Source organism: Mixophyes fleayi, chromosome 4, assembly GCF_038048845.1.
Source record: "Mixophyes fleayi isolate aMixFle1 chromosome 4, aMixFle1.hap1, whole genome shotgun sequence".
NCBI lineage: Eukaryota > Metazoa > Chordata > Amphibia > Anura > Limnodynastidae > Mixophyes > Mixophyes fleayi.
In genome coordinates this window covers 86343296-86487474 of record NC_134405.1, presented here as the reverse complement: position 1 = coordinate 86487474, position 144179 = coordinate 86343296, and the positions used below count along the sequence as shown (strand labels likewise).

The 144179-nt window shown below is 39.3% G+C and overlaps 1 protein-coding gene and 3 long non-coding RNA genes across 8 annotated transcripts; 2 read left to right on the top strand and 2 right to left on the bottom strand.

Annotated features, from left to right (window-relative positions):
* Positions 1 to 41465: 41465 nt before the first annotated feature.
* Positions 41466 to 41848, top strand: LOC142149908 (uncharacterized). The gene is made up of 2 exons (XR_012690917.1): positions 41466 to 41583; positions 41708 to 41848. It is a non-coding gene; the product is annotated as an uncharacterized LOC142149908 (long non-coding RNA).
* A 16562-nt stretch (positions 41849 to 58410) lies between these two features.
* On the bottom strand, positions 58411 to 92416 carry LOC142151746 (uncharacterized). The gene is made up of 2 exons (XR_012691239.1): positions 87627 to 92416; positions 58411 to 58509 (listed from the first exon to the last, which is right to left on the bottom strand). It is a non-coding gene; the product is annotated as an uncharacterized LOC142151746 (long non-coding RNA).
* A 1243-nt stretch (positions 92417 to 93659) lies between these two features.
* Positions 93660 to 120773, bottom strand: LOC142151745 (uncharacterized). Of its 3 annotated transcripts, XR_012691238.1 has the most exons (6): positions 120245 to 120773; positions 107143 to 107235; positions 103132 to 103333; positions 100513 to 100588; positions 94932 to 95045; positions 93660 to 93724 (listed from the first exon to the last, which is right to left on the bottom strand). It is a non-coding gene; the product is annotated as an uncharacterized LOC142151745 (long non-coding RNA). The 3 variants fall into 3 exon arrangements; XR_012691236.1 differs by lacking the exon at positions 107143 to 107235 and having other exon boundaries at positions 120245 to 120767; XR_012691237.1 differs by lacking the exon at positions 107143 to 107235 and having other exon boundaries at positions 93660 to 93721; positions 120245 to 120767.
* On the top strand, positions 119505 to 130342 carry NR2F2 (nuclear receptor subfamily 2 group F member 2). Of its 3 annotated transcripts, none has more exons than XM_075207705.1 (3): positions 119505 to 119841; positions 125923 to 126450; positions 128865 to 130342. In XM_075207705.1, the coding sequence occupies exons 1-3, from the start codon at positions 119799 to 119801 to the stop codon at positions 129137 to 129139; spliced, it is 846 nt and encodes a 281-aa protein (XP_075063806.1). In that variant the 5' UTR covers positions 119505 to 119798; the 3' UTR covers positions 129140 to 130342. The 3 variants fall into 3 exon arrangements, with proteins under 3 accessions (XP_075063806.1, XP_075063804.1, XP_075063805.1); XM_075207703.1 differs by lacking the exon at positions 119505 to 119841 and adding an exon at positions 123239 to 124337 and having other exon boundaries at positions 125902 to 126450; XM_075207704.1 differs by lacking the exon at positions 119505 to 119841 and adding an exon at positions 123242 to 124337.
* Positions 130343 to 144179: the final 13837 nt, after the last annotated feature.

Genomic DNA, 144179 nt, shown 5'->3' with positions numbered 1-144179 from the left:
ACCATTTCACAGAATTCCATGCCGCACTGTATTTGTTAATCTCCATTTATTAAGAATAGAGCTGGGACAGCAACATACCTACATATATCTTTGTAGCTTCTGTTTTCCAACACTTCATAAAATACCATTTTTTCTTGTCAACATTTTCTTTAGTAACACAGGAAATACATCTAGGTGTCACTTATGGGCATGATACAACCTCAAAGAGAAATCACATTTTTCTTCTCTCCCCTTTTCATTCTGGACGTTGAAATGTTGCCCCTAAATTGGCAGTGGTACTAGAGAGAGCATTTCTTGTCAGGTCCATTTAATCCTCTCTTGATGATGATTGGTGACTCTCTGACTCACATGACTCTACCGATAACAGATGGGAACTGTCAGACTTCTGTTTTCATTCTTTCCTCATTGATCTTGTGGTGATATATTCTGTGTGTATCTGTTAAATATAGAAGAAATATGACAGGCATTGGGAGAGAAAATAAAGCACAATATGAATGACTACATGACCATCTTCCTCTAGAATAAATTGAAAGACGGTGTTTTATTTTTTTTATTTTCTGAAGACCCACATTCATCTCTATGATTGTTGGCACCCCTGGTGGAGCAAAGCAGACTTCACAGGTTGTTCAGCTACCAATAAATATCAAGAATATGTCATTTACTTCTAACAAATACTAGTTGTTCCACAGGGCAGACTACTTAATACACTTGATTTTGCAGAAAATTCTCTGTTATGATAACCTAATAGATATATTCCTACACAGACTCAAGGTAGGGTATGCATACAAAACCATGATGTTGCCAATAGCACAAAGAAAATGTACACCAAAACATGACAAAGATAACTTGTAATGAAAAGGGACAAGTATGTGGTAAACAGAAAACAATCAGAGCCGTAGTAACATATAAGCAGAACAGCAATTTCAAAATCAAATCTCATTCTATAATGTAATAACACAGATAATTTACATAAACTGCAGTTTCAGGAGCATACCATAGTACATACTTAACTTTTGAAAGCTGGCTTCCGGGAGCCTGCCGGGGGTGGTGGGCTTCATGGGGGGGCGGGACTCCAAAATTTGCGTCATTTTGGACCCGCCCCCGTGACATAATGATGCAAACGCGTCATTTTACAGCAGGGGGCGGGGGCCAAACGCTGCAATTCCAGTAATCTATAGGGTCCTTTATGTGCACATAAACTGCTCCTGATTTCCACTTAGGTTTTGGAACTGACCAAAGCAAACGTCTGGGATATATATGGGGTATGTAGTCTTTTATCATGAACTTGTTGCCTCCATCTTTATTATGGACTCCTATCACAGGAAAAAAAAGAGATATTCACCCACTGGGCACACAACTTGCAGGAATACTTTTAGCTCTTACTTTACACAGACCTTCTGTGATCACACTAGTCTCCTACAAAGTGACAGGTATCCAGAGGTGCCCCCTCCTGAAAGGGTTAATGATCAACTCTTACGTTATCAATTATTGTTTGTTTTTCTATTATAATTAATTAAGATCATTTTTATTTTTCATTTTATTTTATTTAACATCCCAGAGTATTTTGTGTGTTTCAGTGTTAAAGATTCTGGAAAAAAAAATCGATTTTGATTCCATGATGCAAGAAAATAAAGTTTAAAAGATGCCAAAGAAATATATAGCCCCTTTATTGTGCTGATAAAACAAATTAAGACAGGTGGGAGGGTACAGTTAATGCTCCCACAGCATGTTCACACCCCTGAGAGCCACATAGTTGCCATGTTTACTGGTAGACAATCCTGCACAATATTTATTTTACTGCTCACCTTAATGTCAGCGCAAAGTGACAAGTCATTGAGTGCCATTCAACATTAAGCTTAAATAAGTCCTCATTCTTCTATCCAAGATGTCCAGCTTTGCATCACTCTTTCCAAGTCAGAATGGGCTCAGGTTTAATAGGGTTTTTCACTATTTAACTTCGAAAGGGTTGTTCTCAGGGCATCAGCATGGTATTTAGCTGCAGATTGTATTACATGAAGAGAATACCAATCACACCGGTTTAAAGGCTTTACTGGACATTAACATCTAAAACATACATAAACACATTTAAACATGTCTATCTGATATGATATTATAATAATAATAATAATAATAATAATAATAATAATAATAATAATAATAGAACATACTATTAGGAAGACTTAGAATGTGCAACATTCTTTGGGGTCTTTAAGCATCTTATTTGGATGTTGAGTGGTAAACTAAAATGTAAAGTTTATCTCAGGCAAACAAATGCTTCAATGATCATAATATTCAATAGCGCTGTACAGAGAGCACATCAGTCCCTGCCCCATTAGAGCTTACAGTCTCAATTCCCTACCATACACACACAGACCAAGAGAGACTAAGGACAATTTAATAGCAACCAATTAGCCTACTAGTATGTTTTTGGAATGTGCGAGGAAACCGGAGAACCCAGGGGAAACCCATGCAAACATGGGGAGAACATACAAACTCCACACAGGTAAGGCCATGGTCGGGAATCAAACTCATGACCCCAGTGCTGTGAGGCAGAAGTGCTAACCACTTAGCCACCGTGCTGCCCCTAGGTGAAGCTTTTTTCTTGCACAGGCACATGTCAGACTTTTAATTTTTATTTACAATGAGAAGTTAATTTAGGGAATGATAAAAGTCAACTGATGTGAATTTAACTGACATTAAATGGTAAATCCGCAGTGGAGTGGCTAGACTTGAAGAATTTAGTTGAATAGAGGTCGGATTGAACAGGGAAGGACCGCTATATTCTGCCCTCCAATAGGACCAACAAAGCTTTACGTAAAAGAGGTGTGGCTAATGCACAGATTGGAGCTTAGGGTTCTAAAGGCTCAAACGATGGAAATCTAGGCATTGGGTAAAAGGAAGTGCTTATTTTTCACCATAAAACTCTGACAGTTTCAAGATATTCTCTGAAAGGAAAATGTACCTATTTCCTGCTTCCTCCCAGCTTACATTAATGTTCCATATTTAATACTATCTGTGCTATACCTGTGAGGCTACATATTGCTATAAGTTGTTCCTGCATGTAGTCAATTCATTTTTTTTTTAAACAAAATTCCCTCAGTTTAGCTCTGAATAAAATATGGTATGTTGAAGGACATGGTAATTTCATGGCTTCCTGACCATGTCCACTTTTTCTACTGGAACCACAGCAAAAGAAAAAAAAAATCTCCTTCGTACACTCATCCAATTACAGTGCTCATCTTCAATATGTTCTCAAAAGCAGCTTTGTTCAGTGATGAGGAAATCTTGGAGAAAGGCTAAAGAAAATGTAGGCTTATTTATCACTTGGCCCTGTGCTGAGTCTCACACTCCGTGTGATGTCTGTGGAGCGATAATTGAATGGACTTGTCTTTTCTAGCACACTGTACGATCTAACTAGTCACAATGTCTCACTTCTAACCAGGATTTCTATTTATTGCTCACTTCACTGAGAGCGACAAGGTGAGTTATCTTCCACTGATAGAAAACTGAGAATCATTCATATGCTTGAAAGCTCTGTGCAAAAAGCATGTGTTTAAAGCACAATTTTCCTGCAAAGGAAAGATGTTCTTATAGAAGGAGAGGAGAATTCCTACCAGTGTCAGATTATAATAAGGACAAATGGGGCCACTGTCTGAAGCCATCAACTACAGCCGACCCAAAGTCACCCCAACCCCTGTGGTGCATATGTATGCTTTGCTCCCACAATATATTAAGTGAGCATGTGATACAAATTTGCTGGTTACTGTACTCAATCTGGAGTTGTAATCTTGCTGTGACTCCTGATGTCATGTGCGAGTTTATTAGATATCGGGTATATCTAATAAGTGCAATAACCCAGAGCAACCAATCAGCAATGACCTTTCATCTCTCTAGAGTGAGTTAGACAATGAAAGCAAATGTCTGATTGGCTGCTATTGATTACATCCATGATAAGATATCAATTATGCACATTTTGTCGCTATCCAATATCGATTGTCGAATCTCGATTTGTGTTTCCAACGCACAAATATTTATTCTCAAAAAGTAGCAGAATTATTCAAGCGAAATAATAATAAGTACAGCCGTTACTTATCGCAGGCGCTCTGGATCCAGTGAACAGTCATTCAGGTCTGAAGTCTGTGGTCAAGATGACTGTTCACTAGATGAAAAGCTCCTGCTTATATTCAGCCACAAATACAGTAAAACAATGCAGATGGCGTGGCTTGCTTCTATTGGTCCAGGCTTCAGGAGGGTCCAAGAAGTTGCAGATCATAGGCTAGTTCAAACTAAAGAATCCAAGTGTGGGGGTCATCTCTCCAGGGGATGTGCTCCGATCTTCCCTCCAAGACTCCAGTTTCAACTAGTCCATTAGCATTTTATAGTCAGTATCACATTAAAGGTTTATTCCCTAACATCAATAACTAGAGTATGCCATGTCCGATCTCTTCGTCGAATGAACCCGACAGCTGCTGATGTAAAGGGGATTAATATGATACCAGACATTATATATTTCCTTTAACCTGTACCATATGTTTTACTAATATGCATATAACTTATAATATTACACATAAACACTATTATATTTTGACATAAATAACTATGTGTTGAAACTACGATTAATGTGTACTATTTACAGATGTTCGTATTTGTGCGAATGTGTTTAACTGCATAACAAACTGTTATTGCCACGTGTTGCGGCTGCGTACGCCCTTCCACGCCGTAGCGTGCCATACGCATCTTTTCAGACAAAGACAACCAAGTTTGCTCGATATTAATTGAAATGACTTTATCCAATTTGCTGACTTCGACACAACATATAACCAACACATTGCTAGAAAACCAGAGGCTTTGGCAGTAAATTAACTTAGATGTTGAAGTCTTGTCACAGATTGATTTTAATATTGGTCCTATAGCTACCAATGATCAGGAAACTTCTTGAGATTTCTTCCAATAATTAACTCCATCCACAAGCCCAATAGCTTCACTTTTGAAAAACTACTCGCTCAAATATTTAATTTTGAGATAATCTAGAGGGCATTTACCAACAAAAAGAGGCCATCATCATTGATCGTGTATTGGGCAACTGCTGGAACACCATGTAATAGTCATGCGAACACCAATGAACACCATTGAGCAATTTCATTTACAAGGTGGACCTGCATTAAGTCAAGTAGCAACACATTTACATGCAGACAGAGAGGACAGTAGATGTAAAAGTATAATAGTAAAGATAGACCTGCAATAGACAGGATAAATTAAAATTAAATTTGGGTTTAGGTAAAACAGTTAGCAAGATTTGCATAACAATGGGGTAGCAATGTATTAAACATTTCCAGCAAATACAAAACACAGTTTTTCTGTAAAATAAGGGCATTGTAGTCCAACAAGGAGATTGATTAAAGTGGATACTACAAAGGAAGTAACATACGTAGTCAGTTTAATAGGAACCCAGGCATCCCATGTGGAGACATGTGTCAGGATAGCTGGGTTGGGAAGAGGGGAGTTTGAAACTAGGATAATACTAGGAGGGAAGGAAATAAGATGCTGTAACTATATAAGAAATATGTAAGATCGAGGGGGTGAGATTAGGGGCAATGGATAGAGGGAAGAGGATGGAAAAAACAGGGATGCTATGGAATGGGATTGAAATATACTGCAGATATATGATTGATATAGATCTACTTCCAATGTGCCTCATCTGTGCACCCACCCATGGCATATGAACTTTTACACATCATTAGCAATTTCCCAGACAACTCTTTCAGTGTAGCTAAAGATATACAGTACATATACATACATATACACACAATAGTATACAGCAGTGGATATTACCAGCTGTAGAGATCCATCTGGCTGGATAACACATACATGTTCTCTGGGGTAATTCAACTCTGCAGCCATTACTCAACACTAAGTCACCACAAGCCTGTACCTCGCCCCTTGCTTGTGTATCCAGACCCGGCTTGCTTGACTACTCTATCCATTGTCTATCATCCCTGCCTACCATTCTCTATCACCATCGGCAGTGCTACATCTAGAGGCAGTCCAGAGGATCGCGACTTGCAAGGTCCCGGCAGCTAAGCCCATCCTGCCTTGCGGCGGTTCTTGGCGAACACCACGGATCTCGTTAGACTACACACCTCTGACTGGCCAGTGCCAATCTAGGTTTGCACAAGTTTCCTGAAACCCATCCGTTACATGTTATTGGCATTATTAAGTCTGGTTAACATCAAATTTAGAAGAGACCAGTGATCAAAGTAGTGCTACATCTTATTCTACAGAGGGTAGAATAAAGTCTGTGTTAGTCTATAAATAACCCTAAAGTTTTTAAACATGTATCAAACTGATGAAAGAGTCACAATTGAAAAACAGTTAGAAACAGATTGTCCGCAAGTCAAAACCTTGGTTTTCAATTGACTTATGGTTTAGGACTGAATATATAGATATATACCTGATCACCTGCAGTACTGCCTTCGAGCAATATACAAAGACAATTGGTGGAAGACGCCGTATTGGCAGTTTTCACCACCTTAATGACTTTGACTGGACCTCTATAAATACCTGGTCACCAGAGACAAGAACATGGTGATCTATCTGCTAACTAAGAAAGCTAAACCTGAGCTGCACAGAGCTTCATCTTTGGAGCATAGTTGCGCCATATGTAACATTTATTTCTGATGCACAGAGAAGGGGGATAGTGGTTGATTAACCTCATTACCTTGCATGCAGGCGTTGTTGATACACCATGACTCCACCTGCGAGCATACCCCCAACCAAGAGCCAATCAAAACGACACATGTCAACTTTTTCCTACATATTTGCATAGTACATAGACACCCCCCGCCCCCCTCCCCCGCTCCATCATCTTATATTTCTGCCCCACAGAGTAAATGTGTCGAATTAAATAAATATGCACCCACCAACCATTGAGGGTTAAAATGTTACAGTGTATAGACACAGGTTACTAAGCAGTTATAAATACTTGTTTTTGAACCTTGAATTTCCTATACATAATAAAAGTGCGTTGGAAGGGCTTTTGTGGACAACAGCAATGTGGTAGTTTAAATTACAGATAACCCCCAGTTGGATGTCTACTTCACTCACACAATCAGATGCCAGTATTCTGGTTCTGACAAGCTCTCCTGTAATGGTGATTGTACAGACAGGCGTTGTATCCGGGGAATGACCCTCCATTGTACTACACTGAGGGAGAAAATAGTTGTGAACAGTTGTGATATAAGGTGGCTGATTTTAGAATAGTCAAAGTTATAGTTGTCAGTACAATAAATTTATAAGATTATAAGAGTTAATTAACATTCTTCTTGTGACTTGGATGTTTACAATATATTGACATCTGTATCTCAAGTCAAAGAATAGTATTAAAAAATACATATACTTAATGTTGTTTTGCAAAGAAATTCCATATGCAATCATTTGTGACAGGTTCCCGGGCCTCACTGCTTATATTCTTCACTGAGGCTTCACAGCACAAAGAGACAGTCTCAGCAAGTGTGCAAGTGCTGCTGGGGGAAATTAATTTTACTCAAGTTGGAACTCAATGAACAGGAAAATGCAAACGCACACCTAAGGCATCTCCGATCTTTAATCTACATAAATGCCGTAACTGGCCAAGATGTTTTCTTTACAGTATGCAATATTTTTCTGAACTAGGCGTGCAATTGTTAGGCAAAGATAATATTTCACAATCTGCTTTCCCACTATGCTAATGGACTATAGTGCAGGCTTTTAGTTATCTAACTAATGGACAGATTGTCATATATTCCATTCAGTGCAGACTTTTTTTTTGTCTTTCTTCCCATGCTACTGACTACCAATTGCCAGCCTAAATAAGGGAAAAATAATTGGTTAGTACTCAGATGTCCAGTCCCCAATAATGGGCAAAGCTTCATTATGTTTACACTTTTGGGCTTATTTCTATCTGTCTTTGGTTGTGCAAACTTGTGAAGATCTATTTGAATCTAATAGGCTCATTTTGTATGCAGTGCACACTGATAATTTTTGAAATATTGTTCCTGTTTATTGAAAGTAATAAATTGCACATTTAATTCCAAATATGCTTATTTAAAGAAGTTAACCATTTTATTGTATAATTTTCATAGTTATGTAGTTGCATAAAAAGAAATTACTGATGTCTCCTTAGTGGCTGTTTTTAGCAACTTTTCAACAGTTTATTTCTTTGATCCACCTATAACCTATCGGAAGGACACATGGATTTCTATGTTAGAGGGTATACATTGCAAGCTGACTACATTTTCCAATAGAACACCAATTAATTGCATGTACTGACATATTGGTCTTATGTTTGTGCTGGGTTCAGATAGTTTCTAAACAGACACAAGCACAGTAATATGAAGCAGTATGAAAATAATAGCAGGTTGACCAACAGATTCTTACTAGGCATGGCCTCCATACAGCAACTCCAGCATCCTTCTACCATGACAGGAACACCTTAATAATGGAACAAATGTGATGTAATCAGCAGCAACTGATCAAAGCAGGTATCTGGCTGAAATATGGCTACAAACATTTGCATAGTTTGTACCAGTGTTGGAAGTGCAGGTGTATATACGGTGGCATGCCGTACTGCCACTTCTACCTATTTTATTGGAAAACTATCACATTTCATTCACTTATGTTTTCCATAACGCCACTTCTAAATTTCCCCTTCAACCACTGGTTTGTACCATATTCAAATAAGCTTGTTTTATTTAAATTATATGCACACCAAAATGTGTTTAAATGATAAAGCCGTATTGAAAGGCTGCTAACTGCAAACAAATAATAACTGTATTTAAATCCACCACTACTCTGCCCACCCCCACAAGGTGCAGTGCATCGCAGTAAGAACACTGTTGGGGTAACATCATACTTACCAACTCTGGCAAGCTGTCCTGCGGGAGATAAGGGGGGAGGTGGGCGTGTGGGGACGGGGCTCAGTGAATCGCATCATTTGCCCTCCCCCCCCTAGACGGCATTACACTTTTGTAGCCTATTACAGCAGGTGGTGGGGCCACAATGATGCACAACTCGCGTCCTAAGCCCCGCCTCCCCACCATTTAAGCAATGAGGGGACCAGAAAATGGGAGGTTGCCCTGCTCTTCGGGAAGTCCGGGAGAGCTCCCAGAAATTCGACCATTCCGGGAGAGTAGGTAACTATGGGTAACATTGTTTACATTCTGGCCTGTCGGCCACCTTCAGATGCAGTCACCTGTGGGAGAGAACCCTTACATAGCTGACTGTGCAACGCTTGTCACTTTTCAACATTCTAAGCAACACTAGGGCTTACCGACATCTTGCTCCCACTGAAACCGGCTCCCATGTTAAGAGAAAACAATGTTTTCCTTATAAACTCCAACAAAGAGGAGGAGGGTGACTAATTTTTAAGAGAAACCGTAAAAACATTTAGCGAAAAGTGAGTTTTGCAACAGAACTGGCCGCATTGCAGACAATTCAATCTTCAAGTTGAGCTATTACTTCACTGCTCCATGAAATGCCGCTCTGATATTTCACAGTATTTCACAGAATTTATTGCCTATGTATAGAGATTGTACAATGACAAACAAAACATTCTGCTGTGTGGTGTGGTCAGGGTAGGACTGGGTCAAGTTCCACTAGCGAAACATGTGACATTTCTTGGCCAAATGCAGAAGGATGTGAATATTTTGTGGAACATGTTTGAAAATTCTGCTCATCTTTACTTTAAAGTCAGATTTATTTTTATTTCAGAATTGCCTTGGACTTGAAAGGGACATGGACTTGGAAGGGATTGCTTCAAGGTACTGTTAGTCTAATAAAAAGACACTACTAAAGACTGTATCAACTATTTACTTTGTGAGAACTAGAGATTAGACATTTATCATAGACCTGCAAAGTGGAATGCCATCCTCCATCCATTCACTGGTGAGACTCTTGCAGGATATAAAGAAGGCTTTGATTGAAAAATGTTGACATTTGTGGCCAGGAGCCTGGTACACACTTGCAGAGGTCAGGAGTAAGTAAACATATATTAATGGTTAGCTGGATAACTAGTCAACAGGTCAAGTTAATATTTAACAGAAAGACTGGCAGACTGACTTCTATACTCACGAAGAAAGGACAAGGGCCAAAAGTCTAAGACACCTAATTAGAGATATACTACTACAAGAAAGAACTTGATGTATTCTCTGCTATTGTATCATTATTAGGGGTCCTTTTGAGTCTAGCTAGAAGAGTGATTATTTATATTAAACATCTTAATTGCTAATTTTACTAAAATGCACATTCTGTATTCAGTACTTCATTATCAGGATTTGAGGGGATAAAATTATTTTATACTTTATCTGAATTTGGTGCCCAAACTAAAAACAGGTTTCCAACATGTCATATTTAATCTCAAACACAATACTGTGGTCCTATTTGTTATAGCTATTTCTAATTTTCAGTATCCTGTGATGAATTAACAAACTGTTACAAACAGTTACAAGCAAATAAAGGATCACTAAGCCATAAAATAGAAATGTTCACATATGAATCAAAAAGGTGAAATTCATAGTTCGGTGTTCATATGATTTTGCACTTTTAATGAAGTATTACGGTAACACTAAGTTACAGACAGGTGAGGCTCCTCCCACATTTTTAGGACAGTGTACTAATGAGATCTGTGACTGCAGTAATTTCACCTGTTGTGAGTGACATTACTGTCATTGCCCTTGCATATGAATCCACCCATCTACATACTCTGCATGTTTAGTCAGAGAGGCTCATTTGGTAACCTGCTGCAGAGGAGTGACAGAAAGCATGATAAACATATTTATATATGTAAAAACCCTTCTGTTATTTTGGGTATGTTATTTAGCACAGTAATCAGAGCTGGAGTAAGACCCCAAGATGTTGGTTTGGGACCCTCCTCCACTCTGTCTCCCTGCAGAGATGCCTTTTCTACACAACTGGCTGTAAATATATCACACTTGCCTACTCTTAGGGAACGTCCAGGAGACTCACAAATGTAGGATCTTACGATTCATTATTGTGAACAAGGTGGAGACTTGATGAAATAATTGCTTCATCAGTTCCATTTGCACTGTGCAGGGTCTGATGATACAAACTGCGGTATCGAAACCCTGACCCAAGCTGCACAATGACCCCAACCACATCATAGAGCAGCAATGGGGGGGCAGTGTTAGTGTGAATCATGTTGTAGTGCTGCCCGCACATGCCCCTTGGTCCTAGGGCTGTTTTAAATTTTATACTTAACTTAAACCTATATATTATTATTATTATCATTTATTTGTTAGGCGCCACAAGGTGTCTGCAGCGCCGTACATAGTACAAACAGTAAACCATACAGGGTTAAACAGTACAGAACAGTAAACACAAAGTACCAGTGCTTCAGAAACTCCGGGACAGACAAATGGAGTAAGGACGGAGCAGAAGAACAGGTGTGGAGACACGAGGGAAGAAGTGCCCTGCTCAAATGAGCTTACATCCTAAGGGAGGGTGGACGAAACAGACACAAGAGGGAGCAGTGATACCAGGGGGGAGAGGGAAGAGCGAGCAGAGTAGGTGAGGGGTTAGGTGGATGATTGGTAGGCTTTAAGGAACAGGTGAGTTTTAAGTGCTCGTTTGAAGGAGTACAGCTTGGGAGCGAGACGGATGGAACGAGGGAGGTCATTCCAGTGTAGGGGGGCAGCTTGGGAGAAGTCTTGGATTCTGGAGTGGGAAGTGGTAATGAGAGTACATATATATATATATATATATATATATATATATATATATATATATGTAAATATACAAACCACCACATTATTTTTATTAGAGATTGTATTAATTGCACCTATATATATTAATAGCCCCTGATAAGATCAGGCTTGAAATGGTATCATCTCCCTTGACAAGCACTCGGCTCAATATCTTTGTAGCACCCTCTGACACTCTCTCTTCATTTGATCCCACAAATTAAGAGGAAGTTTGTACTCTCTTCTCATCTTCTTACTCTACCTCCTGTCCTCTTGATCCCATTCCCTCACAAATTTTTATGTCCCTGTCTCCTGTGCTCATTCCCCCTCTAACTAAAATCTGTAATCTATCTCTTTCTACTGGTATTTTTCCATCACTATTCAAGCATGCAGTGATTACTCCCATTTTAAAAAATCAGAATTCTGACCCTAACTCTTTCGTAAATTACCGCCCCATCTCCCAGCTCCCATGCCCCTTCAAGCTTCTTGAGAGAATTGCCTACACTCGCCTCACACACTTTCTTACAGCAAACAACCTTTCGGACCCTCTTCAGTCAGGCTTTCGCTCTCAACACGCCACAGAGACTGCACTGACCAAGGTTGTCAATGATCTGATCACAGCAAAAAATAATAACCATTACTCTCTTTTAATTCTCCTGGATCTCTCTGCTGCATTTGACACTGTTGACCACTCTCTCCTCATACAAACGCTACAATCCCTAGTTCTTGAAGGCACTGTCCTATCCTGGTTCTCATCCTACCTATCTAATCGCTCTTTCAGTGTTAATTTCTCTGGATCCACCTCTGCTCCGCTTCCTTTATCAGTTGGAGTACCACAAGGCTCAGTCCTAGGTCCTCTGCTATTCTCTATCTACACCACTTCTCTTGGAAAACTAATAAGCTCCTTTGGATTTCAGTATCATCTCTAAGCGGATGATACACAAATTTATCTATCCTCTCCTGATCTTTCACCATCTGTGTTGTCTCTCGTTACTGACTGTCTTTCTGCCATTTCATCTTGGACGTCTTCTCGCCAACTCAAACTCAGTCTTTCAAAAACTGAATTAATAATATTCCCACCCAAAAACATTAGCTTCCTGCCTGACATTTCTATTTCTGTTGATAACATGACCATAAATCCCAACCCGCAAGCTCGTTGCCTAAGTGTAAACCTTGATTCACAACTGTCATTTATTCCCCACATCAACTCTATATCTAAATCATGTTACATACACCTAAAGAACATTTCCAGAATACGCACATATCTGACACAAGACACTGCAAAAACATTAATTCATGCACTAATCATCTCCCGCATCGTCTATTGCAATTCCCTCCCTACTGGTCTTCCCAAAGTCAGACTTGAACCCTTACAATCTATTTTGCACGCAGCGGCTAGATTGATTTTCCTTACTAACCGTTATTCCTCTGCTGAGCCACTCTGTCAATCTCTACATTGGCCGCCTGTATTTCAACGAATCCAATATAAAATTCTTCTACTAACATACAAGGCCATCAACAAAATTGCACCGACATACATCTCCTTACTTGTCTCGAAATATCTCCCAACTCGACACCTCAGTTCTGCACAAGATCTACGTCTCTCCTCTACTCTCATCACAGCCTCCCATTCTCAGTTACAGGACTTTTTTCGGGCTGCACCCACTTTGTGGAATTCTCTCCCTAAGACTTTCCCCTAGTCTTCAAACCTTCAAGCGTTCACTGAAAACCCACCTCTTCAGACAAGGTTATGATATTCCTCAACCACCATCTTAATTTCCCTAGATTACCCTATTACCATCCTCTACACAGCTAACGCAAGACAACAACCCTCTGACCAACATTGCAACACACACAGCCCACTCAATACTTTTACCTTTGCAGTCTAGCTGGGGCATTGTGCAATATGATGTAGCACATGCCCTTGTGTTTCTAACTCCCATTGTCCTATATATTGTAAGCTTGCGAGCAGGGTTCTCTTACCTCTCTGTCTGTATGTATTACCCAGTATTGTCTTATCAATGTTTGTTCCCAATTGTAAAGTGCTACGGAATTTGCTGGCGCTATATAAATGATGATGATGATGATGATGACGATAGCCCCGCCAACTTCACATTACATTAATAGCCCCCACAAGCAACCACGTTTCATTAATACCCACCAGTACATAAAATACCCCTCACATTACATTACTATCCACACTGGAGGTTTTTCAGCCCATTATCACCCGATAAACGACCGCTCGGCCACATATCGCGTTAGTGTGTATAATCACACGATGAACAGCAATCGTTCCAAAGTGCCGACTGTTGTTTCATTTGGTTGGTCGTAATGTTTAATAATCTCGTTCCAATCACCTTCTAATCATGTAGTATGTATGCACTTACGATCACAATCTCCATAGAGTTTACAGAGTCACGGAGTCATGGTCTTTTCAGCCGATGCCGGCAATGAACATGTCCTGGTGACTAAATGTAGAGAGTGCTGTTGATGGAATAGTTAGTTTGTTTGTTCGTTCTGAGACTCAAAATTTTGTTTCATAGTCACAGAAGCTAACAAAGTTTGTAAGGACATGTGAATAGCTATAACAAGGCAGTTTTAAACAGTGTGACAGGAAGGAATGACTATTGTGCTGTCATTCTCTAATGACTAGAAGACCAGATGAAGGTCACAGAAGGTCATGAAGGCCAGATGAAGAGCACAGATCTGAAGGTAATTAGTGTCAGTGTGTACACATGAATTGCCCTAGTGATCGGACCTTCAGTCATTAGTAAAGTCATTGTAGATAACACACCAGTCAGAAAATTCTTCAGTGTGTACCTAGCTTTACATACAGCCATACCACCTCATGCCATGCATGGTCGCCTTCTGCTTAGTGGCATGCTCATACATGGTCGCCTTCTGCTTAGTGGCATGCTAATGTCTCTATTCCTTTATTTGCAGACCCCCACTATTTCCTCGTTCCACCCATCAATAGGTGTGAGATTTACACATTCTGCAGCCATCACGCAAATATACATGTGGTCCCATAAATTGGACCACAGTCTACAAATGGAGATATATTACATTACATTGCCATTCTCAGGCTTGATGTGCATCCTAAACCCTAGGATATCTTCCATTACTTTCATCAAGATGTGTTTACTTTGTCTCCCTTATTGCGCAGCTCACATTTATGCCAGTGCTTCATAATTAAAGGATTTTAAATATAACATCATGAGAGATCAGTGAAAGATTGCAGGGCAGAACAGAAAAAACATTGGACCATAAAAGGTAATTTATGAACTGCAATAATAGACAGACTGATAAACGATTTCTGTGTATGTAAATGCACCTAATGGTCAGCCTTGTGCATGTAAATATAATCAAAGAAGACTGTTTATAGAACAAATACGTACCCAATTACACAAGGGTACTATCCGAAATGTTTAACTAGGTACGAGATATGATATCTCTATATATAGAGATTTTATAGAGGTAAAACATGGTGGGCCTGATTCATCAAGGAGTGTATCAAGGATTTTTTAAAGAATTTGTATTTCTCAAATATAAAGAACATATCCTGCAGTGTCCTCTGCAGTAGAGCACAGCAGACCTACACCCGTTTTCAACACCACCCGTATCTTTACAGCCACTCCTTGTTGAATTCGTGGGTACGGATACTCGAATTCCGTGTGGTTTAAGACAAACGCACGTTGTGCTCACTATGAGTGCCCCTTGGTGAATCAGGCCTGGCATTTCCCAATCGGGATGGCAAATTATTGATCCAAATACAGATTGTTACTTCAAAAAAGAAACAATGTAGGTAAAAAAGGTTTGATACTAAACATGGTCTCAATGAGTCAATTAAAATGATCTTTCTTTTGTAATTTTTTGTCATTTGTCTGAATTCTGACTCAGATGGAGACCCACAAGATATGTGAGTGGTTACTAATAATGTAACTAATTGCACTTGTTTGTTTTTCATGTTGTAATTTATGCTTGTTATTTTAAATCACTTAGTTGATATAATATCCTAGTAAATCACTCTATTGCATTGAATCTTGTGTTAACAATTTAAAGCTGCACTACAATTATGATTTTGTTTTTACTAAGGTGCCCATCCTACAAGGTGCATTTTTTCCAGGTGCTCTGTTGATGCTGTAATACAGAACTGGTAAATCAATTGCGCTCATCAACTTTAAATGGCAGTGGGGTTCGGGAGTGAGTGGAAAGACAAGTCCCAAGGCGCAATATCTCCATTGCAACCCTGGGGCTGAGGTTAGTGGGAGGGGTAGTTTAGTATAATCTCCTACTAGGTGGTAGTGCAGCATTAAGTTACTGATGGTTTATTATTTATATTAGTGGTTGTTTATTTAGCGCCACCATATTACGTAGTGCTGTATAGAGAATATTTCTTATTTACATCAGTCCCTGTCCCATTGGCACTTACAGTCTAAATTCCCGAACAACCAAACACTGGGGTCAATATTTTTCTCTTTAGCTACCAATTTACCTGCCAGTATGTCTCTGTAGATATATATATATATCTATAATATAAATGTCTAGTGGCATGTGTTAGTCTGTGTGTGTGTGTGTGTGTGTGTGTGTGTGTGTGTGTGTGTGTGTGTGTGTGTGTGTGTGTGTGTGTGTGTGTGTGTGTGGAAAAAATAAAACCAAGCTGCAGCGCCACCTGCTGGGTGGAGTTATAGACTGACCTACTAAATTCTTAGTGTGTGTGGAAAAAAAAATTCAGAAAGGGCTGAAATTTGGTATACTAGGATGTTTTTAATTTGTTAATTTAATTTGTTAATTGTTAAAAGTGTTTATAAAGATTTCAAATATATATATATATTTCTTGAAGGAGAAATGACAGTTGGGAGTGGTTGGTGGTTGCCGGGGGTGACAGTGGGGAGTGGTTGGTGGTTGCCGGGGGTGACAGTGGGGAGTGGTCGGTGGTTGAGGCCTGGGCTATGGCCCAAATGCATGACAAGAACCTTTTTAACACCTTAAGTAGCTTGATTTGACTAGAATGCATGAGTATCATGCACTGGTTAACTGGTATATATATATATATATATATATATATATATATATATATATATAGGCTTTTGTGGCAGTTTCAGCTATGGTATCCGAAAGATCTGAAACTATTCCTCCCTAATAACTGACTTGATTGATTGTTTAATTGTGTCTTGAATGATCTTGTTTTGCATCTTAGTTTGCACCACAGGAGGCACTTTCGTGACTGACCTTTATTGCCTTTACTCAATTTATAGTTACCGTTTTATTTGTGAATTACTTTATATATTATTATTCCAGGTATGAAATCTGTATCAGGATCTTCATCAGACATGCACGTGACACACACTGTCCCTGTGATTTCGATAATCATGGAATGGTTTAACAGTGTTTCTCCACTTAAAGCTCATGTCTGAACTTTCTGGATAACAGATTAATAGATGAAATACCCCAGACCTGTAAATGATGTTTCAGATTCTGTGTTTTATAAAGTCGAGAACTTGAGCTACAGAACCTGTTTTCATTCTTGTGGATTGGAGCATTCCATATGTTATGAATGGTCAGCAGTCTGAACCATACGTCTTACCTATTAAAGCGGAAGGTCACCAGATGCTATCATCAACATCAACATGTATTTATATAGCGTCGGCGAGTTCAGTATGCTTTACAATTAGAAACAAACAGTAATAAAACAATACTGTGTATTACAGACAGAGAGGTAAGAGAGCCCTGCTCGCAAGCTTACAAACTATCCTATGATGTTAAGTTTTTGCTTTACTAGTGCAGTAAGACAAAAACAAGGTTCCCAAGGAACTCCATTCACCCAGGCAAGAACATTTTATTCAGTGAGCTGTGGAGGAAGGCGTCCTCAGCCTGCACAGCAGATGTATAGAGAAAGTGGCGCACGCAGGGGGGGTTTCTGGTTCTCCAGAAACCCCTCCCCTCCGCGAACCAACGGTACTGTACTGTATTGTAGTATAATACAGCACTGCCGCGGATGCTGCTTGACAGCGCCGCGGCTGCTGTAGAATTCAGACTCGCCGAAATGGAGCTGCTGCGCATGCGCAGCAGCTCCCTCTCGCAATTTTTATTTTTTTTTCCAGGGGGGCGGAAACCCCCCCTTCTAAATCCTGTGTTCGCCCCTGAGAGAAGGCCAGCCTGGGAGCGAGCATAGCGCACTCTGAAAGCTCCACTGTCTGATTGGATATCCTGCCCCAGGCTGATTTCATCCACACTTCCCAGCTCTCCTGCTGTGCATGCTGGAGTATAGCTTTCTGAAGGGCATACTATCTACTGGGTAATGTGGTTCCGGGGAAACTTCATTCATTTGTTTAGTATACATTGCACAGGGCATTATGCAGTAAATCAAAAAATAAAGCTAGAGGACCAGGAGCTGACTGGGCTGGGGGCAGGGAGGCATGTGCCCTCTGGGCCGTCTGATAGTGGGCTACCTTGGACTGGGTCACTACAATTTGCCAGCCCTGGACCTGGTGACAGGTCTGCTTTAACCTAAACGCTGCCCTGCACAATACAGTTCTCAAATGTGTCCAAGTAGAAGAAAATGTAAAAGCTGGATGTCCAGCCGTAGAATATAAAGATTATCTAATTGTTTACAAAGATGTCTATAGTTAGAATTATAGTTATAGGGGTCTATTTACCAATCACCGCAAAATATGAATGAAACTTTTCAATCCTCATCGCATAGATGCGGATTGAAAAGTTTCTCATATGTATTAAAAAATCAACACAGGAACAGCCGTTCCGATAAACGGCTGCTCCTGTGAAGATTAACACTTACCTTTCACTTGGGTCTTCTCTTCTCCTCCCTGTGCGGTGCTGCTCGCCCCTCTTTCATTCCCTGTGCGCATGCGCTGACCGGTAAACTCGGGCATGCGCACAGAGATGTCCGAATGAAGGAACCTGAGGCATGTGATGGAGGGATCACATGATCCCTCCACACATGCGCTGTACATCTTCGGAGCAGAGCTGTTTTCAGTGAAGGTTTTTAATCATGGTAATGAGCTGGCGTACATTACCATAATTGAAAACTTAGTTTTGGCCTTTAGTACATAGCGTTACTGAGCACTTCCCATACACTGTTATGGGGAGTGCTCAGTAAAACGATAAGAGAAACAAAGCAGCAGATATCTGAAAATAATACATAGTAATTTAGTGGTAAATCCCCGAAAACGGCTGTTTTCGGGGATTTACCTCTAAATTGTAATTTACCTTTAAATTACAGGGGGGAGATCTTTGAGAAATAGGCCCCCTAGTGAGATCCACGAGAGATTTCACAATATTCCTCACTGATTATTAGATGCAATTGACTCCCAAACACAAAAGACTTTACAAACTGGAAAGCGCAAGATGTCTCCAGTCCAGTTAAAATCCTCACTCACAGACTCACAGTCTCACAGTCATTCATTCACATAATAGAGCCTTAGAATAAATCTTGCCTCAATTCAAAAACAAGACCACATCAGTAAATATTTAAAATTAAAGGGGGGGAGTGAAGTCATCTGGTTTCCATTTGGATGATAGAATATCCAACTAGAATCCTATTACTAAAATCTCTGCATCTGGGAGGTGCCCATATATCTCACTCAATCACCAGGCATGAGACTCGCAGAGTCAAACTGGCCCTCTTAATCAGGAACTAATTGTGAAAGGTAGTAGGGAGTGTGAACACTGTGACCGTTAGGTTATATCTGTGGTGTATATGCTAGACTGAACATGGAACTCGGCCCCAGAATGATAAGCCTTATCAGCACTTTGTAGGTCCTACAGAGGTTGTTGTCGCTCAGTATTTTATGTCTGCAGTCCTTCATTCCACTGCCCACTAAGTAACTGTCAAAATAACACTAGTGATCAAATAGAAGGATCTTTGAGCAAATAAGAATAACATTTAAAAAAAAAAAAACAGTCTATCGCAAAATAAAAACAACATACTCTTACACCCAAATTCCGTAACTTAACATTTAGGTAAAAGAAAGAAGCAAAAGTCAAATGCACTGTGTAAAACATAACATTTTATTTCACGTGGCAGAGTAAATACAAAATAGAATCAAATAAGTAATGCTAACCCATGTACTCAAAACCACAACACTGCAAATGCAAGTGAACGCTAAGAGAAAAACACTGCACAGTATTTTGACACTACATAAATAAACGTTAATAAATAAATATTAACTGAACATGCAAATCATGTAGTTTTTGTTTTGCCTTTACTCTCATAAGATTTATTTGATTGTGTGTGTGGTTGATAACTTTCCCAGTGTTTTGTTTTGTTGTTTTTTTTCCTAGTGGTGCAACACTCAGCTGTGGATAATCTGGCACATTTGTGATAACAGCTGGCGGAATTGCAAAGAGTGTTTATTTTGTATTTATTTAGTGACAACACATTCTCTAAGAAAATAACTGTAAATACAAATAACAAAAATATCACATGAGCCTGGAAGATATATTGCATTAGTGTTATTACTATTTAGCTGTTACATGTCCGAACAATGCCCATCAACAATAACTTCTGGTTGTTGTGACAATGCACACGCCATTACCATGATATTGGGGTGGCAATGATTCCACTCTGGCTGAGTTCCACAACTTTACACTCTGAGCATTGTAGAATATGTGGGCCTTCTCTGCAGTCCCCCACTCTATTACATTACCAGAAATCCTCTCAGTAACCTTTCTGGTTTTCAGATTTTTCTAGATAATGGTTTTCCAGATAAATGATCCCATGTGCAGTCATGGCAAAAGAATAACACAAATATTATTTTACACAAAGTCTGCTGCCTCAGTTTTTATTATGCCAAATTGCAAGTCCCTCTTTGCCATGACAATGAACTTTATCCCAATAACAACATTTCCACTGCATTTCAGCCCTGTCACAAAAGGACTTGCTGACATCAGGTCAGTGATTCTCTCGTTAACACAGGTGAGAGTGTTGATGTGGACAAGGCTGGAGATCACTCTGTCATGCTGATTGAGTTAGAATAGCAGACTGGAAGCTTTAAAAGGAGGGTTGTGATTGAAATCATTGTTCTTGCTGTGTTAACCATGGTTATCGGCAAGGAAACACATGCAGTCATCACTGCTTTGCACAAAAAGGACTTCACAGACAAGGATATTGCTGCTAGTACGATTGCACCAAAATCAGCCATTTATTGGACCATCAAGAATCTCAAGGAGAGAGGGTCAATAGCTGTGAAGAAGACTTCAGGGCGTCCAAGCTCAGGACCATCTACTAAACTTGATTCAGCTGCAGGATTGGGGCACCACCAGTCAGAGATTGCTCAGGAATGGCAGCAGGCAGGTGTGAGTGCATCTGCATGCACAGTGAGGCGAAGACTTTAGGAGGATGGCCTGGTGTCAAGAAAGCCAGCAAAGAAGCCACTTCTCTCCAGGAAAAAATCATGGACAGACTTATATTCTGCAAAAGGTACAGGGATTGGACTGCTGAGGACTGGGGTAAAGTCATTTTCTCTGATGACTCCCCTTTCAGAATGTTTGGGGCATCTGGAAAAATGCTTTTCTGGAGAAGGAAAGGTGAGCGCTACCATCAGTCCTGTGTCATGCCAACAGTAAAGCATCCATAGACCATTCATGTGTGGGGTTGATTCTCAGCCAATGGAGTGAGCTCACTCACAATTTTGCCTAAGAACACAGCCATGAATAAAGAATGTTACCAAATCCTCCTCCAAGATTAACTTCTCCCAACCATCATTTGTGCCTATGATGAACCTCAAAAGTTTACAGCTTTAATTGTTAATTTAGAATTATCATTCTATTAAACACACAACATACATTTCCACTCCAGTTTTGCCACAAAGGCAGTGGTGGGTAACATGTGATATTATTAGTGGACTAATAAGTGGCATTTGGTCCCAGAGTAGCTCTACATATTACCATTGTGGAGAAGAAACAGTATTATGAGTTCAGACCCCTAGCATGAATTGCTCACACAACCCAAGTAACAGATTACCCGCAGGCTGGCTGCCTAGCTTGTGAGAAGATGTCATCATCATGATTGCTAATTTGTAAGATGCCACAAATCTCTGCAGCGCCGGAAAGTCAGAGTTCTAAAACATACAAAATGCAAATTGTATTTAAGGAGAGGGTAGAGAGTGCCCTTCGTGTGAGAGCTTACTGTCTGACTATAGAGGGAGAAGGCAATGCTGAGACAATGGGAGCTAGTGGGGCTCAGGGTGGGCATGGGACTGTAGGTGGTAGAACATGCAGAGGCAGTAGTGTCAGATGGGAGTAGGATAGCGTATAGGGAAGAGGTTGGGTTTAGAGAGTGCTATGGTCATCATGGACCACATGGACTGATGAAGAGGACCAACAAGTGGACATTACTCAGATCAGGAGAACTCTTGTGTTACCACTGCATTACTGTTCTACTGACAAAATCTACAAATATTCTATACAACCACAGTAGATTGTTTCATTAATGTCTCCTAATAGCAATTATGCACTGTCAGTATATATTGTCACTTTGCCGATCATTCCTTAAAACAGCCCAGGTGTGCAGTAACCCATAGCAACCAGTCAGACATTTGCTTTAATTAGTATAACTTACACTAAGGGCTAGATTTACTAAGCTGCGGGTTTGAAAAAGTGGGGATGTTGCCTATAGCAACCAATCAGATTCTAGCTTTCATTTATTTAGTAGCTTCCAGAAAATGACAGCTAGAATCTGATTGGTTGCTATAGGCAACATCCCCACTTTTTCAAACCCGCAGTTTAGTAAATCTAGCCCTAAGTGGGTTAAAACTAATTTCTGTTTGGAAGTACATATGTGTTTTATGATATATTTTATGAATAATCACTTCCTAAAAACAAGACTAAAAAAACATACATTCCTACTTCAAAATACAGAAATACAATGTCCAAGTGCCTTAACCATACTGAGATGCTGGTAAAATTATTGAATAGAATGTACGCCACCCCAGACAAGCCTAATAAAATCTGCCCTTCCATATCTCCCCTATGTTGGCGCAACTGTTCTGAGTGTGGTGATATTTTCCATATATTCTGGTCATGCTCTGTAGTAAGGCCTCTATGGAATAAGGTCTTTCAATTGATAAGCTCAGTCCTTGGTCACTCAGTCCTCCCCACGCCAGAATTAGTTTTATTGCAATACTATCCCCCTACTCTTCCCAGTTGGGATAGATACGTGACAGGCCAAATATTGATAGCAACCAAAGCAGCTATAGCTCAGGCATGGAAGCAGCCTCTTCCCCCTCCCCTGGCCAAGGTGATCTCCAAAATCAACTTCAAACCTTAGGTGTCCCATACTCCATGTCAACATTGTCCCCGCTGATTAAGTGGAGAGCTTGACACAATTATGTGACAGATGGGGAGGGAGACCCATCATGCTCCCTACTCCCGCCCTCTAATGACGCTGGTGGTGTATTAGTCAAGCTTAATGTATACAGCAAGTAATCAGATACTTTTGATTTTGATTCTGTTTGCTTTCAGGTGCATTGTGTTTGTGTTCCATCTCCTTTATGTACCCTTCCCCCCTTTTTTTTCTTCTGTACCCCTTTTGAAAAACATTAAAAATCAATAAAAATTTTATTCGTTAAAAAAAAAAAATAAAAATACAGAAATACTGCAAGAGGACAGAATTAGCCGGTGTCTGTTGGAGAATGTAAAGTTAAGGAATAGTAAGAAGATTCCTGCTGACTGGGAGGAGACAGACTGCAGAGTGTGCTGCACACTGTGTGTGTTTGAAGGAGATTAGGAGCAGTAATATTCATGTTCCGACATGTATTTGCCAGAAAGGAATCGCGCTGCTGCCACCAAAATCACTTATTGAGCAGGATCATCTTTACTCCGGAAATACAAATTTAAGTCTGAAACCTTTCATTAATTTCTGTTTGAGTGAAAGGAACATACAGCATAATCTTCAGAACTGCTGCAAAGAGATTAACCTCTGTAATATAGTGAGGTAATGTGTCTCGTTACATTGTAATGAGAATGTTTAGGAGATTAGAGGCTTTTACAGTTCTTAGAGTAGAAAAACTCAGGTGGCAGTGAAAGAGTTTAAAGTAAAGCGAAACCTTCCCAAAACATTTTTTGATGCATTGCAGAAGGGGCCAAATTCTACTATTTTCTCTTTCTTTAAAGTTCAGAACTGCTCTGTTTATTCAGTGAATAATTTGAAGGTTGTTCACTGCCTGCTGACATATGTCTACAAATGTCTGTTGCATTCAGATCACTATTTTGGGATAAATTAACAATAAAAAAAATAATCTTGCATATTAGTTTAAATGTGCATGGAGGTAAGTGTAGTAATTCTGCCCTGATCTATACAATACATGACCCATTTCACACAAAATACTTCCCAGTACACCCAACCATGACAGAGCTCCATCCATGGACTAGTTAGCCACACCCCTTTTGGGGTCCACGCGTTGGGACTGACAAGTGATAGTTGGGAGATATGCAAACCTACTACTACTTTAGGATCACCCTCATTCATTAAATGTTCCCATTTTTCTCCAAAATTGCTACTCAGTTTAGTCTTATTTCTGTCTAAGGTGAATCATGACAGAGAGGTAACTCCGGGACTGCTTTTATTACACGTGTCACTGTTTTTTATGAAGCTTTTTACTGCATAGGTCGAAGTGCCCCTAGAAATGCGCTTTCAAGCAGAAGTGCAGTGCAAACTGTGACCCCTTGTAACAGGAGAAGGCTGCCAAGCTTTGGCCCTGGGATAAATACAATTAAGTGTCCAAGGCTCTTGTAGCAGCATGCTGCAATGATAAATGAGCATGACCAAATAGTGTGGATGTGCTTTTTTACATATGGGAATGGGTTTACCCAGTCAATGAAATATAAGACAATTGCTATTTCAAAGAGCTATTATCAGAAACGACAGAACACCATCTGTTCAGTTTTTGGAGTATATTTTAATGCCCAATGTACAATACAGAGAATTCTAGTTACAGATGTACAATACAAAGTGCATTCTGGTGAGCTATACACATTACGACAAGCATTCTCTATCCAATATAAAATGCAAAGAGCCTTCTAGTGAGCGATACAATACAGAGAACATTCTAGTGAGCGATAAAATACAGAGAACATTCTAGTGAGCGATACAATACAGAGAACATTCTAGTGAGCGATACAATACAGAGAACGTTCTAGTGAGCGATACAATACAGAGAACATTCTAGTGAGCAATACAATACAGAAAACATTCTAGTGAATAATACAATACAGAAAACATTCTAGTGAGCAATACAATACAGAAAACATTCTAGCGGTCGATACAATAAAGAGAACATTCTAGTGAGCGATACAATACAGAGAACATTCTAGTGAGTGATACAATACAGAGAACATTCTAGTGAGCGATACAATACAGAGAACATTCTAGTGAGTGATACAGTACAGAGAACGTTCTAGTGAGCGATACAATACAGAGAACATTCTAGTGAGCGATACAATACAGAGAACATTCTAGTGAACAATACAATACAGAAAACATTCTAGTGATCAATACAATACAGAGAATATTCTAGTGAGCGATACAATACAGAGAACATTCTAGTGAGCGATACAATACAGAGAACATTCTAGTCAGCGATACAATACAGAAAACATTCTTGTATTCAATACAATACAGAGAACATTCTAGTGAGTGATACAATACAGAGAACGTTCTAGTGAGAGATACAATACAGAGAACATTCTAGTGAGTGATATAATACAGAGAATGTTCTAGTGAGCGATACAATACAGAGAACATTCTAGTGAGCGATACAATACAGAAAACATTCTTGTGATCAATACAATACATAGAACATTCTAGTGAGTGATACAATACAGAGAACATTCTAGTGAACAATACAATACAGAAAACATTCTAGTGATCAATACAATACAGAGAATATTCTAGTGAGCGATACAATACAGAGAACATTCTAGTGAGCGATACAATACAGAGAACATTCTAGTGAACAATACAATACAGAAAACATTCTAGTGATCAATACAATACAGAGAATATTCTAGTGAGTGATACAATACAGAGAACGTTCTAGTGAGCGATACAATACAGAGAACATTCTAGTGAGCGATACAATACAGAAAACATTCTTGTGATCAATACAATACAGAGAACATTCTAGTGAGCGATACAATACAGAAAACATTCTTGTATTCAATACAATACAGAGAACATTCTAGTGAGTGATACAATACAGAGAACGTTCTAGTGAGTGATACAATACAGAGAATGCTCTAGTGAGCGATACAATACATAGAACATTATAGTGACTGATACTATGCTAAAATCACTGGGGGCTCCAACCCCTTTAAAGGACACCCAGCTAAGACAGCCGATGGAGCAAATTTTACTTAAGATATAATCTAGTGCTCATGTGATGATCTACTGGTGGGGTGAATAGGAACACTGATCCGCTGGCCAAAGAAGGCCTAGGGTAACAAGCCTCACATGTCCTTAATAAACTAACATTTTCCTATCACTGCCTCTAATCATCATCCTTATGCCGACTATACATAATATAATTCAACCAAAAATATAGAAATCAACCAAACTGAATAAATATTTTACCAAATATGTGCATGTCATACAATGGTAGTGTGGATATTGTGAGAAATTGTATCAAACAATTAACCCTACTACATAATCTGTGCTGTCTAACCTGGAAGTATAGAAGACAATAGCTGCATTGTGATCTGCGATGGCCACACAAGGTGTATGAGACCTTTATACCCTGATGAGAACAATATGGTAGCTCCCATGCCTTTATATCAATTCAACTTTTCACATTGATTTTATCTGCACATAAACTCTGCCTTAGTGTTGTTCTATTTCAGGATAAAATAAATGCTCCCTGTGAAAAAAAAATCAATTTATTTATATGTTAATTGTATACAGGCCATTTCCAAATGCACGTGCCGGGGTTTCTTTCATGAAATTCTCTATCTAAAGCGCTATAAATTTATAAGATTATTAAGTCAATTATAATATATGATAAAGAAAAGCATTGTTTTTCTTTATTTCCAGTGGAAGGGAGGAAAGTGTTTCCCTTGCCAAACAAATGTGGTCATTACACAGAATAGATTTAATTAAAGTAATTGACCAAATAGCATTTATTGCATCTACTTGTGATATCAGGGCTGACCTCTGTCATAATGAGATACATACGATTAAGGGATATTTATTATGAATATTAACCTCTACAATGGCATCTGTGTCACATGAAGATATTAACATTCATTCACATCACTGCTCTACTAAGCAAGCTGGTAAACCAGCATATCTATGTAATGTTGATATATCTAGCTCACATTTATCAGAAAGGTTTCCATTTCAAACTGAATCCATCCCTTATTGATGCGGATTAAAGAACTTGTTTCATAGAATACTAAGCAAGAACTGGAAATAATTACACTAATTGTGTATTCACTGAACCCTGGGCACCCATGTTTTACGGTTTTCCTAGTACAGTCACTGTTTTTGCCACTGGAAAAATTAAACTTGGAATAATTATATTGGTCTACTAAGAGTTGTTGGCTTGACAAGTGCCTAAGTGGTCAGCACTTCTGCCTCACAGCGCTGGGGTCATGAGTTAAATTCCCGACCATGGCCTTATCTGTGTGGAGTTTGTATGTGCTCCCCGTGTTTGCGTGGATTTCCTCCGGGTGCTCCGGTTTCCTCCCACACGCCAAAAACATACCAGTAGGTTAATTGGCTGCTCCAATGGGGCAGGGACTGATGTGAATGAGCTCTCTGTATAGTGCTGCGGAATCAGTGGCGCTATATAAATAAATGGTGATGATGATGATGCAGTGAAGCCTCTTTTGGGTTTGTGCTGCTCTCTCATACCCAAGTGACTATACCGATCCCTGCTCTGTTTAGTGTGGGACTCCACACTAAACAGAAAACTAGTTTGCACCCCTTGTATTGTAACATGGTTTTGTCCAGGAGACTGAAATAAGATGCCTCTTCTTTTAAGATCCTTAATGAATCAGGCCCCTTGTCATGATGCAAGACAACAGAGTTGAGGATGGAGGAAAAGTGAAATACAAGAGGGGGACGAAGGGGGGGATTAGGGAGGGAGATTGAGAAAGAAAAGAGGGGAGAGACGGACAGACAGACAGGTGTAGGGGGTAAGGAAGGGGGAGAAGGGGTTAGCAAGGGACAAGGGGGAATAGGAAGGAAGCCCGACCTGGCATCTTGGTGATTGTCAGATATTCAGTATGTGATTTGAAACTAAATCCATAGCCTCAGCTTCTGCCTTAAGAGGTTCTTGGTTGGTCTACTCTGCAAGTGGCAAGCCAGGGTTGCCAGATATTTTGGAATTTTTTGGGTCGATCATTAATTATGCTCGTGATATGCTCACAACGGTAAATCTGCCAGATTCTATTAATCACTTCAGGCAATGCAAAGGGTTCAAGTTGTTTCCAGCTTGCTACTACCGCGCATTTGGCAGCGATCAGTATATGATTTACAAGTGCTATTGTGTGTTTGTCATTGTCGGGTACAGGTCTGTGCAGGGGTGAATAGGAAGGACAGGGGGGAATTTGTAGCAAGGTGACTCTAAGAACTAGATTGTGAACCTTTTGCCAGAATCTTGGGGTATGACCACCAAACACAATAGAACGAGCCCTCATGTCCACAGGATCTCCAGCAAAGACTGGGAGAATCAAGGTATATGGCTTTTTTACGGGTGGGGCCCAAATACCATCTATATAGTAGTTTATATGCATTCTCTTTGGTCCGTACGGAGGTAGAGCTCTTGGCGATTTGTGTCCTGATCTTTGACCCCTGATCCATTTCCAGTACCATACCAAGGTCTTCCTCCCACTTTAGTTCCTAGCGATCTATGACAAGTTAAAGAAATGCCACCAGAAGACTTTAAAATGTAGAGATTAAGCCAGTAGGGAGTGATTTACTCTTACAAAAAGATTCTAAAAGCGCGAGTTGGTAAAAGGTTTTAAATGCTGGGATTGAATGATATAAATGTCTCAGTTGGAGATACTGATAGAAGCGCTTATGGGGAATATCATATCATCGCTGGAGGTCCACAACAGAACCAGTGCTGGAAGAAAGAATGCTGTTGCCCAGGGAGGAAGGCCGGGTTATTCCACAGTGGAATCGTACTTTTGGGATTTGCTACCAATTGGAATGCTCGGATACTATAGTCCCATATCTGGAGCGAGAAGCGAGTAGTAGGTGGGAGCAGGGAGAGTGATGGACGGTGCTTGATCAATATCCATAGGAGGGTGTAGGGTGAGAGCAGTTGCATAAGATTACCTTCTATGTCGACCCATAATCTAGTGTTGGATGGGGAGTGAAGCAGGACTAGTTGGGTCAGATGTGTAGCAATGTAATATTTAGAGATATTTGGAAGACCCAGCCCTCACTCCGAGGTTTGGCGATGAAGTGTACGGGCTTGTACTCGGGGTCATTTGCCTGTCCAGACAAAACGGGCAATTTGTTTCTGAAGAGTCTTAAGTGCGACGGTACTCGAATAGGAAGCGTCTGAAACAAATAAAGAATCCGTGGCACTAAGTTTATTTTTGCCGCTGTTATGAGGCCCAGCCAAGAGCTGTATAACCTATCCCATTTCTCAAGGTCTCGTTTAAGTGAGTTCAATAGTCGGGGAAAGTTAGCAGCATATAGTTGACTATATTGACATGACAAGTAGATTCCCAGGTACTTGAGCTTGTCAAGTTGCCATCTGAAGTTTGAATGATGTTTCAGGGAGTCCAGGAGGCGGGATTTTGGATTTGTCCATATTAATTTTAAAGTTAGATATTACACCATATTCACTGAGTTCACTCTGTAGGGAGGGGAGGGAAGTGAGGGGGTTGGTAATTGTAAGTAGGATATCGTCTGCATACATAGAGATCTTGTAGTCAGTCCTGCTGCCTGGATCCCCGTGATCATCAGGTTACTACGAACCCGAGATGCCAGTGGCTCCATCGTTAGAGCGAACAGCAATGGGGAAAGTGGGCAGCTTTGTTGAGTGCCACTCGTAATTTGAAATGTAGACGACGCGGCCCTCTTAGCCCATACAGTGGACGACAGGTTGTAACACACATCCATATTCATATACAAGCGGATCTGAAGAAATGTCTCCTCTTGAATACGGGTCTAGGTACACTCTGCTTATAAGGCACTTGCTGTTTTTGGGCAGATACAATACACTGCTGGGTACATACAATATATATGTGACTGTCATCACTATCAATCGACACTTAAACCTGACCTGTAACTATTGAACGTGATATGACAGAAAAACACGTACCTTAGAGGTGCCAAAGCTTGAATCGGGTGCTGCTTTGCGTGCATTCGAGCTAGACACGCCTTTACTGTACATTGACTATGTACATTCGCCCATTTCCCTCTCCGTTCCACCCATGAAAATGTAGGCTTTCGGAAGCGGTGGGGTACGGAATAATGATGCTGATTATTCCGACAAGACTTACCCTGATTTCTTCACACGGAAAGGCTCCTTCCCGAAGAGGCTCCAGGACGACTGATGTGCCAAGCGACTGGCACATCAGTTGTCCTGGAGCCTCGTCGGGAAGGAGCCATGCGGTGTGAAGATGTTGGGGTAAGTGTTGTTGGGGTAGTCAGCATCGATATGCTGACTACCACCATTAAAAAGATTATGTGATCAGGTCTGATTAAATTTTCCCTAATGACTCCTTAGTTTGACTGAGCAAGTTTGATTATGGCAATTGAAACCAGTTGTTTCTTATGCTTTCTCAGATTGTGATAAACATTATTGATGCTTCATTCTGGAAGTCATAAAAAATGGCTTGGCCTTCATTGTATAGGGTGCCATAAATGTTTCAGTGTTTAGTCATCATAGGTAGTGTCAAGGACTGGTATAATGTCAAAATTGGTCTTCCCCGAATCAGACTCCCACCCCTACAATCTATTTTTGCATGAAGATTGATTTTCCTTGCAGATCGTTCTTCCTCTGCTGAGCCACTCTGTCAGTCTCTACATTGGTTGCTTGTTTTTCACCAAATCCAATATAAATTACTTCTACTAACCTACAAGGCCAACAACCAAGCTGCACCAACAAACATTTCTTCCCTTGTCTCAAAATATCTCCCAACTCAACAACTCTGTTCTACAGAAGATCTGTATCTCTCATCCACTATAATGACATGCACCCATTCCAGGTTACAGAACTTTTTTCGGGCTGCACCCACTTTGTGTAATTCCCTCCCTTGCACAATAAGACTTTCTTCTGGTCTACAAACCTTGAAGTGTTCTCTGGAAACCAGCCTTTTCAGGCAAGCTTATAATATTCTTATACTCTTGACCTCCCAAGGTTACCTTATTAACTCCCTTTAAACAGTTCACACAAGATCACAACCTTTTAACTAACATTGCTGTGTGACTGGATCATATAACCCACTAAGCACTTTTTACCTTTGCATTGTGGCTGAACCAACATGCATTATGTAGCACGTAATCTCATGTATCAAACTTTCACTGTCCCATATAATGTAAGCTTTCAAGCAGAGCCCTCTTACCTCTATGTCTCTTTGTATTACCCAGTGTTGTTTAACTGCTGTGTCTGTTCCCAATTGTACAGCGCTACTGCATTTGATGGTGCTATATAAATAAATGTTGATGTGGATGAAGTAATGAGTGACCACCTTCCAAAGTATAAGTTGGGGAAAAATATAGCTAGTTTTGGACATCCTTTGGCCTCCAGGTCCTTTGTAATACAGATAGCTTCACCCAATTTGATCAATGAGAGGGCTTATGCATTAACTAAAACACACGTGATCCAATTTTCATTAAATCTTATGGAAAAAGATACTAAATGCTATTAAACGCATTACAACGTTTCAATCCTGTATTTTTTTTTCCATTTCTCAGTAAATTTTTTAGAATACATGTTCACTTGGGGTCTGAGGGAGGACTATCAATTATTAGTTATATTACTCAATGATTCAGTGATGTCATTGGTTCCTAGGGGATTTATAGGCTGCATTCTCATAAATATTTATTTAGCCCACATTATGGATGCATCCGTAATGTTTATAAGAGAAGTCAACTTTAAACAAGAATATTTTGCTATTGTTATTGTGTAAAAAGTAGGGATAGGTTCTTAACTCAAACCACTGTGTGGCCTAAACACCAAAACCCATGCACTGAAAAAAAAAACAATTTTGAAAGGGTCTGATTGTTTGGTGTGATAACTGTTTATTTTGATATCAACAGTACATTTGGAAAGGTAACTAGACAGGAGTTGCCCTATAGTCATGTGTGCTACTATAAACAGAAAGTCTTATACGCCAAAAAGATCAAAATGAATCCCCCAAGATCAGTTTAATATACAGAAAGCTCACTCTGACTATAATTCAAACACCCCTATTATAATCCACCACATCGTAAAGGACATGTCTACTTTTGGACAAACCCTGGCTATCTAAACTACACCCCACTTATAGCGAATATTGCTCTGCCATTACCTGAAGTCTTGTGCCACCAACAGCCAATCTCCCTGCAAGCTGGTAGTACAGGCTATCCATGCTTCTACCATAGTGCACAGTACAGCGTTTCTATTTAGCACAATATCTCTGTCCAGGAGCTGTAAGCTCACAGCACGATCAGCTGTCAGTTGCTCTTGGCTCCAGGCTTCAGATAATAGGGAGTAGAGAGTATCCTGGGAGTTCTCAGGGGAGGTACTCCACCCTATTTGCTAAATAGCCAGGACTTCAAAAGTGTTAATTTTTTTAAATAAGTCCTATGGATAAGAACCACAAAGATTGTATTTTTGCCCAAGGATCTAATACTACAGCAGATTCTTTAGTAATTCGTTGTTACGTTTCATAGGGATGACTACTCTCTCCTCTAACTCAAATGTCACAGTAGTTATACAAGAAATGCAAAGCAAGATAGCAATCAAAAAGTAAAAAATGACAGTTATGAAACACTAATAATTACATTAAGCTGTCAAATGTCACTTGATCTATAGTCTACAAAACACATTTTGAGTTTCATATGAAAAATAAAATGAAAAAAGTAACACAGTAAACAGTATTCTGGGCTCAAAATATTCTCACTGTGTTTGTGATACAGCTAATAGTGTAATTTTGGTTAGCACTTCTGCCTTACAGCACTGGGGTCATGAGATCAATTCCCAACCATGGCCTTATCTGTGTGGAGTTTGTATGTTCTCCCCGTGTCTGCGTGGGTTTCCTCCGGGTGCTCCGATTTCCTCCCACACTCCAAAAGCATACTGGTAGATTAATTGGCTGCTAACAAATTCACCCTAGTCTGTGTGTGTGTCTGTGTGTGTGTGTTAGGGAATTTAGACTGTAAGCTCCAATGGAGCAGGGACTGATGTTAGTGAGTTCTCTGTACAGCGCTGCACAAATAGTGGCTCTATATAAATAAATGGTGATGATGATGATGAATAGTGTGCGCCAGTAACTTCGCACCAAATGTTTCATTGGTTGGAGTTCTATCACAGAAGACTAAATGAGTGGTGAGAAGCAAAGAATAAAAGATTGTGCAACAATATCAATACATATATATTTTTACAATATCATTGTGTTCCAGCTACACCCTGCAACTCAATAACTATCACAATATTGCTCGTTGAAAGCATAGACAAAGCAGAAACCACGCCCCTTCTTGCAAAGCGAGACTGGATAGTTCGTGTCAGCTTTTTATTAATGCACATATAAAAACTTCAATAAAAGGGACTTCATTCTCAGTAAATGAGTTTATATTTGCCATCCCTGCATTGTCAGCACAAATTAAATGGACTACATAAATAAGGCCATTGCTGTTATATAGTTACTGTATAATCTTTTTATTTTCTTCTTCTACTCGGATCCAGTTTACTTGCACAGAGAAACGTACTATTCCATGACATACATGCAATGTAATTGCATTCTCTTAATGGGTATTGTGTGACTAATGCGATCAAATGCCAGTGCCAAACACCTGCATTTAATTGGTTGTAAAAAATGGTTTATTACCCATTGGATACACAGAGCAGAAATATAATTAGCCATTTCTAAAAGGCAAGTCAATGTTTTTCATCACCTGGACCCTTTACGACGTCAACGTCAATCATGTGCCATTCAATATTTGCCTGCTTGTAGGTAGGGATATTTGGGGTTTTATATTTAACGTTTAAGATGCAGAAATGTTTTGTTTTGTATGCAGAATATGTGCAAAGTTTTACAGAACTTGAAAATGCTCATAGAGATAGTGAAAGACACATGAAAGTAATTTGGAGGTATTTTAACTTAACAAAATATGAGACTTATATTCAGAGATTATCAGGTTAATGCAGTTAAACAATGTCCCTCTCTAGTTTAGGTTTAGTTAAAAAACAGTCAAGTGCAACGCAAAATAAAGACAAAGAAAAGAAAAAGCACATTATCTATCTAACTGTTGGGTCTCATATTTATTCAGTGCTGTGGAGTATCTTAGAAACTTATAAAATATATGTTACGTTAAAATATTGTGCATGTGTATAAATATATATATATATATATATATATATATATATATATATATATATTTTTTATATATATATATATATATATATATATATATATATATATATCCAAAAAACATACTAATAGGTTAATTGGCTGCTTTTAAAATTGACTCTAGTCTCTTTGTCTGTCTGTCTGTGTGTCTATATTAGGAAATTTAGACTGTAAGCTCCAATGGGGCAGGGACTGATGTGAATGAGTTCTCTGTACAGCGCTGCGAAGTCAGTGGCGCTATATATATAAATTATGATGGTGATGATATATATATATATATATATATATATATATATATATATATGTGTAGATATATATATATATATATATATATATATATATGTACACACACACACACACATTGATGCCTTTGTAGTAGTGCTGCTTAACGGCACCAACAGTTTTGTTGTGTGCATAAAATTCTTCTGTATTATAAAAGGGAAGGCGACTTACACATTACAGCAGATGGTAAGTACATGTGAAGTCATGTCAGAGTTCCATGGCCTGTTAATGTGTGCGCGTGCGTGTGGGGGTATAAAAGCTGCCTTTCCCGTAACTATATAACTGCATACTGACTGAGTAGCAAGGGAAATAGATAAAAGTGGAGCAGAGCAGTCTGGGTTTCTATAACATGTTACTAAAGAGTTCCTGATATATGAAATTATGGTGCTTTTAAACCTCTTTAGTTCCCATGTGTAATTAACACAGTCTGGAAGGAAGAGAACTTCCACTAGCTATAAAACAAGGCAACTTAAATGGTGTTTGTAAAATAGATGTGTGAAATCTCACAAGGCTGCGTTTCTTTTCTTTTCAGAATATTAGAAGCCTAAATTGCCCATCTATAGATAATGCTGTAAAATATATTTATTATCGCAATGATACATTTAAAATTAATCATGTTTGGGAGATATTTCTGCTTAAACGTAGTCACCGTTTCTTCTCGAGTTTCAAAGAGTAACTTAAATATTTGCATTTAATAAAAGATCAACATTTAAAATTACTGTTATCTCCCTCCTGGAAGAACGTGTCCCCAGAGCACAAACATACCTTTTCTATACCCTATATAGCTCCATCTTAGCCGTTTTTCGTTTTGCAGGTCAACATCTCCCACCTCCCATATATTGGGCAAAAACCATTGAGGTTCTGACACATATGTAAAACGCTTTAATTTACAACGTCTATGTTCAGTTTGAAATGAACTGATGTTTGATGACACCTATATGAGTCATGATTGTAACATCCAGTTGCAGATTCTCACCAGTGCTTGGAATAATTATTATCATTACATAATCACCACCTTGTTTCTGTAAAGGGTTTATTCCAGTGACCTTTATTTTCTTCTCTTAAGGTGCAATTCTCTGAAACATATGATGTGTTTGTTAACATAAATCAGTCTGGTTACCTGTAAGAAGATAGTTTTGCTCATCTTCATTATTGTCATTCAGTCTGCAATTAACAATTTACAGTACGCTGAATGTCATGAGGTTACAATAGCAACCACAGTCACATAAAATATGAAATAGTGAGCAGAGAAGCTTTGGAACTCCCCTCTTCCCAACCTGCATGTTCCCAGCACAATCCCCCTTCCTCCCACCTCCCTCTGTCATCATTTCACTACTAAGGATTTTTCAAAACACTGCACAGCATTGAGAAGTGTGAAAGCAACAGCACTGGAAGGCATAGAGAAAGATTAAGAAATGAATTGTACCATACCTCCTGAATTTGTAGACCCTGTAAGGCAGGGCTCAGGGAATTTTTTTACATTTTACTCCCAAATATATTTAGATATGCCGACGTCACACCCTTGATTTGAAAGGAAGGAAATCATATATTATTAATTATTGGAATTCAAAATTTTATTGAATCTATTCCAAATTTATTTGAAAGGTTCAACTTCAAAACTTCAGGTTTTGGAGAAATGATGTTGCTTCATTTTTGATACGAGAGCATCAATATTGGGGCATTTTGATGTCAGCGCAATTTGGATACAGACTTTAGCGTCCAATTGATTTCTCTGCTTTGTTTTTATGTTCGTTAGAGTGGAAAATCCTTGTTTGCAAAGGTAGGTTGTTGCAAAAGGCAGCAACTTTTTCACTGCCTCCTCATGTGCAATTTTGATGCCTTTGCAGCTGTTGACATCCAAAAATATGACAGATTTGCTTTGTTTTCAAATGCAATACGTGCTTCATTATTGCATCAAAGCTGAAGAAGTGCCTCTGCCAACCCTTGAGGCTCTTTTCGTACAACAGCAATTTCACATTTAAAGGGGTCTACAATCCAACTGACAGCATGTGAATCGGCAGCATTACCCCCAGGAATTTCATTTTTACCCCATTTGGGGTAATTTACCCCTGTTTCCTGACCACTGCTGTAAGGGGTGAAGCTAACAGGGAAGTTGAAGGGACTTGATTGGAAAGTGGTCATGGTTTGCACAAGTTAGGGACAGGGCTTTTTTTGCTCCAATCTTGTAATACTGTCCATGGAGGTGGGGAAGAGATCTGATTCAGCAACCAGATGATGCTCTTCTCTGGAACAAACTTCAGTCTTGATATGCAATATATACTTGCAATTAAATTATAGGAGTACATCCTGGAAAAACAGATTCAAGTTAGAAAGGTACAAATCTTGCAATTTGAAAAAAGTCTACATGGTATTGCAAGTTTAAAGCAACTATTTTGTAACTTTACAAAACATTACAAGCCAAACCAGGACAGCAAACAAATTGATGATTCCAAATGCAAAAATAATATAAGACACTAGGACCATATAAATATCAAATGAACATCTGGAACTGGGTACTTCAAAACTAATTGTGACAAAGGGAGGTGTTTGTCACAGGCTTCTACAGGAGGAGACAGGTATTTAACTGGCAATCCGCAGAGAAAGGCTGCAGAGTTACACATTTGTACAGTAGTTCATCTAAGTTAAAGAGATACAGGACATATGTGTGACAAAACAATAGTAAAGAGTCTGATTTAACTTACGTACTTTGATGTGGTCTTTTTCATAGCAAGCAGCAACCTGACAGGGTGTGTCTGTACTCAAACCGAGCACCTTCAATGAACTCCCTTCTAGAGGCAAGATGGATTGTCTTCTGTCCATCAAGTTAGGGCTATGGGAAGAGTGTAAACTATTTAAGCGTTTCTGTTTCATTGCTCAGGTGTGACTGATGCCAGATAGTGGTTAGTCTCTGACTGTCCAGTGAGCATTAACGGCACAAGAAAGATTTAATGCTGTCAATTTACTTTACCACCCTGACAATAAAAGCAAGAAGGTGTTTGTGTGTGCATCATCTGAAGTGTGCCTATTGTCACATAATAAAGTATAATCAATGGCTCCAGGGCTGAATTGATGCAAGGGTTGCTGGTGTAAGCGCCTGCGGGGAACAGGACAGACGCACACAGAAGAACTTACTTTATAAACGATGGTCACCTCCTGTCCGCTTCTGATACCCCAGCCGCTGTCCTACCCCAGCAGATCAGCAACCGCAAACCCTTGTCACCTCCAACCACGTCCCTCTAAGAAAGAGACAGAGATTACGGCCGAGCCTACCAGAAAAGGACTGTCCGAGACGACGGCAATGAGCGAAGACACTCTTAGTCATGTTCGCTTGCCGCCACCTCGCTTTTCCTCTTACCAAGGTGTGGGGGACTACGAGCACTTGAGGCCAGGAACAGTCCCGCCTCAAGTACCCCGCACACCTCTCGGTGAGGGCCTAACCGAAAGGGGGAATCAAGCGTGATACTCACCAGGACACTCCCGCTTCCGGTCCTGTTCTCCTGCTCCTCCCCGACACCTGCGGATGACAAGGAACACACAGCCTCCCTCTGCACTATCAGTGAGACTAAGGTGTACACCTACAACACTAAACTTACTACAACCGGCGACCCCACCCTAACAACTCTCTAATGGTCGGCAACGCAACTAGATTAAACGACTATAACACTAACTGGGTGTGGTGTACTAACGGGAACTACTCACTGTACTCTACGGGGAACACCAGCCGGTGTTCACAGACTACTCCGGAGGGCGGTTTCTAACCCCTTCACCCAGGTCGTACCAAGAAGACTGTCTTTTTAGTATGGGGTTACCCACAGAATCCTAAGGACCGGCTGCACAAGGCCCGAAAGAGGCTCACTGAAACAGCCCACCAACCTGAGAGTCGACTGCCGCACGGAACAGGCGATCGTCCTGAACCGCCCGACTGCCTCCACCCAGGTATCGGAACACGTGTCCCACTCCGGAACCGCCAGAGAACCTGCACAGAACTTAGGACTGGGACACTCAACCAGAACCACTGGTCGCCCCTGGAACTGAATCGAGCTGTGCTGCACTGCCACTGACTCACTCAATCACTCCCTCTGGAAACCAGCGTAACCCCAGGGACCTACGGGATGGGAAAACTACGTGTGTTCTTCCCTGGCTATGTGTACAAGCTGGTAACTACACTTATCCCCACAGTGCAGGTTAGTACAGGAAAACAACAGGAAATGAGCCTACCTTTAATGGGGGTCTGACGTCTTGCACCTGGAAACAAATATGTAGCACACCAAAAATATAGTATACAAAGCAATACTCGCCGCACAGACAGAATAAAACAATATACAGTATATGGCAAGCTAATCACAAGAGTACACAGCTGCTAGCCAACCAGTCAGTTGCTACAGCACCAACAGGAGCCTTCTGCTCTACTGTTACCTTACTCCTCTCAGTGTACTCACCTCACACACAGGACCGCACCTACTCTGGTCAGGGCTCTCACGCCACTGACTACACCAGGGCCTTATGCCCTACACCATGGGCCTCTCTGCCCAGCTAACTACAGAGCCTGAAGCTCTGGCTATGGGCCTTACCCCCTCTGGACCTCAGGGCTCTGAGCCCACTGACTAGGGCTTTGTGCCCTCCTGCTTTGGCCTCTAGGCTTCTAACTAGGGCCTTACTAGGTGTAAAAATGCCAAACTCCCCCATTTGGCACATTAGCTGAGGCCCGATCACCTAAGCGGAGCCCCCTAACCCCGAAGGGCTATTCTGACTAATTGCCCAATCCCTTTAAGGGGAGAGTGCCTACTACGCCTTAAATGTAACCAAATTGGCCACTGATTGGGCTGCTTACCGCCTCTTGTAAATTAGAAGTATGAATCACTTAGATGACAACCAACAAATACTCACTCCTATACCAAAATAGGGAATGGGTGGGTGGGTAAACTCTCCAGACGGTAAGAGGAAGTTGAAACCTCTTCCTATATGTTATAAGCCTCTCTGAAAGCTAAGCCCTCCCCTTCCTTCCTTCCCGATTGGATGACTCAGTTTTTCACTACCACCCATATAAGTTAACTCCTGTTATGCCTGAACTTTTTCATATGCCTGCCCCAGCAGCGTTTATATCACCTCGGGCTAATTCCATCCCTCTGTTATATGGTCTTATGCCCAGGCATGACAATGGCCTATTTCTTATCACTGGCAAGAACTGCTGCAATCTTTGTTTGAAAGTGTATGAAAATAATATTGTGACCTGTGAGGTGGTCAAAATTGAATGGAAATGACTGGAAATTAGTGTTAGTGAGGTAGTAATAATAATGTAGGTACAAAATAATACCTAAATTATGTGATTTTAGCCCAAAAAAATTAATTTTGTAAAAAAAATAGCAAAACAAAACCAAAACCAAAACACGCAAGGGTGGTTTTGGCAAAACCAAAACCAAAACCCGAAGGTAATCCAGATCCAAAACCAAGCCAAAACCAAAACATACGGGTCAGTGAGCATCTCTACTATTAATACCGCCAGGCCTGTGCACATATCTTTCAGAAAAATGAAACGATGCTGCATGCTAACGTTTGAGAGTAATGGTGGTGTCTATTTTCAAACCCTTTTCCATGTATTCCACTAGCGTTAGAAATGCTAGTACAAAGCCCAATATTGATGTCAATGGATATAAGACTTTGTTTAACTGGTTCCCATCCAGCTCAATGGTTAGCATTGCTGCTGGTGTCATGAGTTCATACATTCTCCCTTTGTTTTTGTGGGTTTTCTTCCTTAATCCAAAAACATAATGATAGACTTATTGACTGATGACTACAATGTAAGCTTCAATGGGACAGGGACTGATGAGAATGATAAATATTCTCTGTACAGTGCTGTGTAATATGGTGGGACTATACATAAATGATGATAGGAACAACTCTATAATTTACCAGATTTCATACAAATAGAGCAAATGGAGTTATTGTTACTATCCTTTGTATAACGCCAACGTTAGAGGGTATTTCCAAGTCATATAAAGGGGTAAGAGAAGTGATATTACCTTTATAGTGTTCACCGACACAGAAAACATGCCAGATAAAACCTTAATATGATTTATGCATTTTAATTTTAAGTGGCATTAGTTGCCTGTTAACTTACTCTTATGTTTTGTAGTCTACACTACTATATTTGTAAAAATTAATCTACGTATTCATATGACACAATAAAGGGACCACATCTATTTGACATTTGAAGTGACCACACCCATATGACTGAATAAATTGACCACACCCAAATGACAGTTGAACATACCACACCCATTTGACCAGGCCACACCCAAACCCCGCCCATATGACTTCATAAAGCTGTCAGTAACATGACACAATAGTTTCATGGTATAAAAGAGGGGACTGGGAGCCCACAAGTCAATTGCCTTCAGCCAGGGGCAGAGGGGAGTGGGGGGGCTCAGCCTTCAGCCAGGAGCAGAGGGGAGTGGGGGGACAGCCTTTGCCTTCAGCCAGGAGCAGAGGGGAGTGGGGACAACAGCCTTTGCCTTCAGCCAGGAGCAGAGGGGAGTGGGGGGGGACAGCCTTTGCCTTCAGCCAGGAGCAGAGGGGAGTCGGGGGGGGGGAACAGCCTTTGCCTTCAGCCAGGAGCAGAGGGGAGTGGGGGGACGACAGCCTTTGCCTTCAGCCAGGAGCAGAGGGGAGTCGGGGGGGGAACAGCCTTTGCCTTCAGCCAGGAGCAGAGGGGAGTGGGGGACGACGACAGCCTTTGCCTTCAGCCAGGAGCAGAGGGGAGTCGGGGGGGGAACAGCCTTTGCCTTCAGCCAGGAGCAGAGGGGAGTGGAGGATGACGACAGCCTTTGCCTTCAGCCAGGAGCAGAGGGGAGTCGGGGGGGGAACAGCCTTTGCCTTCAGCCAGGAGCAGAGGGGAGTAGGGGACGACGACAGCCTTTGCCTTCAGCCAGGAGCAGAGGGGACTGGGGGGGGCACAGCCTTCAGCCAGGAGCAGACAACAAATAATGCCATACATATGTATGGTGGCATACCGTTGAAAGAAGCACAATGAGAGGTAAATATATATGTTCCAGTTACTTTGTGTATACTGTAGTCTTGGCCAATGATATAGAAGATTTTCACGTAGCTATAGACGATATAGGTGCAATCTAATGAGCTCTTATTTCTCATTGCTGCAGGTTACAGGTACAGACATCAGAGAAAAAGCACCTGACTGTATTGACAGTGACCTCTAACTACGAGTGGACCTCAATATTACTGCATAGATTGGATGATAATATCACATGAAGAAAATAAAAAAAACTAATGTAAACAAGTTATTGTATGGAGTATGATCTATTGTAGAATCACTTATAAACACTAGTATAAGCATAGATAAGATAGGATAAGTAGGATAAGTTTACAAAATAAATAGAACAAGCAGAATTTTGTCTCCTGTGATCTTTTATTAATTAAGGGGGTCATTTAATGTGCACGAAAAATGCCTGTGTAGTAGCTAGGAAATAGCAAGCAAAATCACCTTAAAATGATGCCCACCCCTTATGTTTTATTCTTGGTTGGTGTCGCCATACCACATTTATTATTGGTGAAGCATAATTAAAAATTCTGGCTGTTTGTGGAGAGGTCGGTAGAGGGCGCTGCAGAGGAAGCAGCTAGCAGCTTGTTATAGACATACCCTTCTGGGTCAGAATACACCAAATGTCTGAAGAATAGCCACATTACCTTACAGGTAAAAAAAAAATATAGTGTGTGTGTGTGTGTGTGTGTGTGTGTGTATGTGTTATCCGTGTTCCTGTTATTATCTGTGCACGCCATCTGATTCTCCTACTGTTGGTGTCAATTAGAGATGGGCAGGCTCGGTTTCTTGAAAACCCAACCGAACTCAGGGGATCCGAGTACCGAGCAAAGTCGACTCAGTACTTTCGCACAATTTCAGATTCCAAAACAAGGCAAAACGTCATCATGACGTCGTCGGATCTCTGATCTCGCAAATTTTGGAATCTATAAATATCGCCCTCCACGGCGATCTAGCGCCATTTGAGAGAGGGATACAGAAGGGGTAGGATAGAGTGGCAAAGAGAAGAGCTCCATTGCTGAAATACAAATATAAAAGTCCTTGCAGGCTTTTTGTCAAAACTTGCACCAATAAGTGTAGGGTGTTATATACACCCAAAGAGAAGAGCTGCGTTGGTAATTTTGTCATTGCTGAAATCCAAATATACAAGTCCTTGCAGGCTTTTTTTTCTGAATTTGCACCAATAAGTGTAGGGTCTAATTTACACCCAAAGAGAAGAGCTGCGTTGGTAATTTTGTCATTGCTGAAATCCAAATATACAAGTCCTTGCAGGCTTTTTTTCTGAATTTGCAGGCAAATTCAGAAGTGTTATATAGGTAAAAGACAAGAGGAGTGCTCCATTGCTAAGAGTCATTGCTGAAATCCAAATATACTAGTCCTTGCAGGCTTGTTTTCTGAATTTGCAGGCAAATTCTCAGTTAGAGTCAAATCACTTTCGCCTTATTCATGAAGACTGAATCCACCAGTTTGCACCTAATCTCACTATGAGTCCAGCAACTGCACAGGTATAGCACTATGGGGTGAATAATGAATGATAGACCAAACGCTCTAATTTGTTAGGCACATGAGCTTAAAAAAGTTGGTGTACGTGTCAGTGTTGAGCAGTATCAAATGCAAATATAGCTCACAGAAAACCAAATCTATAGGCCGCTATTTTAAATACTTTGTATGTGCAGCTCCGCAATGATGCAAAATTCACTGCATAGTCTCCGTCTTGACGTACACATCAAAGAAGTCATTCACCACTGTTTTTTGTGATCATCCACTGCAAAAAGAATGAGACTTGCATTTAAAATATTCTATTTGGTTTTTTATCATACTTAATAAAGTTTTCAATGTGAAAAATCTTAATTTGTCCGTTGAGATGAGCAAAGTTGCAGCGATGCAATTTTTGAGTTCCATTTTTGTTTGTTCCATGGCATGACCATTTCACACTGCATTTGCAACTTTTCATTTCGCAATATTTATAAAATGCACATCGGGGAAGCTCTCCTCGATTATACCAGAATACCTTAACATAATAAACCAATAAAGACACGGGGCCTGAGTCATTGAGGAGAGCAAAGCATAAAAAAGGAGTAACATTTGCACCTGGGCAAATGTTACCTCCCCCTTCCATGTTGCATTGGAGGGGGAGGTAAATTTAAAATGTGGGGACAGATTTATAGTTGGGGTAGGGCATGTCCTAGATCAACTTTAAATTTCAGTGTAATAATAAAGCTATCAAGTATTTGTGTGCTATATGAAAAAACAGCCAGTAAATAACTTATGTGCAAAATAATAAACTAATTTGCACCCCTTGCATTGTAACATGGTTTGTCCCAAAGAATATTTACTCCTTTTTTGCCTTAATGACTCAGGCCCACGGACACCAAATCAACGTTGAAATAAAAATAGGATTTATTAAATGCAAATAACGGAAGGTAGGAGAACTGAAAGGCGGACGAGAGCAGGGCAGTCAGCAACCACAAAACCAATAATGGTGGAAAGGTCAGACCATAGTACCACCAACCCAGGATCATAACTTATCTATTGGCCGGTGCTAAATATCTGTCCAACGGCAAGACTACACCCCCCTATAACCACCAGTATAACCTTTAACATACTGGCCAAGGGTCCTTCTCACAGTCGGACCAAGCAAGTGATGACACCACGAACAAAAGGGGGAGTAGTGACCTATGACAAGATAACCCGAGCACCATATGCAAACTTACCGACTGCACTGCTCTCCTACCAAAACACTATGGATACATATAAATAACCCTAACCCCTAAAACTGCAGGGTGGGAGGGAGGAATCCGGAAGCAGAGAGGCTGCTCTTAATACAAACTGCCATATATATATACAACCCCCAGACTACACCCCCTCCTGTGTCTTATTGGCTAACAATAAAACATGGACCTTCTGAATGGATAGCTCTCGACTCACTCACCCTCGTGATTTTAACTACGTTATTATCTAAAGGACACACTCCCTAGTCTCTATGACGGTCAATTCATTCTGCTGTGTGGTGTGGATGGACTGAATTCTGCAGCCAAAAAAGTGCACATTTTTGCAGAACCATGTTTGCATTTTGTTCATCTCTATTATTATTATTATTATTATTATTATCATTTATTTGTTAGGCGCCACAAGGTATCCGCAGCGCCGCACACAGTACTAACAGTAGACTATACAGGGTGAAACCATACAGAACAAAGAAACAAAAAGTACCAATACTTCAGAAACTCCGGCTAGTCATATGCAGTAAAGACGGAGTGGAAGAACAGGTATGGAGACAGGAGGGGAGGGGGCCCTGCTCATACGAGCTTACATCCTAAGGGAGGGTAAACAGACCAGGCACAAGAGGAGCCAGTTGAGGCAAGAGGAGAGAAGGGAGGACGAGCAAAGGGAGGAGATGGGGGTTAAGTAGATGGTTGGTAGGCTTTGAGGTGAGTTTTGAGTGCACGTTTGAATGACCACAGAGTAGGAGAGAGACGGATGGAACGAGGGAGGTCGTTCCAGAGAAGGGGGGCTGCACGGGAAAAGTCTTGGATTATGGAGTGGGAAGAGGTGATAAGCGTGGAGGAGAGGCGGCGGTCGTTGACCGAGCGCAGGGAGCGGGCAGGAGTGTGAATGGAGTGGAGGTTAGAGATATAAGGAGCAGTAGAGTTGGAGAGAGCCTTGTAAGTGGTGGTGAGTAGTTTGAAAAGGATTCTGTAGGGGAACGGGATCTCTACCTACCAACTTTCTTGGTATTTGGTTGTTGCTAGGTGCACTGTGCCAAATGCGCGGTATAAAGAACTATTATAATTCTGAGTTTCTAAGTAAAGACCAGAGATGTAATCCCTTCATAATACAAGTTACTTTTAATGCAAAAAAACTAAAAAAAACTTTCTTGCATGAAACTGCACATTACTGTTTTCACCATGTCTTATACTCTGTTGCTTCATTCCTAATTACTCGGTCAGATCACAAGCCAAGAGAACATTCGCTGCTTTCAAAGTCATTTGGCATAAAAAAAAGAATACAAGGAAAATCAAAGTTATCATTAATCTCGCAAGTAGTCTTTGTCTCAGCTGCCAATAGAATAATCCATCCCAGGGTGAACATCACCGCAGCTCACATCTGCTGAAAAACTCACTGCTATCTGTCTTTCATTAGAGTGAATCATTGGAGAGCAGCCCCGCGAGTGGCAAGATTGTGCCAGAAATAATCATTGACATATTGTCAGTATGTCCAACCCACAACACTCGTAGTAGCCACAAACAATGTTTACTGACAGATGTTTCGTACTTCTGGGCCCTAGAAATTGAATACGACAAGGATCAGGGTAGGAAGACTTGAATGGTACATTCCTGCCATCTCGATCATGATAGCTATATATTTTTTTATTCTTAAAGTAATTTTTTTTTACTCCACGTGTCCTTATTGATGATAAAGCTTCACAAAATATGTGTTTTCTGCTTGATTAAAGGAAGTCACTCATTATCAGGTAAGAGGTAATGAGCTCCATTTTTAAGGACAGCAGTAGTCGTTTACGAACTGCAAAAACTATGGGCTGCCCTACCTCTCTTTTTGTGCATGTGTTATTACTTGTTCTCCAAACGCATCGCAAGGTTCATGACTAATTCCTGGTGTTTGAATCTCTCCCTCACCCACCGCCCGGTAAAACAAATCTGACCTTACATTTTAAGGTTTGTTGACAGTGGCGTAACTACCATTGGCGTAGCAGGGGCAGTGCACCGGGGCCCATGGAGATAATGGGACCCGCTGCTTGGCAGATGCAGAGGATCAGTTGCCCCGGTTCCCTCCTCCCCACCTCCCTATACCAGGGCCCACAGCTTGTTAGTTCCACCTCTGGATAGGAAAATACACATGGTGGAAACAGTAAAATGTTCTAACCCGCTATGATCATTAAGACCACCTTTCATACATTTAAATGTATGTTTTCTCCCTAATGGTGAGCATAGCCTCATTTATGTCATCAGTCAGGAGAGTGAGGCGACACTGGGTCTTTACCACAAGGGTCACTTTGTGCGTTTGAATGTTTTTATACCATTGCATTGAAGTGTTCCTAGAAATGCCCATTGCGACAGAAGTGTAACCAGGAGGGGAAAATACATTGTCTGGAAAGTAAAGGGATGAGGTTGGGTTTCCAGAAGATCTGCCGCCGCAGAGATTTCAAGTTCTTGGGGTAGATCAGTGGAAGGGGATCTAGAAATCAGATGGGTGGGGTTGATACAAAATATGGTGATGTGAAAAAGAGAAACTTTGTGTTAGTGACAAGGCACACGAAAAGGGGAGACAAAGATGGCAAGGGAGTGGTTAAACGGTGGAGCGGTTAAATGGTGGATCGGTTAAACGGTGGAATGGTTAAATGGTGGAATGGTAGGCTTTACTTTACAGGTGATAGAATGAGGGACAACATCCAGAGGTGTGGGGTAGAATGAGGGACAACATCCAGAGGTGTGGGGTAGAATGAAGGACAACATCCAGAGGTGTGGGGTAGAATGAGGGGCATCATCCAGAGGTGAGGGGGGTGTAACATAGGATAAATCTTGAATACAAGAGTGAAATGTTTTTACCAGTGAGTTTTAAAGCCTATCACTACAAAACTCATTGATCATAGTAGGAGAAGGCACTCACATGCCCATACACAACCTCTATGCTCGCTAAAGAGCAGGATGTACCTAAAATTAAGCAGTTTGTTTGGTGAGCACAGAGGCTGCAATTACCACAGAAAATAGTATCTTTACAGTGATCGGTGATCTAGTTGATGTGAAAGCAGCTATCTACACCTGGGATAAAATGATGTGACACTGTCCCTTAAATTCTACAACTTTTGGTGGGTCTCAAAAATTAAGAACTTATGGGTGGAACCTTTTTGCTTGCATAAATATAAATAAAATAGTGAACATGATGTAGAGTTTGATCCATGCAGGAATGCACAGTGTTTCTGCAAATTAGGACAATATGCTTATTGATGATTCTCAGGGACTTTTTTCCTCTTAGTAATCTGGCTCCCATCAAGCTGAAATGAAGCCATTTATCCTGCCTGTGGCTGATTAAACACAAAGTAAACCTAGATCTCTGAGGAAGTTGTAATGAATCTCTAAAGACTTGCTCTGCCATGCACCTGCACGCAGTAACCCATTCTGTGCCGGCCGTCCTGATAATCGGGGTCTCTATAGCTTTAACAATGTCTTCCATTTCATTTCGTATAAGCCACAGTGCTCACTTCACACTCAGTTTGATGAATCTTTTCCTGCAAATTTTATTTCTACCAACAATATGCAAGTGTCCACTCCATTGTGAAAGTCAGCTGTTTATATGTACAGCTGAAGTAAGCATGTCACCATGAAGTCTGGTCTGCCATCACATGTGACCACAGGCATGGAACTATGGGAAGCTATATAGTTCCTGACCTAAGGAGGTAGAATCACAACTTATTTTGTGCTGTGAAAAAGTTGTTACTATAGACAACCAAACCGGTTAGGATTATCTGGTACACTACTGGAAATTCTGATCAGATTTTGGATTTTATAGACACTTACACCTAAAGATGGCTTTGTTCAACTACTTGATCATGAATGCTACAAGTATTCATGATAAAGACTATATTACTCTATTTCGCCATTTATCATTGTATTATCAGCCCTGGATGATCATAGGAGGGACTGATAACGCCATGATAGGGAAAGTTGTTCCTAACAAAGAGTTTTGTGTAGTGTTGAACTACACATACAGTAAATGTGTGTGATGATTGTTATGATTGGTTCTGATTGGTCTAAGGCTGTCCTTTGTCCATAGGATGATCAAGCTGTAAAGTTGACCTTTTGACCATAATCTACTTGTGGGACTGAGCACTGTTTCTGAATTAAAGTTGTTACACAGAGCTGCTGGAGAGCAGACATTACTACAAGTATTGTTACTTATTATTATCCATCTCTGTCCTTTGAAAATGTATTTATTATTCCATCACTAACCACTGTTCAATCAGCATTGGATGATTATGAAAGAGACTGAAATTACCATCATTGGGAATGTTGTTTCGCATTATTTGTCTTATACATTGCCGATTTATTTACATATGTGCTGCTTTCATTGAGGTGTCTCTAAACTGCATTTAATGATATTTAACTGGTTATATTTTATTAATGATTCACAAACAAATTTTCATTCACTATAGGTTATCTTGGCTAATTTTAATCTCTGATTTCCCAGCACTGTCTACTTTTCTACTTTTATTTTTTATGTTTGTTTAGTCCCCATAACCGGGTCCGTATAAGAATAGGAATTTATAAAGATATGCATTGCTCTGGGAGTGAGAGAGAAACAAATTTGCCTATGTTTGATTATGGGGTATCATATATGTATTTGTTATACAGTATATAGATGGGAGAGACTGGGGTAAGCACAACCTTATCTGCCTATAAGGACAATAAAATGTAAATCCAATCCTGTACGACCCACCCCATGATTTGTTAAAACTTTCCTGTTGTTCTCTAAGTTTGCTTTGTGTTTAACCTTCATTTATATTCTATATAGATCTTTTTTTATGTTTGATGCAAGACTAATTCGGCTTTCAAAACCGCTTAGCACAGCATACAGTGATTTGAGAGCTGAAGTGTGTTGTGTGACAGGGAAACACTGTTTCCTATTGATATAAATGTCCCACAATGTTTTCCATAGTTCTCAAAAATTCAAAATATATTTGTTCCAATACTCTAACAAAAGAAATATCTGACTGTCCCAAACACTAATAAAAATAAAATAAAAAATAAAAATAAAACTTACAAAATGAACATTTGGGAAAATGGGAAAATTGTATGGCTAAATGTTGCTCAGAATGTATCTTGTATTTCCTGTTTTAGGGCTCAGTCACATCCTTCAGGGTTATACCTGAGATTTATGTATTTTGGATGCATTGAAAGTTGTTGAAAAGTGTATGAAAAACACAACAAACCTGTCTTTATAGGCACTCTGCTTCTGGTGACCTTGGTTCTCATGTGCACCCAGTTTCGAGCACTACGCTATAGGACTTGCTTTATTGTTGCTCCCAATTAGTTGCCTATCTGACATATATTGGTGGCTACATAGCTACATCAATAAGACCTCTATTTCATCTACTCGTGTAAGTAGACATAACCAGGGCCTCTATTTCATCTACTTTGCAATTTAACTAGTTCCTGAGCAACAGGTTTTGTTGGTTATCCAACTTTTTTATTGTGCATTGACCCATCTTGATGATCACTTTTGTTTGCTCATAACCTCGACCTTGGCTTTGATATTCATTTGTGCTGCATGCCCATCTTGGACTAGTATTGTGAAGTTGCACCTGAGCTACCCGATCTTGACCTAACCTTCATTGCAGTGAACACCATCACTTACTTGCAGAAGTCCCTGGTAAAAATTGGTGTTCCAAATAGATTCTGAGTCAGGGCAGTCTTTCCCATTGGGCACTCTGGGCAACTGCCCGGGGGCCCCTCGGGCAGGGGGGCCCCAAAGGCAGGGCTCTGAAGTAAGCTTTGAAAAAAAAAAAACACTTACCTGCTTGCGCTCACGCAGTGATCCGACTCCCACCCTGTTCCCCTCCTCCGTGCTGCTCTTGCACTGAATGTCGGGCATGATGTCTTCACGTCCAGCATTTTCAGTGAGGAGCCCAGCACAGAGCCACGATGCGACGAACAAGCAAGTGAGGAAGGAAGAAAACAGAAAAGAAGTAAAAAATAAGGGAAGAAGATAGAAAGTCAAGTGAAGGGGGACAAATAGAAGAATAATGGAGGGGGCAGACACAGTATCTAATATAGGGGCAGGAGGAGACCAGAGGCGCATAATGAAGGGGACAAATAGAAGAATAATGGAGGGCACAGTATCTGATATAGGAGTAGGGGGGACCAGAGGCGCATGATGAAGGGGACAAACAGGTGCGTAACGGAGGGCACAGTGTTTGACACAGGGGCAGACCAGAAGCATGACGAAGGGGGACAAACAGGAGCATAATGGAGGGCACATTGTGTGAAATAGGGAAGACATGAAGGGGGACAAAAGCAGCTGATGTGGATGTAAAGGGCTTATGGGGAGATCTGATGGGCATGCAAGGGGCATTTAGTTAGGTTTGATGGCATGTGGAGTGGTGTGATGGGTATTGTCCATTTATAAAAAAAAATTATCCCCACTTCAACAGTTCCCTCCACAGCGATTGTAAAGTACTGTGAAGAGACTGGATGTAGCTCTTTGAAACCTCCTCCGCTGGATACAGCCACAAGATAAGAGTTGAACTGATTTGGTGATTATTGTGAGCATTTTAGCATGGTTGGATATTTTCTTTTTCTTTTTCACTTGGCAAGATATTGTAAAACATTTTTATGTAGATTAATCTCTTTAGTACAGCATTTTTTTAAAGTTTTTTAAAGTTTTAATACTGACTTTTTTTGTAGGTAACAATAAATATAAACTTAATTATACTGATAATTTACACTTTTATTCCTGGGAGTGGTTGTGTAGGTAGGGGCCCCGGTGCACTGGTTTGCCCGGGGGCCCATAATGTTGTTAAGATGGCCCTGTTCTGAGTTCCTGGCCAGCTAGTGTCTAATGCTAGTGGCATAGTGGCTCCACATCTGGAATTGTGGACCCACATCTTTCATGACAGCGGTAAGTTGATTTCTAAGGCAGCATCAGGGGCAGGTTGGGCAGGGAGGCATCTGTCCCCTGGGCTAGTGCCATAATGGGCTACCTTGGGCTGGATCACTGGGCCACCTGCATTTTTTTGCTTTAAAATAGGCTGCTGAGTCGAGTCTTGACCCCTGGCCAAAATTTTCCAGCCCTCCCCTGGGCAGTATTCACACCCATGTGTTGGCCGTATGAAGAGTCTTAGCAATTTACATTGTACATTTGCCAATCAGGTCACTGATATCAGAACAGAATCTTGGTGAATTGCCCATTTCACTGAACATTTGAGGAGACCCAGGCGACATCTCTAAATGTACTGTACACGCTTTAGGGAAAATGTTTATTGCATGCCAATATGACTCACATATATGACTTTGGTTAAGGGGAAAGTCTTGTAAGTAGCATAAGACAATGACAAACTTTAGATATGATTACCCGTTCAAAATTCCTATGGGGTTGTCATAGGGTTTCATCCATTAGGTTTCCCACATGTCTGTTAAAAGTCTTGTATTTTGTCTGCAGATCAGAGAGTATATTGTATGTTATTGAGTATTTAGCGTGCTTGGGCTAAAAATATATATTTTATCTCAACCACTATAATGAAATTCCATTATGGAATTCCATGGTGAGCCCTTCCTACCGCAGTCCATCAATAGCCACCACTGAGTCAAAATAAATATATTATAGATATAACACTCTAGGGCTGATGCACGGTGGGATATACGCCAGTATGCGCAGCTTATCTTGCATGAAGTCACTCTGTGCACGCCCAGAACGAGGGTGCATGCACATGAGCCTATGCAGACATGATGCTGGCACTGATGCCCTCCTGAGGTTGAGTACAGTCAAGACGTGTTTATGCAAATGCGGCTCATGCAGACCTGCAGAAACTGGCATATAGGAGGAGTATATCTTACACCTGCTATTGGGCAGTTTCAAATACTCACTAATGATGGCTACTTGATGTAAACCAGCGCATATGCTGCTGATGCGGAGGCGGATACATCTCAAGATGTCAATGGCTTGTCATATGGGCGGAAATACGATAATTTTCCTGTACTCTTTTTTTTATAAGGGGGTTTTCTTTAAGAGTTTTTTTTAACAGTAATTTACTTCCATTTTGCACCCAACTCTACATCAGCCCTAGAGTGTCTATTCTACAGTACATTCTAATGTTCTGCACAAATATGGTTTGGGAATGATTTAGAGAGATGGGTGAATAAAGCAATTAATAGATTCACTTGTTCAATTTAAAGCCAGTGTAAACTTGCGGGAGAATTCAGAACAGCTGGCGCCCTAACAGATGTATATAAGGAAAATGTAATTATTATATCTGTGAGTATAATATTCCTCAAGGCTGAGATACCAGTAAGATATATATATATATATATATATATATATATATATATATACCAATGTACATGTAATTAAAGGACAGCAAAGTAGAGTGACCTCATGATTAAAAGAAAAGTGCCTCTGATGAAACAGCATTTGAGTGCCAAGAAACGCGTCTGGCTGTGACATCTTTGTGGCTTTACAAGTACAGTGACCTCTCTCTCGTAACCCCGGGGTTGGACCTTCTTTACACACCTTTACAGACCAAGGTGATCGTGGGATTTATCAAGAGCTTTCCGCTAGACATCAGCAGCTGGTTATTCAAATTGGAGTCAAGTATATTTCCATCTACCACAGTAGGTAACTCCTCTTCGATATATGGTGTTTTGTTTCTAAGTGGACATGCACACGCAGCTGTGCAGAATTCAATCAAGCCAGTTCCCTTATGACTGGTAATTACCATCTTGTCTCATAACACTGGAGGATTTGACTTTGGGGACTCCCTAATTTTCTCACACAGGTTGCCCATAGTGTCTGGACTTTGGCATTATCTTTTAATCATGAGGTCACTCTACTTTGCTGTCTTTTAATTACATGTACATTGGTATATATATATATATATATGGAGATCCCAGCGGCTCTATCATTTATCTTTTCCTCCTGATGAAGTCTGATTACCTAGCAGACGAAACGCATTGAGGAGTGTCTGAGGACTTTTATTATTGTCTGGATATCGTGGTACTAGCGTGGTGGGAGTGCCGTGGAGACTCATTTACAACTGACTGAAATCCATCTATATGTCTCTGAATGCATCCCAGATGAGTACCAAAAGATACCATTATATGCTTTTTATATGTGCTTTTATGTAAGTGTATTACTTACCGTTTATTAGTAAAATTCTGATTTATACAGTATTATACTATTTGAGTTTTTTATTGCTCCTATGACGCTGAGGTTCCAGTCTTAATGAGATGATTCATTTGGATGAGTGACGTCACTGGCAACATCTCTTCACCGTTGGAGACATCGCTTTATCATATACATCTACCTTCTAGTTCTACAATCTGGTACGCAGATATATGGTTATTGGTGATCTTTTTGTGGCATTCGATACAGTGTGTTGTCACGTGTGTATATCTCTAATCACCATTCCGGCTTCATCTTTTATATTGCAGAGTTGTACCAATTCTTGAGTGTGCATCTGATTTATCACACCTTATCTTCTCTCACATTATTACTCATTAGTATTGTGGTAATACACTATGTGGCGCGTGTTTCCTTTATTCTTTTATAGATTCTCCAGACTTACCATCTGTTTTGGAACTGGCTGCCTCCTGTACATTGGACTCTGTGTAAATTAATTCTGTTCAGTGACTTTATATATAGAATTGGGTTACGCGCCCCCTTGTTTATGGTATCTGTTGTTTGTATATATATATATATATATATATATATATATATATATATATATATATACATATATATACCACCTTGATAACACTTATTGGGGCATATTCAATTGACGGCGGGATTGCCGAAAATCCCACGCTCCAAAAATATTACCATTATTGCGGTAATCCTGCCCGGGAAAACCGTTAATACGGTAATTTACTCGCTGGATTTCAGCTCGCAGCTTATTCAATGTCTGTTTCATTCAAGTAATAGAAAATGCAGCATAATAAGCAGATAAGTAATAAAACTAAGAATTAATAATTGTCATATATTTAAAAGTTGAACATTGCCACAGACAAGGAAGTGCTATAAGATTGGCAGTAGGCGTATTTATAGTGGAGCTATGGCTGGAACCCGCTTGCTCTCCAGCAATGTGCTGCTTACTCTCCCAGCCACAGAAGGGACCACAAGACCTCAATGTTTGACCATGCCATTAATAATTTACAGAGAATGTGGGATAGCCCATAATGGTTAAATAGTGCATGAATAGCAATGAATGAAAGGGCAAAGTAAAAGAAAGATAAAGAAAAACACAATGAGAGGAGAGATGGGGAAAAATTGCTGTTAAGTGCAGTTCTGGCAGATCAAATATTTAGAAAGTTAAATTCATTAGTATCTGGCAGTTGCCTGTTTCATTATTAACATAGTACTAACCTTTATTTCCCGTTCCCTCAGATAAGACTTCTTTAGTGTACTTCTTAAACTGAGAAACTGTTCCTAGGTTCCTAGGTTTAACACGATGAGGCAAAAAGCTTCAGCGGTGCGTGGGTTAACACGCCTGGCCTCTCGCTGACTTAATGTACGATTATTCAACAGATTTGCATTGATGCAGAGCATTATCTCGTGTGATATCATACCACAGAGACTCACCACATCCCAAAAATAATAAACTCAACTTCATTACCATTTCAAATGTCTGTTCATTATTCTGGGTTGAATTTTTTTTAAAAAGAAACTGCCCTATTCCCTTGCTGATAAAGCAAACAAATGAACATAGATTAAACTACTTATATATATACAAGGTGTTCCTGGTATTGCAGAGTGTTCCGATGTTCTACTAATTCCGGTGCCCTCACTGATGACCATTAGAGTTGGTAAAGTGACCACAACGTTTGCCATCTTCATTTAGTCATTTACTATAACCCAAAACTAGTCCTATATTTCAAGAACCAACTATGGTTCACCTGCAGAAGGTGTGACTTAACAATATGGAGGAATGGTCATAGAGCATGGCATAGATTATCCTGATTTTTGAATCTGTAGTGTTACAAAGTAATTAACATTACAGTGTTATCCCCTAACCTCACATTTTCTCCAGCTTTGAGAATTGCATCAGGGTTTCTAATTTGTCTCCTCTTTCCTGATTTCTTTTACTACAACTCTTCCTACAAATAGACATTTGACTTTAGGGACACAGTAATTAAGGTAAAAGCAATATGTAATTTAATTTGAACTCAGTGATGGATGAAAGACATTTTCAAGTACTTAAAAATAATGGGCCTGATGTACAGTTGGACACAAATTATGTAAAATGTGCAGGGTAAATTGCATCCGAAAAAGGTGCATTTTGGGCAAAATGCAGAACTGCATTTTGCCCAAATGCTTACAAGCATACTATTCTTAGTATGTCTACTGAATGCACATTATCATGGAGTAGAGACACCAGCCATCATCATGAAGTTGATAGTGATGATTGACATTTTAATGTGTTTTTAAAAAATAGATAAATACAATTAAAGAACAAAAACAACAGCCCAACCCCACCCCTCCAGAAAGACCAACTAGCACTAGCGCTCATAGGCTGGGTTGATAGAGGCACAATCTGGGGTACTCCTGTAAAAGCTGCTACCAGCACTAGGCTATGACACATTAGGCAGGGAACCAGGACTAGCATGTTCAGTATGGGGTCAAATTCTCTATGAGAACTGGGCTGCAAATAAAATGCATCCTCACCATGAAATAAAACAGCCCCAGGCAGTGGGAGTGGGGTAATGTAACCTCTGTCATTCCTAAAGTGTTACGGTATACTGGTGCTTGCAGAACTACAAGTGCCAACATACCCATGACTGCCAGAGCATGCCAGCATTCATAGAACTAAAAGCTACAGCTTGGCCTGGCATCACAGGCTCGCAGTGACCCGTAGTTCACCTGTAAAATAACAATGGTGAATAAAATGACAGACACTGCCGAAAAAATCTCTTATTACAAATATAAACACCCCGCACACCCTCGTGCTCCACTTTGGAAAACAAATTATGTAAGTGACGTCAGGACTGCAACTTACAGGATCCACAAAGCAAATGACAGACATAGAACCTGTCATTCTAACCAAAACAGAACAGCTTTGCTCTGATTGGTCAGAGTGTGGGAAAGCCACTGTGATTGGTTAGAAGCCGCTAAATATAGGTGGGGTTTAGCCGCAGTAAAGTACATTGATACCATGTACTTCATTCATAAATTGCATGAAATAGATAATTAAAGAGAACCATATCTTCTACTCTGCAGTTTAATATGGACTTCACCCTGAACCTTACTACTGGTTGCTGATTACTGATTATCACAGTTTACAGTATACCCTGTCCCTACATTTTACTTTATCCCTTCAAAGCACCTGCGGCCTACTCATTGTCTCTGCTCCCACTTTGTGAGGATTTTCTCCTAACCTTAGGAAAACACCTACCTGCACCTTTTTAAACTAATTTACGAAACGTGCAAAATGAACACTGTAAAACACTTTGGTTTAGCGCCAATGAGCCAGGATGGTCTGCCCAGCACACATCAAGATGCATACTTTAAAAAAAATTAACTTTTCCATTGTCACCTAAAATATTGCAAGGTTTAGCCTCATGTATGGCTTAAAAAATAATAAGTGAAGAGACACTAGGGATGTTATATTATGTTATAGGGCTGTCAGTTCTCAACTACTGCAAAATTTGGAATCTTTTACAAGGGGAAATTACTGTGCACCCCACCACACAGCAAGGAATGCCACTCAACTAAATCCTCTCTATCCCTTTATTTAATTTCAGTAATCACACTCTCAGACTTTGTTTCTGCATTGCTCTACAAAACTGTACACAGTGGTGCAACTACTCCATATTCTGCTCGGAAAGATAATACTGCACCGAACATCTCCCCGATTCTCCTTCACAAACATTAGTATCTTGTTCCGCAGATCTATGTGATTTGTCAAAAAAAGAGGTTCACATCTAGGCACATGGTGGGTCCAACGCTGGCAATGTGTTGTGCTTCATAAGTTACCTCCTGTCCTTTGGAGCGTGATATTAATGGTGATATTTGGAAATTGGATACAAAGGACAATAGTTGGTTTCAGCAGTGTATGTTGGCTTTTACTGTATGACATCACCTTTAAACACTTGTACCAAGACTTCCAGTTATAATTCTGTCACAGTGTTCATAGTCGACAGCATTTTATTATGAATGCAAACCTGGCACAAGCATGGCACTGTACAATGGGAACATTTTTGTTTCTCCCCTGTTTGTAACTTTATTGTTGTTTATGTACAAGTAAAAAAGCCTAGACAGTTGTTCTTGTAAGAATCAGCAACATGTGTAACAGTGAGGCAAATCATTATTTGGACCTCTTAATCCAGGTTTATTGGAATATATCCCATCTAATAGCCTAATACAACACAAAATATATGATGGGCGCTATTTGACCTTGTAAATAATTAGAATCATTGAATACAATAAGTTAAGTTGCAGCTCCCAAAACAGACTCTGGAACCTGTATATAGACTGCAAAGAAAAAAACAAAAAGAGAGAGCACCAAAACTTAAAACTGAATAGTATCACTTTAATAATATCTATTATGAGAACTAGTACATATGATATAAAAAACCAAAGTAGTGGAATACATCAACTCAATCACAACAATATATATATCGAAACAGTCCAGCCGCAGGAGATATTAACAAATAGATTAAGTCCTTAGAAAACTGCCATAGACATAATCCAGATAATGGTAGTACTGGAATGAAAAAATCTCAAATTAAAAAATCCTCATAGGTTAGCGCACCCCAGTGACACAACTTCGTGTGTATCAGATAATCCATACAGAAACAAAGTTATGGGTGCAAATGAGAAGACATTTCCAATCAATGAAGATGGTACTTATCCGTTCCTCCAGCCTTTCCAAAGAGGTGTATAGACATCCGTCTCTTTATATGGCAAATAAAAGATAGCTGACACCTGTAGCTGCTGTTCAAATAGAATAACCCCGGTGTTTAAGCACCATCGATTCACACCAACAAGGTAATATATTGGCTGACGCGTTTCCCGTCTCCAATCCAGCCGTTTCATCAGAGGCATAGATTTAAAGTGTAGGACAAAGTCCTACTAATAGGGCTCAGTCCCGATCATATGACCTATGACCTCCAATGATTTTTCCGGTGGTCAGGTGGTCTGTGATAGTCAATCAAAGAAGGTCTCCAGTCGTAATATCTGGAACATGCAACTTACGTCAATAGTACTGCTATCATAGTTACCAGGATAAACTACTAGAAATACATTATCATAATAAAAGCATAAAAGAGAAAATCGAAAGTTATTATATCCATGTAACTGTTTTTAACATGAAAACTAAATCAAGATTCTAAATAGATTTTTTTTTTATAAATATATATATATATATATATATATATAAATATATATATAAACATATTACAATAAATCAATCATATAGTCCACCTGATGTCTCATTCTCTAACGAGATCTAGTTCAATTTCATAAATTCCTGCATGAATATACGAAAATCAGATTCTAGCTGTCATTTTGTAGAATGTAGTAAATAAATGATAACTAGAATCTGATTTGTTGCTATGGGCAACATCTCCACTTTTGCAAACCCGCAGTTTAGCAAATATACCCCCTGGTCCCTCAAGCATTGAGCCAGAACAACAGGAATGCAAAGTAAATGGGATCTCTATGGTGTCCAGGTTGGCTGATGACCTCACATACACTCATCTATGGGGTTCACTGGCCAAACTGATTTCCCATTGCGCCCAATCCAATATGATTATATCAGACTTTGACCAAATTTGCCCATGTGGCCACCCTAAAGCCTGGCTCTTGTTGACATCAGCCCTATGTGGATATCATCCTTCAACTATACTAGATTAAATGTTTCTTTGTTATTACTCTGTAACTATGGGAATTCTGTCTTAACCTGACCAAGTATGGAGTGATCATCTGATCTTCAACCAGATTTCTCTTACATTTCTCTGTGACAAAAACACTCAACTGAGCCAACAAAATCCAGTATGCTTGTGTGTGGCCACTGCCTGTTTGTACTGCTAGGACCCAGCAGCTCAAATGTTACGATTGTTTGATTTGATCTCTGAACATCCAGATCTCTCCGGAGGTCATCAGGTAAACTGGTGGAACTTGACACTTCTAATTCTCATTAATAAACCTTGGACTCATTTAGCCCATATTATTGCAGTGGAGAAATAAGTGTGAAACAGAGTCAGGTTGGCAGGTTTGGCTATATTTAGAAAAGATAAGAGATATATCTTACACACGAGACCTTGAATGTGAAAATATATTCCTGCTGTGCTTGTCTCTGGGATGGAGTTTGGAGCCAGCGGAGTAGATTGCCTTGTCTCTCAGATAGTTATTGTTCTGCATATGTTTGGGATCTTTTTACACTGCTATTATCTGAATCTAATTTAAATTGCCGTATGAAATGGAATAAAATTCCAAACTGTTAAAATAGCTTACAGGGTCCTTCACATTAGCAGATTGGGGTGGAATGCATGACATGGGCATACAGAGGTTATGGGGTAAAACGGAGGGGGCGGATTCTTGGCGCAGCATCTAATTCTCATTAATAAACCTGCAAGGGTTATAATATTTCAACAGCAATGGGTTACTGTTAGTCTTAAAATGGTATGTCTATGGAGAGGATGTACAACTTACACTGTGTACAGTATGACCAGCCATGCAGATTGCCTGTGGATGGACAAGTTATACTTACAGCGGCAGCGCCAGAGGTTAAAGAGCAATTAAAGACCCTATTTGACATTGATATAAATCACAGACTGCGTATTACTGAGATGAATAGTAGACATTAAATATCTGTTGTGTTTATACTTAAATTGTACCTGTCACCTACAGACAACAGCACAGTAAACAAATTTGATATAAATATATGTTACAATTACTATGAGTTAAGGATGTGCACTGTGGGGAATTATTGGGCGTAGGACAAAGATCACACCAGTGAGAGTCCGTTCCTATTTGTAAAACACAAAGGGAAAATTGTGCTTGTATCCCAGAAGTCTGGTGTAGTGAGTTTTCTTGAAAACAACAAGGGTTCCACTGGTAAAAGTTTTTGTGAGGGAATCTGAGTAGCTAGATTAGATAACTCTCTGTAATAAGGATATTTTTACAGAATGAGTTGGGGTTATGAATAGATTTAGACCTTCAAAATTTCAAACAAACTCTCTGAAACCTCTTTACGAAAGTCTATCCTACTCCCACCTGCTACTACTCTCATGGGGTAAAATCTGCTACTGTTCCACCTCTCAGCTGTGATTTCCACTCGGGCCTCTTGTGTCGCCATTGTTCTCTCCCTCTAGATTGTAAGCTGTCCAAAGAAGGACCCTTTCTACCTTTTCGTTCTCACATCCGCACCTTTTTATCCACTCTGCTGAGCTTATTTTTTAAAAAGTGGAGATATTAATAAAATATTAAATCATTTAAAACATATATTATTCCCATGAGAAAAAAAAATATTTATTAAACAACAAAGCAATTTTTCATTGATCTTGAGATGGCAATAGGAGAAGATAGATTTTCAGTGGTACATATACAGCTTTGATCCTTGTTAAATTGGTTTCACCACGCTTTGCAATGCTATCACCGTTGCTAACCCCTTGCTAGATAAGGAGAACCCCTATCTCTGGTGTAAACGTCCACTTTGCTGGAGCTAGGGCATTTCTCTGCTTAATGCAGGGCTCAGGGAACTTTTTTACCTTTTACCCCAAAATTAATTTAGATACGCCGACATTACCCCCTTGATTTGAAAGGAAGGAAATCATATATTATTAATTATTGGAATTCAAAATTTCTTTGAAAGCTTCAACTTCAAAACTTCAGGTTTTGGAGAAATGATGTTGCTTCATTTTTGATACGAGAGCATCAATATTGGGGCATTTTGATGTCAGAGCAATTTGGATACAGTCTTCAGCATCCAATCGATTTCTCTGCTTTGTTTTTATGTTCGTTAGAGTGGAAAATCCTTGTTCGCACAGGTAGGTTGTTGCAAAAGGCAGCAACTTTTTGACTGCCTCCTCATGTGCAATTCTGAATGCCTTTGCAGCTGTTGACATCCAAAAATATGACAGATCTGCTTTGTTTTCAAATGCAATACGTGCTTCATTATTGCATTGAAGCTGAAGAAGTGCCTCTGCCAACCCTTGAGGCTCTTCCAGTACAACAGCAATTTCACATTTAAAGGGGTCTACAATCCAACTGACAGCATGTGAATCGGCAGCATTACCCCCAGGAATTTTATTTTTACCCAATTTGGAGTAATTTGCCCCTGTTCCCTGACCACTGGCTTAATGAATAGAGCCCTGTGTGTGTAATTGCAGGAAAGTAGACATGTATATATATATTTATTTATTTTCAGGGATAACATTAGGGAAGCACCATTCACCAGTGAAACATCATGCCTAGAATAGGAGCCTATGTTTGTTCTGTACCTGCTTCAGATCCTGAAACCACCTTTACTTACTATAGTATGCACTCTACACATCTCTAAAACATTTAACTAATTATTGTATGCAGAATCCAAGGCAGTTGACAGTGAGGGCAAGGAATATAATGTACCATCTGCATTTGATTTGTCTTTGAAACTATGAAAGCTCTGGAATGTAATTCAAGCCTAATTTCCAGATTTTAATAATTTAGATTTATTTACTTTTTGCCTGAAAAAAAAAACCTGTGCTGAACCATTACACAACTAAGTAATAATTCAAAATTAAAGACTGGTACTGCCCTCCATTGATAAAACCTGCCACATAACATAACAGAAGTGTAGAATAGATATATGAAAAAGGAGTTTATGTAATTTGCGGTTCAAAGAAAATTAATACGAGTTTTATATCATAATTAATGCCAAATCAAGGAGAAAACAAACACAGCTTTTTAACTGGGTTAGTTTTTTTGCATTCATTATTGATTTAAAATTTGCATTGCAAAGCAGATATCTATAAATACACATACAGCGTAAAATTGTTTTGCACATGCCCAGAAACGGACTATACGCCAGTGAGCTCAAGAACATCCAATTCATTTTTAAGTGCAAAGGACACTTACGACAGCCTACGACTTCATACGTGAGTATGCCCAAATAACTCGCATTTTAAAAAAAATGCTATTTACGTTCATTTTGCGTGTCTTAGTGAATATAACCTATTGTCAGTACTAACGTGAGTCACTTAAAGTACAAATATCACTCATTAACAGTGACGGTAGCCATTTTGTGATGTCAATAGTTACTACTGAATGAGTAGGCTGAAAACTGGTTCAGGCACAAAATGGCTACTCCCGCTGTGTGCAGGTGACAGGTAAACATTTAACAAATGTGGTCCCACAAAAGCACACAAAAATAAAAGGTGAGCTGCTTAAGCCATTTAAAGAACACAGTGTTATTGAAGGAAAAACAGGAATCTAAAAATGGGTAGAATAAAGATTCCACTAGAACTCACTAGCAAACAAGACTCTATTTAGACACTGTGTTAAAAAAAAATGCAGATTTGTAAAAATTATACTTAAACCAATTTACCACTTACAAGGATTCTCTGGTAATTTGTATTATAAACTTTTCATAGCAACCGTATTGTAAAGTCATCAAGTGTTTGGAGTATCTGTGTGGATTTCGGATGTTCTCCCCGTGTTTGCGTGGGTTTCCTCCGGGTGCTTCGGTTTCCTCCCACACTCCAAAAACATACTGGTTAATTGGCTGCTGACAAAATTAGCTTTAGTCTCTGTGTGTATGTTAGGGAATTTAGACTGTAAGCTCCAATGGGGCAGGGACTGATGTGAATGAGTTCTCTGTACAGCGCTGCGGAATTAGTGGCGCTATATAAATAAATGGTGACGATGATGTATCCTACAGCAACGTCATTATAGAAGTTGCCATGCAACTGGGAAGAACCAGTTACTCAGTAAAGGTAGGACATGGGTGGGTATCTAATTGAATTTGAATCACAAATCTGTAATACTGAAACCATTTCCTACTATCAAAGGGAAAAATCATTGAAACTGCCTAACATTTCAAAATATCAAAATATCCACATTGTTTTGAACCATTCCTGGTATCTGGTAGAAATGAGTCAGCCCAGTGTTATTCTCAATGAGCTGCTGGGTAGACTAGAATAGAAGATATGAGATATGAGGCTGTCTAATAGAATATGTTTTAGCTGTATGGTTTACATAACAAGAAAGTCATTTACTTCATGGCACCAAGTAAAGGATGTTTAATTCTTCAGAACGTATTTCACGTTTGTTGACAATGGCCTATAAATAAAATATGATTGCTGCTGTAATTTATATGGCTGCTAGTGTAAACCTAGCAGCCCTATTCAATTAACTGGCAAAATAAAAGTGAGAGAGGAAATCATTCAATCAAGTCATGCATTAGGAGTGTGTGAGGGAGGTAAGTCCAGGAAATCGTGACAAACTGGAGATATTCACACATAATTATTCAATTTGCCCAATATCATTTTAGCTGTATTGTTCGTAGTAAAATCCCATGAAAGTGATTCAATGTTGGGTACATGTGACTCTCAGTCTGAAAATATGAACCCATATGTACATATAGTTGTAATCATTAAATGCATTTAGATGTGAAATAAAACAGAACAAATAAAAACACACTGAAGCTTTATATTACAAGTATGTTTGTATTTATGTCTAAATATATTGACATGTAACCACACAATGTATGCAGCTACTTACAGCAAGTATTATACACATTTTATATGGAATAGCAAATTCAGACATTTGAGTACAATGGAAAAGAGGACCCTGGACCAAAGAGATTACAGTCTATTTAGGTTGGTGGATACACACAGAAACAGACGGGTAGGATAAAGGAGTACACACTCAGATGTGCTGTCAACGGGTAAGGGTACAATAAATGCAGATACGGTTGCAATAGTACTAGTGAGCTTCATATATAGGCTGACATAGGCGATGTATGTCAGGATCACTTACAATTTAGGGTGCTCTAAGTGGGGGGCGAATAGCTCAGATCAGATTGATCTTAAATTAATGCTTGCCATTCGGTTCTTTGGTAAAGGATCAGGGGCCTGATTCATTAAGGATCTTAACTTGACAAACTTTTTATTTCAGTCTCCTGGACAAAACCATGTTACAATGCAAGGGGTGGAAATAAGTTTTCTGTTTTGCATATAAGTTAAATAGTGACTGTTTTTTCATGTAGCACACAAATATCAACTTTGAATTTCAGTGTACAAATAAGCTATTAAGTATATGTGTGCTACATGAAAAAACAGGCAGTATTTAACTTATGTGCAAAACAGAATACTAATTTTCACCCCTTGCTTTGTAACATGGTTTTGTCCAGGAGACTGAAATAAGAAGTTTCTCAAGTTAAGATCCTTAATTAATCAGGCCCCAGATGACAATACAAGCCTGTTATTGCAGTCGTGTCCTCCGACCGTATTTACAGGCATCCATCATGCTCATTTGGGATAACAAGGCGCCAATATTTCTTTTGGGTAACTAGTGCGGGTGAGCTTGTGAACTGACACACAGACCATAGGACTGGTGAACACGGCTGAATGAGCCTTTCAGGTTCCATTTTCTCAATCACTATTTTGATCACATTTTACCACTTTCAAGATTTATAGTACCACATGTAGAATTTCACATTCCTGAGACAAAGATACATAATATTTTACATACAGTTGCAATTCTATCTTATGCAAATCAACCTGTGTTTACGTACATATTGTTTATGCTAATTAATCTATCCACTAATAATATATATGCTTCCTGCTTAGTTTATGATTTATGATTGTAGTAACACGGATTTTATTCATGTATATCGCTCTACTGAGCCACAAATATATTATGCACTTTACAATTCAAATAAAAGTAATATAATTATATTAATAAAGATAAATACAATAAATGCTGACAATTTAAATATATGTCTGGTTAGTAAGACATAAAATAGCTTTGTTTAATAAGATGGCTTAGAGCATTGTACCTAATTACAACACAGTGATATCTGTTTAGTTAATTATCTTTATGTAGGAAATACACAGGTCAGAACACTGAGGATGAACACAAGAAGTTGTGCATCTATCAGCGCATCCGTGAGGATTTGCTTTACCTGTGTGCAAATAGAGTTAACTGTCAAAAGTGTCCCAGTCATTGCCTGCTTTGAAATTGGAACAGAAAGGGTTAACCCTTATGTATCTGCATTAGCCCATACACAATCTTTGTACCCACCAATAATGTGCGTATATATTTACCAATGAGAGTACTTGAAGTGAGTATTTCATGTCCATATCTGCTTTGAATATTAGAAGTTCAGATAAATTGGTGCAAAGTCCTTAACTACCTATATCTATGTTGTAGAAAAGTCTCAATTGTCTGGCTCTCATTAAAACTACCATTACCAACTGTTTTTAATAACTGTTATTACAGAGAGCCTATAAATTATGTAGCGCTTTACAGAGGATTTGGAATCGATTTCTACTTTTGAAGGCAAGTGTTAAAGGGCAGCACGGTGGCACACTGGTTAGCATCTCTGCTTCACAGCACTGGGATCATGAGTTTGATTACCAACCACCTCTAACTCCCGCCTACAAGACTTCTCCTATGCCACTACCCACTTATAGAATTCCCTGGCACCCTCGATCAGACTCTCCTAAAGTAGTCACATCTTTAAATGCTCTCTTAAACCCCCTCTCTTTAAAATAAGGCACTGCGTAAGGAACAATATCTAACTGACTCCCACCTACCACTACACCCACCGGTACACCATCACATCTGCCCCAATCTCATCTCTGAGCCACACTCACTTTTGTTGTCTCAGCTCTGCCTTCTTCCCATTAGAATGTAAGTGTGGTGGTCGAGTACTGATGGGATTTCCTTCCCTTACCTTGTCCTCCAGACACGAGTCAGGTTCTTTTTTGGTCGGATATCCGGTGGTCAGGAGATAAATTCTTCAATGAAAGGGACAAGGATTGGTCAAATAACTTGGGTTTGTTAATAATGTGGTAAAGATAATTTTGGTAAGCAACCGCGCCACTGACCCCTTCAACTCAATGGTAATGACAAAATATTAATTTGATCAACATAGAGCACAATAGCATTTAACACATAATATACAACTGGTGAGTATAAGGCACAATTGCGATAAAATCTTCAATATCAATAAATCAATTTTTAGGTAAATCACTTAACATTAACATTCATCTAAAACATTTGGTGCACCAATATTATCCCTGGTAACGTTACCATATTTTACACTCAGTCCTGGGCTGACCTGTGCACAGGAATTTTGTAGTACATTAGATCTGTCAGCATGGAGGAAAGCAAGTGGAGGAATCTGTGACAAAGGGGATTTGCAGACCTACTGTACTTTCAACTAGAGTTCCTTCATATGATGGACTTCCAGCAGTAATACCTCTTATCTCTCTCAGCCTGTTCCTGAGGTAGTGAGCAGCTACATGGAAAGATTCAACTCAGATTTCTTATCTCTCGGTCTGTCTTCTTGTCACTCATAAACCTCATCTCTCTCCCTCAGAAGTCCAGAGCTTTCCTCTCCCCACTGCCTTCTGGGAGTTCACAGTTATTACCAAACTCAGTGGACTTGTTGCTATGACACAAACTCCTCCTTCCTGCACATCATCCTGGACACGCCTCTTCAGTTCAACTGTCAACTGTCATTCCCACTGTGTCTTTCTCAGCCTCTACTAACCCCTTGTAGCTCTGCATTTATGTACTTCCTCTGTGCTGTTTAACAGGGTTTTGGGGCACCACATAAGCTCTGTCATCTACCGTTTGTTTTCATGTCTGCCTTGTATGTTCCTATTTTATGTTTGTTTTCTCCACTGACAGGCACTGCGGAGCACTGTAGTCTGTAACGCCTTATAAATCAACAGCAATAATAATATATGTGCGTTTATTACCCATCAAGATGTTATATGACCTGTAATGTTTCAGGGATAACATACCTAATAATTGCACAGTAGTATATCATCATGAACATTTATTTATATAGCGCCAGCAAATTCCATAGCGCTTTACAATTGGGAAATTGTGTTCTGGCATTGTGTTCTGGCATTGCTATCACCACTGTGTCCTATTTCCATATATGTTAGTTCTAAACTAGCAGCTTTCAATATCATGCAATACATGACGTGAGTAATGTAGTCAATTAGAAGCCAGTGGCTAGTTTGTCCATGTGATGTGAGAAACTGAGTATCACCAGGAAAGCACCATGGTACAGGGCCTACAAAAGAGACAAAAATGTATCCACAGTGCCTAAAGTAGCATGTCCTGGTACTGCAATAATTCCTGCTTGTTGTTGCATCGAGAGCCCACAAGTCTTCCACAGCACCATACAAAGGGGGTTAGAACATACAACAAAATCACAAAATTACATAAGTACATACAGATAAAAGCAATAGGTACCGATAAGCAGAAAAATGAATGCATGGATGCAAATAACAGAACAAATCGTATGGCATACAAAAACTATTCAGTATAAGACAACAGAGGGACAGCAAGGAAGAGGTAGAGTAGGCAACATGAGACATAGGGCACATACATGAATTATAAGGTAGAGGACCCTGCCTGTGAGAGCTTACATTCTAAAGGGAGGGGGAAATGAGAGAGAACAGGAGGCAATGAGAAATTATGCATGGTGGGGTTAACTGTGGGGCAGATGCCTGCAAGATATTGAGACCAGGATGTAGAGAGGCCTAGATGAGGCCATGATGGTGCAGAGGCCTTGGTGGTATGGAGTCCTCTAATGTGCAGATGATATAGAGGCCTATCTGGTTAACGCCCTGAAAGGTGAAGGCGCCACAATGGTGTCTGGGCCAAGGTAGTGTAGAAGCCTGGAAGTTGGCAAGCTAGGTATGACAGTGGCAATGTAATCAAAGTGGTAAGACAAGGCGAGACGATATTATGGCAAACAGTATTTTGGCACAGAAGTGTCATTGTAGAGCGATACAATGGCAAAGGTATTGCAGTACTATAACGGTAGCTTTAAGAGCAGTAAATATAAAGGCAATGAGAAAATAGTGTGTGGAAGTAGGGGATTAGAGGCAGGAGGGCAATGAAAAGACAGTAGTAGGGAAGTGGTGAGAAAATAGAGGTGAGAGAGTTTGTGGAGAGCAGAAGTAGTAAGTGGAAGCATCAGGGTCAGAGAGCAGGAGTTCAGCAGCTGGATGATGAGAATGAGGCAGGGAAATAAGGAGACAAAAGATATAATTACAATGTCCAGGACAGTGAACTAAGAAGTACAGTGGTAGGCTGCAGCAGGTGATGTTTGTTACTGGCAGACAGATGACAGCCTAGCCAGAATGGTGTCATGTACATCGCCAAGTCAACCACCGAATGCCACCAAAAATGGGGTAAAAATAAGCTTACTATAATGTATTTGTATGGTGTGAAGAGCTCAGGTTTCCCCTGCAGCCTTGGGTCTCAGAAGACAACCCTAAACACTACTGTATGCAAATCCGTCACCCCCTTTTCTACTGACATACTGTCTTATTGATTACTCTACGACAAACAGAAAAGAGTCCCCATTTACATTCTGTTCTCGTTCTGTAACCATATGCATAGGAAAGGCACTCCTCCTACATTACTCATCATCATCAACGCTTATTTATATAGCGCCAGCAAATTCCATAGCACTTTACAATTGGGAACAAACACAGCAATAAAACAATCCTGGGTAATAAAGACAAAAAGAGAGGTAAGAGGGCCCTGCTCACAAGATTACAATCTATGGCTCACCCCATTAAAGTTCATTTAAATAGCCAACAAGCAAATTCTCCAATTTGATTTCTGTATTGTATCAACGCACTGTCATTATTATTTTTTTAGAATAGATGTCAACTTAGTCCCAATCTGTTTACCACCCTCATGACACAACTTAGTAAAGGGATGAACCTGTATTTGGGCCCCCACTTCCCTTTCAGGTACTCTTTGTTTACTCTGTTTGTGGTATTCTGTGATTTCTCTTACTGTCCACTGTGTAAGCCACTGTTTTCCCCAATGATTATGAAGGGGGTGCTGATAGCTTATTTAGATATATTTAAATCTTTTGATTTAAATTGCTATTTCTGTGTGGGAAATTTATTTGGCCGGTGGCTAAACGCCTTTAGAATGGTCAAATACAGTTACCCTACATAGACTCATGTTGTATACAATGCCGATTTACAAAAGGTTGTAAAAATGAATGTTTTGTCTAATGTTATTGAACAAGACCATATGCCTCTGGTGACCTTGTGTAAGATATTTTAATTCAAAACATCGAGCTTGCAAAGGGTTCCGATGTAAAATCAAATCCAGCCTTCGATAAGAGAACCCTAACCTCGGTGTTTATAACACAATAATGTGTTTCATTATCCCCTGTTCAGGGGACTTGGTGTATTGTTTCCTCCCACGGTGTACTAGGTGTTAGCATGCGGCACATATAAGAGAAAAATGAAGTTGAAAACCTATCTCCAGTTTTTCTGGCTGAAAGCATTTTCTCTTTTTTTTTCTTTAAACAAATCCGCATTCAGTGAACTGTTAAAGTAATCTAGGAGGTATAAATCTTGTAAAGACCTGCAAGCCTTCCATTTATTCTTTTATGTGGATGGCTGTTGACCTTGATCTTCTACAGGCAAGTTATAGTCTGCTTTCTATGCACTATTTAAAAAGAAGAATTGAACGGTTTAAGTGGATACTAACATCTGAGTCAACAAATCTGAACACTCGAAGCTAACATGAGGGTAAATATGACAGGAGATATAACGCCTTTGTTAAGCACAGGCAAACACAAGGCACGTTGCGGATTTAGAACTGTGGGTACAGAGCCAGTGAAAGGAAAAACATTATCCTCTCTCTATTAGAAGACCAAAATATGCTACAGCACTTTACAGATGGGGAAATATATGGATACAATATGATGTTACTCACTGTCTGTATGACTAATATAATGCTCTACCTGATTAACAGCACCAATATCGCCTGATATGCCAGACAGCTCTAGTAGCAAATGTGTATGTTCCTAGCAGGTCACAGTCCAGGATCTGTAGGTTCAATAGTAGTATTACAAGGTGTTTCACTGAGCTATTTATTTGCTTTCTATGAGCACTAAAATAAGTGATCTGGCTGCCATCACCATATTCTCTTTCCTAGAGAGAGAGAGAGATGAACAGGAATTATTCACCAGTAAGTCACAAAAGCCTATTTCATGGGATCTCCAGGAGGTTCATGATTGAAATTACTGCTGGGTAATGTGCACATTAATGATCATTATCTACTCATATAATGTAATGTCTGTGTACTTCCACCTTTGAATTGTGTAGATCAAAAGGTCTCAACTTTCAGTCTTGACCAAAACAATGTTTTGGATGGGACCACATGGCCCTCTGTCTCTAAACTGTTGTGAACTACCAACTAATAAACCAATTATTAATGACAAGTAAATATGCTTTTACTTAATTCCCTAGCAATTATATCTTAGTATGTAATGCAGAGTGTTGAAGCCATTTTTTCTGGAACAGTCAGATGTGACAACCATCCAGACCAATGCTGACGGGATATAACTGCTTGCGACCACAGATCAACAAAGCAATGCCTCAATGCCTTCATGCCTCGATGCCTCAGAAAAGTTTATGCCAAACAGGTTTCTGTAAAATTCCACAGGGAAAGTAAATATAAAAAACAGGATTTTGGAGGATGGGCAAAACAGACTTTCTATGCAAAGTTGGATGCGCCTTTAGGTGCAAACATTGGTGTGCAGATGTGCTTATGTGAAAGCAACGTAATTAACAATTAAAACTGCCAGATCATATAACTGTGGCTGCATTTACCAAGTAGACATACATGGCTCAGGCCTAGGGCATGTGTCATTTTTGTGTCATGTACAGACCTGTATTTGATGTTTGGGTGGACAAACGATGATCATCTGCACAAATGGGGGTCCTGATGGATACTTCTTACAAGAACCTGGATCCAGGGAATGCATTTGACTGAAGGGATCAGCATCAACAAAGCACATTTCTGAACTCCACAGGTACAACAAGATACATTTCCTGTGCCCAGGGGTGGGGTGGGGCGGGTGGCAGGGGGGCATACACCAGTATCTATTGTGTGTGTGAGAGGGACCAGTATCTATTGTGTGTGTGAGGGGGGCCAGGGGGCCAGTATCTATTGTGTGTGTGAGAGGAACCAGTATCAACTGTGTGTGTGAGGGGGCCAGTATCTATTGTGTGTGTAAGGGGGACCAGTATCCATTGTGTGTGTGAGGGGGACCAGTATCCATTGTGTGTGTGAGGGGGACCAGTATGTATTGTGTGTGTGTAAGGGGGACCAGTATCCATTGTGTGTGTGAGGGGGACCAGTATACATTGTATGTGTGAGGGGGACCAGTATCCATTGTGTGTGTGAGGGGGACCAGTATACATTGTGTGTGTGAGGGGGACCAGTATCCATTGTGTGTTTGAGGGGGTGCAGCATCCATTGTGTGTGTGAGGGGGACCTGTATCTATTTTGTGTGTGTGAGAGGGACTAGTATCTATTGTGTGTGTGAGAGGAACCAGTATCTGCCAACTGTCCTGAATCTGTTGGAGCAATTCCGAATTTGGGTGACTGTCTCTCTTAGTCAGGATTTGGCCTTACTACAAGGACATTTGGGAGGTATGTCCCGCTTTACACTGTACTGCTCATGAAGGCAGAGCTGTGTGCACCTAACAGTAGTGCACACAGTATTAAGTGGGTATTCATCTTAAATGATAACCATGCTACATCATAGGTCCCCCCTGTCTAAAGTACCCCGGGCCCGCCAGAGCCTTAATCCAGCTCTGGAACAGGGTGTCAGATTGACACCTAGTGCTCTGCTTCTCCTACCAGTAGCACCGCTCATATTATTTGTTTTAGCTTAGCCCTAAAACAAATAATAACCCTATTAGTATATAGTCCAAAGGAAAAACAATTTATTTTGCTGGCTTTTTGCATTTTGATAAATCAGCCGCTGTGTTCAGTACTGTAACAGAACATTATGTAATCTATTGCTGTAACATGATTTATACCCCATTATAATCCGTGACGTATGTAAAAAAACAAAAAACAAAAGTGCTGTAGGGAGAAGGAACAAAATATAATGCAATATAAAGTGAGGTTTGTTTTCTATTGCATTTTTTGTTTTCATTATTTAAGATTTATCATTTATAATAAAATATCGCTGCGTTAAGCAACACTATAAGAGCCTCTCTTTATATTGATAAATATATATTGTACCGAAGACCACCCTTTAAGGTTGGGCCGCTACTTATGGGCCAGTGCTATGTGCTTGACCCCCGGGCTAAAGTTTGCCAGCCAGCCCCTGACCGTGCCGTGGTGCAAACTGTATATTGTTACATCCAGATATATTCTATTCCCTAAGGCTGATGTGCATGACCACCACTACTCTCCATTAAGGTTCCAGTACATTGTACATGAAAGCTGGACTGAGCAGGCTAACGTGATTTAACATTCTGAATCATTAACAGGACACAATGACACTCACATGCGCAAGCTCTCCCATGTATATTTAATAGTGAAAAATATCATTAGACTGACATAGCTACAGTGGTCCTATAATCACAAACTTTTATTATATGATATTGACAAAGGGGCTTATATAGTCTATTATCCTGCTTTTGTGTGATACTCAACCTATTGCAGACAGGGAAAGTGATCTAGATGTAGTGAGTGACAACATCAGATTACCTAATTGGTTGAGGATTGCCCCAGTTAACGCTGAGAGATAAGCACACAGGACTCCATAGAGTGCTAGAAAGAAAAGAGCAGCACTAAGGCAAGTGTGCTATTAAACTCTAGTAAAAGTATCTGCCATGTGTTCTGTGTGGGGGGTGGATAAGATGCCTCCAAGGCACAAAAGACGCTAATCCCATGTTTTAAAGTTGAGTCAATATAAGTGTTGCTGTCAGCTTTAAAGACTGATTTGCATCCATCCTTTCTTGTTAGGTGAGCCTAGTGAAAGGAGTCATGCACCTATACCTCTAGGATTTAACTAGTTGTGTTTCTGTCTAGTCGTCAGCATGTAAGTGTATCTCACAGTCTAATCTATTATTTTGCTTTCCTCTCTCCCTCTAACATTTCAACAGAGTTTGCCCTACAACAACTTTTACTAACCTATTATTGCTATTTAGCAGAGTTTGCAAAATGTTCTTCTTTAAACATAAAAATAAATCTAATATTAGATGTGTGAAGCCATAACGTCATTGGTGCTAATACTGATGATAATAATAATAATAATAATAATAATAATAATAATAATAATAATCTAGACAAAAGGTGCATCAATGGTTATTAAAATGACAGGTGGGGTCAAGCTCGGTCAGTGTACGGGTGGTGGAGACACAGTATAAGGTGATGACTAGGTGGTATAGATGTCCCAGCCTGCTGGCTAAGATGGTTCCTGTGGTGTCAAACATGTGCTGGCGATGTATGTCGGCGCTGGGTACTCCGTTGCATATATGGTGGGAGTGCATAGCTCTTAGAGCTTTTTGGGATGCAGTCCTTTCAATTACTAAAGAAATAACGGGCGTTGAACCACCTAATTGCCCCAAATACTGGTTATTGAATCATAATAAATTGACCATCTCTAAATACAAAAAATCAACAACTAAAAACCAAAAGCAACGCGGCAAAGACCGTGATCCCGGTTCATTGGAGATCACAGAATATCCCTACCATCAGAGAGTGGTTTACCCGTTTAGAATCCTATAGCATGATGGACGACATACTCTATTCATCAAGGGACAAATATAGTGAGTATTACTATATATGGTTCGAGTGGCTCGAATTCAAGGATTCACCACTATATTCTCAGTGGAATAAGTGAACCTCCCCCCCCCCCCCTACTCCCCTCTCTCTCCCCTCTGATCTATCCTTCCTTCCCTGTCTTTATCCCTCTCGGTCTTTCCCCCATCCCTACATGATGTATTATGGTATACTAAATGGTACTTTGTTTTCTATATTGGTGTACTGTCGCATCTTGTACGTGTAATTGTATCTTTATATGCAATATTTATGAATATCTTTAATGCATCGTTCAATGCAAAACAGATATATTTGTAAAAGCTGTTTAATTTTTTTCAATAAAAAAAGAGAATTTAAAAAAAAAAAATGACAGGTGGGAACCTTTACAAAGTTTGACGATTTAATTTACACCATGCATTCATTTACCTGTTCATTTGCGGCATTCTTAGGGGCCGATTCGAATTGGCCACGTTTATGTAGGAACAACGCGGCACTAATTGTATTTCCATTAATATGGTAACTTTAACCCAGATTTTTGCTCGTGCCCCCGAGAGATGCAAGCAAAAATCAGCGTTAAAATTACCATACTAACAGCAATACTGCCCACTTTGCCATAGCAACGGTAATAGTGCGCAGGCCACGCTATTCCTAGAATAACGCGGCCAAATTGAATCGGCCCCTTAGAGACTTAAAAGACCCAGGGCCTTGTCCCAAAACCAAATGTGCATTTGTCTTCTATACACAAAAGCACACAATGTAAGAAAGATCTTTTTACACATCAGTTCATTAAATCAGCACAGATTACTGCAACAGGAATACGAGAAGGACGATCCAGAGTGAAGTAATTAGTACTGGGTGAAATGCGTTGTGTTAGACTGTCAACATTTATTTCTAAGGACTTCTCCTTCAATGTTTATATGCAAGTAACTAGAACATGTTGCCATTTTGTTCCACTCAACGTTTCCAAAATATTCTTTGCTTAAACACCATACCACCATGATATTGATTTCCTCTGTAATTCGGTCACACATTGATTATTGCAACTCTATATTAATTGTCCTTCCCCTCCGATGACTGTAATTACCTTGGCAAGGTTTATTCACCTCACCAATAACCCATCCGCTGCTTGCCCACTTTCTTAGTCCTTGCACCTTTCCCCCGACCATCCAGGTTAAAATTCAAAAAAAGGCCTTTCACATACTCACATTATCCACAATTCTGTCTGACTGACCCAGTAACATTGGAACAAAGCATGAATGTTAAGATGAAAATATTTATAACTGATACATATTTCAATATTAGAGCAAAATTAAAAAGATTCAGATATATATTGTTCAATGTGTACCTTCAACTATCTGTAGTGTAGGCAGCTATTTTATGTACTGAACCAAATATCACAAGACAGCAGCCTATCAATTCACTAGGAGCTCGTGAAATCAGTGAGGCACTTTGTGCCACGTGCCTCCTTGGTGTCACTTTTTCCTAGTTAATCGGTCGGCAGAATACTGATTTATCCCACAAAATAGTTGCTTCTACTCTGTGTAAGCAACAGGTATATTGCAAACAGGGCCATCTTTTCCATTGGGCACGATGGGCAGCTGCCCGGGGGCCCCACGGGCAAGGGGGCCCCATAGGCACGGCTCTTAATGAGAATAAATAATCCTGCAAAAGAAAAAAACCTGCAAAAAAAACCTTCAAGGGTCACTGATCAAGTACATCTATCTATCTCTATCTCTATATATCTATATCTGTATCTGTATACATCTATATATCTATATCTATCTCTATATCTAGGGGCCCCAGTGCACTGCTTTGCCTGGGGGCCCATAATGTTGTTAAGATGGCCCTGACTGCAAATGATATGTTTTACCTAGATATCACTGAATGCTTAGTAAGGTTTGCTCCTTTAACCCCTCTATCATAAGGCTGGCTGTCACAACATGCTGCACACATGTCCAGATCTGATGAAGATTATATGCATGTTCATCACAGTTGTCTTCAATAACATTTATATGTACTGGGATGCCCCGTGTCTCAAGAAGTTCAAGGGTTCAATAACAAAGGCTGCGTTGGCAGGTACTGTGTTCAAAGTGCGTTTAGGATCAAGACATGTGCATTCCTAGCCCAATAACTTGTCCAGTAATTGGTATATTGATTGCTAATGTCATCATGTTTTAGAATGTATAAACCATTCACTATATCACACAGCCGGCAACAATCCAAGAAGGCATTGTTTATTCATTGGAGTTCCCATACTGGCCTGGCTTGGATTGTGCTTGAGGGCCTGCTGATAAAGATCAGCAGATGATTGGGTGCACACATTCTTAACATGTCTGACCCATGACATCCCAAGGGCAGCAGGCAGCCTGTCATTACAGGCACAATGCTCCTCTTTCTTTCCACTTATCTAAACCCAGATGACTTTGAAATTTTTATTAACTCATTAATGACTGAAAATGTCATTAGAGGCACCAGGAAAAGAAAGTTAGTGAAGTGCAGAAGGTAGAGCTGCAAGCGGCACATCCAAATATACAATCCCGGCACTGGGTGTAATTAGATTCTTTTGTATACAGATCCGGCTGACTTGCCACACCTGGTCAGGATTCCTCATGATAAAAAAAATGGAGAAAAATATACTAGAATTATTTTCCTAATCTGTAAATCCTATTAATATTTTCCAAGCCACATGATTAAATCTTAACCAGAACGCTGTGGACACAGAGGAAGTATACTGAACGGATCAATACAAGGTGAAGTCGTTTCTCAGTCCAAAGTTTCTGAGTTACAACTTCATAAAATAAATAAAACGCGCTATATTAGTTTTAATACATACTAGTACAGAATGGGTGGAGTTGTCAACATTGGGTGAGTTTAATTAGAGGGGGGAGGCTTTCTACCATAATTGAAGTAAGTTATATGATAATCGAAGTTATCTACACCATGTGAGGTAATTATATGGTGGGTGGAGTGATCTACTGTGGGTGTGGTAATTATATGGTGGGTGGAGTTATATCCAGTGTGTGGAAAAAATAATTGGTGTGTTGAGTTAGTTACACTGCCTGAGATAAATATATAGTGGGTAGAGTTATCCACATTGCCTGAAGCAATTATACAGTGGGTGATGTTATCTATACTACAGTTATATAGTGGGTGGAGTTATCTATATGTGTGGAATAACTGAATAGTGTGTTGAGTTATCTACAGTGTGCTAAGTAAATATTCACTGGGTAGGTTTATCTACAGTGTGCAGTGTCTTAGGTAATTATATGGTGGATGCCATTCTCAGGGCCGGTGGAACACCATAAGCATGACAGATGGGCGCCATGCTTGCTGGGGTGCTATAACTGCACCAAAAAACTAAATTCTGGCGCGGGCAACGTTCCACCTCAAGTCCTGGTTCCCTGCTCTGTGGATAACAGAGCAGGTATAGGAACAAGCATGGGGACATGGGAGAACGGTACATGCACAGTGAAGTCACTTCCACGCATGTACCATAGAGTGCCAAAGAGGCTTTACGTCGTATGCACCAACTCCGGACAGGGCCAGTACCAGTCCTGGCTATTATTCACAGTGCAAGAGTTAATTATGGTGTAGTTGGAATTTTAAACGGTGTGTGTGATAATTAAGCAGTATAATACAGTTTGTGAGGCTTATTACAGTTTGTTAAATTTGTGTCAAAATTGTCAGGAATAAAGGTGCTTGAATTTGTTTCAAAGTGGCTCTTGAACCAGTTAATCAAAGAGCATCTAAAGTTCGAAAATTCACAATAAATTCTCAAAACTCTTGCAATTTGAGCCAGATAAACAGGTTTGAGCTTGGTTGGATTTGATGGACCTTGATAGCTTCAATGTATAGTATTTTTACTAGTTTACCATGACAGCTTCAAATGCAAAGACAGTAATATTCGCTGTTCCAATGAAAAGAAAACTGTTAAATATACTATAAAATGTAGCCATTTCATCTCGAACCAGCAACATTTTACAGCTTATTTTAAGGTCTTTAAGAATCGCAAAAACACAAACTGCAATGGCAGCTGCGAACCGTAAATGCTAACTTCGATACGCGAATACATGTCCGAGGTTTATAATTCGTGGCACCGATACCACAGCAGTCAAACCAGATAAAACCAGCCAGTTGTAACGTGAACAAATTTAAGATACATCAACAAGTCAAATTCAATCTCATTGCGAATTATTGGTTTCACAAATAAATATTTTCAAAACAATATGGGATTTAGAATAATTCACATTTTATGTAAGCTGGTTAGTAAACATTTTTGCTATCTTTAATTGGATAACTCTCTGTTGTACAACAATTTACTTTTTTTAATCCACAAAGTAGTAAGTTTGGTATACATAAAACATATGTTTCTTTCTAAAAACATAGGCATATCTGAAATATATTCAGTTCTAAAATCCCCGAAGCCTCGACATGTTTATTTCTGCTAGTAACACAAAAGTGTATCTGTCATTCATTTCTAAAAAAAAATCTACCATTAATTGCACCTGAGAAAAGCTTAATTGCAGTGTACAGTTATTTATTAACACACAAACCATTGTTTAGAAAATTCAGCTATAATTCACCATCCCTTTGCTTCATAAATGCCTTAGGCATACTTTTAATTATCTGTTGGTGTGGACAGAAGTTTATGTGACTGTAATCTCATGTGATCATTCAGATGTACTGAAAACTGGCAGCTTGGTGATGTCACAGAGAGTCTCAGAGGACCAGGGTGAGCCTGCTCCTGCCAGCACCTGGGATGTTCACCCTTACATTAATACTCATGAATAGTTATCGCTGCCCAGAATATGCCTCACTTTATGCTGGTATATAGAAAGGTTTGTATGTTCTCCCCGTGTTTGCGTGGGTTTCATCCGGGTATTCTGGTTTCCTCCCACTCTCCAAAAACATACTAGTAGGTTAATTGGCTGCTATCAAAATTGACCCTAGTCTCTATCTCTCTGTCTGTCTGTCTGTCTCTGTGTGTGTGTGTGTGTGTGTGTGTGTGTGTGTGTGTGTGTGTGTGTGTGTGTGTGTGTGTGTGTGTGTGTGTGTGTATATTAGGGAATTTAGACTGTAAGCTCCAATGGGGCAGGGACTGATGTGAGTGAGTTCTCTGTACAGTGCTGCTGATTTAGTGGCGCTATATAAATAGCTGATGATGATTATAGTAGAAATGAATACAGGTGGCATGGTGGCAACGTGATTAGAATTGGTACATCAAAACCAGTGCATTGCCGTGCCTCACTGGAAAATTTGGGTAGGGACTTGGTGGTGCTTCTCTATCTGTGTAACTAATAAATAACATTTGCCTCAATAGGATAAAGTAAATGTGTATTTGCTTACCTTTACCATACTGGACTTGCTCTCTAACAACCCTGATCCACCCCCCACCAAGAGCAAGGGACCACCAGTGCGAGAACCATGCAACTCTTAATAAGGATGCCAGCTGTGTGCTTGCAGTGTGTCATGTAAATTCACGTATGTGCAACGCTAAATCAGGTCTCTACTATCTTTTACAGATTATCATTATCACTTGTTTGTATAACACCACCATATTATGCAGTGCTTTCCAGAGAATATTGCTCAATTGGAGACACTACAGAAAATTTCTCCCGATGCGATATCAGTAACGATTTTACCAACGACTAATAAAAGAAATAAAACTCCTGATCAGCGTGCCGATTCATGTGTACACACTAAACACGTTTTACAAGATTTAATTCAGATCTGTGCTCTTCAACTGTCATAACCATCAGCTGAAAAGATAGTGACTCTGTGAACTCTATGGAGATCCTGATCATAAGTGAATACACACTGCAGGATTGGAACAACGTCGCTCCATCGATGTACAAGAATTTTAGTCCAGTTTGAAAATCAAATCAAGCGATATAATGTGCTTTGGAAGGATCCGAGCGTACACACTAGTGCAATATGGGACCAAACTCTTGATTACAGGGTAATTTGCCTTAAAATCGACTGAAAACACTGTAGTGTGTACCCAACCTAAGTCTAAATTCCCTAAAACACAAAGGTTCATTTTTCCACAAGCCAATTAACCCACCAATATGTTTTTAGACTGTGGAAGTAAATTGGAGCACTGGGAGGAAACCCACGCACACACAGGGAGAACATACAAATAGGGCCCTGGTCAGAATTGAACCCATGGCTCCCGCGCTGTGAGGAGGCAATGATAGCCATTTGTTTATCATGTAGTTGTGCATAGATGAGGAACTCTTTAAGTTAGAAAGCAGTATTTTACTTTATAGAGGTCCTTTAAATTCAGGTATGCTGAATTCATGCTGGGCAGATAGGATGAACTTTTTAACACTACACATGCTGAAGATAAATAAGTGTACATATGCATGTGTACTCTTCATGGGAGACAAGAACCCATCAAATATACTGCTGTGTGGAGAAAAGTGAGAAGATTAAATCTTAAAGGTTGAAACGGTATACATAAGAGTGCACTTGAATGGAGAACTATTATCATCATCATCTTCATCATTTATATAGCGCCAGCAAATTCCATAGCGCTTTACATTTGGAAACGAACACAGTAATAAAACAATACTGGGTAATACATCCAGACAGAGAGGAGGTACGAGGGCCCTGCCTGCAAGCTTACAATCTATGAGATCATCCAGAGCAGGCCTGGCCAACCATGTGACTCTCTAGGTGTTGTGAAACTTCAAGTTCCAACATCCCCTGCCAGCTATCTACTGGCAAAGCATGCTGGGACTTGTAGTTTCACAACACCTGGAGAGCCACAGGTTGGCCAGCCCTACTTCAAAGACTTTGTAAAAATACTACTCAATATCGGAAACGGCACAGTGCCCAAAACAGGTTGTGCCAAGGGGCAGTGTGTCTTCATACCACACATACCTCTCATGCTTAGTGACTACTGCTTTCAAGTCAGTTCCTTCCCCATCAAGCTATGTTTTGTCATCATCAACAATGCAGTCCTTCAAAATGGCCGGGATTGACTTGAGGAATCTGTTCTTCTCACATGGACAATCGCCCGTTGCCTACTCATGAGCCAATAACAACAAGAATCTTCACATTCTGAACCCTACCAGAAGAACATATATCATTGTTTATGATATCATATGTAAAAATATATTGGAAAAGAGGAATCAACTGTAAACAATGAAATTGATTTCTTTGTTAAACCAGTACAAAAAAATCGGGTAGCTTGTTAGTATTGTATAAACTCACCTTGAGTACGAATGAGGGACTGACAATGGATGCATGAAAATTGTGTTCACTGTGCTCATGTTCCATGTTGCATTCTGAGTGCATACTGTGTATAATGGTCTTTGCCAAAACGATCTATGAGGTCTATTTTTAGGTGCCTCTCGCCAATATGTCCATACATGTAGTACAGACAGTGCAGTGCATATATTGTAATCAATGTAGTAGTATACGCAGTGCAGTGTGCTCATAGTATATCTCTATAGGTGTCAATCATGACTTCTAAGCAGTGGTATGTGAGGAACAGAGATTGGGGAGTGTGTTTTTGAACAGGTGAGCCATTTACTATCAGGTTGAAAAATAGCTCTCATTGCAATATATTTTGGAGAATATTTAATGCATAGAACATCTCCTATGGAATTTTATGAAGCCCATCATTAAATAAAATGATTACATTATTGTTGCTAGTTGTAATAGTTTTTGGGGTTCTCATTATATGTAAATTGTATTTGTAGCATTTGCAACATAAAGTGGTAGAAAGTCTTACAGTTGCAGGCCAAATCTTTGCTTTAAAAGTAGAGAAGGTCCACTTTTCTCCACAATACAAAACATTTAATATATATGGTTGCCAGCTTTATTTTCACCTCCAAGTAACCGAGATTTCTCAGTTCGGGCCACTTTGTGAGAAAAGTAATTCTGATCTAACAAATAAAGAGAGAGCAGTAATTTTAAAAACCTCAAATCCCTATGGCACCCTGACACAGGGAATCACATGGATAGTGTAAATTGCTTTTCGAAGACCTGAGGCGAATGTATTGTACTTCAGCAGGCACACAAATCATCTAATCAAACAATAAAATATCTTTTCTCGTTATCCCGTTCTATAATATTCATGCATTTGTCTTTTCTCCATCGCTCTTTTATACCTTTCCTCTTCCTCCTTCTACTTTTCAGTTCTATTTTCAGTCTGATATGAAATTTTTGACTTTCGACAGGGCCGTAACTAGAGCTCTGCGAGAGGAGTGACCGCCCAGGGCGCCATGCTGAAGGGGGACGCACTTTATGAATATTTTAGGTTAATTTGGTTAAAATTGAAGGCTAGGGGGGAGGCAAGTTTCCTTCTCACCCCAGGTGCTAACATTTTAAGTTACGGCTCTGACTTTAATATATACTTCCCTTGACTCTCCTTACATTTATAATGGGTGTCCCCCTTTCCTCCCAATCAGATGACACCCCTGAAGAGAAAGACCCAGTCTGTGAAGCACAGCGTTCTGTATGGGGCCTGTCAACAACAACTATCACCACTTTTTGGCAACATAACAAGATTAGAAGGTTCTTGGGTCGTAACTTTTGGTGCTGAAATATTTTTCCTTTTTTTTAGGTCTTTTGCAGTCCTCCATTCCATCTTTCTTTTCTATGTACTGAAGAACCACGCCTTGTCAGGGGACTAGGCAGTAGCAGAGCTTAAGCTAGGTACACACTGAAGAATTGTTCCGACCGACGTGCTATCTCAAACAATTATACCTACGACTGAAGGTCCGATCGGTCTGACGAATCATACATACACACTGACACAATTTACCTTCAGATCTGTGCTCTTCATCTGGTCCTTTGTCTGGTCCTCTAGTCTGGAGAATGACAGCACAATATTCATTCATTCACTACTGTCACATTGTTACACTGATTAAAACCGCCTTGTTATAGCTATCCACATGTCTTAACGAATTTCGTTAGCTTCTGTGACTCTGAAACGAAATATTCTGTCTCAGAACAAACAAATTAATTATTCCTTCTACAGCACTCTCAACATTTATTCACTGGGACATTCAGTGCTAACATCGGCTGAAAAGAGCCCGACTCTGTAAACTCTATGGAGATCGTCAGCATGAGTGCACACACACTACATGATCGTTAGGTGATTGATCGGAAAAAATTAAACGGTACGACCAACCAAATGAGGCGATAATCATCTATTTGGGCAGACTTTTAACCATCATGTCACTAAACACACTGACCCGACTTTCGAACGAGCGGTCGTATGTCGGCTGGTTGATCTGATTATTGGACAAAAACCCTGTAGTGTGTACCCAGCTTTACTTAGCTGAAGACAGAGATCCAGGATTGGATGTGAATGTCATGTGACCTGCTCATATCCTACCCCGGCACGCAGGCTCTGGCCAGGAACACCTTTCTGCTGCCAAGTCCCTCAATCAATCTCGGCCAATCAGCCTAGGGCATCCATCTCCTTTAGAGTTAACGTTGAGAAATGAAAACCCCTTTACACAAAAGTAGTGATTTCAAAATTGGCCTGAAATTGTGTGTAAGCCTCCATCAACCATCAACTATCAAAAGGGGATTACTCTCTTAGATGATGTTTATTGGTTTGTACAGGCGATTGTGTAACTTTAACAAAATGTATTGCTTTAGCTTTCTGATTTTCTATTTTGTATTTACGCTGTGTATTTATATTATTAAGCAGCTATGTTGGTTGCAACATAGCACTGCAAGAACAAATTTTGTTGTGTCCCAATGATAATACACATCTGTGCCAGATGATATAAAGATATGACTCAAAAACACAAAAGGAAGCCAGAACAATTAAGTAATGTACTTAGTGAAAGTTACAGAAGTGCATGTACAAATGAATATATCAAAGTCATCGTAAGATTATAACCAGCTGCTCGTCAGGGAACTTCTGCACCGTATAAAAATAATTACACAAATAACTGGCTGCATATTGCAAATAGAGCAAGCCCAAAAAATACAAATATAGCAAAGACATAAAGCAGAGTCTTTATTTTCCACTTTGTGGCCCATGTCATGTCTTTTTACTAATAATAATAAGCTGCAGACCAAAGGTAACCGTATACTTACTGCCGCAAAAATTGTGGCCTAAAAATGTGTTTATTTTGAGTGTATTAAGGTACCTGCAACGCAAGGTACAATGTATGCACTTAATGAATCTGGATATGGCTGGAGTACAGATACGTCAGTAATTATCAGCACGGGCAACACTGGGCAGCACAGTGGCTAAGTGGTTAGCACTTCTGCCTTACAGCACTTCGGTCATGAGTTCAATTCCCACCCATGGCCTTATCTGTGAGGAGTTTGCATGTTCTCCCCGTGTTTGTGTGGGCTTCCTCCGGGTGCTCCGGTTTCCTCCCACACTCCAAAAACATACTGGTAGGTTAATTGGCTGCTATCAAATTGACCCTAGTCTGTGTGTGTATGTATGTTAGGGAATTTAGACTGTAAGCCCCAATGGGGCAGGGACTGATGTGAGTGAGTTCTCTGTACAGCGCTGCGGAATTAGTGGTGCTATATAAATAAATGATAATAATAATAATAATTATCAGATTAAAGATGATAATGACTGTCCCTTAAAAATAATAAATAAATAAATAAAGCATGCCCCCCTTTAAACAGGTGACCAGCAGCAGCGCTGTAGCTTGGGCTGGTTACGGCTGATGCGGTAGACATAGGATCACAACTGTTATTCGGGTGGGCTACATAGTCTTTGCAGGTTTCATTCCTCTGGGAAATTCCACCCTGACCAGGCTGAGGCTGGCATCACGTTATGACTTGAGAACAACATGCTGCAGGTCTCCCTGTTATAGTGTGACCAGCCTAGCCTGGCATAACCTGCTACTGGATGCCACTTTTGTAGGTGAACCTCATGCTCTTTGTTCCCCCACATTAGCAGTAATCCTCCCGATCTATAACACTGGTGCCGTTTATTTTTTTATTTTTATTTATTTAATTTAACAACCGCTAAAAATATGTGCTGCTGATTATTATTATCAACATTATCACTTATCTTTACACCAGGCCTAAGAGAGCCGCAGCCCGCAACAGATATGCGTCTTAAGAGGCGTATCTGGAGGTGCGGTATACTCCAAAGAGATTGTCTATCTCCCGGAGGCGTGCTACGCTTGTATGTGCATGCCCCTATCATAAGTGATATGCGCTGACAGCCCCCGATCCACCTCTCCAGGTGTAGGGAGCCGCAAGTGCAAGTTACGTTTAACTTAAAATAACTTAAAATTCCTCTCTGCTTAACTACACATATGCAGCAATAATAGAAATGCTTTATTATTTAAATAAAGCATTGTTTACAAAAGGGAATCAAAAGAAAATATATATATATTTTTTTTTTTTTTAAATCTATATATATTTTTCAGCAAGTGGAACTGAAAGCCCAACTCCAGTCATTAGTTCCACTGTACATGCGTGATCAGGCTAACCAGTTCATATATGCGCATATCCCTGTAGATTGGCATGACAAGGGGTAAGTTAACTTTTTTCGCTCCCCGAGAGAGGCGCCAAGACAGCTGAGTATCACTCAATTGCCTCGGTGAGGTTTTAATGGTTCATTATGGCAATAGGAGGTTTTCTATTGCTACTATAAATTGTGATAGAAAACCTTATCTCCTATTGTTATTAAATCGGCCAGTAAATGTTGGTAGACAAATTATCTTAAGTCCATATGACTGAAGCCCAAATGAACTGGAGCCCTAATGATATGCACCTGTGTTAGAGACAAGCACTTTTGTTTCACCATGCCCCCACATTTCCCCTAGAATATGAGCGCCTCCTATCAGTGTATGTTCCATTATCAATGCATCTTTACTTAATTTGGAGTGTGAGGAAACCACTGCGCTACTTATAGTTCGTACACCATCACAACCTCCGCTGACAACCCATGAAAAATGGGTCATTATAGAATTCATGTTTAGAATGTACCAGGCTGAAGATAATGTCATTCATCACAGTTACAAGAGTGAGCCGCTAATAAGCTCTCATTGCATATTCATAGTCACATTGTGTCTCCTGTACATTCCAGCACTCTACAGAGGTTGGTGCGTGTCCCCTACTCCAGTCCATGCCTGGCAATGACTGTTCTCCTGTCATGTTGCTGCAATTACCCTGTAAAAAAGTTACCCAAGATTGATTGTCCTGATCTGTGGTTCAATTGTAAATTAGAATGCAGCCCTCCCTGGGGAGCCACAATCCTTATTTGTGATTACAGGGGGAAAAAGGCTTCTAATAGAATAACATAGGAAGTTCTTTCTTTTACTTTTAGGCAATTAGCCTGATGGAATTGCTTTCTTTCTGGTGCACCCGCAAGTGTAAACTGATATCATAATGAACAGTATGATGTTTGTCCTGTAGTCCCTACGTTTCCATATGTGTTAAAGCCACTTTCCCTTTCTCCATACTACACATCGGAGACTGTACAGTGCGTCACCAGGGTAATAAAGGGGCATAATAGTCCTATGGTGATTTGTATATTGTTGTGTTGTGTTTTTCTATCATTTTATGCACTTAAATAAATATGTAATACATACATCGCTGATCTTTTAAAAGCAGTGGGCAAATCACCAGTAATTTAGGTTTTAAGGGTGTAGAATAATAAAAAGAATAGAATAATAAAAACAAATAGGATTTTATCCCTAAATAAAAGTACCGCTTATTGTTAATAAATCTCTTTTATAGGCTAAGCCCACCTTTGTTGACTTTCTAGGGGATAAATGTGCAAAATAGAGCCAAGGGCTATTATCCAGCCTAGATTTGTGGAAATCTGCACCGATACTCTGCTCACCTTGCGCATCATTGTTTTATTTTTTATTGTGTACATTTATAATTAATGATATGCATATTATAAACATGGGCTGAAATAGTTTGGAATTAGAGATGAGCGAGGAAATGTAGTGCTAACCAGGTGTCCTGGTGCAATAGGCAAGAGCTGCAACGTTGTGGTGCTACAGTGTTCGAGTTGTACTTCTGCTTCACCATTCAGCACTGTATTTGTAAATGTTGTGATCTGTGCACTCTATAGCCTAAGAGTAGAGCTGGGACACCAATGGCCAGTTCATTCTGCTGCGTAGTATGGTAGGGGTAGGACTTCAATGAATTAATATTTTGCAGAGCAATTTAAAACATTTTACTCATCGCTAGTCTGCATTATTTCCATTTATTTATTTTAGAGGAAAAGGATGTGGTAAGGAACCATGGAGAGTTATGGCAGTGGAGCGATGGGAATAGAATATGGGGCAGCACAGAAAGCGTAGCCATGGGGAACAAACAAATTACATCCAGACCGGCTTATAATAGGGCAATTCGGTTAAATATTCAATATCTTCAATATATATATATATATATATATATATATATATATATATATATATCTCAACAGTAGGAGAGGTGGCAGTACGGCATACCGGCGTATACCAGCCCACTTATACATACATTAATAAGATGGAATCTATGAGGATAGTAAGTGACTGTGTAATGATAAACTCCCCAACTTGAACGTGGTATTGTACCTTGCATTCTCTTCACATTTCTTTGTCAGCACCTGAAAGGAAATCCCAGTTGGTGGATACTGCCGAGATTATCCAATCAGTTGGGTGACTATAAAATAAAGTAAATAAATTAACGAACATTAATACAGCACATGGTTGAAAGATGCAAATGTATAATATTGCTAACCCAGATAGATTATTGAACTTCCAATAAGTATTAACAGCATTGTGAAATAATACGCATAGTGCCAAGGATCTAACAGATCTTTGTGTTAAATACCAATGCCAATATTGAAAATGATCAGCCAGGAGACGTTTGCAAGAGAGGGTATCGGTCAGTGCTAGTCACGAGTAATTGGTCAGTGCCAGAGATGGCTGCATGTGATTGGCTGTCAGCCACAGTCCTCAATCACGTGCTGCCTTCTCCAGCTCACAAGCAACCAGATCTCCCTCAATCGTCTCCTAGGCCTATGGCTGTGAAAGGCAGCAATCAGCATTCAATGCTCTGGTATAACCGCTACAATACTGACATCTTACTTTCTAATATAAAAACACTCAACAAATCAAGAACACAAACATCCAATATGTTCTGGGATAATTGTGCACCTTCAGATGGAAAGCATTAGAAAATATTCACTCCATTTAGAACAAGGAAAAGTATAAATATTTACATAAAACACAAACATGTGGGTCTGTTGTGTTTTCATTTTCCTGCAAAAAAAAACATATAGCGCCAATGAACAGAGTCGCCTTCAGGAACGAGTTAACACACTTGAATCTCTTTCATCTGAAATAAAAACATGTCCTGTTTTCTCTGAATGACATGGTGTTATTTCCTGCTAAATACGTTTTCGTAATTCATCCTGTTACCAGAAGAGACACAAGAACATAAGTATTATTTTATTTTTTTGCGGGGGTAAGGGATTTAAATGGAGCGTTAAATACACATTTTACAGGAACACACACATAAAACAACATTAAACCAACTTCTTACAATACATGGGGCTGTTACAAGGAAGAAATTAGATGTTTCACAGAGGAAGCGACAGGATCTAGAATCTGGAAACAATTAGGACAAATTCATGAGTTGTTAGCAAGCATTCCATCTTGTGCGACTCATTCATAGGCCGTTGTTTCTGAACAGATGTAGGCAGACTTTCCCATCTAGCAGTAACACACATACTTTGTACCTCCTGTATGCTGGAACTTGTCTTCTTAGAGCGAATAAATGTCCTCTACAGGAAGCTTCGGTTTTTCCTACTAAAATGATGGTACTATGATACAGGAAGGGTACGACAACAATATTACTACTGTTTCTTTTTTCAGAGATGCTTTCTACCATTTAAGGGGGTCAGGGTGGGGGTTGTGCAGCTCCTCTCTTCAACCCATACTAGTTTATTGGTGGAGTCCCTCAAGAGGACCTCACCATAGGTAGAAATGACAGCAGCCCCACGGAATGGATGTCCATGGCATTCATCCAATCAGGATCCAGCTGCCAGCTTTAGATCCCTTCTTTCCTCTGGTACTCATGCATCCATATAGAAGCTTTCTAGCACAGGTTCCCACTAATAGTTAGTACAAGACAGCCCTAGTGACCCCATCAATGTACTAATATGGAGGCAGAATGGGCTGTGTAAAAGCCTCTACTTGGATTCCAGTGTCTTATTCATGAAATTAACATTACCTTAACCACAAAGTTGCTTTGATCATTAATTCAGAAATGCTACTTTCCAGTATTACACAACTCCACATAACACAAACTGAAAGTGTTATTTACGAGGCGGAATGTTAATACAACTGGCCTTGTGCGTCTGTATTTGATTGACGCCCCTGATAGGGAATATGAATGGATTAGTGCATATAAATGGTGGCGAATATGGGGATGGATAATATTGCTTTGATGATGAAGGATCTGGGCGACTCGGCCGCACTTGGCCCAAAAATTATTATTTGTGCTGTGGAACAAAATACTTACATGAACTTTAGGGCTGGATACTGCATGTTTATGAGGGTGTTACCAGAGCTTTACCTCCCCAACAAAATGCCTGGACTGTTACACATCATCAGAGGTTACAAACCATCCAGGCGCCCTTCATATGGGAACTCTCATTTCTAGATGCACAATTTACAATGTAATTAATGAATTACATTATACAAATGTGACACATGAATTAAAGACAGGTCCAATATAGAAAGTGTTTTAGAGAGTGGTCCAATGGTGATCGCAGGCAAGGCATTGATGTGAGCTTTTTACTGTTGTCACCAAGGGCATTCCCATTTCAGGCCTCAGTCCTGCATATGGTCGCACAAATCTAGGGGAACGCAGGCCTGTATGGCTGATTAAGAGGAGCCTTTCCCCACAAAATAATTTCCTGGACATCCGCAGTTGGCAAATGACCCATGGAAACTAAATGGACAGCAACAACTTTCCTTTATGTAAAACCAGCTTTCTAACACCTAAAGAACCTGCCAGAAAAAATGACTTTATAATATATAATGTGAAAGCTTAGGGCAGCCTACGGTTTTGCTCTATCACATCCCTTTAAACTCATTTGAATATGAGATGGGAGAACAGGCCATACTGGAATTGCATTTTTATACAGCAATACGCAAAAAGCAAATGATGATCCAGCCATGCCTGAAACACCCTTAGTACAGTCTATTGCTGTGCATGAGCGCACAGGAAGTAAACGTGCACAGACAGGCGCATTATGTCATCTCAATATTTGCACACAGATGTGCCTGCATTTAGATTAATAGGTGACCTTAACAGAGTTCTAAATATCTCTGATAAGAGAGTGACTGTTTGTTTATCCACCAAAGAAGCAGCAAGTTGAGAGGTGTAACATGCTTTCATGAAAAGGTTGTATGCACATATGCGCCAGCAGTCTTGATTTTTAAGGGATAATATGGGGATGGCCCACCAGAAAATGGGCATGATTTTGAAAAAAATGGGTGTAGTTTGGGCACTCTGGCATTACCCAATTTTCCAATTGGAAATGATAGCAGGCATGTATGAATATACCCTAACACACACGCGTGTGTGTGTGTGTGTGTGTGTATATATATATATATATATATATATATATATATATATATATATATGTATATTTATCTATATATACCTTATATATACAATTGAAAATAGGCCAGCTATGTGTTTAAATACTTCTCTTGCATATCATTTCTATGGCCACAGATGGGTGATATACAATTAGTAATGAGCATTTCATAGCCTGGGTGAAAGATAGACCTTCACACAATTCCGGTAATCCTTTACAATACAATACAATGAGGTGACACATGTTATTGGTATTTCCTTCTCTTTACAGATCAGTTTTTTTTGGTTGAAACTATAAAACATGTGTTTAAACTTGTAAATTTTAAAGAAAGCACAATGAAGCCAGCACCAGGCTTACTCAACTTTTTCAGTTGATAGTGAACTGTTTTTATAGCTTTCTGGGAAAAAAAAAGCACTAACTGGATTAAATGTTTTAATATGCTAAATGGGTGCACTTAAAGAGAACTCATGAAGAACTTTTTATTTGAAGTCAGAGCCACAAATGTATGGATTCTTGTTGAGAACATGTGGTCAACGCTTTATCTCTTTCAACAAAAGGTCAGAAATAATTTTCAAGTATCATATTAACTATTTATAAGTGAATCCATGTATAATGCTGGCTGTTATATGATATATTCACTGCTAATAAATATGGGCTAAATGTAAATGGCCTGATATTGCTTTGTGTGAAGCCTTAAAACAATAGAGATGCCTAATAATTAAAATGATTGGGACAGTATCTGGCATGCTGCCAGTAATGGCTTGGCCATAGACCTTACCCGGACACTTTCTGGTAGGCTGATGGCTCTTCCATGATGTCATTGGACTGTATGGGAGCAGTGGCGGCCTGGGCTGTTCCCAAATTCAGTGATTTGGGCTTGCAACTATGTAGGTTGTGTCAGGCACATCTATTCGCTTAGAGAGGAAGCGCATGGCCATTTACATCTCTGTGCTTGTGCCTCTGCACCCCCCTATTTGTGAGGGTGACTCAGTAGTAACTTTAGTTACATTATGGGTCATCATGCTCAAAGCCCCATTAGTGCACTAGTCAGGGATTCCTCGTTGAGGATTTTGCACTAAGGGGCCAGTTAATTCATAAATCAATAGGACTTATTCTTGCTTCAAAGGGTTACGCATTGTTGCCGATGGTAAACCCTGGCACGGAGATATTACCTTGGCATGGGGAATCCTAATTAACAAGTATTGCGGCATTATTTATACCACCGCAGTACCTGTCCTGTTATCCCTATCTCCAGCACTGGCCTCGCTCACCACCCTTGTAGCTAGGGCTTATTGGTGTGATGACCACGCCTTCTTTTTGTTTGCGCCACCTAAAGTTGATTTGGTCCCATCCACGTGAGTCCACTTTTAGAGATTTTTCTAGGGCCACTTCAGGTTACCAATTTGCCCTTCATGTTAGTAAATGGGGTCGGAAGATGACCAGAATGGCCCTGTGTGTGGGACCATCTTTCTACGGCATCAGCAGGCCCTGCAGACTGATCCTTCAGGACAGGCCATGTGTAACCAGCCTCGAGCTCCGTATTATTTTAGCGCCTTAAGATAAACAATGTGCCATGCTAGCCATTGCGTCAGGATAGATATATAGATATAGATAATGTAGTACAGAAGAGAGTATTTGCCTCCAGGTTGACAGTCTTACTTTTTACTCACGGAGAGCCATCATGATGATCTATCTCGGCGTGGGCAATACAGTGTTGTATTTGCTGTTTGCATCCAAATTTCTATGTTCTCTCCTGTAAAACATATAGTGAGTCATTGTAGGATGTTTTAATGTGGCTGAAGTTTAGAGAGTACATTGATCATGAGAAAATATTTGAATATATCACAATATGGTAATAAGTGAAGCATTTCTTACAGGCAAATATATTATAACCCTATTATCTATCTTAAAGCATCAAGATAATAAAGTGAGTAATTTTGGCCACCCGACTGCCAGGCTGGCAGGATCAGTCTGTAATTTGGTCACCCACTTAGGTACATCGCTTCTGGCAACCCCCCGGGCTTGTTAGTGCAGTCAGAAGGTCACAGGCATGGTCATCTTCCTATGACATTTACTAAAGTGCCACACACTGCCATGAACATTATTGGGTATCACTGTCATTTTTAGGGCCCCACATGCTTTGGTATCTTGTATTACGTGATATCGAATGCAATTTGATATTGTGTGGTCAGCATTAAACAGCGATTCAGTCAATATATTTTGATCTTTTCTTGAAAGGGGTAAAGGAATGAGAAAATGCCCTCTACAAGAACCCATACATCTGTGGTTCGGACTTCAAATAAGAAAACGGGTGGCAATTTCTAGCATATCCCTCACCAACTATCTTCAAGTGCACCTAATGTCTATATAATGTCCTCCCCTTAGGATGTAAGCTCGCATGAGCAGGGCCCCTCTCCCCTCCTGTCTCCATACCTACTCTTCTGCTCCGTATTTACTCCATATGTCTGCCCGGAGTTTCTAAAGCATTGGTACTCTGTGTTTATTGTTCTGTAATGTTTCACCCTGTATGGTCTACTGTTTGTACTATGTAAGGCGCTGCGGAAACCTTGTGGCATCCAACAAATAAATGATAATAATAATATATAAAGTGTAAGCAGGCATTTTCTGGGCTCAATCAATATATTCATGCATGATGGGACATCGGAGGAGGCCATCTGTGATGGCTAACTGTCGGCAATAGCCGTCAACACTCATCGCCAGCCGGGGGCTTTGTAAAAGAGAGGCCCTAAATCCTGAGAAAACTCAAATGTTTATAAGGATTTCGGGTTTCTACCCCTTTGACAAATAGACTCCTAATTCACCCTTATTCTGAACATGCTGTCACATGAGGATTTCACAGTTAATGGAATCTATAAAACTCACATGGATCCACACTGATATCTTTAAAATAGTAAGTAAAGATGTGTCTACTTCACTGTTTGTTAAACACAGAAGAAAATTGTAAGAAGAGGATGCTTTGTAATTACCTTCTCAGTCCTGCAGTGGAGGAGGTGAAGACACTGCTCTACCCATGCTACTGGAATATGACAATACCTGCTAAAACAGATTTAAATGTTAACTATAAAAGAAAATGGAAAACAAAGGTAACACATTGTATTAGTCTTTTTGCCCATTGGCATCAATCTTGTATCATGTAGTAGTGTTTTTAACTATAGTACTATGCCCAAAAAGGGGTCTGAAACTATTGTATCCAATTACCCTATTGCCACTCAAAATATTACACATATTTAGGAGTTTTGCTGCAGTGTTGCAGATTTCCAAATTTGTCCCGCTCCTTGCAATGTGTTTAACACATTAAGTGAACACAACCGCATGTCAAATGATGTTTGAGCATACAATTGGAAGCACAAATCAAAATCTCGTGGGCACACAGCATAGCTGCCAAGTGTTCCTGCCTACCAGGGACGGCCTTAATGTATTAATTACTACACAAAACAATTTATTTTATTTTGCAGGTTGGATGCAATTTACTGTGTCTTCTCCACAAATGACAGCTAGGAGAGTAGATGTGTGAAGCATAGGTTGGTATATAACATATATAATGTGCTGTACATAGGTTTGTATGATGTGAGTTTTACATGCTGATCATTTGGGTTGTAGATTATAGAATATTTTGCTATATTATGTGCTTGTCCTTGTTTGATATGATGTCATTTTAACTAGTGCAATGCACAAATGGGTGTGCATGCCCTTTTATAATTGCACTTTATTTCTGTTGTTTGGACTGCCCTGTGTGCCAAGTTATGTTTTACCTATGCTCTATGTACGGCGCTGCGGACCCTTAATAACCCTTAAAAATAATCATATAATTAAAATACAGACATACTGATTATTTAGCATAGCCCAACCACCAATGGAGAATGTGTGTGCATGTGTGACAAGCACAGAAGTTCAACAACAGAGTGTCTAAGAAAATGCATTCAAATCTAGCAAGTTGTGATAACATGTAGGTTATTTTAATGTCATTTTGCAAGAATAAATGTTAACCTGTGGTGACCCATCAATGTGATTTGCAACTGATTGTTGTTATCAGTGGTGTAGCAGTGGCAGGAACCACTGTATGGCCTAGCTGTGTGCTGCAGAAAAGGGCATAGTGATCATCAGCAGCAGCTATTTATATAGCGCCACTAATTCCGCAGCACTGTACAGAGACCTCACTCACATCAGTCCCTGTCCCATTGGAACTTACAGTCTGTCTCCCTAACATACACACTGTGAGAGAGACTAGGGCCAATTAACCTACCAGTATGTTTTTGGAGTGTGGGAGGAAACCGGAACACACGGAGGAAACCCACGCTGAACTCAGTGAACCCAGTGCCGAGAGGCAGAAGTGCTAACCACTAAGCCACAGTGCTGCCTGTAATAATAAGATTAATAATAATAACTTTATCCTATGATGAAGATGGTGACAATGATGATCATATGGATGACGATGATGATGATGATGATTTAATACAATTTTAAAACTTTGTCATTTTGAGAGGGGTCTGTGGGCGCATTTGTGCACAGACCCTGTGGGGGGTATTCAATTGTAAGCGTTAACGCAAAAAAACGAGCGCTCAAAAAATATTACCGTTTATACGGTAATATTGCGGGTGAAAAGCGTTAATACGGTAGTTTACTCGCGGAATTTCAGCTCGCCGCTCAGGGAGTGGCGAGCTGAAATTTCGCGAGTAATTACCGTATTAACGCTAAGATTTTTTGAGCGCTCGTTTTTCCCCGTTAACGCTAACAATTGAATACCCCCCTGTATATCTTACATCCATGCAAGTAATTTGGACAAAGGGCACTTTTTTAAGTACTCTGCTCGTCCTCTCACCCTGTAATATTATGTCTGTAATATTAGATGTAGTCTTTCTGTGTCTGTGTCCTCTGTCGGTCGGATTTGCAGAGTGTGTAACATTAACCTCTTGATATCCAGGCACGTGTGGGACAACAGTTGTTTGACGACATTTTCGGCAATGCAAATTCTTGTCAGAGTTGCCATCACCAGCACTGATACTTTAATTATACCTTCTACAAATGTATGCATTCCTCCAGTGTGCAGTTGTCACAATGCAACATCTCACACTTCCGAAAGCGGAACCAAGTCCTATAATTTCAAACTGTCTTATATACATCATATGTGCATTATTTGGCAATTTCTTAGACAGCTGTTAGCCATTAAATGCTATGTCCTCTAGTTAAATGCTCATTGTAAATAATAAATTCCTGTTTTGCAAGGCCTGCGTGATGTTACATGGCATATGTTATCCTGTTTAGCATTTGTCTACTTTTCTCATATAAAAGATAACTTGCTTGGTAAAGTGCAAGGAAGGCTGATATGTATATAGAAGGGCAGGAAGCTTCAATTCTACATAGGTGTATACACAGAGGTGTACATTGTCAGAACAAACAGAATAAACTATATGTAAATATAATAGTAATGGCATAAATACAATAATAAACAACAGTGAAAGAATAAATTATTTTCTTTAGCACAATCTGACATCAGAATGCACTTAGCTGTCATCACCTTCTATGTCCTCATTGTGACCTCTATATACAAACTTCTATCCACCACTTCAATTCCACTGGTGACAAATGACATTATAGCATACTTGTCTACTTTCGGCAAGTGTAATCCGGGAGAGGGTCATTACTAGAGGGCGGCAGGGGGTGGGAAGTGCCCAAACACGTCATTTTGGCCCCGTCCCCAGTGATGAAAAATGTTGTTTTGTTGTGGAGGGCGAGGCCAAAATGACGCGGTTCACCGCTAATCGCGTCATTTAGGCTAGGCAGTTGGGGGATGCGGGAGACTTGCTTGCTCTCCCGGGTGTCCTTGAGACCGACCCGAATTTCAGGAGTCTCTCGGACATTCCGGGAGAGTTGGCAAGTATGCGTTATAGTAGCATTAATGGGTGAGTGTATTAAAATGACGCAGATTTTTTTTTAAGTTCAGAACTAAAAACACAACTGATTTGTAGTACACCCCTTTCTTGTCGTTGAACTTTGTTCAAGTCCCCACACAGTGCCAGCAACTTGGACAATTCACTTTGTCATGCTCTGCCCAGACAACAACTAGAGTGTAAGCTTGCTAACACAGACTTCTCTTGTTTTTATATTAGAATTTCTATTGTGCCCATGCTGGATGCACTAAAAGTCTGACAGAAATGGCTATCTTTGATGATGAATAAGTGGACCTATTTGTAAGTTGGGCCTGGAATTACAGCTAATGGTATATCTTATAGCATGTTTGTATCAGTGATCTCAAAGGAGCTACATAGTTCAATGCATAGCAGAGAAATGTTAAACCGTTTTCCCATAATTTGTTTAAGTAAATCCAGGATTAAAGATGAGGGAACAAATATTTGTTATACCATTTTCTGCTTTTATCCAATTTCTAGAAAAACAAAAGTCAAAAATACTTTTTCCAAAACGAAAGTCTGAGGTAGCAGCTTGGGCTACAGCTGAAACACAAGGCTTTGGGCCAAGAGGGGAGTTGAGTTACTTTTGTGTGGTACATTAAAATTCATCTATTACGTTCATGCTGTAATTGTACATTATGTTTGGCAAACTAAAGTATGTTGGCCAGACAAGCGGTTTTTCGGCTTATAAGTGAAAACCCAGTAGGTGGGTAAGTGTAGTGCTGGCTAATTCAGTGATTCAGAGAAAGTGTCAGCAGTGAGTTTGATAAATCAATCAATGTGCCAGGAGAAGAGAGGTTTAAACTAAGTATAGGTCTATTTACTAAGGGCCGCATAGTTTTACAAGCTCTTTTTTTTTCCACTGTAAATGTAACCCTTTAAAGACCTGCTTGGGAGTATGCTTTAAAAGAGGAACGGTTCAGGCTCCCTGTCCCAGCACAGATGAGATGCTGCTGGTGTACCTGGGATGCTAGATAAAACATGTATACATATATATATATATATATATATATATATATCAGGCGCGGGCTGGCAAATCTCAGCCCGGGGGCGCACAGGCGACCGCATCACATGACACGCGACGCGGCCGCACCGCAGGTAAATATTAAAGAAAACGTGCATTCACAGGGGTAGGGGGGCGGCCCGCCCCTGATAGATATATATACATATAGTAACATAGTTGATGAGGTTGAAAAAAGACACCAGTCCATCAAGTTCAACCTATTTTGGATCTCCTGCGTTCCTGCACTTATATTTGAAATTGATCCAGAGTAAGCAGCCGCCAATCTGTTTCAATTGTGAAAATCCCCCCAGCCCCAATAATGCAGTCCTATTTTTACCCTATATCCACTACTATCCTTCATTTTAATTAGCGGTCATATCCCTGGATACACTTTTCCGCTAAAAATTTGTCTAACCCTTTCTTAAACATATCTATTGAATCTGTCAACACAACCTTCCCTGGCAATGAATTCCATATCTTGACTGCCCTTACTGTAAAGAACCCCTTCCTTTGCTGGTTGTGAAAATTCCTCTCCTCTAACCTTATATATATACGTATATATATATATATATATATATATATATATATAGTGGCCATTTGGTGTTGCAAATATCTTTATTTTATTTACATATTGATTAAAAATGTATTTTAAGTTTAATAATCATTTACTAACAGCATGTGAAAGTGTAAAGGGCCGCTCTAGCCTCCCAGATCCCCCGCTCAGTCAGACGTGCGTACTGTGGGGTATCTTTGGGTGATCCTACGGTAGCGGTCGCTCCACCTGCAATCACTGTAGTTCTGACACTGGCTGCAACCTATAGCAGCCAACTAGACATGGACCATTAAAGTTTATTCGCTAAGTAACTGCAAACGTGCAGTAATCCATAGCAACCAATCAGCAGCTTCCTTTGATCGTCTCAGTGCAACGTTACAAGCAAATGTCCGATTGGTTGCTATGGGTCACTGCACATTTGCAGTTTTTCATTTTGTTGCTAAATAGCTGCTATAGTCTAATGCTGTCCACATGCTGCAATATCTCAAGTGATAAAAGCAATTACCAATCGGATGAAAGCAATTGGCATTACGAATGTGACCGCAAAACGCATGACGCTCGATGCCATCAAAGTCAATAGGATCATTATTGGGCAATGAATGCTATCGATTTTCCGACATAAGTAACACGCCCCCATGTGGACTGGGTGTAATCTGTCCACCCAGCCCGAGCGCCAAGTTGTTTATCCTCCAATTGGTCCACCCATTTGAGTGACCAAATTAGACAGTGATCCTGTTACTTGGCCAATGTGTGGGTTAATTTGCAATAGATCTATGAAACTAATAGGCTTCTATGGATCACTGCACATGTGTACTTTGTTAGTAAATAACCCTGAGTGGTATTATATCAGGTTGATTCCCTTACTGACCGGGTACTTTGCAGCTGCGTGACCAGGCATATTTTAGCATTTTTGTGCTGGTTAAATGACAATATCAGATGTCAGAGTAAATTTTTGGTAGCGTATCTAAATAGTTAGTATTTTGTTTTTTTAGGTTTATAAAAGAATAGTAAGAAGTGCATGCCTACAAATATGTCTGTAAATATGTTGCCCTATTTCTCCCATTTATCTTGATACCTAATAAGTGTAATTATCTCTAGATTAGGGGAGTTAACACCGACAGTTGACTTTTATTTTATTTTACTGTAACAGCTAACCTTTGTCTTAGACCCAGTAGTTCTGTCTTCTGCACGGGGGTCCTAGCGATCATTTGTAAAGTGAAAGTTGTATATAGTGTATACTGTAATGTATAGTGTAGTGTACCTGTATATAGTGCAGCATTCTATTAAATGCTGTGCAGACATGATCAGCAACTCCAGTCTTCACGCACTCCTAACAGCAAATGTTTTGAGGATTTCTGTATGTGGAAGCAGGTGGGATAATTTCTGACCCAGCCAAGTAGATTAAGTCACCTGTGCATGATTAACGAAATCCTGAAAACATGACCTGTTGGAGGTGCGTGAGGACTGGAGTTAAGAAACACTGCTCTAGTGTCTCAAGGACCGAGTGAATCAGGGCAAAGGAGCGCAGTAGGATCACACGGTGTGTTACCATGTGATGCCTTGGTAATGATCTTCGCTTTTAATTTACTTGCACCTCATAGAGGAGGAGGAAAAGGAGCAAAGTTTTTATTACTGTAATTGCCGTTAATGTGCACATAAACATAGTCGGGAGGTTACTATGTAACCTCGCGGTTAATTGAACCGGCCACTCTGTCTGTCATTGTAAGGTGTGCAGGCACTGATATTAGCGTGCGGTCAACATTGCTATTAAAGCCAGAGCCGTAACTTAGAATTCTAGCGCCTGGGGCGAGGAAGTCAAATGGCGCCGCCCTAGCCCTCAATTTTAACTAAATTCACCTAAAATATTCCTAAATTGCACCCCCCTTCAGCGTTGCGCTCTGGGCGGTCGCCCCTGTCGCTCAGCCCTAGTTACGGCCCTGATTAAAGCCAATACCCGTCTGAGGTAAAAAGGATTTGATCAAACATCAATAGATTAAAAATCACACACAAAAAAAAAATATATATATATATATATATATAAAACCAAAAATGTGAATGCCCAGCCATTGCAAATGTTGTCAATTATACTCCAGTTAATACCACATGAATAATAATTATACACTTACAAAGTACCTTTAAAAGCCCACAAAACACTACCCTCCACCTCATAAATATGCCTCACCAGTAAATATATTGTTCTATCATGACTTTCATGTGTGATCCTAAATTGCATGCTTTGTGGGCAAATATGTCTCTTGAATTGTTGATGGATAGTAAAAGTCAAATATTGTATTGCACAAATCAGGAAAGCAAAAGTTGAGAGATTTGCGCAAAATTTCAAGCTGACAGTATTCAAACTTACTGTTAAAGTCCCTGTCATATGTTCTTAAGGTATTTAGATGCTTGTTGATCACATTCTGGAACCTGGTGCTTTGGATCTGAAGTAAAAAAAAAAAAAAAAAAACAAGAACAAAATTATTATAAGAGTCCGGATGATGTAAGAAATTCTTAAATCCAAAACAAAAAAATATAAAAACAATATATATGTATATATATATATATATATATATATATATATATATTATATATATATATATATATATATATATATATATACAAAATAGATACAAATGGCGCTAAGACAATACACCAGTAAAAAATATATTAATAAAGTCCAAAAGCTTGAACTGGTTCCTTCATGTGTCACACTTCCCCTGTGCGGGCGGCTGCCAATCCTCTGAACCAAGCGGAAAAAATCTAGAAAAGATGAAAGAGGAGGCGCACAATAGTGTAGTACAGTATAATAATGGAGCCAAACAAGAATCCAAGAAAGGAACCTAATCACCAGAGCAAAGTGAGCCAAAACTTTCCACCATGTGGATATCCACAATACCTAGGGTGGATGAAAATAACATATATGGTGAAAAATCACACAGAGCCACGTAGCATTCAGGATAGTCCTATTTAGCAAAGTGCAAAAAATAGGGACACACAAGTCACACTAGTGCAGATATATGCGTACCAGAAACCAAAAGTTTTATGGCTTATCTGAAGGGATATCCTGTAGACTGTAATGATGTATTCAATCTTCAGCCATCATGGGTTAACCGGTTAACCGGTTGGTTACCTCAACGAATAGACAGATGTAGTATCCAAAAAATTCACATTTATTAAAAAAGTAGTAACTTACACATCCAGAAGCAGATGACAAGCCTATCTGATCAGCGATGGTAATAAAACAGCAAATTCTCAACGCGTTTCGTCTGTAAACATGCTTCATCAGGAGCAAACACAGATATCTGTGGCATGATGACACAGTTCAGAAATTGTCTCCTATGTCCATGTATTGATGCCTATGGAGGTGGCCATTTTCATGGAGACCAAGATTTAATCAAAGACAACATGACTTCAGTAAAGGAGACAGAAATTAAAAAGACACTTCAGTCTCTAGAGATTCATTAGCTGCTTTTCTTTAACGCATAGCTGCCTATGGGAGACTCCCGTATTTCTGTGTGGGCTCCTGGGAGAGCAGGGCAACCACCTGGTACTCGCCCCCCGTAATAGTTAAGTGGTGGGGGGGGCTTAATGATGCATCTTGACCCAGCCCCCTGCTGTAATTGGGCAAAATGGTGTCAATCATTTAGAGGGCGGGGCCAAAATGATGTGATTTGTCAAGCCCCGCCCCCGCACACTCACCTCCCCAGGGATCTCCCTGAAGCCAATGAGGAAAAGTTGACAAGTATGGGTAAATTATTATATTTTATAGGTACATCTTTGTTTCAAATTCGTGTTATTATAACAAAGTAAGATGCAATTTACACTTAGAGTCGGACACAAGTCCAAATGGTAAACAGGGTTTTCCCACAGTCCCGAACTCAGCCCATGCTACAAATAGGACTGTACTGACACTAAGAGATCACATTGTGCGCTGTGTATGAGGGTTTGTTTTTTTTGCAAACCCAGAATCCATACATATATTACAGATGAAGGAATGTAGGTGAGCAATAAAGAGGGTAAATGAGGGCTGTGTAGGGTGTTTTTATTTCAATTAAAGTCCTTTTTACAGTGGTGTGTGTTTTATTTACGTTTTTCCTTGGTGCACTATAGGTCCCAGCAGGCCCTGGGTGCCAGAGCATGCTGTCACTTGTGGTTCTCCAAGTACCTGCATGCCTTGGCAGCCATTGGTATACCTGTGCTTGTAGTACTACAAGCGCCAGCATGCCCAAACTATTAAAGGCAGCCAAGGCATGCCAGGACCTGTAGTGCACCTGGGACAACATGCCTGTAGCTGGTTTGGCATTATGACAGTGCGACCCCACGCTGCGGGTTTCCCTGCTATAGTGCCACTAGCCCCAGCTGTCAGAACCTAGGGTAAAATAGTAAAATCAGGGGAGGACCCCACACTTTTTGACCCCCTGAATTTCCTTCTACCAGTCTAGGCTGGCAGCACTAGGGTTGGTTAAACTATTTGGGGGGTGTTGGACAATGGCATTTTTTATAAAATATTTATTTATTTAAGGATTTATCTGCCTTACAGGCAGCTGTGACTGGGAATCCCATGTAAATTACGGAATGCAATTTACACTAACGATTTAAGTGTAAATTGTATCCAACTCTACATCAGGCCCTTATAGTTTATTTAATGAAAAGAGTGAAACTATTACCAACATGAACATGGCATGGTACAACATGGTACAACATGGTACAACGTGGTACAACGTGGTACAACTGTGTATGTTGCCTACACATAATAGCCACATTGGATAGACTCAGAGTACTACACTCTTGGTTAATAACCACATAAAGACAGGTGAATGTCAATAACCAACTGGATTTGTGTACATGCACATAAACAATACAATCATTTTAAATTACATTTTCTTTTAACAGTGCAATATTTTTGGACCCATTCATGCAGTGAAATCACCCTTAGTATTGTCATTTGTGTGGTCAGTATTAGTCACCAGATTCAATTTCTCACCAGCTGCAAAGAATCAGCCTCTTGTGTAACTGATGTGTGCGTTGCACATGTATATTCATGCTGAAGTGGGGGCACCACTGAGCTCCTGATTGTTTCTGACTCCTCACACATATAATGGTGACCCATGATCGTACATTGCCTATCGCATGGTGGCGGGTTTCCGGGGTGGTCATTGGTCTTCTCATAGTCTGTTCACAAGGCCCTAAAACAAAGACATAACAGAGAAAGTTGAAACATGAATCATGATGATAATGGAACAAATGTACAACAAAGAGGTACAACTAGGTAGTCACAGTGCTCAAAATGCACATAGCTCATAGAAAAGGATTGGTCAGTCTATGCGAGAAAAAGCCCTAAAGATTGCAAAAAAAAAAAAATTACATTGAGAGGTGACGACAACTCCATTGTATTAACATATAGCTCATGGCTTCAGTGTTTCTTCCATGGGAGTTAGATGCATATGGCACTGTTCAGGGAGTAACAAAGGAAATGATGTGTAGAACCTTTACTTTTATATATTGTTGCTCTGTTAAAGCCACCCTTATACCTAGATAACATTATAGTGGGGCAGTGTCGGACTGGGGCATGAAGGGCCCACCGGGGGACTGCAACGCTAGGGGCCCACCAGTGGGGGTGTGGCCGGCCATCATAGAGGCGGGACCAGACACTAGAGGGGGAGTGGTCAGCTCACGAAGGACAGCTAGTACCATAGTTTAGTATATAAAGAATGCAGTGTGTATATAGAGTACACAGTCTTGACCTGCCCCTTAGATTGGGTAGAACAGTCACCAAAAATTGGGATTGTTCCAGTAAACCAGGCTTGGCTAACCTGTGGCACTCCAGGTGTTGTGAAACTACAAGCCCCAGCATGCTTTGCCAATATATAGCAGCTTATTGCTGGAAGGGTATGCTGGAACTTGTAGTTTCACAACACTTGGAGTGCCACAGGTTAGCTAAGCTTGCACTAGACTCAGAACATTTGACAGACTGTCCTACCTGTTGTTGTCACTTTTACCACCTGTGGCTTTTGGTTTCTTTAGTTGCGGCTTGTCTGTATCCTGGAATGTTGAGGGTCCTATTTGGAAAAAATAATGGATACATTTAGAAAACACCAACCATCCCCGCTATTAAATCAACAGCACCCACATTTAATAAATAGGCCTCTCTCCAGCCCAACATTAAAGTAATAGTACTCACATTTGTTAAATAGATCTATTTCCCTCCAACCGACCCCAACATTAAATTAATACTATTCCCATTTAATAAATAAACCTATTACCCTCCCTCCAAACAGCCCCAGCAAGAAATTAATAGCATTTACGTTTAATACATCCATTTCCCACATTAAATATTAATATTCACATTTAATAGATAGCCCTCCTCCCCACACTCAGCCCTGCATTCAATTATAGACCCAAACCACCCCAGCATTAAATTAAAGGTCCCATCAACCCCTCCCTATAGTGTTCTCTGTACAGCCCCCCTCCCTATAGTTTAGCAAAGGCAGCCCCCTCTAATTATAGTTTAGCATAGGCAGCCCCCCCTCACTATAGTTTAGTATAGATAGGCAGCCTCCCTATGCCACATAGTAGTGCCCCTAAAACAATAATATGCCACACAGTAGTGCCCCAAACAATGTTACTCTACACAGTAGTGCTCCAAACAATATTATGCCACACAGTAGTACCCGAAATTCACATGTGCCACGTAATACTGTCCCCAATTCATATTATGCCCACAATAGTGTCCCCAATTCAAATTATACCCTCAATAGTGCCCCCCAATTCACATATGCCATGGAATAGTGCTCTCTCAATTCGCGCACACACTAATATATATATATATATATATATATATATATATATATATATATATATATATTTATTCTCTGCAGTAAGCCTCTGCTTACCCAGTAGCTAGAGAACAGATGGAGGATATATATATAAGATAATTCTGTGTCAAGTGAAAGTCCTGGAATTTGGAGGAAATTAAAAGACATATCCAATAATATTAAATAAAAATAAGAAAATCTACTTACCCATATTTTGATTGATGCAGCCTCTGCTCCTTAGTCCTTCAGCGGCGGCGGGAGCATAAGACAGTCAGCTGACAGGAGGAGGAGGGGGCAGGTCACATGATCGCAGCTGCGATCGCATTTGAAAGATGACTGCAGCCAGTCATCTGTAGCAGCAGGGACGCCGATCACCAGGTGAGCTGACCCCCCCCTTTGATCCAGAACGTGGCTGCCGGCTGGATGACAGGATACGTATGTTCAGCAGCCATTCATTAATTCCTGGTTTAAGCTAAATATTCTACGAGTATTCCCTTTATTATTCCGCTCACGCTCAGACAGTTTGTGTGTAACACACTTACTGACAAGAAGTCTGATGTGCGTAGGGGGAACTGTTCCCTGTGGTCAAACCTTATCTGGAAATATCTGACAAGAATCCCTGGTCCTGGTCTCCCAGCAGGCACACGCTCCTCTGTCTAACACACTGGCAGGATCTGGGCACACATACTGCGTGTATTACGGGTGATATCAGGATGGTGATTGGGGAACTCTCCACACCAGGCCGGCAGTGAGAATGATTACAAAGGTTTATAACAAGCAGACGAGATGAACTCTGTACACATAGCAGCATGGACGCCGGGGAGGGCAGCAGGGATACCGAACATGTGAGCTGAATGGGCTCCGCCCACTTCTAGAAGGGGGTGTGGCCGTAAGGCAGAGGGGCCTACCGGTGATTTTTCCGGTAGTCCTGTGGGCCAGTCCGACACTGTAGTGGGGTAATGAAAAGCAGGGCACAAGTATTTGAAGTACACAAATACTAATTTTGTGTTTATATATAGGTGCATTAATGCTGACTATGACCCTGACCAATGTTGATGTGCAAATGTCAGATGCAGATGATCCTCTCCAAGGAGCCTATTTACTAAAATGTGTTGATAAGCAACAATAAAAAAAACACTTATTGCTACAATCTTTCAAAACAATATCACTGTGATACTCAGCTGCCATGGTGATACCAGTGTAAAGGTTAACTTACTGTGTCGCCAGACCAGTGTCAGGGGATGTACACATGCTGGGCACTGCATATGATACCTACTCAGCGTTTAAAAGTGGGTGCGGCATATTGAATGACAACATTACCTTGTAAGCTAACCACATGCTGCAATCATGTTGGACCTCCAAGCAATTTAGCCAGATATGGAGAGGCAAATTGCATGGATCTCATAGCACTACAATGGTCCAATCCAATCTGATTTTAATGAAACTTACCTAGCTGATGACCTTTATACAAGCCAATAGGGTCATATACTCTCTGGTTTTCCATTCCGATAAATCAGATGAAATGTGATCAGATCCAAAGCCATCAGTTTTTGAATATTTTCAGTGAGATAATACATTATGCTATAGTCAGCCAATTTGGCAAAAATTACCGGATTGGTTGACCAAACAACATATGAGAGGCCTACATAAGAGCTAAAACATGTACTGGTTGTAGATTGTGTATTTTAAATGCACAAGGTAGATAGAGCTAATATAGCAAAACATTTATATTTTAGGTAAGCAGGTATGTACTGGGCCAGACATTGAAGGGGTCACTCCAAGCCACGCTCAAACCCAGCTCGACCACTAACATCACACCCACCACCTACAAGATCTGCTCTATTCCAAAACAATACCCAGCACTGCAGCACACTCATTACATCTTAACCAACATGACACTGCTGTCTGAACCCTACATACAGTACATTTGTTTTTTGCTCAGGAGCTGCCGAATCCAATTGCTGCCTGTATAAATCAAAATGCAGTCAGAAGAAAGAGGCCCTTAGAGGAAGATGCTTTCTCTTTTTGTCCCGAGGATCCTATGCTATTGGGCCTCACAAGAGGTACGCAGGCCGTAATAGTTATAACAGTGATGTAGTAGTTACCTACCCCCTTCTATGGCTGATAGAAGGTTATATCTAGTTGAAACAAGTAGCTGAGAATAAGAAGCTTCTACATACCTTTAAACATCACCCATTCACTCATGAGACAATTGTATACCCAGTCTTTTTTTGGGGGGGGGGGGGGATCAGTTCATTTCCAACTGCAGTAAACTAGAAAAAAAAGCACATTTAACCACCACTTATTAAAGTATAACTCAGTGGATCCCAAGCTTTCTCAGTTCAAGGCACCCTTAGGGTCTCTATAATGATTCCAGGGCACCTGTAATCTAAAATAATTACCTAGTAGTCCCCGCCTTGCTTACAACAGGTCCAGGCCGTGGCACCCTTGTGAGATCTCCGCAGCCCCCCAGGAAGCCTCGGCACACAGTTTGGGAACCACTGGTATAACTCCACGAAAAACAAAATGTTTTTGTGCAGAGCTGAAGGAGTTAAAATGTAAAGGAGTGTCATCAGACAGATCCACTGGGGTTAGACCTAGGCCCCTCTGCTCTCTACTCTTACTACCCACTCAGCTTATGGGAATCTGGCCAAGCATAGAGAGGACTGTGGCTTGGGACAGTTACTGTTTACAGAGACCAAGCAAATCTGGAAAACTGTGACTACAATGTAAGTATGCAATTGTCTAAATAAGTCTCTTCTGCATGAACCCTAAGAAGATAAAAATACACCGTTAGGTTAAAGTTGAAATAAGTTTCATCACACAGACAGCTGATATCACCTAATGACCCATCAATATCATCCATACATACTATTTTGCTGATACAATACTACTATGAGAATCACGCAATGGGTTACATTAACTTACCCAATTGAGGAGAGGGGATCTGTTTGCAAGGTCACTGTATACAAACTAAAGGTAACATTAATCTTGTCTGGGGCTGAGCTGTTGGTTTGACTTAAAGCATCTGTCCACACACGAGGATCTTAACCCTTCGTGTTTGCTCTGCCTGGAGAGCAATCACTTCTCACTTCAAACCAGAGTTACAGTTTAATCCGTCAGACTGAGATAACACAGAGACAAATGACATTAAACTGCAATATCTGTGCCCTGCGCTGTAGCATTTCTGAGCCAAGCTGCAGGGCAGCGTTGCTGCCGCCTACGGTGGAGGAATAAGAGTCCTTGCGGTAGTTAAAGGGTTAAGAAAGCATGTACAGACAATTCTTTAAGACCTTCCCTCATTATCAGCTGGGTCAGAATAATATCTGTTGTGATAAGAAATGATGTATTGATGTATAAGCAGTGTCACCCAACCTAAAGACACATAATCCATCATTACACACAGTCTCTTTTACTCCATAGCCGCAGCCCTCTGGAATATTTTGCACTTTAATAATGAATGTGGAATAAACTTGTTGTGTGTTTTGTCTGGCTAGGCCAGATTGGTCTTAGTTGAAAATGTAACATCTGGAGGCACATTTACAGATGGACGCACTTGCATCAAAAGCGCAAGAGTAATATATACATTGCGCAACAAAAGAGCAATTATGGGTTTAATTTTAGCTGCACATAAAGAGCGTCAAGATACGCTTTAAGCATATTGTAAGGCAGCAGCATGAGCAAGACCAGGCTCATCATGATGATGATGTTGATGAATGGCGTATTTGTTTTAAAAAGTAGCTTTAAATAAGTATAAATATATATATTTTTATTTATTTTTTATTTTATTTTTGAAACAGTGCTGCAGTCAGCACTAAGATATGACAAACTGGGCTGTTAACTCGATAACAAGGATACCCGCAGCGTGAAGTCCCCCTTTTATAATATCAGCATAAGGCTGAATTCCCAAGGGAAAGTGGGCCCGACAAAAAAAAAATTCAACTAACAAATTGATGGACTGTATTCTCATGAATGTTGTTTCAGCTTGTAAAATGGAGACGGTGAGAGTGTGAGACAGAGTAGAAATGGATTGGTGGGCGTAAAGGAAAGAAAGGGGTGGGCAGATGTGAGTGGATGAGTGGGCACGAGAATGAAATATATTGAAAGAAAAAGTGGAAAAGTGCCCTAAATGGGCAAGAAATCGACCTGGGTGATTAAGTGAAATAATCATTTAACATGCACTTATTGAAGTATAACTCAGTGGATCCCAAGCTTTCTCAGTTCGAGGCATCATCATCATTACCATTTATTTATATAGCGCCACTAATTCCATAGCGCTGTACAGAGAACTCACTCACATCAGTCCCTGCCCCATTGGAGCTTACAGTCTAAATTCCTTAACATACACACACACACACACACAGACTAGGGTCAATTTTGATAGCAACCAATTAACCTACTAGTATGTTTTTTGGAGTGTGGGAGGAAACCGGAGCAACCGGAGGAAACCCACGCAAACACAGGGAGAACATATAAACTCCACACAGATAAGGCTATGGTCGGGAATTGAACTCATGACCCCAGTGCTGTAAGGCAGAAGTGCTAACCACTTAGCCACCGTGCTGTCCAACATGATGGCTAATTTACTTAAATAACAGAAAGCATGATAATGAAAAGATATACAGGACCACAGAAAAGTGAGGGTACAATGCAAAGACTTAAACGAGCCATTCATGAGATAATTAGAACAAAACAGGATACAGCAGTAGGAGAGATTCAGAGATAAGCTCTAAACTTTTCCAGTTGTCATGTATTTCTATGGACCCTATTAATAATCTGTACACGATATACAAGGCCTTTGCTGTAGTCTGCATATAGGTTAGTGTCCTAAAACTTTTCCCTGTGCCTAAATAAGAGTTATAGATTAGCAAGTTCAGTTGTCAGCGGTACTGGACAGGAAAAGTTTGCAGCGCATCTCGAGTTATCTCTTAATTAGCCAATTAATCCAGACAGCATTACCACAGGCTTATCGTTGGAGGACTGGAATTAAAGAACTTTGCTGTACAGTATATATAGTCATGACACGTAAATAAAGATTATTTGTGTAATGTAAGAAAATAGTTAATTTAGTGTAATGTGTGCCTTTATTAATTTGAAGATCTGTATAAACAAATGAGATGATAAAATAGGGAAAATGTTGCATTTTAGAAATGTAATAACACTGTAAACCAACATTGGACTTTGATTCGGACCTGTGGTAATAGGTTTAATAGTACAATTTAGCCAGCAGGTTATGGAATACAAGCTTTTGATCTATATCACTACAAGGTTGCCTTGATCTATCCACTAGGTGATGCAAAAACGTAATGCTTCATTATTGGTGAAACCAGCAAAGCATTTTGCTATGTATTAGTGCTGGGGCACTCTTCCATTGGAGTTTATAGGTGGCATTTAACTGAACAGAGAATATACAATGGGGATTACTTAATAACACGGGGAAATGTGCACACAATGGCATCCAATCAGATTGACATTTTTTGAGTGCAGTGTAGAAAATGTAAATATATCACCTTACTGCTCTTTGCTATCTGTCTGGGTGTCCTATGGGCCACTGGGAAAATGCTACACTCCAAAAAGGTCTCTAACAACTTTGAGCACATTGTGCTATAGCTTTAAATAAACCCTACTGAGGGCTATTTACTAAGAACCTGCAAATATAAAGTGAGCCACAGCGACCAAATAGCAGTCAGCTGGAGATTATAAAACGTTTATATTGATAGTAAATAAGGATCAAGTGTAAAAATAACCATTAACTATATGTTGCCTTTCTAGAAATATATAGTAAATGTAAACTAACAATGTAAACTTAATGGGAACTTATAGTGCAGTAAATTGTAAATATTAACTTCTGTGCAGTATTCAGCAACAATATACACTTAGGGCCTCGAGTAGAGTTGGGTATAAGACTATTTACGTAGCGTAAAATAAGAATTTCACTACTGCACATGCCCACAAAAAGGCTAACGCTTGCACCTGTACGCAGAGGCAGTCAGGTCTTACGAGTAAGACTCCTTATGCTTATAGAGTCGGATTGGTGGAGAGAAAGGCCATGCAAGCGTAAGCCAAGTACAGTAAGGGCATGTTCGAGTAAATGCAACCAATGTAGACGCAGACGTTGATATGCTTCTCAGGAAACATGTCTGTTGTGAGTGAACTACCTGGTGAAAGATGAACTGATAACGATCAGAGTCAGCTGAGAAGCTGCATATTACGTAGAAAGTGTCTTTTTTTAGGACGCAATTTACGACTGCAAATTTAGCCGGAGGTTGCGTCCAACTCCACATAAGACCCTATGGGCCTGATTTTCAGTTAGGAGCAAAGAAAAGGAGCAAATTTGCACCTGAACAAACCATGTTACAAGGGGTACAAATTAACTTATTTGTTTTTGCACGCAAGGAAAATACTGCCTGTTTTTTCATGTAGGACACAAATACTTGATAGCCTTATTTTAACACGGAAATTAAAGTTGATCTAGGACATGCCCTACCCCAATTATAAACCTGTCCCTACATTTTACATTTACCTTCCCCTCTAATGCAACATGGTTTTGCCAATGTGCAATTTTGCTCTTTTTCTTCGCTTTGCTCCAAACTCAAAATCAGAGCCTACATGAGCAAAGTCAATGTTTTAGAAAAACCAGAGAGAGCAGTAGAATGATTACGTATATTATACAGATTGAAACTAGAAAGAATTGCATTAAATGATTACTTGTCACATGACCATTTAGTTAGTGGCTTCAGTTTTAACACACAGTAATTCACTTACATGTCTTCAATTACATCCCTACTAAATACTTCTCAAATCTAATACTGTTTTCTTAAGCAATGTGGAATTCTAGATTGCAGATAAGTGCTTAGTTTGATGTAGTGTCTAATGATAGGTATGGGGAGGATCATCAGTAATTCAGCTGGAGCTGTTAGGAATGTAAAGCAAATCTGAGCTTTCCCATCCCTGACACCTCCTATTAATCTTCCTCAGACACTTTTCAATAGGTGTCTCCATCTGTGTCCAGTGTCTAAATACCGACACCAGCACAGCCTCTCAGACACCTTCCTCCCAGGTTCTCCAAGCAGAAACCTTCTGATGGGTGGATGTATATTAAAGTTAAAATAAAATAAAGTGTATAGAGGAGACTTGCTCTCCGGCACAACATGGGTTAACTGATTAGCTGATGGGGCATAACTTTACTGCATGTGACTTGTCACATAAAAGGCATGGGGCCTGATGTAGAGTCCAACACAAGTCCAACTGAGCAGTGCAAATAGCACTTGTGGACCAAGGATCCATCTCTGTTTGCACTCCAACTGAGACGGATCTCTCGCTCGCACCTCTCTGCGCCTAGAGAAGGGAAGGTAGGGGGCGAGCCTAGCAATGTAAATGCATGTTCACGCACTTTACATGCTATGCTGAGTTGAAAACAGCCGCAGGTAGGTCTCTAGGAGACGTATCTTTTGTGGATGCAACAACCATGCTGTGTTAAAAAAAGGAGTAAAAAAATAATAATTACTTATAAACAAAAATGGTGTGCAACCCCTTTTTTTAACATTAATTAATTTATTCATTTATCTGCTTTACAGGAACACTCTGACCGATACACTTAAGTGTATCATGCACACCGGCCCATAAGGCAGATAAAGAGGTGTGTTTGTGCAATGTGCATAGTATTCTAAGTGCAACTTGGAATCCTGTGCAAATTACAGGATGCTATTTACACTTACAATTTCAATGTAAATCGCATCCAACTCTACATCAGGCCCATAATGTATATATGTGTAAATGAAAATCAATATATTCACTAAGCTAACTAATATTATATAAACAATGTCTGTGGAACCACATGTAAATGTACAGTGTAGCAGAGCCTACTGATCGCCTACAGTCACAACAAGTTATTCTAAAATATATATATATATATATATATATATATATATATATATATATATACATATATAGAATTGCGTGTATATAACTTACAAGTTTTAAATATTTTTATAACACATACATCTGTCTTTTTTAAGTTACTGCAGAGGCCCTGTGATTAACAGAAGTTCTAAGTAATCCTTTTTAAGGTAGAATAGTTAAATGTGCAATTTAATATCCAGGACAAATGAAGTCCTTCTGTGTCAGGAGTAGTCTGCACTGAATCACTTAACAGACAATTATTTATTGAAAAGGTGCAGGATCCGATATCATTTTTTCACTAACTGTCTATGCCTTTATTCCGAATAATGAGATAAAATACTCAGATTGTGCTGCAACATTGCACACTCCTTGTCTACTGCTATTATCGTCTGCCTGGTGCATATATGGAAAGGATTTTTATTTTGTGTCGTTTTTTTTTTAATTCAGGGGAGGAAACAGAGATAGAAAAAGACTGGCATTCATTCTAAGGAGAAATCATTGAAACAAATTAATCCTGTGCCGTTTAAATTGACATGGTAATCCATCACCAGGACGGCGAACTCTGAAAGCAATCTTGGTAGTGTAGCATTTTTCCAGTGGCCCTGGGGCACCCAGACAGATAGCGAGAAGCGAGGGAGAGATATACAAACTTGCCAGTAAATAGGAACTAATGCAATATTATATATATATATATATATATATATATATATATATATATATATATATATATATATATATGTGTGTGTGTGTGTGTGTGTGTGTGTGTGTGTGTGTGGTCCTATATGTGACATTACTTTTATCAACATTGACTGGTTCGCTTTACACTCGCAAACATGTGCATTTGTTTACAAACATATTTTCATATAACTGACGATGACGCCTAAGTTATGTAGTAATTCACTACATAAATGGTAAATAATTAATGTACGAATTAATCGCTTGGACTATAAAAGGTATGTGCTGAAATCATCTGACTAGCAATACTTGGCAGAGGAGGAAATTGCAGCGAATTTTTCGAACAGTGATTAGGCTAAGTGAGTTTGTTTTATATTCTGTGTCTACGTTTTGTAAATGAGTAAAATTAATAGTTTACACTAATCTTTACAAAAAGGAAGATTTATTACAGGTAAATATATATGTGTGTATATATATATATATATATATATATATATATATATATATATATATATATATATATATATATGCCTTCCAGGTTCCACGGTTATCTTTTGTAGTCTACAGTATCAGGATGATTTAGTATGGAGAGCACCTGATTGACAGGAGGTATACAGTTAGTGCATATGGCTAATGCATTGACCAGGGACATACAGAAGTTTTCCACTGAATGCTATAATAAGAGAACAATTCCCTAAGTCTAGTTGTTATATGACAGCATGTGTTAATATAGACACTCATATAAACGAAATCGATGGACATCTTTGTAACTAGTGTCATTTCCATGAGAATGAATGCGGGATCGCAGTGATGTAACTGTTCCTATGTTCTGTGACACCTGCGCATTCCTTTCACTATTTACATAATGCTGTACTATAGGATGTACAAGCATCGGAGCCAGAGGCCAGGAGTAATGATATGCAGGCACAGACCCCTATGTGACAAGAAGTAAAATCAGATTGGTTTATTTTTTAGTTTGTTTCTTTGTTAGTTTCAGGCGGGTGTGGGATAATATGGATAAGGTGAAATGTTTCATAGTTTGTTTTTAAATAACATTAGCTGTGTAAGTTTTAGGATTGACTTTACTTATTCCTTAGAAAAATGAAATATTTTCATAATTCGATCACCCTAGAAGCTATTACTATCTATTTATTTATCTATCTATCTATCTGTTGAAGCTAATGATACATTATATTAATAGCCTTTTGTAATAGTATTTGAATCTAAATACTATAAAGCAGCGTTTGTATCTAAACAGTTCCTTTATTCTAAATGCTTGCCTGCATTCCTGAACCCGCTCTGGACATACGAGACACCTTGCACCAGATGTACTAACAAGGTCTATCTGAAAAGTGAAGAAAAAGTGTTTCAAAACTAGAATTTAACCCGTTTGATTTCAGCATCAATCTTACTGACCAAGGAAGGGTTAAAAGAAGAGAATGCCCTGCAATGACACCTGAAATCACAGTATGATCCTAAATCTACTATGGAACTCGCTTCCACACAGAGGAAAACCTACTAATCAGATTATGTTGTCTTGTATTTCCTGTTGCACAAATAGTTTTAAAATGTTTCTGCCTCAACAGCCCCATGTGACAAACATACATGTCGTGTGCTGATATGTGTGTACTCACCAATATGTGTTTGTGTGTGCAGTAACTTATATAGTTATATATGCCACTGTACGCTGCGTGTACTGTATATATCACGTCCTCAGCTAATTGAGATAGAGGGGTTCATTAAGAGTCCAGTCTTTTAGTGAAAGGAGGGACAGTATTTGCAGATGTTTGTAACCTCAATGTTTACAGCTGCTTAATGAAGAAGCAAGGTGATGCTGAAATACCTCCTCTATAAACATGTCCTATCTCACTCACTTACAAAGCACATGGTAAATGAAATGGACCCCAATTCTACCCTTGCAGGTATATCACATAAGTGACATGTACCACTGAGAAGAGGAAGTTAACCCCCAACAGTTCCAGAATACCTGTGAGCAGTCATGTTGACTTGTTGTATAACTGCATTCTGCAGTCACTGCTACGTGGTGGTAATATCCAGTGCAGGAATGGTTAATGGAAACTCGAGTATTTCAGTAGCAACATTATGCAGATCTGCTGCACTCTGCCCTCATCGTCACCAAAGCAGAATTAGATCAATAAATCACAAATGTCGGATCAGATATAGGAAACTTTCACTACAGCAACTTTATTGAATCACTGCATGATGTTTCCCCTAAACAAACATGTCAATTACGTGTTGCTCTGTTTAATATTTCAGAAACTGGGTTAACACTAGAAAACGTATCTTTAGGTGTCCGAAATATAAAACAATGACGATGAGTATAAACTCTTAGAAAAGAGTAAGCATAGCTCAACTATCTGTGGGTGTGGTGTGTTCCAAAACTTAACAGGTTGTTGTTGCTGTAAAGGTTTAATCCATTTCAGTTCAACCCTATTATATACTAAAATGTAACGATACCTGTTTTATATGACTGTCCAACAGTGTATACAGACATATATTTACTGCACAATCTCATATGCACTCTTATTTATTTTCCTGCATAAGCTTATTTACAGTATTTTTTTTAATTCTGCTAATTGTGTTGCACCGACATTATTTTGGGTCTGACTGAAAACTATTTTCCCTGACTTAGAACAAAATCCATGAATATACTATCTCCAGTACTGCCACTGCTGGATCTCCTAATCACTGAGTATCGATTTACCTAACTCTTCTCATCCAGCTAAAGACACATCTTAAAACACTCCATCCCAGAGTGTGCTCTCTGCTTTATATACACTAATAAAATGATTTACCTTTCTCCCTCTGACTTAAACACATGGGAAGATCGTTCAAGAACCAGCTATTTGTGTGTGATCAGTAAATATTTAGTGTGGTGACATCTCCAGCTTCTCTCCTGATCAATACTCATCCCTACAGGAGGTTTGTATTGTCCGGGACAGAGCTTTAAGCTTACTGATCTCTCTCTTACTTTCTTTCTTCCATTTTCTTTCTTTCTTTCTTTCTTTCTTTCTTTCTTTCTTTCTTTCTTTCTTTCTTTCTTTCTTTCCTTCTTTCTTTCTTTCTTTCTTTCTTTCTTTTTCTTTCTTTCTTTCTTTCTTTCTTTCTTTCTTTCTTTCTTTCTTTCTTTCTCTCTCTCTCTCACACACACTCTATCTCTATTTCTCTCTCTCTCATTCTCTCGCTCTCTCCCTCCATCTCTTTATCTTTCCCCCCATCTCTCTCCCTCTCCCCCATCCATCTATCTGCCTCCATCTCTCTCTCTCTCTCTCTCTCTCTCTCTACTTCCATCTCTCTTTCTATCCCATCTCTCTCTCTGCCTCCATCTCTTTCCCTCTTTTCCTCTCTCTCTCTCTCTCTCTCTCTCTCTCTCTCTCTCAGACACCCCCCTATCACTGTCTCTCTCTCCCTCTCTCTGTCCCCCTCTCTCTCTCTCCCTCTTTCTCTCCCGTCTCTCTGTCCCTCTCTCCCTCGCTCTCTATCTCTCTCTATCTCCCCCTCTCTGTCTCTCTCTGTGTTTATACTATATACAGATCCTTTTCATTATTCATAATTTGACATCAATTTGTATCCTACTAATTTGCCTAAATACTGTTGGTATCTAAACCACTCAAATATATTTAAACAATGAAACTGACATCTCGGTAGAGCGTTTTTATCTCCTCCGAAAGGTTCTTCTAAACAATTCTGTTACATTGTAATAGTTGCGTTATAGTCCATTGCACATTGTGACGTGATCAAGCCTTGATTTGCTTTCTATTTGCAGATTGCCAATTTTCTACATTTTAGCTCATCTTGTAAGTTAAAAATTTTTAAGTGTTCCTTAAGCTGCGCTGTAATGAAAAGTTTGTCTTTCCTTAAAGTCAGATTAGGAAATAAAAGGTTTAGCACTATTTTGATATGAGGTTTGAACTAGAGAGTGCTATAGCATTAAAGTATATTTGATCAAATAATACCCCATTGGCACCTGTTCCTCTTCTCTAAAAGTGGTGTTTTATATTCATGTCTAGGGTGAAATGTAAAAAGCTCAGGGTAATTATCAGCACAATTTCTGAGGGTATTAATGTGGAGAATCTGCTTTTTTAGGTGTCTCTGCTTAATTGCTTTCCCTGCCAGCCTTTATGATGAGTGATCAGTGATTGGCAAAAACACAGAATTTATTGTATTTAGTAAGAATACAGACAGAAAATGTTGCACAAGTTTTTTGGTTGAAAGAGCACATATAAGACTATTGAGAGTCATTGATCCGAAAAGACACGGAGAACAAGTAAAATCGATTTGAAGCGACCCTCTCGCTCCTTTTTCACACCATTCAGAGAACCCCATTCCACATAAGACAAAGGCAGTGCCTTGGGAATGCCAAGAAGAGAATCCAGGCTCAAGCAAACACCACTCTGGCTAATCTAGATCTAAAAAAAAAAATGGTTTATCACTAAGACCACGCTTCGCACGAGTTGCACTAGAAAGAGAACTGGTAATTATGGTTCTTATTTGGCAGGCTGGCTTCATTCTAACAATCTGCAGGGTCTTAGGGGTAAGGCTGGCTCACCCTTGACCTTTGGGATAACAGTGGCAGCTATCAATATAATATGGGCCAAAGTTTAAAAAACCTCCGCCAATGAACTCCCCCTGGTATAAATAAAAGCCTATGTGATTATGAGAGGAATCATAGGGCACAGTTTAAAGAGATATTTTTTTTAAAAAAAAAAGGTTTAACTGATCATCAGACGTCACCTAATTATCCTACATTACTCCCCAAAATGCAATAGAGTTTTGTCATAGGCTGGATAAGCTACCCCTTAATATGGGCATAGGGAGCTTATATATGCCCAATATTTATTCTGATAAACTTTGCCCCACAAATAACCTACAGCTTTCAAAGGACAATGTCTGCCTGTCACTAGTGCCAGCCTTCAATTGTTGTCACCAGACATGCCAAGCTGTGGGTGCCCCTACTTCTCCAAAGGGTTGTCTCAAATATCCCGAATGGGTTGATTATACTGGCAGCAATTGATTCTTTGCAATAATGTCTTTTTTATGGTATTAATGCCTATTTAAAGCATTTTAAGCTTGTGATAGTCAGTTATTTTTTTTTATACCTTAAAGTCTATAATTACAGTGTCTTAATAGTTTTCAGTATTATTTGAGGTGGCAAAATCATTTGTAATTTCCATTAGCCAGTAAATATGTAATTAGCATTCAGTGCTGTGTTTAACTTAATTTCTATTAAAGCCAAGGACAAGTGACAATGAAAGAGCGTTTGTTTCATTCGTCAAAAATGGCATATATCTTAGCAGAACACTTTTCTTAAAATAAAAGGTCCGCCTTTCCCCATCAGTCTTTGGAACAAAAAAAAATGAATCCATTAGTTTAAACTGTGCTAGGCTGCCAGTGGCCAACTATTTATTACATCTGTAATATGTTAATGTTCCATTCATTAGTTTGGTGAGTATATAATGAATATTACAAATGCCAAGCTAAAATATACTGTCCTTTAAATTCATTATATCAGATGACAGTGCAGTTATTAAAGATAACAGCTAAGTGGGGACTGTTTTAATAATGGTGTGTAGTAAAAAAGAGTATTCAAATAGGCAAAGAGTGAAGATGTGTTACTTATTAAGAATAAAAGTTCTAAAACTATGTTGTAAGTCATCAATAAATAACAGCATATTATAATAGCTCTATAACTATAAAATATTTAGAGGTATTATATTACCAGTAGTAAGATCTGTCTAAAAGGGGACAACATCATTAAGTTAAAGATGTTGGGTTTTTTTCTTCAATTGGGCGCGTGTTTTAAGTCTAATCTATCCCTGCCCCAAACTGGAAGGTGTAGCAATGCTCTTTATTCCATCTAAGGAATGAGATGAGAGAAGAGATCACTGTGGGCTGCTATACCTTGGGTATGGGGATTTTCTTAAAGGCGAGGCTCACATTCCTGACGAGCTGTGTGCTGGCTCTCTCAAACTCACTATATTTAAAGTTATAGTGTCAAGTTTTTGTAAAGCCTGCAAGCCAAACCGTACTTCCCTTCAAGCAGAGGATATCCCATTCACCTTTCTCCCTGCACCCTCCAGGCTTTTGCCTACTTTCCAATCAGTTTGTTCAATCGCCTAAAATAAACACAGTAAGGGAGACATTGTATTCTCTTTTCAAGGAATTCTCCTATAACGTGCAAAAAGGGAGTCATTTCACCTGCCACACTAAAAAAGGGATTTGCAGTTATAGAAAGAAGATGCAAGCCATTTGGGACCCAGAGCAAGGAAAATACGTGTTTGGTAGGTCTATTTTATTTAATACGTTTTTTTTCTTCTCTTCTAGCTATGGGATGCTCTATCTCTTTAACTATCTCTTAACCTGATTAATCTGCTGAGTGTGCTTGTTTAGCCCTGTGCTGAGTCTGAATATGTTGTTTGTGTATCTCCTTTTTTTAATGTACGATTGTGTGCAATTTATAGCATTACTATCATTTACAGCTAGCAGTCGTTTGTCATAGACACCAGCGCTACAGCCGCTATGACCAGTCCACAGCCTCAGTTAGGGGAGAGAAATAAGGAGATTTTAGCCCGGCTGGGGGGTGATGTTGATCGGTTATATCTAGTGAAGTCTTCTCTGTCTAGGATCGGGCTAAAGGATAGTGCAGGGCAGCTGCAGAGCTGAAAGGAAAGGCAGCGTACTCACCGATGTGTCCTCCTGGAAAGGCTGCTCCGAATGAGCTGAAGCCAGGGAGAGATCTCCTCAGTGCAGGCTGATTAGGAATGGTCTGTTCAGACACACACGGTCCATCAATGAAACAGCACACTGCATCAGCCCCCTAGATCCACTCGCCACTGACTTAGAGGATGTAAAATCACAAACTTTTACCCAACACTCCAGTTATGTCCAAGCCAATTAATGAAGGAGTTAATCAGATTCATATGTACACAAGTTTCTATCTTGCTTACATACGTGAATCAAAAGTCGGTTCCCTTTAAGATTCCATCTTTTCCCACTGTATGTTCAGTTTTAGGCAGATGAAAGCCTTACACTAGGGGGCAGACAGATACTGTACTTGCTCCATTCTTAACCATTTTTTTTTCACCTCACAGCATATGCTCTAATTTAGCACTGTAAATTTTTTAGAGGACCCAACTCTGACAGCCCCTGGTGATTCTGAAAGTACCACAAGCCATTGGTTCAAAATTGCATTGACTTGGAAGTTCAGAGGAACACAATGGGACTCACTCTCACCATTCACAGGACTTCAGTGTGATGGTTGTGAAACAGACACACACACACTCACACACCCCTACACTTCTGTACACTCGCTAAGAATGGGAATCCACTGGTTTCTTTCTGGCGTTATAGGTAACTAGTTCTGTGTGCAAAGGAGCCTGCAACACACAAGACAACATTTACTTAGAAATTAGCTTCTAATGTTAACTACAATATTTTTTCATTATAAATTTTTTTAAGAACGTATTTAAAATTTTGGGTTTATGTGCAGCTGACATTCAATTATGATCATGTAAATGAATATGTTACTGCTTATTAAGTATGAACACTTCGCTATAACGTGTAATGTGACAAATGATAGTGTGAGCTCTCTTGCCTGCTATCTACACATGAAATGGACAATGGTAGGATGCATCTGACACAATGATGGTATTCATTGTATGGCCTAACAGAGCGCTGACTAGCTTTAAAATAAAATACTGATCGTTTGCCCCCTGTAGACTGCATTGGCCAGGAATGAAATCTCCCTAAAACATTGACCTTTAAATGTGTTCGGTGAGGCCAATAGGACATGAACTAGACTTATTGGCTAAATATGATTTTATTATTGTAAAGTGGACCTGAGATGTAAGATCATTGTGATAAAACATACATCCTCTGTCATCGGAGTAAATACTTGCATTGATATATTATTTTATTTTAATTCCAAAATCTCAACCAATAAAATAATGCTTAGCATTGTATGTTTTCTTCATGCCATCTGAGGATTTATAATACATTTCTCTTAAAACACTTATGGCGAGTGGGGTGAGAGGGTTATTTCAATAGAAGCTCCTGAATGCATTTTTCTAGTAGAGCTGTAGAAGTGAAATAGTTCCAGCATTAGGTCCCCATATCATATGTTACCCTTATAGCAAGTGACTGTAGACTCCACATATGCACGATATACAATATGTAACTGTCTTCTATTATGAGTGCGTGTAAGACGCTCATTCTGTCCTTTCAAACACTTCATTTTTAAAATATATATTACATACACAGATATATATGAGTGTACATATATATATATATATATATATATATATATATATATATGACATGTATATGTGTGCACTATTTATATTACAATTATATTGAATTGCAAGCAGTTATCTGTAAAGATGTTGCGGGTTCAAATAATCCTAGCAAAATAATCAAGAGTATTTCAAATTGATCCCTACTTAGATATTTTTGTCTATACGTACAGAGAGGCAGGCAGCGTGGATTTTGTGTATGTGGTTTATTTTATGTTTTAATATATTTGCATGCTGTTAGCTTTCTATGAGGCTGAGCACATAGAAAATTGTAATCTCACAAGTGTGCACAAAAGACAGATACCTTAACATTAAAAAGCGAACTAGAGAATACTTTATTTCCGCAGTGTCATTTTTGGCTGCTGACATGTACAAGGAAATATAACATTTGCTAGCAGTAAAATAATAGATGTACCCAGATAATAATGACACTTTGCCTTGTCTGTGCAATTAGGCTTAAACCAACAAGCATCTGCAGCCCTTAGCTGACACGGAATGCTTCCCCTGAAGTAAATAATAGCCCCAGCTATTGAGATTCTGATGGTCAAGTGATCAAACAGTACCGACCCTCATTCTTCAACACAGGAGTATTGTCCATTTGAACCTCTATCACCTCGACTGTAAAAGCAGTGTCTGCTCCTTCATTCTTCTTTTCTTCATACTTCACTATAGCAGACTGCAGTATGTCAGCAAAGATGCATGCATGTATGTGCATGATTATTTTAATTTAAATGTGTGCATATATGTATATGGATCATATGTAATGCACATCAACATGCATGTAGCACAATTATATTATCCATTCTCGTACTTTAAACAAGAGTTGGATATTATCACTATACTAGTCACTTCCAGCTCATTTCTTAACTTTATCAATTAGGTTGAAATGGATGAGCACAGCCCTACATGTCATATATTCCCAATAAAGCATCAAGAATACTGTTACATTAACCATCGAGTAACAATAATATAGATATTTAGGAAGGCAATTGCTTTAATATTGTTTTTAAATCAAGCAGTATTATGTTGGGGATCTGACATGAGAAAAAACGTTAAAGAGAGTGCAGGGTTTGTTTTTTTTTCTACTTTTTTATTGCCATTTTGCAATAGGGGATTTTTAATACATTTATTGTCACCCTCTACAACCTTATTGTGTCTGAATTGAAAGAGCAGTGCTGAGCAGTGAGCACTAGAGGGAAGCGGACTGTCTTTAGGACCGGGCAATGCAGAGTTGCAGGCACTCTGTACCACTAGGCTGGCCTGACCAATCGGGTGCAAGGGGAGGGCTTGGGAGCCCTGACCAGTTAAACACAATCTCTCGCCTTATAAGGAGCGGCGTCGCCATGGTAACGTGTGCTAAGTTGCAGCAGTGGTGTCAAAGTTCACTATATAGAGAGCTCAGTGAGCTGATCGGAGAGACACCACTCTGCCAGCCCTTTCCTACAAATCGCAATCACTTCCTACCCCCCCTCTTTAGCATATTTGATCACTTTGATTCCAAGCTCCTGCCTTTTATTTGAGGGTTTATTCTGCATGAAGGATGTCCAGCAGGCTGTGAACTGCTCCTCTTCTCTCTTTTTATTATTATTATTATTGTTATTATTTGTTGCTGGGGCTGGAGACTGGACTCTTTTTTTTCATGCTCAGAGGAAGCAGGGATCTGAGCAAGTCCTGCTGGAGAGACTCCCCTACTGGTTTGCCAGCGCTGGAGGAGAAGAAGCAGAAGAGCAGGTCTCCCCCCCTGTAATCCTTAACCCTTCGTCTGTCTCCATGGCTTTCCTGAATGGCTGACTGTGATCTTCCCAGGACCTGGCCCCCAGCACTAAGTCTGCACCTCAGCTACAGAGAGACACCCCCAAGTCTTCTCCTGCACAAGACCAGTATACACACCCTGCTACTCATCTGATTGTTCACTGCTGCTGCTGCTGCTGCTGCTGCTTCTTTTTTTTATTCCCTGAGACCCCCCCTTTTTTTTTCATATATTAAAGCTGCCTGGTCTGATCCCACAAGCACCATAAGAAGAATAGAGGAAGAAGCAGTTTGGAAACGGTTCCCCATAGATATGGCAATGGTAGTGGGTGCGTGGCGAGACCCTCAAGACGATGTGCCAGGAACTCAACCTTCACAGCCACCTCCAGTGCAAGGGCCAGCTGGGGCACCTCACACCCCGCAGACCCCGGGGCAAGGAGTGCCCTCTTCTACCCCTGCCCAGTCCAACCCGTCCAGCCAGTCAAGTCAGAGCCAAGGGGACAACAAGCAGCAACAGCAGCACATTGAGTGCGTGGTGTGTGGGGACAAGTCTAGTGGCAAACACTATGGCCAGTTCACTTGTGAAGGCTGCAAGAGCTTCTTCAAGAGAAGTGTAAGGAGAAATCTGAGTTACACTTGTCGTGCCAACAGGAACTGCCCTATAGACCAACACCACCGCAATCAGTGCCAGTACTGTCGCCTCAAAAAATGCCTCAAAGTTGGCATGAGACGGGAAGGTATTGGGATTTCATTTGTTTTCCAGTCTTGCCTATTGTTCTGTATCCCCCCATCATTCAGTGTTCAGACAATTGTGTAACTTTCTCGTGCATGGCCAGGTCTGTGAGTTTGCTTGCCTTTCTGTTTTCCTTCATTGTAATCCAATTGTCATTATTAATAATAGTTTTGTTTTCTTATCTAGCTGGACGTATGTCTGTTTTAATGTTAAATGGAGTTTGGGTATATAAAAAAAAATGAAAACTAAAATTTGCATTTAGACATTTATCTAGTTTTCCCATTGCATGGCTCTGAAAGGGTTAATATAAAATGCAGAGTATGTTTTTTTTATTTTTATTATTCATCTTTGCTCCAACAACAGAAAAAAAAACCCTCTCCGTGGAATAATCTCCCTGGCCCCTGTGACCTAGAATGTCATTCTGCACAGGAGTTAAAACTGATTAAGATCAGAGGACAGTTTGGAGCTGAGTCTTCCAACATACACACACACACACACACACACACACACACACACACGCTCTCTCTCTCTCTCCTCCATTAAAAAATACAATTTAAGTTTCTAGTTCCATAGCAAATATAAATAGCCTGAAGGTCTGCTGATCGGTGTGGTTGTTGTAGGTGGTGTGTGTGTGTGTGTGTGTGTGTGTGTGTGTGTGTGTGTGTGTGTGTGTGTGTGTGTGTGTGTGTGTGTGTGTGTGTGTGTCCTCTTGTGAAAGTCAAAACCTTTTGTGATATAAAATTAGACAAGGACAGCGTGCTGATAGTGTGCCGAGCTACCTCAGCAGGCTGTCTTATGTAGGCTAAGGGTTACAGTCTGCCTCTTTCTTTGTGTTCCAGCTGGTCTGACTAACCCTATCCTGTTTAGAATCTCACGTACATCTCAGCAAATGTAGCAAACTCCACACAATACTTTCAAAATCCTTCCATCTCCTCGAAAAGTTTAAACATTATCCTTTCAATACCCCGTGGCTTTCTGCATGCAAATGTAATGAAATGAACGCAGAGGCCTGCAAAACTGCAAGCATTTGTCTCCAGCTCTCGAAATGAGAATATTCCTTTGTTTATTTGTATTTTTTATTATTATAATTCTATTTTCATAGTCATCCTGCAAAGCGTGAGGAGCCTTTCCAGAACACGAGCTTTATATATATATATATATATATATATATATATATATATATATATATATATATATATAAAACATAATTAAAATCCTTCCGCAATATTATATGTGTAGATGGGAGAATGAAGCATAAGGACATTATGAGCACATATGGGAGAATAAATTGAATGTCTTCGTGTTTGAGAAGTCAGCAGATTTTTTTTTTATTAAGCAAGTAGAGGAGCGCTTTTTAAGCAACTGTGGAATGGGTTCTTTAGATTGTGTGTTGTTGTAATTTAATCATAAAAACACAGCAGAAGCGCAGCGCAGATCTGAGTAGGAGAAAATAAAATTATAACATTTATTTATTTATTTTTATTTTAAGTGTGTGTAGCTGTGACAGGGAACACAAAACTTGCATGACAACAAGTAACCCAGACCAAAGCAGATATTAATTGCTGTAGTTTCTTCTCTATTTACTGCAGCCGTACAGAGGGGCAGAATGCCACCCACACAGCCTACTCATGGTCAGTTCGCCTTGACAAATGGGGACCCTCTCAACTGTCATTCCTATCTATCCGGATATATATCCCTTCTCCTGAGAGCAGAACCCTACCCGACCTCTAGATTTGGCAGCCAATGCATGCAACCCAACAACATTATGGGCATCGAGAACATTTGTGAACTGGCAGCCAGGATGCTCTTCAGTGCTGTAGAGTGGGCACGGAATATCCCCTTCTTCCCAGACCTGCAGATCACAGACCAGGTGGCACTGCTCAGGCTGACCTGGAGTGAGTTGTTTGTGCTTAACGCTGCCCAGTGCTCAATGCCACTCCACGTAGCCCCTCTCCTGGCCGCTGCTGGTCTCCACGCTTCCCCCATGTCTGCGGACAGAGTCGTGGCCTTTATGGACCACATACGAATCTTTCAAGAGCAAGTAGAAAAACTGAAGGCATTACACGTGGACTCGGCTGAATATAGTTGTTTAAAAGCTATAGTTCTCTTCACTTCAGGTAAGACAAATATATATTTTTTTATTAATATTTTCCTGTTTTTAGGTCCTATATAGAAAGTGTGTACTTAATTATTATTGTATAATTTGACTAAATATGGTAAAACAAGCCATCAGTCTATACTAGACAGAAGGGCCCATCACAATGTGTTTATTAGAGATGGGAAATAAATTATATTTACAGTAGCAAAATATTAAGGCCCTGATTCCACGTACGAGTACATGAGATTCATTTTGACTAAATTTATTTGAAAATGATTGAACACGTAAATCAAAGTGAATTTGAGGTCATTCAGATGTAATAGTAAAAATAATTTCAATTAATACTGTAACAAAACAAAAAAAAAGCTGATCATTAGTTAAAGAAAAACAACAGCACTTCCTTGCTGTGTTCCTACTAGTCCTGCAAGGCTGTCTCTCCTCTGGAGTGTAGCTTCCAGCATGACTGCAGCTGAAGGCAGTTATGTTGTTTGTTTAACTCCAAGGGCCCAAATCATTCGGATTCCAAATGTATTTGTGAATCGGACGAGTTAAGACAGGCAGTTTGAATTTCACTGCTGAACTGGTGTAACTTTAGACAGAATACAACTTTTAGTGTAGAAAGCAGCAACACAGTTAACCTACAGCGTGTAACCAGAGAGTGGGGGAGGGAAGACATAAAAGTTACCATTCTTAAATGTCATGATCGTAATAATAATAATAATAATAATAATAATAGAATAACACTAAAATCTACTATTAATATTAGAGGTACATCATTGCTTGTACTGTGGCAGCTATAAACCAGTAATGAATTCATTATAAAACCTAATTAGGAAGGATTATAGGTTAATCTTTCTGAGTAATATATCTCACTACTATTTACTCTTTGGGAAAAAAATGTGTAACAAATTATAATTTTAAAAGCATCAAATCTAGGCGGCGCAATGTCACTTGTGTGTATCTCTATCTTTATCAATTAAGGCATGTCTTTACTTAATGTATGTGTGTGAATGAATATATATATACATATATATATATATATATATATATATATATATATCTTTTATACCCACATTAAGATATATACACATGTTTATATGTTGATTAAATAAGCAATGACAGGCATGCATTGCCTAAGGCTTAGATTGCAAACAAATCATTAAATAACGAGTTATGTTGCTTATCTGGTCTAAAATAAGATGGATCGATAATGTTGTTAAATAAATGCCTAAATTCCACATGATACATAAAAGAGTGATGAGAAGCCAGCATTTTACTTTAACGATATTTACTATCATGTTATCATATATAATATATAATAACTGCATTATAAATATTATTAGTGTGCTCTGCAGTAATGCAGCCACCCAACTCGGTCCCTATCTCCCCCTCCCCTAAATATCGGGAGGAGGGGGGATTGTAGCAAAGTGTTGATAGGAATGAATATGTAATATTTCCAATTAACTGTACTATTTGGACCCACTTTAGTGTCGATGGTCCTCCTTTAGTGTGTTTATATTGAAAGTTACCCTTATACATGTAATCCTTGCACGGGTAAATGCTGTAAAGAGAAAGTAAATTACAATAGTGGGTATTTGTCAGACAGTCACCTCTGTTTGTTACCTAGAATGCACTGGGTTGGCCAAACCACTTGTTTGTTATCCACTTTAGTGCCAGAGAGGCCTGCAATGCTTGTCAATGCGCTGTGAAGGAGGGGGATCTGTGCACACAAACACATAAAACACGTTACACAGATATGCCTTTTTCCCTCCACATGTTTCAAATAATTTGCATGCCTTTTTAATGGCGTGGATAAAAATATGCATGTGCTACTCTTTTCCAAGAAGCCAATGGCAGGTTGGGTCACAACCTGGTCTCTCGACAGAGGCGTTTGTGATTTAAACCCCACGTATTGTATTTTAGGGGCATAGTAAATCCTGCAAGACCCTCTGTGGTCTCCATGTGCGCAGGGGCCTTCTGTAAGACCAGCTCGAGTGAGGAGAGAGAGAGGGAGAAGAGGGGGGGAGCACCGTTTGCTTGGCTGATTCTGAACAACCCATACTGACAAGATGATCTTTAAAAGAGCCACTTAAGACATTTTCACAGACTAAAGAAAAACGTATAGTCCTCCAAGGGAGAATATATTAGAGTCCCGGGCGCCATTGCTGATGCTGGACATCAGATGAGCGCTTATTTGTGTATTGAGCTAAGGAATCATTATGAGGCCTCTGCTGAATTACACTCACTTCAAGCCGTAGATAATACTCAGCCGTCCTAGCAATGTATAGCTCTCAGCCCTGTTGTGTTTTTGTTGTTGGATTTTTTTTTATGAGTTAATTGCTTGGGGGGCTGTCCACAATTTGGTGACAGGCCTTCAGCCACCGCAACGCCTAATGGTATAATTACATTGTTTATCACACTTCTTTTTTTCAGATGCCTGTGGTCTGTCTGATGTGGCTCATGTGGAAAGTTTGCAGGAGAAGTCACAATGTGCATTGGAAGAATATGTTAGAAGCCAGTACCCCAACCAACCAACAAGATTTGGCAAACTTTTACTCCGTCTACCCTCCCTCCGCACTGTGTCCTCCTCTGTCATAGAGCAATTGTTTTTCGTCCGTTTGGTAGGTAAAACCCCTATAGAAACGCTCATTAGAGATATGTTACTCTCTGGAAGCAGTTTCAATTGGCCCTATATGTCCATACAATAAAACAAAGTATTGAAGTGGGAAAATGGAGGGCAAAATAAAAGACTCTGGGGTATGTTTGCTTAAAACTCCTTCTGCTAAGGCTGTTACAAGTTTACTTAAAGAAGAGGGAAGAATTTATTGGACTGTGAATTAAAAAAAAAGACTATATGAACTCTTACAGAATGCATTTAAACATGTCTCGTTCAGAACAACTTGCTACGTATCATTTTTTTTTTGTAAAAAAAAAAAAGCAAAAAGCAAAAAATACAGGAAATTTTAGTCTTTTTTTGTAACCTTTTAAAATATCGCTAAAAAGTGCATTTATGGAGATGAGGAGAGAATTAGCAGAGAGAAAGTAAGTTCTTTTTTTCCAAATTATAAATTGTCCTGTGTCTATGTATCTATTAGCTGTTTCCTTTCCCTTTTGTATTTTCCTGGTTCCAAACCAGTTTATTCTGTGGTTCTATAATATTTTTTTTATATATATATTCTTGACTTAAGAAAAAAAAATGTATCCTTAAAAATTATATGTTCTGTAAGAATTAAAACAAGAGTCCACAAAAAAATATCATAGGAAAAAAATGGAACTTAAAAATGAATACAAGAAGTTAAGTTGGAAAGGCACTTATAAGTGATGAGCCTAAATTAATTATTGAACTCGAGACCTGTAATTATTTACCCATTTGAACCACATATGTTTCTTCACTACACAAGACAGATTTTTTTTAATATTATTATTATAATTATTATTATAATTATTTTATTTTCACAAATAAAAAGACAGTCTGTGGGGTCGAAGTGGAGGTGATGCTGTGTCTAAGATACAGCGTTTTAGTTACGTACATTTTTTGGGCAATTGTGTTCCATACAGTATTCTCAAACTGTTCTGAAGCTCCTATAACTGTTTGTATATTTGCAAATCCCTTTGTATTATAATTGTTGATATTTCCATTTTTTTAAAGACAAAATACAATTCAAATCAGCATGACAAATAACACTGTTGGCACTTATACATAATGTGATTGATTCGGTAACTAGATCTTACAGTTTTGTGTTAAAACTGAAGGTTTTTATTTTTGTTTGCTTTTTTTTTAAGTGCAACTTTTTTTCTGTATACTGTAAAAGTTATAATAACTGAACTGTTTGGTCGAGTCTTTGTGTGTTATATTTCAAGAAAATTGGAAGTACTCAGAAATTAAAATATTATTTGATATCTGAAAAATCTTTGGCTGTGACAAGTGTCTTTCAAAACAAAGAATTATCCACATCACATGTTTTTTTTTTATAGATACTTTAACTTATTCAACCCCAGAAAGACGTTTGAAGACGACGTTGCGGGCCTGTTGGTCTGCAGAAAGGGGTTAAATTGCCTCCCCTGTCTATTTGCCCCCGTTATGTTTGTCCAAACGTGTAACAGTGTATTTGCATGTCTAATTCGGCAGGAAACGCTTAAACCAGTGGTTTATCTGTGGTTTAAGAGGTACTGTACATTATTGCAACCCATTCTTAGTAACCTAATCCTCTATTTAATTAAAAATGGATTTCCATGAAAAGGCCCGTACTTTTAAGTGCCTGCAGAGCTATTTTAGCGAAGTATATTGTAAAACGTATCCAGAAATCTACTGCATCTATTTTATGAACATGATAAAAAAGAACTATTTTGTAAATATCTGGTATACACGCACAGGATATTTGAGGCAAGCCAGTGGCAGATTTGTGTATATACAGGTCAGTTGCTTATTATTGAGTTTTCTGATTTTTTTTTTTATTATTATTTTTTTTGTGGTTCAATAATATTTTGTGATGGCCATTCATCATTGTTGTTGAGAGGTGCATAATTTGGGTGACTTAGCTTAGAGAACTGATGGTCTGTTTTCATGTTCACACCAAATTTACAATTTTAAAACTTTAGTATTAAAATACAATTCTTTCTGGTCTGCTAGTGTGTAGTATGGACATTGAGAAGGCTTTTTAAAATACAAACTATCAGAGAAGCGGCTTGAATGGGATAGATAGAAATGTGGGCGCCCATTAGATGCTTACTGTATGGAAGCTTGTAATTAGGGTCGTACTACTTTTTTTTCTCAGTTACACATAACTGTGGGATTATATTTTTTAGCAAAACTGGCCATGTTTTAAATCTATTATAAGGTCATTTTAATTTATTGTAAATGAAAGTCTGGGCTATGATATGCAGTTTGACTGGGACTCATTCTAACAAGTAATATGCACACATATCAATAAACACACACTATACAGGATATATGTATACACAGACATAGAGAGATGAGAGAGCGCTGAGCACTGGTACATTTGCAGAGTATTGCTGACCTCTACATTTAGGTTTCTCAATTGCAAGTAATTTGTGAGTGTATGAAGTTTTTGTATTAAAAGAAAAAAAAAATCACAGGATCTCGTTTTGTGTTAGCTTATTGTAAAACATGTGTTGTAAATTGTCATTGGTATTAAATTATAATTTATGAATTTCAAAATCAAAAAAGCCAGTCCCTGTCCTTATTATGTGTGGAGAATGTAACACTTTTTCTGATGGGAGCTTTTCAGCGGTCGCAGATTAAACTTAAATGTGTATGATCGTTCAAGAGTAAACCTGTGTATGCATGTATGGTTCTTTAAAGGAGTATTTGTTTAAGGGCTCGTGTTAGGTTTAAGTTTATTACGTTTAAACTAAGTTTTCCTTTTCGTGCTGAGTTAGAACAAAAGATCTAGCCAGCATATGAAAAGGACAAAAGAGGGGGATGTGATTTAAGAGCAAGTTCTGTGAGATCTTAACCCTTTCTCTGCTCCTGGTAGCTGGCTGCTTGGTCATGGACATGTTTTGCAAGGGCGTGCGGGAGCGCAGGGGTTAACCCGCGCTGTTAAAGATGGCAACACTATATATAAGTGTCTTTTCTCCTGGCTGCTCGCAGACTGCTTTATTTCTTCCCAATGCTGGTGTGTTAGCCAAACACGATCTCAGACAATAAAACCCACAGTTGAGATCTTTGATCAACACCATCTTATAGCACATCTGAAACATGCAAGGGGAGGAGGGGATACTCCGGCCATTAGGACTGATACACAGTATTCCAAAATAAACTGTGTGTGATCTGGTGAGAGAGAGTGTGCATTGTGTCCCCAATGTGGCTTCTGCCATCTGCAGATGATCCCTTCCGTAGTGATCACATACAGCGAAGCCTCCTCACTGCTATTTGGGCCAAGGTTTTGTGTTTACTTTAAGTGGAATTTTAGGGGGTGTTTTAGTGAGAATCCAAGCGTGTGAAAGTATGCCTTTAAGCTTTGCTTGTGCCTTGGTGTCCTATTAGACGAGCCAACATGGCGTCTCTCAGTGCAATGCAAGCCTGCTGTACAAGGCATAGACAGAGCTTAGTAATACAAAACACATTGAAACAAGACAACCAGAGGGACCTTCCATCTAGGAGCAGCAGCAGGCAGGCAGTAAGAAAAAGACTACACATTGTAACTGCTCTTCCTCCAGCAGTACGCTGAGACAAGGGAAAGACCCTTTAAAAAAAACAACGGTTTAATCTATTAGTTTAATTTTTAAATAAAAGACCCCACAGATCTTCCAAGTGTAAATGAAGCCCTAACTGCATTATGGTTATACATGGCAAATGTGATTAAATGTCCGGTTATCATATATATTTATATAATTTCCTTTAATAGATATGTCCTTTCACACACACATTTACACAAGACTGCTAAAAGTCCCCCAAGATATAGTCAATGAACTTTGGATTCAAAAGTAGGATGTACACACATCCTATGCATGTTTACTTTATTGTGTAAACAGTTTGCAGCAGGTTTTTAACCCGTTAGTTGCTTAGGCCATTAATGAGCAATTGTAAATTTTCTTTGGTCTTCAAAGAAGCCTATGCAATATTATTTTAGTGCATCCAACACACCCACAACCATAAACCACCACTCGACTTTCAAAGCTTCCTGTTAGAACTATTGACTAATTAGAAGGTAAAATGTAACTAGAATCTAATTATGGAGTGTTTTTTAAAAATGGCTAGCATGGGACGTCATTGGTTTGACAGGACTATGCTACTAGGTAATGTCTAATGTCACCGTGTGATATAAAGTGAGGTGGACATAGTGGATAGCAGTGTTAAAGTTAGGATATATCTCCCTCCTCCCAAAAAAAAACAACACTCCACATATTTTGTGTTCTAAGGTGTTCAAGTGTTAAGAAGTGAAAACATTAGTTCTTCTGAAGGTGTCGGGCATAACTACTCAGGGAGTAGGACACAGGGTAAACATGAATGAGTTGATTGAGATCATACTGCAGTGAGAGATCCCAGTGTGTCACTAAGACTTTCTGTCAGACAGTAAAGGGACATCTCTACAATACATTATGCAAAGTACATATCCTCACCTGTTGGAAAAGTAATAAATCTTATCAAGTCTTTGATAACACACCGATAACAGCCCATGCTGTCTTCTTTATTTTTACCGTTCACTTAAAAAGATGACTATAACATTATTGCACTTGTATCGTAAAAAGTGAGTTATCTTGAAAAATTATCTTCTGTTGATAAAGTGTAATAGTACCATTTAACAGCACGATAACTAGTGGCTGGACGTTTTGCTTGTGTTTAAAAAAATAATAATAAAAAGAAGCCTTTTGTTGGATAACGTATAGTACAAAATCATTTTAAAGGCAACAAAAAAAAAAATCAAAAATCAAAGGAATGTCCTAGCGAGAGAGGGGTCTCGGAAGAAACATGCCAATGATTAGCTAAGCAAACACATCTGCTTTCTTGGGTTTTACTTCGTTAATTACAAAAACAGAGCGCAGCTTTCTCTCTCTCTATTTCCCTCACCCTTGTGGAGATAGCTGTTATTTCAAGGGGACTGTGCTCTATCCTTGCAATATTAATTTTATTGGGATTACCGATGGGAAATGAGAGTTGATATTCTTTTTAATGTAAAGCGTTATCGCCATCCCCTTTAGAACAATATTTTTCCACCAAACACCCTCGCAGAGAGGAGGGGACGGGATTGCAAGGCAACTTAGCAGCAATTTGAATCAAGCCTGCGCTAGACTGATCTCACTTGACAGAGCGTGTGTTCAGGCAGGACTGTATAATTTGTAACCCTGCTCCTTTATTAGAGATGGCCAACGAACTAATGAGCTTTCCCCCAGCAAAATGTCAATAGTGTTTATTTTCTTCTGGAAACTTTTTTTTTTCATAGCTGAAGTATTTCTTTAAAAATAAATTCCTCTGATCCTTGTTTTTTTGGCTGGTTACAGGATTACACACATTAGTGCGCGGTTTACTCTGACATTGTATCAGTTGCCACTGAGTTACAAACATTTCATCTAACATTTCTTGGGAGTAACATTCCGGATGAATATTAGATCTCTTTCTGTAGACTTGCTTGGAGAGATGGATGTCCCCGGGGGTTACATAGGCCAAAAGCCATATTGTAACCAACTAAAATGACACACGTGTGTGTAATGTACATATGTAGTTGTGTGCGTAAAGATGTGTGTGTGTGTGTGTATGTGTATATAATAGATAGGTGTGCAAGCAATATATACACATACACAGATATACACAATTTCAATAAATATGCATTTGCATTCAATTTTCAAATATTTGAGAGATAAACCCCCAAAGAAAGGTTGAAAATCCCATATGGATGCATGTGTCTGAATGGCATTTTTACGACTTGGATATATTACACATTATTACGCTCAGCATTTAACTACTGCAACGTGTTGAAAGCTAACAGCTCAGCATCCAGCAACGGGTAAAGGGCATTGCAAACCAGGCAATTTTAACCCTTTATACAACCCTCAGGGGCTGTACGGCCGTTTTCATTATACTTGTCTAAGAATGTAGAGTGTTCCTACAGCTTCCCTTATGGTCTAATGCGTCTGCTGTACACACACACACATCTAAAGTTAGCTTTATCTGGTGTACAGAAAATATGATGTATCAGAGGGAAATGAGTATGCATAAAAATAAGCCCTCCAACCACTAAGATTACCAGCAGTTTGGGATAGGAAGAGTACATATTACAGGACTTGTGTCTTTTTATCCTGGACAGCTGTAGTGAAAAAGAAATCATTGTTTCAGCCTCTCTGCTTATCGCTCTCCAGTTTTCCCCTGCATGCTTTTTCACCTTCCTATTTTTTTTCTCTTCCCTTCCAGTAAATTGGTTGGTAACGTGTGTCTTTATGTTCTGCCTATAACTAGGATGTAATCAGGCGCCGCATGTCTCTCTCTAAAAGCATTTAATAAATGTCTATTAAAGCGCTACGAATGTAAGATAAATTTAGTAGCCTTGCTTCCTCCCTGTATCCGAACAGTAATGATGGATTTACCTACAGGGATTCTCTTCCAGCACAGTCAGAGATTTACTCTAGAAATAGGCGCAGAACGTATCTACCCAAATACAATTATTTACACTGCAACTAAATTCTTCACTGTACCATGCAGAATATGTTCCAAATCTGTAGCTCTCTTTACATTTTTCAATCATCTTCCATGGCTAATAAAAAAAAACAGAAAAAGTGCATTTTTACTAGTCTACTGGGGGTATTTTGATCAGACTGTTATTTTACACAAGCTGTTTCAAGATATTTTTTTTTAAACCTATCTCCATAAAGTCTCCTTTTTCCCCTCTATTAGATTTTTATAGAGTTACAATTACTCAGCCCTCTTCCCCCTCTATTTATTTTATTATGGAAATCTTTATGAAGGATAGGCATCACTGGCCTTAGATTTCATTACGCATTTTATCTTAATGGCGTTTTATTGTTTATTAAGCAAGTGTTAATATACTGCCAGGATCCCATTTCAACACGCTTACGTTGTTTCAGTGTTTGTCGTTGTTGTTTGCTGGATTTGAATACAGCTTTTTAATATTATAACGCAGTCCTAGTTAGTAGGGATGTCGATGTCTTGAAGCAACTGTAACAGGGCTATTTATTATCCGTGTAGACTGCATAATTCCTCTAGTGAAAGAATGTATCAGATCTACAATTTCAATAAAATTGTTATGGGAATAATAAGTGTATTTATAATCGGTGTGACAAGTGTATTGTATGTTGTTATCCTATAATTGTGTTGGGCCCTTTTAGCCATTGCATAATTATCTTTTCCCATAAGAGTTTTCAGTTTGGGAAAAAAGCAACATAACGCAAGAAAATTTTCATGCCTGATTAATTCATACACATGCTATAACCGTAGACACCGGTTTCTATATATTAACCAATTTAGTATAAGATACCCTATACAAACACACACATTATATTTTATTGACAGAGAACATTCACCAAAGTCTCCCTTGCTACTGTCACAGAAAAAAACATGAATAGATTTTGTACGATTAAATGCACCTTAGTGCCAGCATTAAGCTGATAAAATAGTGCATGCCATAGTTCTAAAATAAAGGCGTAAATATTTACAATTAATAAACATGGGTTATAGTTAAAACAAAACAATATATTTAAATCGCAGTAATAAACTTGGAGGACAGTGGTAAAGTTTGAAAAAAACTAGTCGCAAGTTCTAACCTGTTCTATTCTACAAGGTTTTAATTACATTAATAGATTTCATTGAGATGTCCCCTTGCTTTACCTGTCAGTTATCTTTGTCCCTTCTAAATTAAGGGCTTTAAAATGGACTTATTGCTCTCAGCATGTATCCCTCTCTCTAAATGTTAGAAAATTGTGCCATCTACCAGTTATACCAAGTACTGACACATTCTGAGACCTCCAAGGACCTTCAGCTTAACTTCAATGCATCCATGTCAAAGGCTGGGCTGGTAGAGGGGCTTTTTAGGCTTATTACAGCAAGTAATGATGTCTGCCCCCCGAAGTAGTAGTAGAGAGATGGCGCTGAGTTCCGCAGGTTACTCTCTCTATAAACCAATCAATATCGCCTTTTTTAATTATCAAAGAGTTACCAGTGATTCCCAACATATATAACGACTAAATACATCAACTGAACAGGCCTTAGCTTGAGGTAATTTAAAAGGACCCTCTTGTCTGTCAAAGTTATATTTTTGTTTTTTTATTGCAATCATTCCCTAAAATATATTTCAAGGGTACATTTACACTCCACCCCCGTTTGCAAGGCCAAGCTATTCGGGTAGATGTTAAAATTCTAACCCTATAAGAAAAAAAATATATATATATATATATATATATATATATATATATATATTTATATATATATATATATATATATATATATATATATATATATATATATATATATATATACATCTCTTGTTAAGTAATGTTTATTAACCTGTAACCCAGCACAAGATGGGTGCAGAGTAACACATTGTTATGTTATGTAAAACATATTTGAATGCATTGTGTTCTATTTAATGTGCACTATTTAATGTGCACTCAGAAATTTTATTTTATTTGCACTGAATACCATAATAACAACATATAATTTCTTAATGATTATATGTACACTAGAAATATTGCTACTATCTAAAAAGTCTAATGTCATGTGACTAAAAATAAATTGATGATCTGCACTTGGAGGTCATTTAATAGATGCTACCTTACTTTCTAAATAAAGCCCAACAGATCTGCATTATTTAAGATTAATTTAATGATGATAGATTTATTTATTTATTTTTGTCCAGATGCGATATGGGTATTTTTTGCTATGCAATTTATTATTGTGTTTTATGGTTTTCTATTTTGGTTATGTTTCAGTTCTAGGGTGTATGTTTCATGATATAGTTTCAGGTGAAGCATTGACTGACAGACATTCATAAATCCCATTTCATGCTCAAATATTTATACTTTATTTTTATTTTTTTACTTTACGCTAGATGTCGTTTGTTGTGTCCAGTACTTGCGATTTTGATGATTGTGAATGAACATTAAAGTTCAGCCTCCATGATCTTTGTAGTAATCACCTGTTTGGGCGAGAGAGTTGTCTCTATGTAGTGTTACCGCTTACAATATATAAACTCAGTCTGTTAACCTGCTCACTGCCAGGCAGGTCCAGACCTGTCATCGTGCTGCTGTAAGTGAAAGTTAACCCCTCCACCCTCCTTTGGCTAGTCTTGATGCAGCAGTATTTCAGGTTACGGGTTTATTTCGAGCGATTATCTCATATCTGTGTAGCAGAAGTAAGATATCTTAGCCGCCTCTGGGTCAGGCATTGATCTGTGTGAAATACAGCAAAGGGATTGGTTAATGTACCCTTATTAGCATTTCCACAACACAGACTTCTGCTCTGTCCTCTTCTCCCCTCTATCTCCTCTCTCCTTCTGCCCGTCTTTCTCTTACTCTTTATTAAAACCACAAACTAGAAGCCTTCTCGCTATGTAGCCCAAGACACCATTGCAAATGTCCACCCGGATTATTTCCAATGTATTCCTCTATCCCAGTTTTTTTTTTAGATTATGCAGGGGGCTTTTTTTAGCCCTTCTCTCTGCTTTCTTTCAATCTTTTTCCCCCCTTAATCTTCTCTCTATTTCTGGTGTCTCATTCAGCTGGATGCTATAGAAAGAGGATGGTTCAGCTAGAGAGAAAATAGAAGTGAAAAAAATCCTCTAGCTACCTACAAAGAGACTCGGGGCTTTGTAGAGACAGAAAGAAACACACACTCTCTCTCACACACACACACACTCTCTCACACACACACACACACACACACACACACACACACAAGAAATAAAAGAAAATTGCAGGCCGGGATAAAGTGTGCGAGTGTGTTTGTGTGTATGTATATCTGTGTGTATTTTAAAGATGTATTTGAGCGGGCTTTGTCCAAGGCTTATTGTCAATGCCAGTCACGGTTTCAGAAACTCTAAGTTAACCTCTTACACCGGGAGAACCTTTTCATTTGCAGACCAATAAATCTCAATCCCTGAGTACCTTTTGTACTACAATGATGCTGGGTACTAACATTACCAGAATAAGTTTAACATAGGATTTTCCAAGCCCTCCTTTTTAACTAAAAGTTCTGTAGGCTGATACATTTTGAACAAAAAGGTACATAGCCAACTTATGTCTCGTGAATCATCACTATGTATAAATATATAAAATATATATATATATATATATATATATATATATATATATATCTGTGTGTGTATATGCATAAATGAATATGGTATGTGTCTGTACTATGTATATAGAATTAACATGGTGTACTGAAGTTTAGATATGTTCGTGTGCTTAGCTAATTGATTACATACACTCTTGCAGATGCCTTTAGAATATGAACAATCCCATATATACTACTGAAATCCATCTATTTCTCCAGCGTTATTATTGGTATCATTAGTATCTAATCATATATACAAACATGTTTCTGTATTTTATTAGCTTTTTCTGGGTGGTGGGGGGGGGGGGGGTCATTTTCGCTGTCTTTGTTAAACAAAAGTGTTTCACACTTCGTGTGATAATGGTTATGACGGATCGAAGTCACTCCAGTTAATTTCTAAACAAAATCACGTTTATTTCCATTAAAGGCACCGAAACATTTCTTTACCCGCCCTGCATTTAAGGGTAGGCAGAAACCTTCCGGGGCAAATGAACCAAATGAAGCCTCTTACACAATTATGAAGGACTATTATAACGCTGATTATTCTTAACTAATAGCAAAGTTTTAAATTGCCACCTTCTGTAAAATATTTATGGTCTGTCAACGCTGATTTGATTAATGCCTATTTCCTTGAAGGCATTTCCAGGCTAGGTGAAATCAGCCTTGAGTGGTCAGTGAAACCAGTTGAAAGTGATCTCGTACAGCACGGAATCTGGGACCTCCAACTATCACTCAGGCATACACTAATATATATATATATATATATATATATATATATATATATATATATATATATATATATATATATATGGCCATAGTATAAATACGTGTATTAATACCGCAGACGCTGTAACCTATAGATCTGGCTGTAGGCATATTGTTTAGAAACATATGACATGCAAATATATTTTTGGCATCTTAACGCTTGTCTGCGCCATCCCATTTAACCCCGTCATTGCTAGAATTACTACAGGGAGGTTTTGCACATTAATACATTTGCACTGTATCTTATAAATAAAGCTTGATAGCTTTTCTTGATACTATGTAAATCAATATGTATCCAATTTGTTTTACTATTTAAATGATTAATTTCTATTCAAATTTTACATTGTTATTGCTCAGCGATAAATTATGTACATAGCGAAATCACATTTTGTGCAGTATGTAATAGAGTGATCATGTTTTTTTAACATTAAATTGCATACATATGAATAACATATTCCTTCTATTGAACTCGCAACAGTTCATTCCGGCGCATATCCATTTTACACATTCTCTTTCATACATACATCAATTATACAGTGATATAAAGCGTACACAGTGCAGACTAAGCTTTAGGAGAATAAGCACGATATATAGATATATATATATATATATATATATATATATATATATATATATATATATATATATATATATATAGTTCGTGAATGCATATCGCTCTGAGGGAGGCAGAGTATACTCTACAAATGTCCCTTATAAATAGTCCATTCTGGTATCTTTAATACCCAGTTAATCAATATGGGAAACATGGCTCCTTATCAGAGCCAGTCACATTAAACGCAAAGAGAATGTGACTACACACAGGGAGAAACGTGTCAATAGGTTAAGCATGTTAGCAGGTGTGTCAGTGCCTGAAATGATCATTTGATAAATAGAATTTCTTTGGAATGATACGTCACATAGGGAACATTATGTACACGTTAAGGCTAGTCCATTGTGTCGAGAAAATGTCTTTAAAACGCTACGAAGCCATTCGTGATCGCCCACTTGCATTGGTGCTCTGTCTGTGAAAAATAAAATCGTGACTGACAAACAGTTCAGGGTGACTGAGAATGCTAAGCATAGTTAATATATAGATAAATAAGAAAGAGTTGAACTGTCATCTCGCTGCTCAGCTTATAAGTGTTGAGGATGCGGGGATATGCATGCGTGGTCTGCAATAAAGCAGTATTTGGGGAAATAAAACTGAGATCACACATTTTATAGACAAGTGTAAAGTTTGTGTCTGCTGCAGTCCCCACTAATGTATTTACCATCTTACCAGCAAGTCATTAGGTTTAGGTGCTTAGATGAATCTGACACCTGTATATAAGTCCCGCCTCTGTATTGCAAACGAGCTGGCTTTATTTATTTATATAGCTATTTATTTTATGTTGCATCAATATTATATGTGCTGATGGTCTGTGCTTTTCATGGCAAACGTTTTTTTTAACTGCAACTGACAAAACACTTATTGAAAGATGCCTGGTATTATTCATATGTGGTGCTGGTAATTAATTTTGTCCTTTACTTTTGGGAGGGTTTTGCCGGTATCTCTGCAGTTACTGACTGATCTCATCACATCAATGGTCTACAGTCACCTATGTTGTAATAAGACCAGTGTCCTGTGTTTGAATTTGGCTGTGACGGGTAATGCCTCTTGTTGACATGAAAAGTTTGTTTAAATCCCAGATGATCAGTATAAAGCATCATTTATTGCAGTGTACCTTTTAACCACACGAATCTTGCTGTGACTTTGTCATTCAGCCACTGTATTCATCAAGTGTTAACACAGGAGTGTTTAAGAAAACTATGGGAATACAAAATAAGCCTATAGGATGTACATTACAGAATACCGGAGTATTAACCCTATAAATAGGAGATACTATCTGATGTAAAATAGAATCTCCAGTTTAAAGGGTTAATAGCAAACTAAGGAATATTGCAGAATGAATTTAACTGACATATTAATATTTTACGGTTCTTAAAATAATCTGTGTATTAAAATAGGGCTTCCAATGAATTTCTGGAATATGCCTGGTGTCGGCAAATCTACTAGAAGATTGCAAGCTAATTAAAGGGATTTTAGTGAATGTGTTACATATGGCGATGTCTCTCCCGCTTTATTGCGCTTAAGTGAAGCAGATTTATAGCTAATTTCATTTATATATTAAACCGGTCAATGAGGAGATATATTTGTTACCACAGAGACTGTTCCTCCACTGTTCAGAAAATCAACTCTGGTCTCCCTCTAACGTCAACTGATATAAATACATTCCTTAATTGTCCTCTTAAATATTTTCTTTTCACAACTTCCTTTGCGTACTATTTATCAAACAGATTAGTTGAAATTTCGCCTAGTTTTTTCTAAAAAAAATGTTGATCTTCTTTGCTACGCCTACTCATTAAGGTGTAATCATATTCCCTTTCTCTTCCATTTCTCTTTTTAATGTATATTATAAGTACAGGCTTAAAACCGAAATCATGAACTATCCCAAGACACCAGGCTGGTACGTGTTCCCGAGGCCAGGCCTACATTCTTTCCTATGGGAAGTTCCTGCAAGCTAAATAAAATGTATTTGTTTCCCCCCTAATTACGTTATTATTTTACTTTCTAGTGGTGTAACGCCAGGTTAACGTCAGATTATGGCATGGGCTGCAACACATAACAGAAGATGTGCTGAAATGCTACTACGATTAAAATGTTGTATTTTGATACAGTGAACCCCAATGTGTCAAGTTTGCTCTCCTTTCAACTGAAATTAAAATTTTACTCTTTTCTGAACAATTACATAGCATCTATAATAATGTATCCACTTGTATGCAATGTCCAGACATCCTATAGACAGATATCATGGCTTTGTTTCTTGTCACTACGTTTTACATAGCTAGGGACCATATTGTCTTTTTAGTGCCAATTCATTTTAAACGCATAAGTATATAATCTGTCCCAGAGATTTATTCTACAATCTCTAAAACTACAACATTATCTAAACTTAATGTGCTTTTCTTTCATCTGCATTGTTATTAATGCTTGGTCTGCTTTTATCTCACTCTGTAGAATTGAATAATATAAATTTAAGGTGGTTTGTTGACAAGTGTAAATAACCAGTATATGCAAATTAAATAATCTATTTCAAATACATTTTTTGGGTTTTTTTTTTCAAATAGTTTGTATGCTATCCACTGATGGCTTTTAGTGTGAGTATATAGTTTGCCCTTAAAAATGAAACCAAAATTCTTTATTATTTTTAACAAGGTCTAAGTGATAGTTAAATAGTCCAAATACCCCACCCCAAGCAATAAAATCCCCCACCATTTCTCTAGTAGTATGTCTGATTCATTTGAAAGATGACCAATGTCTCATCGGAGGCATTAAAGGCATTTGAACTGGCGGATTAACAATCACATCTCTGGTAGGAAGGACAGCTAGGGATATGCTGATTGTGTCCTATCAAATACAGTTGTACTGTACTGTAATGAACTGCCAATACCATACCACACCGTGTATGATAAATACGATGCACATGGGGGGCTTTTTTTTTTTTTTAATATAGCGTGTGTTTATGCTATATATCAAGGTAACATTTATTTTTACTTGTTGGCTAGAGTTCTAAATAGCACAGACAGGTGTTGTAACAATAGCATTTTTAAACCAATAATATTATTCTGTCATTAATCAGTTTTTGTACATTTGTTCACCATTATTATTATTTTTATTATTACATTCTATTTATTATGTTGTTGTTTTTTGTTTTATAAAAAAAATACATTTTAGTGAAGCTACTTAATAAAATAAAATATTTTGTTATAAACCAAAGTGTTCATATTTTTATTGGGGTGACATATGAATGTAGTGATTGGTTTGGGATGATGTATTGTACATTGTGTCATGTTGTGCATGCTTTTTGTCTAATAATAGTATATACTATCTATAGTTGTGGTGTGTTAATGTGTTGCAAGTATCCCTCTTGTGTTCTTTCTTCAAGTCCTGAGTCATTAGCAATCCCCCCTGGCTACATGTTTTACTTGAGTGAAACATTATGACATAGTTGTAATACAAACCCAACCTATTTGCTTTGCATCTCTTCATATGAATGTAGCAGGGATCCCAATATCCAACTTCCTACGCAAAAGCGTATCTGCCAAAACTCAGGAATTCACTGGCTGCGCTCAAGATGGTCTGGAAAATGGAACTAAGCACTACAGACTTGAAAGTATTGCTTTACAACACTGAG

Bases quoted from the DNA above. Each gene is read 5' to 3' on its own strand.
- NR2F2 (XM_075207703.1), top strand. From the start codon at position 123,914: ATGGCAATGGTAGTGGGTGCGTGGCGAGACCCTCAAGACGATGTGCCA. The intron at 124,338-125,901 runs GTATTGGGATTT...TAATTGCTGTAG, and splicing joins AGTTGGCATGAGACGGGAAG to TTTCTTCTCTATTTACTGCA. The intron at 126,451-128,864 runs GTAAGACAAATA...TCTTTTTTTCAG, and splicing joins TATAGTTCTCTTCACTTCAG to ATGCCTGTGGTCTGTCTGAT.